Consider the following 144,179-nt stretch of genomic DNA (forward strand, 5'->3'; position numbering starts at 1 on the left):
AACCTCCCGCCCTTTGCTGAGGGATAATGTCTGCTGATCTACCTAGTGCAGATATGTGAAGGACAGGACGAGCCGCCAATTGATAAAGCTAAATATTTATCGTATATACAACCCTTTATGAGGTCTAAGAACACTGTACGCTGTTTACTTAAGAAGTATCGTAAGGGTACGCAAGTTGCGTAACGATCGCTCAGCCGTAGGCGAGACGCTCAAGCGTCACGTTCGCTCACGGCCCAGAGATCACAGACAAGCACGCTGTTGGCTATGACTAACGTAATGATTCGCTATGGCGTAGCGGACGCTCGAGACCACGAGGAGATCACCAGCGGCGCAGACGCTCACAACGCAAAACCTTTATATCTATACCCTTAACAATGAAATACACAGTAAACCTTAATGTAGAGACAAAGTGTAAGTGCAACCTTGTGTAACCTGATTAACTACAAAGCTGTTTGAGCGTCACCGACGCTCAGAGAATTCTTAACACTATGAGAAAATACACAGATACTTGTTTAGGGTCCAAAGCCTATTAAATGTATTATAACTAATATACTTGTAAAAAAGGAATCACAGTACAAATAATACACTACAATATAACAGAGACTTCCTAACCAAATAACTACACTATAAATACAATACAATACAATCTAATCAAGGGAAAATACGAGAGAAAGAGTAGAGAGAGAGAGAGAGATAGAGATGAGAGAAATGGCTCACAGTAAGACAATGATTACGGAGAAAAACTTACGCACAAGGGGAAACGATCGCATGCGCCTGGACATCCAGCACCCGATTTTCAGCAATGAGAACCGTTGAAGAGTGAGAGCTGGATGTGGTCGGCCTGCCTATTTATGCCCCACACACAATGCAATCTAATGGTCCCTACAATCTGATCGTCCATTGGACACAGGAATTCGGCTTCGCATCATAACAAAAGGTCATAGGTTAATTCATACAGGTGGGCTGTGACGATTTCCAACTGCTCAGGTGGGAGGGAAACTGGGTTTCCCGCCGCATGGGTAATAAAGTGCAAATAAAGTAAATGTTCATAAACTTCTTATGTCCATAACTATTCGCACGAGCGATTGATCTGCTTCAAACCAACACCGGAATATTTCTAATTAAATATTCTTCCGATGGATACTAAACACCACTGTATTACTCCTGTCTGACCCTTCGTATCAAACAAAGAGGGATTCCTCTGTTCATAAACATTCTATATTAACCAAACTTTCAGAATCTATCAAAGGGACCATGATCTACAAAATACATTATTACTGAAAATATGTAACGATTGAGTCGCACGCTACAACCACATAAACTCTACCGTAAATACGCATACCATGCGCCTGCGGGTGCCCGCGACTGTGAGTATGCGCACGTACGGGAGAGCGTACGCAAGCGCAGCACGGACCTGTGTGAGGTGCAAATATGGTAGTGTGCATAGAGATATTTTTCTGACTTTGACAAAGACTACGTCTTTAATATACTCTATGGTTAGCAATATAGTGTCCCTGTCAAGGGAATCAATGTTATCAGACAGGGAATCAGACCACGCTGCTGCAGCACTGCACATCCATGCTGAAGCAATAGCAGGTCTCAGTATAGTACCTGAGTGTGTATATACAGACTTCAGGATAGCCTCCTGCTTTCTATCCGCAGGCTCCTTTAAGGCGGCCGTATCCTGAGACGGTAGTACCACCTTTTTTGACAAGCGTGTGAGCGCTTTATCCACCCTCGGGGATGTCTCCCAACGTACCCTGTCCTCTGGCGGGAAAGGGTACGCCATTAGTAACTTTTTAGAAATCACTAATTTTTTTATCAGGGGAAGCCCACGCTTCTTCACACACTTCATTTAACTCATCTGAAGGGGGAAAAACCACTGGTTGCCTTTTCTCCCCAAACATAATACCCTTTTTAGTGGTACCTGGGTTAATGTCAGAAATGTGCAACACATTTTTCATTGCCGTAATCATGCAACGGATGGCCCTAGTGGAATGTACATTAGTCTCATCGTCGTCGACACTGGAGTCAGACTCCGTGTCGACATCTGTGTCTGCCATCTGAGGTAGCGGGCGTTTTTGAGCCCCTGATGGCCTTTGAGACGCCTGGGCAGGCACTGGCTGAGAAGCCGGCTGTCCCACAGCTGTTATGTCATCGAACCTTTTATGTAAGGAGTTGACACTGTCGGTTAATACCTTCCACATATCCATCCACTCTGGTGTCGACCCCGCAGGGGGTGACATCACATTTATCGGCACCTGCTCCGCCTCCACATAAGCCTCCTCATCAAACATGTCGACACAGCCGTACCGACACACCGCACACACACAGGGAATGCTCTGACTGAGGACAGGACCCCACAAAGTCCTTTGGGGAGACAGAGAGTATGCCAGCACACACCACAGCGCTATATAAACAGGGATTTACACTACACAAAGCGATTTTCCCTATAGCAGCTATAATACACAGTTTTGCGTCTAAATTTAGTGGCCCCCCCCTCTCTTTTTTACCCTATTGAGCCTGGAAACTGCAGGGGAGAGCCTGGGGAGCGTCCTTCCAGCGGAGCTGTGAAGAGGAAATGGCGCCAGTGTGCTGAGGGAGATAGCCCCGCCCCTTTTTCGGCGGGCTTCTCCCGCTCTTTTATTAATATTATGGCAGGGGATTTTTACACATATATAGTTTATTAGACTATATTATGTGTTTTTTTGCCATTTTAAGGTACTCTAATTGCAGCCCAGGGTGCCCCCCCCCAGCGCCCTGCACCCATCAGTGACCGAAGTATGTGGTGTGCATAGGGAGCAATGGCGCACAGCTGCAGTGCTGTGCGCTACCTTAATGAAGACCGGAGTCTTCAGCCGCCGATTTCCAGGACGTTCTTCTTGCTTCTGGCTCTGCAAGGGGGACGGCGGCGCGGCTCCGGGACCGGACGACCGAGGCTGGGCCTGTGTTCGATCCCTCTGGAGCTAATGGTGTCCAGTAGCCTAGAAGCCCAAGCTAGCTGCAAGCAGGTAGGTCCGCTTCTCTCCCCTAAGTCCCTCGTAGCAGTGAGTCTGTTGCCAGCAGATCTCACTGAAAATAAAAAACCTAATAAATACTTTCTTTACTAGAAGCTCAGGAGAGCCCCTAGTGTGCAACCAGCTCGAGCCGGGCACAGATTCTAACTGAGGTCTGGAGGAGGGGCATAGAGGGAGGAGCCAGTGCACACCAGTAGTCCTAATTCTTTCTTAGAGTGCCCAGTCTCCTGCGGAGCCCGTCTATTCCCCATGGTCCTTACGGAGTTCCCAGCATCCACTAGGACGTCAGAGAAAATGGGGGAATATGTGGTGAAGGGGCTTGTGTCTCACAATTGCCAACATTTTGGTGTGATCAGCTCCCTCCTCGGGAGAAAAAAACAGGGCCTTCACATTCTGCACCTGTAGTGGAGGTTTATAATTCCGGGTTTTCTGAATTGCACAGCTGCAACTGAAGAAACAAGTCTGGGTTTACCAGCTCTCCCAGAGACAGCAGGAAGTCAGGTGCAGGAGAAGGGTTTAAAAATCCCATTTACCCAGAGTTCTGTGTGCTGATGCCTATTAGGGGCCAGTGAGCAGGGATCTTTTTGCTGCGCCAGGGACTATGGACATAGGCTGTGTCGGAGAGCATGGCATGTGTGTGGCTGCAAGCCACTACAGAGGACTGACAATGGAGCACAAGAAGTGTTAGGACTTTTTCGGTCTGTGTTTTTATTTTTCTGTTTGTACCTGTGTGACCAGGCCCAAAATGAAAATACTTTGCAGTGACTGCTACCAGTAAACATGCTGTGTTGTAACCAGGATACCTGCCTGCGAGTCCTTATTCCAGTAACCATGTTACAAGATAGACAGATATAGACATCTATAGATATATACATACACATATCTATATACCTATCAACCCAAAATCTGGCAATCACACCTCCAAAATAAGGTTAGAAACTTGCTTGCGTGTCCTCCTGCAGGATAGAACCCCTGATATGCAATTACAACACTTTGAGTGCCACCTTACTACTTGGATGTATGTCATGCTCCTGTGAGTGGATGCTTCTCACTTGCTGGGCACATCCCCAAAGAGGTGCAGCCATACCCCCAACTTAATGTGGCCACACCCCCTCCAGGTGGGCCATGGGAAGTTGCTGTATTGTGATCCAGGATTTCTTTTGGCAGCCCTGGTACCACTATGTAAAAACTACTTTTAAGTGTCGTGATTAAATAGCACATGGTTTACTGTGGATAAAATATTTTTTTTTTAAATAGTTGAATTAAAGATAGATAATAGAAAGTACAAGGGTGTAAAAGTTTCACATGTGGGTTTGATATGGATTGGAAAATATCCAGATAATTCACTTCTCTTTTAATAATTTGTACAGTAACAGCCCTTCACTGTACTCCTTTGTTACACTAATATTTCTATCAAACTAAGGACTATCAATTAGTCAAACATAAAATTCTTATATATTGTGAAGATGACTACATGCAAAGCACTAGGTGTTCTATACAAGTGATGCTTTGCATCAACACCATTTGTAAGCCTTTTCTCAACCCAAGCGGGAACCTGCCTTACCTGTACCCCCCGATTCTGGTTACAGTCCGGGGTGCCCCTGTGTGTCTTTGCTAGTGGAAGGTGCCAGGGTCCCACCGAAATCACCTAACAGTCTGACGTGACAGAGGTAACTGGGTCTGCCCGATTACATGTGCCTGGTTTTGTCACACAGTGTTGTCAAATTGAACTCTGAACCAGTCATTTGGCACCAGAACCCCCTTTATAGAGACAACTTATTTATTACCAGTTATTTATATAGCGCTCATATTCTGCAGTGCTTACAGGTAACAAATACTGGGCGGTTTTAATTTTTACACTGCAATTTAGATTTTAGTTTGGTCACACCCCCTCCAAATCTGTATTTCTGCACATTTTAAACCCCACTCCCTGCAGTGCAACATTGTTTTGCAAAGGTACAAAGTTACTTGCTCTTTTTTGCTTTACTGCCAACGCAGAATCAGGCCCTCAATGAATTTACAAATTTCTTGTATTTCATTCTATGGGTTAAAGCTACTAAAACAAACCAGTGGTGGTGTTGTCCACAGGAACTAATTTGATTCGAAGATGCAATAGATAAATAATATCTAGAAAATGATTGATTCTGTTTGTTTGCTATGGGCAACACTACTTTTTGTTTTAGAAGCTTTAGTAAATCTACCCTTACATGCAGAGATTACATAGTCATTACTGAACAACATTGTTTGGATTTGGGTTGTACAGACAATTTTTTTTCAGAATTGTTAAATAAATGGTGCAATATTCAATATGGAATTATTTATGGAGAGCATTGGGGCTCAAACATTCATTGTTTTGAGACATTATTGTAACTGAGACTTGTTTAGTGGTTGCATGTGTATGTTATGGTTTGTTAGTTTTTCTTACCCCACCAATTTAGAATGCAGACTATGATTCAACAACCAAGACAGACAGACAGACATACATACATACCAGATGCTACTACAAAAACGTTTCTTTTCCACCCCTTTATTAAACACAATGAATTAACATTTGTTGTTTTTGCTGAATAAAAAATCCAAGAGGTTACGGAATAACATTTCTGTACAAAGATAAGACTGAAGTTGAATTAAAACATAAATTAAATGTGCTATGTTTAAAGAAAACAAAACCCTGTACAGCAATAAATAACGTTCCTCCCAACCATAAATAACGGCAGTGGGAGCACCATGATCTAGGTCCGCTTTACAGCACAAGGACCAGGATTGGGAACTCACAATCTGTTACCATAACTTCAAGTAGATATTGCAAATGTTGAGTAAACAGTAACTCCATAATTCGTTCTCACATTTAGTGGTGCACAAAAAGGTCATCAAATTTAGTGAATGGAGAATATTAAACGGTCACCATTCAATGGTGAAAACTGGATTCTTTAAACAGAAGTTGGGCATCTGCTATTATTCTTTATATAGAAGTTGGGCATCTGCTATTTGCTCATACAGACACAGGAAATACCAAACTTCAATGTTCATACTGTGGAGGGACCAAAGCAGGGATTTCCTACAGTATGGCATAGCAGAGAAGGATAGAACACATTTCAGTGTTAAATTCACTTTGTAGAATTGGTAGTAGGACCCAGATCAGGTTTAGGCTACGGAAGGGAAGGTTAGGTTTAGGCTGCGGAGGGGAACTTTAAGCAGCCCCAGGGAGGGTTAGGCTGCAAGAGGGTGGGATTCCGTTAGGATCACGCTTTGGGAAAGGTGGGTTAGGGGGCTTAGGAATTAGGGTTGACTTTATTAATTATTAAGTGTCTATATTTTCATCTCCAGGGTACAGCTGACTGTATTTTGATACCAACCCCTAAAGACAACATATCTTTTCTATATTCAAGGGAGTCAAAACCAGTTGCAAAGCTGGATGTGTAATTAGATTTTAGTGGTAAATGGTCACAAACTAAATAATATGTTGAGACTGGCATAGCAATGATATATGAACTGTACTGGAAAGCTAAAGTGTACAGGCAATTTGTATTCCTTGTTAAAACTCCCCCCCCCCCCAAGGCTGGTTTAATATGTTACAGTATCTTAAAACCGGGGTCTCATGAAAGAAAAAAAAAAATCAGGTAGCATTTACTTTGGCATTGGTTACAGCACCAAAATAGTTGGGAACCATTATTTTACTTTAGCAATGAAGCTCATCCATTGGAAAATTACTGTATATTGAGGCCAAAAAATAGGAACTATTGGACCCCCAGAACACATAAATATATTTACTTCTGACATACTGCAGAAAGAAACCAGAACGTAAATTCTCTAAAATAATGTACTTCATCTAAATTTACTAATAAAATGGTTTATATAGTCTTTATATACCTTTGCAGATATTTGAAAAAAAAAAATTTTTTCTTTTCCCAAAGCCAATAGTAAAAGGTGGAAGACATAATTTAGAAGGAAAGAAAATAAATGGCAAATAGAACAAATTATGCAGTAAAACACAACTATATATGCCCCCTTAAATAACCCTAAAAAAAAAAACACTTTTCTGCTTCAAGCTCAAGTTGTTTCCTTTTGTAAGTGAACAGCAAGACAGTTTTATAAAAACAAACCGAAAACCCACATTTTATGCAAAATGTAATTTTACATATTGAGCAAATTATTCCTTTCCTTGCTCAATATATACAGTTCTTCAGTCAAAGTTCCATTCTCCTAGTGATACTAGATATAAAAGTTTCTCTTTCAGGCTTTGTAGCTGTGTATTGGAGCAGAAAGCGTCAGATGGCCATTTGGAGCGATTTCACTTCCATTGTCTTCTAAGAGTCCAGAGACATCAGCATTGGGAATGCTATCATGGTAACTGCTGAAACTGATGTTGTCCTCTTTCAGTTCAATGGTCCAAAAGGGAGCATTTAGCTTCCTACTTTGATATCCTCTATACATGTACACAGCTCCCACAAATCCCATTAAGAGCACAACTACAATTATAATCACAGACAGGATGATGATATTGAATTGAGTCCAAGACATATCCGCTAAGGAAGATGTACTATTATCAGAGGAGCTGGTTACATAAAATGTCTGTAATGTTGTAGATATTATACTTTTACTTGAGAGAAGAATTTCCACTGTTGTAACTGTAGCCGTTGTACTTGTGACGTAGCCATCTAAAGTAGGAGTTGCAGAAGTTTCTGAAATTAAAAATAAATAAAAAAAATACACATTAAAATTGTGGTTGAAGGATATAAAAAAAAAAAAAAATCAGCTAGCCACGGAAGACGACACTGGGCTTCAAAAATTACGTATCAGGAAGCTGACTTTGCTCACAGCCTATGGAGGGGTGAGCAGAATCGGGTGTAGTATGGTATGCCGGCGGCCGGGCTCCCGGCGACAAGCATACCGGCGCCGGGAGCCCGACAGTGTGACGAGCGCAAATGAGCTCGCTATTTTATTCTCCCTCCAGGGGGGTCGTGGACCCCCACGAGGGAGAATATATGTCGGTATGCCGGGTGTCGGGATCCCGACATTCGGCATACTGAAGACCACCCAGCAGAATCAGCAGACTATATTTGGCTGAAATATCTGCAATACGAGCAGTTTGAATGTAACTGAATCGCCCCCATAATTTTATTTTTTACTCACCTTTCACACATTACAGATAGTAATAGTAATAATGTAATAGTACAATCCAGTGCAATATTAATGGAATAAAATGCACCAGATGATTTTCCTCAGTATTGAGCATTAAATTCCACCCTAACACAACAGTTTCAAAAGCATAATCTGTATAATCTGACAAGAGAAAAATAGGGGGGAAAAAATCAAATTCACATAATATGTGCTAATACAGAAGCGAACAACGCAATTTTTCAAGACTCAAAGGGCAATTTAATTGTTCATTGCCCTTCACTTTAGACAGGGCTATATGCAATTGTTCCTGCACTGGGCCGTCAAATAGACAGAATTAAGCCGTGTAAAACTGCTAAATCCATCTCAACAAAAGAGCCCGACAAAAGTAATGAGCATCTGCAGTTTCTTGTAGCATTACATGTTCACTATATCATCAGGTATAACGTCTCCTAATAAAAACAAGTGAGGACTGAATGACACTAAAGAGATGTGTGCTGAGCCATCTATCACAGACCGCTCAGCACACATCTCTCCCCCCCGCTCAGCACAGCTTGATGTGTGCTGAGCGAGGGTGGGGGGCCCTCACTTCACACAGCACTGAAGTAAGCGACCTGATAGATTGAGCCTGCATGCAGGCTCAATATAGCACCAGCGATAGCGATGCGCGGGGCTGCACATCGCTATCGCTGGGGGGAATACACACAACAGATCCGTGCTTAAATTCTAAGCAATCTAGTCAGATTGCTTAGATGTTAAGCACGTACCCCCCTTTGTTTTGGTTGTTTTGGCTGTTGTAGCAGACATTAAGTAATTACGTTTTTCAGATAAGACAAGATATAAAGGTTTCTACAACAGAATGCAAAAGAGGCAACCTCACTTGTGATACTACTATGCTGCCTTTATATATGGTATACTGTATGGACTGAATGCTATTAAGCAATCTAGTTAATTGAACTGCATTAAGTGTTTTCATATTAAAACTAGAAGACTGAAAATTATTTACCAGCAATGTTTACACATACAATAATGTAGTTAAATACAAAAAGCACTCAGCACTTAAGTTTACTTTGTCGCGGTCTTGCCTCGGCAGGTGCGAGAGGGCCCGGAATTACCAGTCCGGGTGCTCTGGCGGGGTCCTGGGCTGCTGGCGCTAGGCGACGTGCACAGGCAGGCATGCTGAGGCCACTGTGAGGAAGCAGGAGAGAGGCAGGCTGCGTGTAGTGTCATCCGTGTCTGCTCCTGGTGTCGCCATCTTGGATTCTGGCAAAGGTGTGTTTTGCCCTTCCTTCTCTCAGGAAGAGGTTCTGGCTGCAGCAACTAATGGGGTCCGTGCCACAGGTATAAGACTGGGAGACCAGGAAGCAGAATTTGCCAGTGCAACGTCCTCCACAGCCAACAGTTCTCTGTGCTCCGCAGCAGCATTTGTCTGAAATCAGCTCCCAGCTTTCGGCTACATCATATCCAGAGTCGGTCTTGCCAAATCCTATTCCAGCCTCGATACCCTACAATACTCTGCAACCTACCCTGCCTCGGTCCACAGTTATCTAAAACCCCGAAGTCCTCTGTCAGCCTTAGTTTTTCCCACCTCCAGCAGCCATATTGAACTTTCCATGTTGAATTGGGACAATACTCTAATCTGGAACTAATGTTCATTGCTACATTAAAAAAATAACATCCATGCAAAAGTCCTTCATTCGTCCCGCATGTCTTTTGTTCAAAGATCCTGGGACTCCAGAACCTCCTGAGCTAAATCCAGATCCACAAATTTCCCAGAACGTGATATACTTGACCTAATGCTATTTAAGATGTATACACACTATGCAATATCACATACATATATCTATAATTTTCACCCTTATGAGTGATAGTGTGTATGCTACGAACGATGAGCGGCCCCACTCATCATTATCATCCCCCGCTGTCTACTGTGCATGCACCTCAATTCTGACTTATCGTCCAAAACTGCATGCACGGGCAGGCCACGATATGACGTCACTGTACAATATCGCTTGCAAAATCGTACAGTGTGTATATACTATGTACGCGGCCCGGGAAACACTATGCAATATCGCTCCTAGAGCGTATCACACAGTGGGTATGCACAATTAGTCAATGAGAATAACACACTGTCAGTGGTTAGCAAATAACTCCAAATGAAATAAATTAGCATTCAGCGATCTTCCGTATAATGGATTAAGAAATAAATGGAATGCATATACTTCCTTTCCTATAGTGGACTCCCCATACCAGTTTGAAGAGATCCTCACATTACAACCTGTTACAGCATCTTGCATCTGCCACCATCTTAGACTGTGGTTTCCGGTTTAGTTTCTCTCATGACACAATGCTTCATACATCTCCCTCTATGGCTAGAACAGTCTTGACCTTTTTTTTATCAAAACTAGACACTTAGGAGTACATTACTTGTGATGGTGGCAAAGATATTTCTTTTTGCTTAAAGGAGTTGCTCGAGTACTAGGAAGGGGGATCAGTACTAATTGCCGCCGGTCGGATCCCCTAGAAGGCATTTGCTGGAGGACCAGGAGGTAACATGGCTATATGTTCATTAAGTCTTGTTACTTAACATCTTTGCAGGAGCAGATAAGATAGATCTTCTAGGTTCGTGGTGGATACACAAAAGTATCTATTGTGGAGATTGTGTTGCCTCTTTAGTCTTGCAGAGCTACAGTACAAAATTCAAAGTCCCCCAAGGCCCAAATGTATTAAACTTAAAAAGTGATAACGTGGAGACGGATAAAGAGTGATAAATGACCAGTCAACCAGCTCAAGTCATTTTTCAAACACAGCCTGTGACATGGCAGTTAGGACGAGGATTGGCTGGTCATTTATCACTCTTTATCTATCTCCACTTTATCACTTTTTAAAGCTTAGTACATTTGGGCCTAAGTTCCTTTAGGATACAGTCACTCTAATTATAAACTCTTCTTGGGGATGCAGAGGTAGCTCTTAATGAAAATTGTTACTGTTAAGAATCCTTTCAGTGAATTAAGGATTTCCATCTTTAAAAGAACTAGCAAAGGTAATAACATTAAGGAATGACATTCACTAGTTACCTCCACTCTTCAGCACTGTAACAAACAAAGGGGTTTATTCAATTAAATGTAAAGGAGCGAATTACTGCTGCAACAGTGTAGAAATGCCAGCAATAACATTCCATTTCGGCCTGATCTCTCCCCGGACTTGCGGATTTTAGCTATAGTAACTATGGTATATGGTCACACGGGGATGTAGTCAGGAAAACGCTGGTCCCAATACCGGCACCTACATCCCGCCCCCTCACAATCCCTACAGTCGTAGCCACAGTGAGAATAGAACCTGTGGCAAGAGCAGCAAGGGGCTTCATTGCGCTCGCCCCCCTCCTACCTGCCATCTCAATGCCAGGATCCCGCCGTCGGTATGGTGACCGGTGGTCACGCGATACCAACCCGTCACACGGTGTGAGCTGTCTCACACTTAATTGAATAAACCAAAAATGTCTTTTCAGTACTTGAAACTGGCAATCTACTTAACTTTATACTAGCTCACTACCCATGATAATCATTTACCAGAGGGTTTCAATTTAAACAGGTCATGTTTTGAGGATTTCTGACCCAGCAAAATAGATTAGCTCACCTGTGCATGATTTTAGAAATCCACAATACATGATCTATTAGTGGTACTTAAGGACTAGAGTTGAGAACACCTGCCTTACATGTTAAATAATTACATTGCTTTTCCTTACACAGGAATGTTTCATCTTCCGAGGAACATACAGTAAACAAGGGTTAAGAAATGTCTGCATAAAAATCAAGATGATTTATTCAATTTTAAAAACCAAATGAGACCTGATATTTAAAGGATATGAAACTTTAAAACAACACTTTTTAATAAGAATAATCTACTGTTCTCAGGAAACCAGAAAAAATAGGATTTTGGTTACCTACCGGTAAATCCTTTTCTCGTAGTCCATAGAGGATGCTGGGGTCCATATTAGTACCATGGGGTATAGATGGGTCCACCAGGAGCTATTGGCACTTTAAGAGTTTAATAGTGTGGGCTGGCTCCTCCCTCTATGCCCCTCCTACCAGACTCAGTCTAGAAACTGTGCCCGAGGAGACGACATACTTCGAGAGAAGGAATTAATCAGATAGTGGCGAGATTCATACCAACTCACACAACAGGCAATCCGGATAGCATGCCGGAACAACTCGGCAACAGCCGAAACAGTAAATAACGCAGAACTTACCTAGGAACCAGGAAGTACTGAACTATAAAACAAAAGCAGGAAAACGCAGAGCTGGGCGGGCGCCCAGCATCCTCTACGGACTACGAGAAAAGGATTTACCGGTAGGTAACCAAAATCCTATTTTCTCTTACATAATAGAGGATGCTGGGGTCCATATTAGTAACATGGAGATGTACCAAAGCTCCCAGTACGGGAGGGAGAGCGCGGATGCTCCTGCAATACTGCTTGTCCAAACTTGAGGTCATCAGCGGCCAAAGTATCGAACTTGTAAAACTTGGCAAACGTGTTCGACCCAGACCAAGTAGCTGCTCGGCAGAGTTGTACAGCCGAGACACCCCGGGCAGCCGCCGTGGAATAAGCATGCAATCCTGCCGTGGAATAAGCATGCTGGATAGTGAACCTGATCCAGCGGGAAAGCGACTGCTTAGAAGCAGGACACCCAATTTTCTTGGGATCATAGAGGACAAACAGAGAGTCACTTTTCCTATGACGAGCCGTCCTCTTCACAGAAATCTTCAAAGTCCTCACTACAACCAAGGCCTTTGAAGCAATTGAGGAGTCAGTAGCCACTGGCACCACAATAGGTTGGTTGATATGGAAAGCTGATACAACCTTAGGCAGGAACTGTGGACGAGTCCTAAGTTCAGCCCTGTCTTCATGGAAGATCAGATAGGGGCTTTTACAAGATAAAGCTCCCAATTCCGACACACGCCGTGCAGAAGCCAAGGCCAACAAAGTGACCGCCTTCCACGTGAGAAACTTGAGATCAGCCTCCTGTAGAGGCTCAAACCAAGCAGATTGCAAGAACTGCAACACCACATCAAGATCCCAGGGTGCCGTTGGCGCCACAAAGGGAGGCTGGATGTGCAGAACCCCTTTCAAAAAGGTCTGAACCTCAGGGAGGACAGCCAATTGTTTTTGAAAGAAGATGGACAAAGCAGAGATCTGGACCTTGATGGATCCCAACCTCAGTCCCATATTCACCCCTGCTTGCAGGAAAAGGAGAAAACGTCCAAGTTGAAACTCCACCGCAGGAAACTTCTTGGACTCACACCAAGAAACATATTTTTTCCAAATGCGATGGTAATGTTTAGACGTTACGCCCTACCTAGCCTGTATCAGGGTAGGAATGACCTCACTCGGGATACCCTTCCGAGCTAAGATCTGGCGTTCAACCGCCATGCCGTCAAACGTAGCCGTGGTAAGTCTTGATAAGCAAACGGCCCCTGCAGTAGCAGATCCTCCCGAAGAGGTAACGGCCTTGGATCTTCCAGCAGAAGATCCAGTAGATCCGCGTACCAAGCCCTCCTTGGCCAGTCCGGAGCAATGAGGATTGCCAGAACCTTTGTTGTTCTTTCCAGTTGAAGAACTTTTGGTATCAGAGGAAGTGGAGGGAACACATACACTGACATGAACACCCACGGTGTTACCAGTGCATCCACCGCCACTGCTTGTGGGTCTCTCGACCTGGAACAGTACCTCCACAGCTTCTTGTTGAGGCGGAAGGCCATCATGTCTATGTAAGGAACCCCCCACCAACCGGTTACCTCCTTGAACACCTCCGGATGGAGGCCCCACTCTCCTAGATGGAGATCGTGTCTGCTGAGGAAGTCTGCTTCCCAGTGGTCTACACCCGGAATGAAGATTGCTGACATCGCCACTGTGTGCCTTTCTGCCCAGAGGAGGGTTTTTGACACCTCTGATATGGCAGCCCTACTCTTCGTTCCGCCTTGTCGGTTTATGTAGGCCACTGTGGTCACGTTGTCCGACTGCACCTGAACAGCCCGATCCTGTAGAAGGTGTGCTTGCAGAAGGCCGTTGTACACGGCTCTTAGCTCCAGAATGTTTATCGGGTGAAGGGATTCTTGATCCGACCACCGACCTTGGAAGGTTTCCCCCTGAACGACTGGCTCCCCAACCTCTTAGACTTGCATATGTGGTTAGAAGGATCCAGTCCTGAACTCTGAACCTTCGGCCTTCCAGAAGGTGAGGCAGTTGTATCCACCAGACGAGCGAAATCCTCATAGGAGGCCACCATCTTCCCCAGAAGGCGGATGCACTGATGAACCGAGACCGGGTAGGCTTTAAGACATCCCGGACCATTGATTGAATCACCAATGCTTTCTCCACCGGCAGAAACACCCCCTGCACTTCCGTATCTAGGATCATTCCCAGGAAAGACAGCCTCCTTGTCGGCTCCAGATGAGACTTCGGAAGGTTCAGGATCCAACCGTGCTCCTTGAGCAGATGTGTCGTGAGAGCAATGGATCGCAACAACTTCTCCCTGGACAACGCCTTGATCAGGAGATCGCCCAGATACGGAATTATGTTCAGCCCTTGCTTGCGCAAGAGAACCATCATCTCTGCCATCACCTTGGTGAAGACCCTCGGTGCTGTGGAGAGGCCAAACTGCAGCGTCTGAAACTGATAGTGATCGTCCAACAGTGCAAACCGGAGATATGCCTGATGCGGAGACCAGATGGGAATGTGCAGGTACGCATCCTTGATGTCCAGGGACACCAGGAACTCCCCCTTCGTCAGACTGAGATGACAGCTCTCAGAGAACCCATTCTGAATTTGAACTCCCTGCGAGCCGAGACGGACATTGGAGGAGATCCCCACAGCCATGGAGCCAAGGTCCTTCATAGAATCTACCAGGAACACTGCAGAATCCTGAATATTATGTAAAAATAAATCAACGTCACCTCTATCCAGCGTGGTCGACTCTTCCTGCTGAGTAATTGACCACCTGGCAATAGCTTTTTTAAACCAAGCACAGGCTATAGCAGGCCGCAATATAGCCCCTAAAGCAGTGTAAATGGATTTCAGCGTAGCATCCACCTTTCAATCTGCTGGGTCTTTCAACACGGTGGATCCCGGGACTGGCAGCACAACCTGTTTGGATAGCCTAGAGACAGAGGCGTCGACTATCGGCAGGAACTCCCATTTTTTTCGATCTTCCTCTGGGAAGGGAAAAGCAACCAAGACCCTCTTAGGGATCTGGAATTTCTTTTCCGGATTTTCCCAGGCTTTTTCAAAGATAGCGTTTAATTCTTTGGATGCCGGGAAGGTGAGGGGGGGCTTTTTATGGTCTGTGAAAATAGTATTTTGGTACTTACCAGGTAAATCCTTTTCTTTGAATCCATAGGGGGCACTGGAGTACTCTTGGGATATGGTCCGGGCGTAGCCGGGAATGGCACATTTTAATTTTTAAATTAGTAACTGGTTACCCCCCTCCATACTCCCATAGAGACTTCAGTATTTTTACTGAGCCGAACAGGAACGATAAAGAGGATGAACCATAGAGAATTATATATAACCTTATAATATAACGGTCAACAGTAAAGTTGACACATAACGGAAATTACCACTGTCAACCCTAAAGTTGACATAACGTAACTGACAACTAAGCAGTTGACACCATAATCACCGTAACTTCGTATCCATTGGTGATAATGTGTTCCTATAAGATGCACTGAGCTTACCACAAGACAGGTAAAACGGCTCTGGGTGGGCGTCCAGTGCCCCCTATGGATTCAAAGAAAAGGATTTACCTGGTAAGTACCAAAATCCTATTTTCTTTTTCATCCACTAGGGGTCACTGGAGTACTCTTGGGACGTACCAAAGCTTCCTCCGTGGGCGGGAGAGCAGTCTGGCACCTGTAACACTAGGCGGCCAAAGCTAGATGCTGATGCCGTAACCGTAGCAAACTTGTAAAAGGCATAAACGTGTGCACTGATGGTCATGCACCGATGACCCTATAGCAGCTTGTCTAAGTCGTTTCTTAGAAGGTCGCCGACCTGCTGCCTATGACGTTCCCAAGAAACGTGTGGAATAGTCTGACACGGATGTAGGCGTTTGTAGCCTGCCCATGACGTTCTCCAGAACGTGTGGAATGGCCTGACACTGATGTCGGCGGATGTAGCATATGATGATGCTAATCCTGACGTGTGACATAAGGTCTGCTTGGAAGCTGGCCAAGCCATCTTAACTACATTATAGAGAACAAACAATGTGTCTTACAGTTAATGTTTGGGCTACATAAACGCGTAATGCGCGTACCACCTCTAAAGTAACTGTAGTTCCTGAACCTACTGATAACCCAGGAACTACGATTGATTAAGTGATGCGTAACATCTTTTGGTGAGATAAAAGGAATTTGTGCGAAGTTCCACCCTATGAGCAAAAGATACGGTGGCTTGCATGACAAGGCACCCAAGTCTGAAACACGCCTTGCTGAGGCTAAGAGAAACTGTTTTCCAAGTGAAAACTTAAGACTTAAAAAAAAAAACTAAACCCAGATTCAAGTCCCATGGCGCTGTAGGTGGTATAAATGGAGGTTGTACTCGGAGGACACCTTGCAGGAAGATGTGTACAATCGGCAAAAGAGCCAAATGCCTTTGAAGGCAAATTGACAAGGCAAAAACCTGCACTTTGAGTGTAGAAACATAGTCCTCCGCCTAACCCAGTCTGTAAAAATATTCTAAAAAAAACGGACTAGATGATGTCGGAAACGTCCGAGCTTCCCACCAACCTATATAGCTAAATCCTGTGATAATGAGCCGCCATAACTGGCTTTCTGGCACGTAACATGGCTAGTAGAACAGATTCTGGAACGCCCTCTCTTTTTAAGGGCAGTAATAACAGCCACCCCATCAAACGCAGCTGCGCTAAATCGGTGTAAAGAAACGGACCCTGTTGTAACAGGTCCGGACGCGGCGGAAGTGGTCAAGGATCGGCTGCGAGTAGTTTGCGGAAATCAGAGAACCATGCTCTCCTAGCTAATAAGGCACCACTAGTATGACTCCCATTTGGTCCGCTTTAGCAATCGAGAAAACAGATGCACAAAGCTGTACGGCCACGCGATCGTGAGAGCATCCACTGCCACTGCCCTTGGAGCTCTTACTCTGGACACATACAGGAAAGTTTGATGATTTTTTTTTTTTTTTATTTATTTCCAGAGATGCCATTAGATCTCTCTTATGGGTAATTCCACCCACTTCTGAATTCAATGCCCAGTTTCCTGGAGGAAAAACCTGACAGCTGGGATAATCTGCCTTCCAGTTGTCCATTCCAGAACAAACACTGCCGACAATATCACCTGGTGACGCTCGGCCCAATTGAGAATTCGAGCAACTTCCCGCATGCCATGTGACTTCGAATTCCTCCTTGTTCTGTATGCGACCGCTGTGGCGTTGTCTGAGTGCATCTGGATAGTCTGAGAACGGAGCATGTGCACTGCTTGTTGCAGCGAGTTGGAAATTTCCCTGAGTTCCAGGTCATTTAATTGACAGCCATCTTCCGTGAACCGTGATAATTATCCAATTCCAGACGCCGAACATTCTCCCCGCGGAGAGAATGTGTACTTTGAGCCACCAGAGTAGTGAAACTCTGGCCCTTGGAGACAACCGCACTATCTGATGAATTTGTAGATGCGTGCTCATAACATTCAGATGAAAAGTCATGAGTGAACTCCTTGCAAACTGGAGTACGTTGAAAGACGCCACCACCCTACTTCCTAGTAGTCGAATGCCCAAATGCACCGAGACAGTCCGTGGATTGCATACTAACTGTATGTGATGACGAACACTTCGGTGTTGTGTTCAGGCAGGGAAACCCTCCTTTGTGACGGAATGAGGGACGATTTCATGAGGATGACAATCCAACCGTGGTGAACGACGTTATTGTACGTTCGTAATGCACATTGCAGGAATAAGCGTTGAGACCTAGTGTTGATGAGTAGATCTCCAAATTACAGAACGGTTATCCTTCTTAGGAATTTGAGATGAGCTATCATGCCATCTTCTAGATGTGACTACGCCCCATAATTGCAACTGTCTCTCATTGGAAATTGTTCAGCCTTCGCTGAGAACCTGACGTACTGGCCTGGTGCTTGAAACAGTCAATTTGTCTCCTCAGGCAGTACATGCGCCCGCATTCCCCCCAAAGAGGACTGGTAAGGGTCTGCCTGTGCAGTCGTATTTGTCCGACACACTGTGTGACCGACTTTGCAGCGAAGCTGCTTGTTTGACTAGGCATTAGACTTAGTGATCATGTACACCGACCAGTAAGTACACCACGGAAGTAATGTGTGTATAAACCTGGATTTACAGTGCATGTGGTTACCAGCAATAGTGAATATTCCTGTAGAGTCATGCTGTACAAAAACAAATAAAAAATAAAATTCCTAACAACACCCCGCTCCTCCAGAGGCTGAGTGTTGTAGGGCAGCAACCTCCGGGGAAGAACCAGGAAGTAATGTTAAAAATGGTGTCCTGCAGGCGTGGCCTAGCTGGCAAAGAGAGAGGAAGCAATCTTGTGCTGCTCCTGAGGGAACTGAATAAAAAACTCCTTTTATATATCACTGCTCCCTCCCCGAGAACCCAGGAGAGCCACTGACACACTATTGCACCCTTCTGCAGCCACTGAGGGGGACCCGCGGAATCGGGGAGCGCTTCTTAGCCCTCCTGCGGGTTGCGGCCTTCCCCTTGGTGTGAAGCCGGGGCCTAGAGTTCAAGGTGTGGCTGAACGGGAGTTCCGGAGCCGCACAGCCAGCCCTGTGAGACCTCTCTGGAGCCCCAGAAGAAGCCGAGCGACCAGTAAGCCTGCTCCCACATCCCCCCACTAGCCGTACCTGATCCCCGGGGCGAAGGAGGAGTGACGGGAGACGGGATCGGCCGGGACGAGGACGGAGCGGCGGCCATTTTGATTCCAGCGGCGGAGCTCAGAGAGTGGCAAGGCGCCGCCTGAGTGAGCCGCTACCCCTCCTCCCCTCGACCGCTGCTTCCCTCCACCGCCGAGACGAGCGGATCTCCGTCCCCGCTGGGCGCCCTATCGAGGAGGATCTGAGTGCACCGCACGGACCCGCGGGCTCCCCCCGCCTCCTAGCCTGCGACCCTCTCCCCAGCCCGAAGCTCGGGCTCAGATAGAAAACTGATCCCACCCTGGCGCCCCGCATACGTGGATCCACCTCCCACGGTGAGGGAGAGCAGGGAGAGAAATAACTGGACCTTGTCTCGGTCCAGCAGCAACCCTTATCAGAACCCGGCGTCCAGAGCACCTTACAACCGAGGTCAGCCGCAGTGTGAGTGCGGCCGCCATATTACCGCGGCCTGATCAAAAGAGGTGGACGGGAGGCTTGGGTCCCCACCAGAGGTTCATCACACTCTACCCGGCACCCACTCAGCGACGACGGGGACTGCCGCGTGCCGGTGTCGCTGCCTGCGGATCACAGGTGAGCTGGGATAGGGGCTGTCTGCTCATACCAGGCTCAGAGGAACCCTTAATTGCTGACATCTATACTACAGCATTCAGCCATAAAGTGACTCACCCCTATTATATAACTCACCAGAGGCACCTGTCTCTCCCCCTCCTCCTAATTGCTGCAGTGGGGACACAGGAGTTGAAGAGTTCCTTCCCCGCAGCAGAGGGGTAACTTGGGTCAGACGTGGCTGGTCCCTGTAGTGGCCTGCTGGCTCATTATTTTACAACTGCAGCTGGCACAGACACCGGGGCACTGAAGAGCCTCACTCCTCCACACAGTGCAGCTCAAGTGACGACGGCCCGGGCTCTCTAAAGCGCCTCATGGCGCCCATGATATCGGCCCGACCCTAGCCTATCCTGCGGTCAGCAGGCGCATGAGGGTCAGCTAATGCCTTAGCCCAGGTCTTACATAATTGCCTTTTCCACCAATACTGGAGCTCCCATCCGCAAATTAGACATCTTGAATAACTAATCTTCCGCCCCACTATGTCGCAAAAAAATCGTAAATCAAATGCTGCTAATAAACCCAGCATCCTGCGAGCATGGGAGAAAGCGGGAGCCACCTCTCGTAATTCATCAACTGCGGAACACATATCCGACTCGGAGGATGCTCCGTCACCAAGAGCTTCCCTCACCACCCAAGATGTCGTCGCTATTGTGACTAAAACTATTCAAACCGAAATGAGATCGGCGATGACAGAATTCAGAAAAGATCTGACCGATCTGGGCACCCGTACGGATGTGTTGGAACGCAAGGTGGACGAAGTGTGCCAGTACCAGGCCGTGCTTGAACAGGAGATCCTTGACCTCCGCACTGATGTTGACGTGCATGAGGACCACCTAGAGGATTTAGACAACCGGAACAGGAGAAATAATATCAGAATTCGTAACATCCCTGAGAGCGTTGCATTGGACGCCCTCCCGGGTTTTCTGGAAGGCCTGTTTCTGAAGTTACTCCCTGATACTCCGAAAGAACTGTTCCTTCTGGATAGAGCGCATAGAGCACTACGCCCTCGGCCTCCACCCTCCCAACCGCCCCGAGACGTCATCCTCCGATTCCACTATTATAAATCTAAGGAAAAAGTAATGTCGGCCGCGCGAGAGCTCCAGTCGGTGGATTATTTAGGCACCCAACTTCAAATTTATCAAGACCTGGCACCTTCTACACTCAAGAAACGCCGAGACCTTGCGGAGATTACTAGAGCCCTTCGTTCCAACTCTATTAAATACAAATGGGGATTCCCTTTCCAACTTCACGTGACCAAGGATGGCTCCCATCACTCCATCAGAACCCCTGCTCAGGGCTACGACCTCCTCAAGACTCTTGGCATTTTTGATTCTTTACCTAGCGATCTCAGAAACCAACTAGCATCAACATCTTCACCTAGACCTATGGCACCGACTCCAGACTGGTCCACGAAATAACGTGACACTTTGAGGACTGCAGACACGTAACTATATCTCACTGATTGCGGGACACTTACACACACCCCCCCCCCCCCCCCCCATTGTTGGTTTTTTTTTTTTTTTCTTTTAATTTATGTTTATGTTTATGCTTATTTCCTCACCTTACTAATTTACTCATATTACTCTACGGGTTGTTGGAATCATCGGTTATATGGGTGTTGGTCGTGCTCAGGCTCAGGGGAAATAAAAATAAGCTTATCGTGCCTTGAAGTGGTAAGGCTAAGATGGATCTCAGTAACTTGGGCCTGGCACTGACTACATACCCGCACCTATTATCATCTCTAAGGTGATTCCCGTTATCATACACTACAGTTACTCGCCAAATGTTATCATGTGACCCTATTAGTTTCCTACTTTCTCCCTTCCTCCCCCCCTCTCCCCCCCCCCCCCCCCCCCGCTCTGCAGTTAGATGTTCTCGCTGTGGTCATTTAGCTAAGTGTTTGCCTAGATAAGCTGTGAAGTCAATTTGCTTTCTTATAGTTCAAGACATGTTTATTCTTACCCCCTCGCGCTTGACCGCGGGATGTTTTAGTTTGTATTGCTCACGTTCTAATTCTCTAATTATTCTTCTTTCTTATACTGTTATTACCCCCCACACTGAAGGGGCTGCCTCTGTGGCACTACCCCTTCCTTTTGCAGGCCCAACCCGCTCATAAGACATGGGCCTGCACTTAGAGTTTATTTCTGCTCTTCTTCTCATTCTTTCTTCACTGTCCCTTTCTCTGCTCTGTGGTTGGCCGCATCAGTGGTTGATCTTTAGGGTCCGCATGGGTGATTACTACCCACCATGACTCTGAAACTGCTCTCGATGAATGTCAATGGCCTCAATTCTCCAACAAAACGCTCCATGGCGTTTCACTTTTTTGCCAGGCACAAGCCAGATATAGTATTTCTCCAAGAGACCCACTTTAAGTCCCCCCATCCTTCCTTAAACAGTAAAAAATACCCCCACACCTTTCATTCTACTATGTCAGCCAAACGCAGGGGAACTGCTATTCTACTCCACAAAGACCTTCCTATAGTCATACATGACTCTTATCACGACGATAAGGGTAGATTTGTAATTCTCTCAGGCACCCTCAATCAGCAATCTATTACCCTAGCGTCCATTTATGCCCCAGGCATGCAGCATGGTTCCTTCTATGGGTCTTTCTCAGACCAGCTCGCTAAATTCCCGAACTCCAAAATTATAATTGCAGGGGATTGTAATGTAACTCTCGACCCTCGATTTGATAGGTCCCGCCCGGTGGTAGGGACATCATCACACATGAGATTGTCTAAGCCCCTGCGAAATTGCATCTCCTCTCATAACTTGTACGATAGTTGGAGGACTCTATATCCCTCTGCCAGAGGCTTTACACACTACTCACCCCCACATGATCTCTACACCCGCATAGATTATATCTTTGTAGACCGTGATTCCACTCAGAATCTCCAGGGGGCACAAGTAATCCCCACTACCTGGTCAGACCACTACGCCCTTCTTTTAGAAGTTGCCATCCCTTATACTATATCGTCCCCTCGGACATGGCGTTTACAAGAGTCCCTTCTCCTTAAACCCTCTAACATTATTGACATCACCGCCATGATTCAGACTTACTGTGCTGAAAATAGCTCTCCGGATATATCTCCTGCAGTGTTATGGGAGGCTCATAAGGCTACGCTTCGTGGCCAACTTATCAATCTTGCTTCAACACATAAGAAGTTAGAGACTAAACGTATTCACGACCTGGAAACGGAACTAACTTCTCTAACCCTTCTTCACCAGCGCTTTCCGAAAAAGCGCCTTTACACCAAAATTCTCTCACTTAAGGGACAGCTATCACAAATTCTCACGAAGAAAACGGTTAAATCTCTTTTATGGATCCGCCAGAAATTTTATGAAAAATCCGATAGAGCGGACACTCTACTGGCTCGCCGCCTCCGAGCTAAAAGAACGCAAAACCGCATACTTGCTTTGAAATGTTCAGACGGAACCGTGACCTGTGACCCCAAAATTATGGCCTCACAATTTCATGATTATTATGAATCACTCTATAATTTACCCTCACCCACTTCCAATGATTCATCTCACATTTCCAACATCCAACATTACCTCACTACATGTCGCTTACCAAAACTTACTCTCCAATGAGGAAATTCTGGTCACAATATCTCAATTACGCCGTTCCTCGGCCCCAGGTCCCGATGGCTATACAGCCATCTATTACAAAAAATTTGCGCACGCACTCCTCCCCATGCTTCATTTATTATTCAACTCTCTATTAGAACTAGGCTCCCTGGATGCAGCAACCACCAGGGCTAACATTATCGTTATACCCAAACCTGACCGCGACCCGCTTGAAATGACAAATTATAGACCCATCTCATTGTTAAATACAGACCTTAAACTATTCGCCAAAATTCTTGCGAACAGATTAGCCCCACTATTACCGACCCTGATACATCCAGACCAAGTCGGCTTTATACCTAACCGACAGGCGGCGGACAATACTCGCCGGCTTATCAACCTTATACACCTCTCTCAACGAGAGTCCATCCCGACCCTGGTGGTAGCTCTGGATGCAGAAAAAGCCTTTGATAGAGTGGCATGGCCCTTTATCCGCCAAACTTTAAAGAACATGGGCTTGCATGGAGCCTTTTATAATGCTGTTATCTCACTTTACCACAATCCCTCAGCCTCCATCCTCGTCAATGGCCTGGCTTCCCCATCACTCTCAATTAGAAATGGCACCCGGCAGGGCTGCCCTCTTTCTCCATTGCTATTTGCTTTGGTGATGGAACCGTTAGCAGCCAAAATCAGATTGAATACCAACATCTCAGGCATCAAGGTAGGAACTCATGACTTCAAGATAGCATTATACGCGGATGACGTTATTCTTACCTTAACTGACTCACACATATCCCTGCATCACCTGTTTGAGGAGATTCAATCTTATAGCTTGCTATCTAATTACAAACTTAACACCAGCAAAACAGAAATCTTAGATATACATGTGACCCCACGCGACCTACGCCTCCTTCAGTCCTCCTACCCATTTAAGTGGCAACACACCAAAATTAAGTACCTAGGAATATATCTAACAAAATCTCACACATCACTATACATGGCAAACTTTCCGCGTCTTTTCGCTTCCATACGTACTGACTTGGGGAGCTGGAATAAATTCTTTATCTCTTGGCTTGGGCGTATAGCTGCCATTAAAATGAATATACTCCCACGCTTGCTATATCTTTGGCAGACCCTCCCTATCCATATCCCGACTAAAATATTGAAGAATCTGCAAAGAGATCTCTCGAATTTCATTTGGGCTGGAAAGAAACCCAGAGTTAAGATACGAATAATTCAGCAGCATAGAGACTCAGGGGGCCTAGGTATGCCGGACCTGATCAATTACTATCGCGCCACACACTTGGCCTCCTGTGCATTATGGCACTCACCCCCTGAACAGAGATTATGGACTCTCTTGGAAGCTCAAGTGATAAATGTATACTCTCCTTCAACCCTGCTATGGTGCGAGCCCCGCTGCCGCCCAGCTCCGTCTCTCCTTTTGCCGACAATGCGCTTTGCGCTATCGATCTGGGATCAATGCACCCGCTACTACCGCCTCCGTTCTTATAACCCATTACTGACCCCCCTATGGAACAATCCCAAGTTCCCCCCTGGCTCCAACCACCTTGCTTTTAAACACTGGACTTCTCACAATGTCCTTTTCTTGATCGATCTGGCCCCCCTTTCATCATTCCCCATGTTCGTGGACCTGCAATCGCGATTCGCTCTTCCCCAATCATCCTTCTATCAATTCCTACAAATTCGTCACCTTTACTCTTCTTTAAGACACAATGCTCACCTTTCACCGAAAACGGCATTTGAATCTTTATGCTGTGGGCAACGCTCCACGAAAGGTTTGCTATCAGCTATTTATCAAATTTTGCTATCATACAATTCCCCTGCCAAAGAGCCTCATGAAATAGCATGGGAAAGGGATATGGGAGAGGCATTGACAGTGGAAGAATGGGCTGATATTAGACAAGAAATCGCTAAGAGCTCCTTGTCGGTTCGTATCAAAGAAAACTCTTATAAAATTTACTATCGATGGTACCTAGTGCCATCTAGACTCCAGGCTATATATCCGTCCTGCTCTGACAGATGTTGGAGACATTGTGGACAGAGGGGAACCATGCTGCATATCTGGTGGTCCTGTGGGATCGCCCGACGCTACTGGCGACAAATTCATAAATTAATATTAGAAGTAACTGAAGTGGTCGTTCCAGTCTCCCCTACTTACTCTCTACTTTCACGTCCAATCCCAGACACGCCTAGCCATTTACTAAAACTAATCAAACACATCCTAAATACGGCCAAATGCCAAATTGCAGCGAACTGGAAGTCCACCTCACCACCTACACTCCCCGCCACTGTTAATGCTATATGGACCACATATAAACTAGAACGCATTACAGCTGCCCTGCATGACACCTCCGTCACTTTCATACGCACCTGGACACCATGGACAACGCACTTTGAGGCTGAGCTGCCATTGACAACCATCTGAATCGCTCTAGATGCGGATGACGGGAACCGACCTATTGACCAGCCCCATGTGACCGACCTTCCCTACCAATCCCCCTACCCCTCTTTACCTCTTCTTACTCTTTTTCTTTCTTCTAACACTTTGTTACCTGTTTTATTATTCCATAAATATATTGAAGTTTCCAATTAGGCTCTTTTTGCTTGATAAAAAGGATCACCACGCCCAATGCTGTTAGGAAGTGTACATACCGTTATTTTATTTTCTATATTGCCTCAAAATGTTACACATTCAGTAATGATCCAAAAAATGTTGTATAACGTTTTATACTTTTGTGATTCTTTATGCACAAATCAATAAAAATTTATTTCAAAAAAAAAAAAATGGTGTCCTGCAATGTTTTTTAAAACACCGGTTAAACCCAGGATCTGAACCAGTGTCCATGCAATCACAATGTTCTCTGTGGGCGAGAATCCTAACCACTTGGCTGCAGAGCCACCTGCTTGTTTATTGCAAAATAGACTTTTAATGTTAGCATATATATATATATATATATATATATATATATATATATACACACACATACACACAGACATACACATATATATATATATATATATATATATATATATATATATATATATATATATATATATATATATATATAAAAGTTCCTTTATGACCGGCACTCCAAATAATATTTTTAAATACCTGGGTGCCCTCCCACGTTCCAAACAGAGCAGGTACACTAGAGCAAATTCAGGCGGCACTCCTCGGATTTTCAAAGTCAAATGAAACAGCTACACAAGCTTGGTTTTCAACGTTTCAGGTGCTGTTTAATCACACCTTTCGTCAGGTATCCTGACGAAAGGTGTGATTAAACAGCACCTGAAACGTTGAAAACCAAGCTTGTGTAGCTGTTTCATTTGACTTTGAAAATCCGAGGAGTGCCGCCTGAATTTGCTCTAGTATATATATATATATATATATATATATATATATATATATATATATATATATATATATAACGAAAGAAGAATGGAGGGCGCAGGTGTAAGTAAAAGGTTTACAATTCCATTTATTAAAAACAAATGCTCACATACATCTCAGTTTAAAATGGTGCGTTCCGTCCTTCATATAGCAATCGAGCCCCGGAGCTGCACTCTCCCATAACCGATCCTCCGTCGCTCTGTTAGGAATCACGGGCAGTTAATCCTTCAACACCCCCTGACGAAGTCCATTGACGAAACGCGTTGGGCGTGGCCTGTGGAGCTGGTGACAGACTGTCATAACCTGGTCTTGGTCCCGGTGAAAGAAGGATTAACTGCCCGTGATTCCTAACAGAGAGACGGAGGATCGGTTATGGGAGAGAGCGGCTCCGGGGCTCGATTGCTATATGAAGGACGGAACGCACCATTTTAAACTGAGATGTATGTGAGCATTTGTTTTTAATAAATGGAATTGTAAACCTTTTACTTACACCTGCGCCCTCCATTCTTCTTTCGTTACATGTGCATTGGAATTAGTGGCTCTAATTCCTAAACGGAGGAAGCGGCAGCATACATCATATATAAAAAACGGGACACAGGACTTTCAAAAAATCTACTGGATACGTGAAAAAGGAAAGTGTGTCTAATGCGCAGCTTTTTTATTGATATATATATACACACACACACACACACACACACACACACATACATAATATATATATATATATAACGTACATGCAGACATACTCAGACCTCTATAAATATATATATATATATATATTTCATATATGCATACATACATAGATAGATATATATATATATATATATATATATATCTATCTATCATATACCCATATCCAGATATCTTCAGAGGTATAATAACTCCTAGCAGTCTGAAACTAATTGTGAACTCTCACAGGCTTAAAAGCCTGAGATGTCTGCTGCTTAACCGCAGCTTAGTTAATGGGGCCTATCTGCGGGCCTTTCTCCCTCCCTCTCCTCTGCAGCGTCGGACAGCGGCAGCAATGAGAGCTGACTGCGGTTATCTAAGCGGCACTCACCCCCCCTTGAGCTCCATCGGAGCCGCACTGCCAGGAGCTGAGGCGCTGATCGGCGAGAGCAGGGACTGGGAAGCGGCAGGTGTCGGAACGGCTCGGCGCTGTTCATACAGAGGTCGGGCATCTCTCTCCTCCAGAGCCGCCTGTCAGTGAGCCGTGGGAGGGAGGAGGTGTGCGTGTGGGCGCCGGAGAGGCGGGGAGTGGTGATCGTCCCTGCGGCTTTAGTGCCGGAGACTGCTCGCTGGCTCCCCCTGCAAGCGTCCAGTGGCGCCGTGTTAAGAGGCCGGCGCCGGGAGCGGGCTCTAGGGAGCGAACAATGATTGTATCTTTTAACAGTTAAACTAGCATGCATTAGTCTGCAATTTAGTTGGATCACCAGTTTCCTCCCAGATGGCAGAACAATATGAGTGACATAACACGTCTTACTGTACAGTGAACAAAACCCAGTATTTGGCTGACCACAGCCATGATTCAGATTTGGTGCAGTCTTTAGGATAATATCATTATAAACAGTTATGATATAAATAATAGTAAAGTAAGAGAAGTGAGAGCTGCCTAACCGCTCAGTACCTGCACCACCCGTGGAGGCCATGACGGGGCTTCTCTGCTAAGCACCGTCCCGCTTCCATGTGCAGACGGAGGCTGCAGTCAGCTCTGCTGAAAAAATAAGATTTTACTCACCGGTAAATCTATTTCTCGTAGTCCGTAGTGGATGCTGGGAACTCCGTAAGGACCATGGGGAATAGACTGGCTCCGCAGGAGACTGGGCACTCTAAAAGAAAGATTAGGTACTATCTGGTGTGCACTGGCTCCTCCCACTATGACCCTCCTCCAGACCTCAGTTAGGATACTGTGCCCGGAAGAACTGACACAATAAGGAAGGATTTTGAATCCCGGGTAAGACTCATACCAGCCACACCAATCACACCGTATAACTCGTGATACTATACCCAGTTAACAGTATGAAATATAACTGAGCCTCTCAACAGATGGCTCAACAATAACCCTTAGTTAGGCAATAACTACCTACAAGTATTGCAGACAATCCGCACTTGGGATGGGCGCCCAGCATCCACTACGGACTACGAGAAATAGATTTACCGGTGAGTAAAATCTTATTTTCTCTGACGTCCTAGTGGATGCTGGGAACTCCGTAAGGACCATGGGGATTATACCAAAGCTCCCAAACGGGCGGGAGAGTGCGGATGACTCTGCAGCACCGAATGAGAGAACTCAAGGTCCTCCTCAGCCAGGGTATCAAATTTGTAGAATTTAGCAAACGTGTTTGCCCCTGACCAAGTTGCAGCTCGGCAAAGTTGTAAAGCCGAGACCCCTCGGGCAGCCGCCCAAGATGAGCCCACTTTCCTCGTGGAATGGGCTTTTACCGATTTAGGATGCGGCAATCCAGCCGCAGAATGCTCCAGCTGAATTGTGATACAAATTCAGCGAGCAATAGTCTGCTTAGAAGCAGGAGCACCTATTTTGTTGGGTGCCTACAGGATAAAAAGCGAGTCAGTTTTACTGACTCCAGCCGTCCTGGAAATATTAATTTTTAAGGCCCTGACTACGTCCAGTAACTCGGAATCTTCCAAGTCCCTAGTAGCCGCAGGCACTACAATAGGTTGGTTCAAGTGAAAAGCTGATACCACCTTAGGGAGAAACTGGGGACGAGTCCTCAATTCTGCCCTATCCATATGGAAAATCAGATAAGGGCTTTTACATGACAAAGCCGCCAATTCTGACACACGCCTGGCCGAAGCCAAGGCCAATAACATGACCACTTTCCACGTGAGATATTTCAAATCCACAGTTTTAAGTGGCTCAAACCAATGTGATTTTAGGAAACACAACACCACGTTGAGATCCCAAGGTGCCACAGGAGGCACAAAAGGGGGCTGAATATGTAGCACTCCCTTTACAAATGTCTGAACTCCAGGCAGTGAAGCCAGTTCTTTCTGGAAGAAAATCGACAGAGCCGAAATCTGGACCTTAATGGAACCCAAGTTTAGGCCCATAGTCACTCCTGACTGTAGTAAGTGCAGAAAACGACCCAGCTGAAATTCCTCTGTTGGGGCCTTCCTGGCCTCACACCACGCAACATATTTTCGCCAAATACGGTGATAATGGTTTGCGGTTACTTCTTTCCTGGCTTTTATCAGCGTAGGAATGACTTCCTCCGGAATACCCTTTTCCTTTAGGATCCGGAATTCAACCGCCATGCCGTCAAACGCAGCCGCGGTAAGTCTTGGAACAGACAGGGCCCCTGCTGTAGCAGATCCTGTCTGAGCGGTAGAGGCCATGGGTCCTCTGATATCATTTCTTGAAGTTCTGGGTACCAAGCTCTTCTTGGCCCATCCGGAACCACGAGTATCGTTCTTACTCCTCGTTTTCTTATTATTCTCAGTACCTTTGGTATGAGAGGCAGAGGAGGGAATACATAAACCGACTGGTACACCCACGGTGTCACTAGAGCGTCCACAGCTATTGCCTGAGGGTCCCTTGACCTGGCGCAATATCTAGTTTTTTGTTTAGGCGGGACGCCATCATGTCCACCTGTGGCCTTTCCCAACGGTTTACCAACAGTTGGAAGACTTCTGGATGAAGTCCCCACTCTCCCGGGTGTAGGTCGTGTCTGCTGAGGAAGTCTGCTTCCCAGTTGTCCACTCCCGGAATGAACACTGCTGACAGTGCTAAGACGTCATTTTCCGCCCATCGGAGAATCCTTGTGGCTTCTGCCATCGCCATCCTGCTTCTTGTGCCGCCCTGTCGGTTTACATGGGCGACTGCCGTGATGTTGTCTGATTGGATCAGTACCGGCTGGTTTTGAAGCAGAGGCCTTGCCAGACTTAGGGCATTGTAAATGGCCCTCAGTTCCAGAATATTTATGTGTAGGGACGACTCCTGACTTGACTAAAGTCCTTGGAAATTTCTTCCCTGTGTGACTGCCCCCCAGCCTCGAAGGCTGGCATCCGTGGTTACCAGGACCCAGTCTTGTATGCCGAATCTGCGGCCCTCTTGAAGATGAGCACTCTGCAGCCACCACAGTAGAGATACCCTGGTCCTTGGAGACAGGGTTATCAGCCGATGCATCTGAAGATGCGATCCCGACCACTTGTCCAAGAGGTCCCACTGAAAGGTTCTTGCATGGAACCTGCCAAATGGAATTTGCTTCGTAAGAAGCTACCATTTTTCCCAGGACTCGTGTGCAGTGATGCACCGATACCTGTTTTGGTTTCAGGAGGTCTCTGACTAGAGATGACAGCTCCTTGGCTTTCTCCTGCGGGAGAAACACTTTTTTCTGTTCTGTGTCCAGAACCATCCCCAGGAACAGTAGGCGTGTGGTAGTAACCAGCTGTGACTTTGGAATGTTTAGAATCCATCCGTGCTGTTGTAGCACTTCCCGAGATAGTGCTACTCCGACCAACAACTGCTCCTTGGACCTCGCCTTTATAAGGAGATCGTCCAAGTACGGGATAATTAAAACTCCCTTTTTTCGAAGGAGTATCATCATTTCTGCCATTACCTTGGTAAAGACCCTCGGTGCCGTGGACAGTCCAAACGGCAGTGTTTGGAATTGGTAATGGCAATCCAGTACCACAAATCTGAGGTACTCCTGGTGAGGATGGTAAATGGGGACATGTAGGTAAGCATCCTTGATGTCCAGGGATACCATGTAATCCCCCTCCTCCAGGCTTGCAATAACCGCCCTGAGCGATTCCATCTTGAACTTGAATTTTTTTATGTATGTGTTCAAGGATTTCAAATTTAAAATGGGTCTCACCGAACCGTCCGGTTTCGGTACCACAAACAGTGTGGAATAGTAACCCCGTCCTTGTTGAAGTAGGGGCACCTTGACTATCACCTGCTGGGAATACAGCTTGTGAATTTGCCTCTAGCACAGCCTCCCTGCCTGAGGGAGTTGTCGGCAAGGCAGATTTGAGGAAACGGCGGGGGGGAGACGCCTCGAATTCCAGCTTGTACCCCTGAGATACTACTTGAAGGATCCACCTGTGAGCGAGCCCACTGATCGCTGAAATTTTTGAGGCGGCCCCCCACCGTACCTGGCTACGCCTGTGGAGCCCCCGCGTCATGCGGTGGACTCAGAGGAAGCGGGGGAAGAATTTTGATTCTGGGAACTGGCTGACTGGTGCAGCTTTTTCCCTCTTCCCTCGTCTCTGTGCAGAAAGGAAGCGCCTTTGACCCGCTTGCTTTTCTGAAGCCGAAAGGACTGTACCTGATAATACAGTGCTTTCTTAGGCTGTGAGGAAACCTGAGGTAAAATTTTCTTCCCAGCTGTTGCTGTGGATACGAGGTCCCAGAGACCATCCCCAAACAATTCCTCACCCTTATAAGGCTCTATGTGCCTTTTAAAGTCAGCATCACCTGTCCAGTGTCGGGTCTCTAATACCCTCCTGACAGAATGGACATTGCATTAATTCTGGATGCCAGCCGGCAAAATATCCCTCTGTGCATCCCTCATATATAAGACGACGTCTTTAATATGCTCTTATGTTCGCAAAATAGTATCCCTGTTTGACAGGGTCACAGACCACGCTGCAGCAGCACTATCTGCAGGTCTCAGTCTAGTACCTGAGTGTGTAAATACAGACTTCAGGATAGCCTCCTGCTTTTTATCAGCAGGTACCTTCAAAGTGGCCGTATCCTAAGACGGCAGTGCCACCTTTTTTGACAAACGTGTGAGCGCCTTATCCACCCTAGGGGATATCTCCCAGCGTAACTTATCCTCTGGCGGGAAAGGGTACGCTATCAGTAACTTTTTAGAAATTACCAGTTTCTTATCGGGGGAACCCACGCTTTTTCACACTTCATTCACTCATTTGATGGGGGAACAAAACACTGCCTGCTTTTTCTCCCCAAACATAAAACCCTTTTTTAGTGGTACTTGGGTTAATGTCAGAAATGTGTAACACATTTTTTATTGCCGGGATCATGTAACGGATGTTCCTAGTGGATTGTGTATATGTCTCAACCTCGTCGACACTGGTGTCAGACTCCGTGTCGACATCTGTGTCTGCCATCTGAGGGAGCGGGCGTTTATGAGCCCCTGATGGCCTTTGAGACGCCTGGGCAGGCGCGGGCTGAGAAGCCGGCTGTCCCACAGCTGTTACGTCATCCAGCCTTTTATGTAAGGAGTTGACACTGTCGGTTTATACCTTCCACCTATCCATCCACTCTGGTGTCGGCCCCACAGGGGGCGACATCACATTTATCGGCATCTGCTCTGCCACCACATAAGCCTCCTCATCAAACGTGTCGACACAGCCGTACCGACAAACCGCACACACACAGGGAATGCTCTGACTGAGGACAGGACCCCACACAGCCCTTTGGGGAGACAGAGAGAGAGTATGCCAGCACACACCAGAGCGCTATATAATTTAGGGATTAACACTATATTGAGTGAATTTTTCCCAATAGCTGCTTGTATATACAATATTGCGCCTAAATTTAGTGCCCCCCCTCTCTTTTTAACCCTTTGAGCCTGCAAACTACAGGGGAGAGCCTGGGGAGCTGTCTTCCAGCTGCACTGTGAAGAGAAAATGGCGCCAGTGTGCTTAGGGAGATAGCTCCGCCCCTTTTTCGCGGACTTTTCTCCCGCTTTTTTATGGATTCTGGCAGGGGTATTTATCACATATATAGCCTCTGGGGCTATATATTGTGATTATTTTGCCAGCCAAGGTGTTTTTATTGCTGCTCAGGGCGCCCCCCCCCCCCAGCGCCCTGCACCCATCAGTGACCGGAGTGTGAGGTGTACATGAGGAGCAATGGCGCACAGCTGCAGTGCTGTGCGCTACCTTGGTGAAGACTGAAGTCTTCTGCCGCCGATTTTCCGGACCATCTTGTGCTTCTGGCTCTGTAAGGGGGACGGCGGCGCGGCTCCGGGAACGAACACCAAGGACGGGTCCTGCGGTCGATCCCTCTGGAGCTAATGGTGTCCAGTAGCCTAAGAAGCCCAAGCTAGCTGCAAGCAAGTAGGTTCGCTTCTTCTCCCCTTAGTCCCTCGATGCAGTGAGCCTGTTGCCAGCAGGTCTCACTGTAAAATAAAAAACCTAAAATAAACTTTCTTTCTAGGAGCTCAGGAGAGCCCCTAGTGTGCATCCAGCTCGGCCGGGCACAGAAATCTTACTGAGGTCTGGAGGAGGGTCATAGTGGGAGGAGCCAGTGCACACCAGATAGTACCTAATCTTTCTTTTAGAGTGCCCAGTCTCCTGCGGAGCCCGTCTATTCCCCATGGTCCTTACGGAGTTCCCAGCATCCACTAGGACGTCAGAGAAATAAGATTTTACTCACCGGTAAATCTATTTCTCGTAGTCCGTAGTGGATGCTGGGAACTCCGTAAGGACCATGGGGAATAGACGGGCTCCGCAGGAGACTGGGCACTCTAAAAGAAAGATTAGGTACTATCTGGTGTGCACTGGCTCCTCCCTCTATGCCCCTCCTCCAGACCTCAGTTAGGATACTGTGCCCGGAAGAGCTGACACAATAAGGAAGGATTTTGAATCCCGGGTAAGACTCATACCAGCCACACCAATCACACCGTATAACTCGTGATACTATACCCAGTTAACAGTATGAAATATAACTGAGCCTCTCAACAGATGGCTCAACAATAACCCTTTAGTTAGGCAATAACTATATACAAGTATTGCAGACAATCCGCACTTAGGATGGGCGCCCAGCATCCACTTCGGACTACGAGAAATAGATTTACCGGTGAGTAAAATCTTATTTTCTCTGACGTCCTAGTGGATGCTGGGAACTCCGTAAGGACCATGGGGATTATACCAAAGCTCCCAAACGGGCGGGAAAGTGCGGATGACTCTGCAGCACCGAATGAGAGAACTCAAAGTCCTCCTCAGCCAGGGTATCAAATTTGTAGAATTTAGCAAACGTGTTTGCCCCTGACCAAGTTGCAGCTCGGCAAAGTTGTAAAGCCGAGACCCCTCGGGCAGCCGCCCAAGATGAGCCCACTTTCCTCGTGGAATGGGCTGTTACTGATTTAGGATGCGGCAATTCAGCCGCAGAATGCTCCAGCTGAATTGTGCTACAAATTCAGCGAGCAATAGTCTGCTTAGAAGCAGGAGCACCTATTTTGTTGGGTGCCTACAGGATAAAAAACGAGTCAGTTTTCCTGACTCCAGCCGTCCTGGAAATATAAAGTTTTAAGGCCCTGACCATGTCCAGTAACTTGGAATCTTCCAAGTCCCTAGTAGCCGCAGGCACTACAATAGGTTGGTTCAAGTGAAAAGCTGATACCACCTTAGGGAGAAACTGGGGACGAGTCCTCAATTCTGCCCTATCCATATGGAAAATCAGATAAGGGCTTTTACATGACAAAGCCGCCAATTCTGACACACGCCTGGCCGAAGCCAAGGCCAATAACATGACCACTTTCCACGTGAGATATTTCAAATCCACAGTTTTAAGTGGCTCAAACCAATGTGATTTTAAGAAACTCAACACCACGTTGAGATCCCAAGGTGCCACAGAAGGCACAAAAAAGGGACTGAATATGTAGCACTCCCTTTACAAATGTCTTAACTCCAGGCAGTGAAGCCAGTTCTTTCTGGAAGAAAATCGACAGAGCCGAAATCTGGACCTTAATGGAACCCAAATTTAGGCCCATAGCCACTCCTGACTGTAGGAAGTGCAGAAAACGACCCAGCTGAAATTCCTCTGTTGGGGCCTTCCTGGCCTCACACCACGCAACATATTTTCGCCATATACGGTGATAATGGTTTGCGGTTACTTCTTTCCTGGCTTTTATCAGCGTAGGAATGACTTCCTCCGGAATGCCCTTTTGCTTTAGGATCCGGAATTCAACCGCCATGCCGTCCAACGCAGCCGCGGTGAGTCTTGGAACAGACAGGGCCCCTGCTGTAGCAGATCCTGTCTGAGCGGTAGAGGCCATGGGTCCTCTGATATTATTTCTTGAAGTTCTGGGTACCAAGCTCTTCTTGGCCCATCCGGAACCACGAGTATCGTTTTTACTCCTCGTTTTCTTATTATTCTCAGTACCTTTGGTATGAGAGGCAGAGGAGGGAATACATAAACCGTCTGGTACACCCACGGTGTCACTAGAGCGTCCACAGCTATTGCCTGAGGGTCCCTTGACCTGGCGCAATATCTAGTTTTTTGTTTAGGCGGGACACCATCATGTCCACCTGTGGCCTTTCCCAACGGTTTACCAACAGTTGGAAGACTTCTGGATGAAGTCCCCACTCTCCCGGGTGTCGGTCGTGTCTACTGAGGAAGTCTGCTTCCCAGTTGTCCACTCCCGGAATGATCACTGCTGACAGTGCTAAGACGTGATTTTCCGCCCATCGGAGAATCCTTGTGGCTTCTGCCATCGCCATCCTGCTTCTTGTGCCGCCCTGTCGGTTTACATGGGCGACTGCCGTGATGTTGTCTGATTGGATCAGTACCGGCTGGTTTTGAAGCAGAGGCCTTGCCAGACTTAGGGCATTGTAAATGGCACTCAGTTCCAGAATATTTATGTGTAGGGACGACTCCTGACTTGACCAAAGTCCTTGCAAATTTCTTCCCTGTGTGACTGCCCCCCAGCCTCGAAGGCTGGCATCCGTGGTTACCAGGACCCAGTCCTGTATGCCGAATCTGCGGCCCTCTTGAAGATGAGCACTCTGCAGCCACCACAGTAGAGATAACCCTGTCTCCAAGGACCAGGGTATCAGCCGATGCATCTGAAGATGCGATTCCGACCACTTGTCCAAGAGGTCCCACTGAAAGGTTCTTGTATGGAACCTGCCGAATGGAATTTTGCTTCGTAAGAAGCTACCATTGTTCCCAGGACTCGTGTGCAGTGATGCACCGATACCTGTTTTGGTTTCAGGAGGTCTCTGACTAGAGATGACAGCTCCTTGGCTTTCTCCTGCGGGAGAAACACTTTTTTCTGTTCTGTGTCCAGAACCATCCCCAGGAACAGCAGGCGTGTGGTAGGAACCAGCTGTGACTTTGGAATGTATAGAATCCATCCGTGCTGTTGTAGCACTTCCCGAGATAGTGCTACTCCGACCAACAACTGCTCCATGGACCTCGCCTTTATAAGGAGATAGTCCAAGTACGGGATAATTAAAAACTCCCTTTTTTCGAAGGAGTATCATCATTTCTGCCATTACCTTGGTAAAGACCCTCGGTGCCGTGGACAGTCCAAACGGCAGTGTTTGGAATTAGTAATGGCAATCCTGTACCACAAATCTGAGGTACTCCTGTTGAGGATGGTAAATGGGGACATGTAGGTAAGCATCCTTGATGTCCAGGGATACCATGTAATCCCCCTCCTCCAGGCTTGCAATAACCGCCCTGAGCGATTCCATCTTGAACTTGAATTTTTTTATGTATGTGTTCAAGGACTTCAAATTTAAAATGGGTCTCACCGAACCGTCCGGTTTCGGTACCACAAACAGTGTGGAATAGTAACCCCGTCCTTGTTGAAGTAGGGGCACCTTGACTATCACCTGCTGGGAATACAGCTTGTGAATTGCCTCTAGCACAGCCTCCCTTCTGAGGGAGTTGTCGGCAAGGCAGATTTGAGGAAGCGGCGGGGGGGGAGACGCCTCGAATTCCAGCCTGTACCCCTGAGATACTACTTGAAGGATCCAGGGATCCACCTGTGAGCGAGCCCACTGATCGCTGAAATTTTTGAGGCGGCCCCCCACCGTACCTGGCTACGCCTGTGGAGCCCCCGCGTCATGCGGTGGACTCAGAGGAAGCGGGGGAAGAATTTTGATTCTGGGAACTGGCTGACTGGTGCAGCTTTTTCCCTCTTCCCTCGTCTCTGTGCAGAAAGGAAGCGCCTTTGACCCGCTTGCTTTACTGAAGCCGAAAGGACTGTACCTGATAATACAGTGCTTTCTTAGGCTGTGAGGAAACCTGAGGTAAAAAAAAATTCTTCCCAGCTGTTGCTGTGGATACGAGGTCCCAGAGACCATCCCCAAACAATTCCTCACCCTTATAAGGCTCTATGTGCCTTTTAAAGTCAGCATCACCTGTCCAGTGTCGGGTCTCTAATACCCTCCTGACAGAATGGACATTGCATTAATTCTGGATGCCAGCCGGCAAAATATCCCTCTGTGCATCCCTCATATATAAGACGACGTCTTTAATATGCTCTTATGTTCGCAAAATAGTATCCCTGTTTGACAGGGTCACAGACCACGCTGCAGCAGCACTATCTGCAGGTCTCAGTCTAGTACCTGAGTGTGTAAATACAGACTTCAGGATAGCCTCCTGCTTTTTATCAGCAGGTACCTTCAAAGTGGCCGTATCCTAAGACGGCAGTGCCACCTTTTTTGACAAACGTGTGAGCGCCTTATCCACCCTAGGGGATATCTCCCAGCGTAACTTATCCTCTGGCGGGAAAGGGTACGCTATCAGTAACTTTTTAGAAATTACCAGTTTCTTATCGGGGGAACCCACGCTTTTTCACACTTCATTCACTCATTAGATGGGGGAACAAAACACTGCCTGCTTTTTCTCCCCAAACATAAAACCCTTTTTTAGTGGTACTTGGGTTAATGTCAGAAATGTGTAACACATTTTTTATTGCTGGGATCATGTAACAGATGTTCCTAGTGGATTGTGTATATGTCTCAACCTCGTCGACACTGAAGTCAGACTCCGTGTCGACATCTGTGTCTGCCATCTGAGGGAGCGGGCGTTTTTGAGCCCCTGATGGCCTTTGAGACGCCTGGGCAGGCGCGGGCTGAGAAGCCGGCTGTCCCATAGCTGTTACGTCATCCAGCCTTTTATGTAAGGAGTTGACACTGTCGGTTAATACCTTCCACCTATCCATCCACTCTGGTGTCGGCCCACAGGGGGCGACATCCCATTTATCGGCATCTGCTCCGCCTCCTCATCAAACATGTCGACACAGCCGTACCGACACACCGCACACACACAGGGAATGCTCTGACTGAGGACAGGACCCCACACAGCCCTTTGGGGAGACAGAGAGAGAGTATGCCAGCACACACCAGAGCGCTATATAATGTAGGGATAAACACTATCACTGAGTGAATTTTCCCCAATAGCTGCTTGTATAAACAATATTGCGCCTAAATTTAGTGCCCCCCCTCTCTTTTTAACCCTTTGAGCCTGAAAACTACAGGGGAGAGCCTGGGGAGCTGTCTTCCAGCTACACTGTGAAGAGAAAATGGCGCCAGTGTGCCGAGGGAGATAGCTCCGCCCCTTTTTCGCTGACTTTTCTCACGCTTTTTTATGGATTCTGGCAGGGGTAATTATCACATATATAGCCTCTGGGGCTATATATTGTGATTATTTTGCCAGCCAAGGTGTTTTTATTGCTGCTCAGGGCGCCCCCCCCCCAGCGCCCTGCACCCTCAGTGACCGGAGTGTGAAGTGTGTATGAGGAGCAATGGCGCACAGCTGCAGTGCTGTGCGCTACCTTGGTGAAGACTGAAGTCTTCTGCCGCCGATTTTCCGGACCATCTTCATGCTTCTAGCTCTGTAAGGGGGACGGCGGCGCGGCTCCGGGAACGAACACCAAGGACGGGTCCTGCGGTCGATCCCTCTGGAGCTAATGGTGTCCAGTAGCCTAAGAAGCCCAAGCTAGCTGCAAGCAGGTAGGTTCGCTTCTTCTCCCCTTAGTCCCTCGTTGCAGTGAGCCTGTTGCCAGCAGGTCTCACTGTAAAATAAAAAACCTAACATATACTTTCTTTCTAGGAGCTCAGGAGAGCCCCTAGTGTGCATCCAGCTCGGCCGGGCACAGAAATCTAACTGAGGTCTGGAGGAGGGCATAGAGGGAGGAGCCAGTGCACACCAGATAGTACCTAATCTTTCTTTTAGAGTGCCCAGTCTCCGGCGGAGCCCGTCTATTCCCCATGGTCCTTACGGAGTTCCCAGCATCCACTAGGACGTCAGAGAAAAATAAAAATATATTCTGCAGGTAGTCCGCACGTGGCTGAGAGGGTGCTCTTTTTAGAGAGGACCGACACGCCAGTAGCTGCGTGTAGCAGCTTCCACTATCCCGGACCCACGACTTTTGGAAGGGGGGAAGGGATGTGGATAAAGTATAAAAATAAGAATTTACTTACCGATAATTCTATTTCTCGTAGTCCGTAGTGGATGCTGGGGACTCCGTCAGGACCATGGGGATTAGCGGCTCCACAGGAGACAGGGCACAAAAGTAAAAGCTTTAGGATCAGGTGGTGTGCACTGGCTCCTCCCCCTATGACCCACCTCCAAGCCTCAGTTAGGATACTGTGCCCGGACGAGCGTACACAATAAGGAAGGATTCTGAATCCCGGGTAAGACTCACACCAGCCACACCAATCACACTGTACAACCTGTGATCTGAACCCAGTTAACAGCATGATAACAGCGGAGCCTCTGAAAAGATGGCTCACAACAATAATAACCCGATTTTTGTAACAATAACTATGTACAAGTATTGCAGACAATCCGCACTTGGGATGGGCGCCCAGCATCCACTACGGACTACGAGAAATAGAATTATCGGTAAGTAAATTCTTATTTTCTCTGACGTCCTAAGTGGATGCTGGGGACTCCGTCAGGACCATGGGGATTATACCAAAGCTCCCAAACGGGCGGGAGAGTGCGGATGACTCTGCAGCACCGAATGAGAGAACTCCCGGTCCTCCTCAGTCAGGGTGTGCCCCTGACCAAGTAGCTGCTCGGCAAAGTTGTAAAGCCGAGACCCCTCGGGCAGCCGCCCAAGATGAGCCCACCTTCCTTGTGGAATGGGCATTTACATATTTTGGCTGTGGCAGGCCTGCCACAGCATGTGCAAGCTGAATTGTACTACACATCCAACTAGCAATCGTCTGCTTAGAATCAAGAGCACCCAGTTTATTGGGTGCATACAGGATAACAGCAAGTCAGTTTTCCTGACTCCAGCCGTCCTGGAAACCTATATTTTCAGGGCCCTGACAACATCTAGCAACTTGGAGTCCTCCAAGTCCCTAGTAGCCGCAGGTACCACAATAAGCTGGTTCAGGTGAAACACTGACACCACCTTAGGGAGAAACTGGGGACGAGTCCGCAGCTCTGCCCTGTCCGAATGGACAATCAGATATGGGCTTTTGTGAGACAAAGCCGCCAATTCTGACACTCGCCTGGCCGAGGCCAGGGCCAACAGCATGGTCACTTTCCATGTGAGATATTTCAAATCCACAGATTTGAGCGGTTTAAACCAATGTGATTTGAGGAATCCCAGCACTACGTTGAGATCCCACAGTGCCACTGGAGGCACAAAAGGGGGTTGTATATGCAGTACTCCCTTGACAAACTTCTGGACTTCAGGAACTGAAGCCAATTCTTTCTGGAAGAAAATCGACAGGGCCGAAATTTGAACCTTAATGGACCCCAATTTGAGGCCCATAGACACTCCTGTTTGCAGGAAATGCAGGAATCCACCGAGTTGAAATTTCTTCGTGGGGCCTTCCTGGCCTCACACCACGCAACATATTTTCGCCACATGTGGTGATAATGTTGTGCGGTCACCTCCTTCCTGGCTTTGACCAGGGTAGGAATGACCTCTTCCGGAATGCCTTTTTCCCTTAGGATCCGGCGTTCAACCGCCATGCCGTCAAACGCAGCCGCGGTAAGTCTTGGAACAGACATGGTACTTGCTGAAGCAAGTCCCTTCTTAGCGGCAGAGGCCATGAGTCCTCTGTGAGCATCTCTTGAAGTTCCAGGTACCAAGTCCTTCTTGGCCAATCCGGAGCCACGAGTATAGTTCTTACTCCTCTACGTCTTATAATTCTCAGTACCTTGGGTATGAGAAGCAGAGGACGGAACACATACACTGACTGGTACACCCACGGTGTTACCAGAGCGTCCACAGCTATTGCCTGAGGGTCTCTTGACCTGGCGCAATACCTGTCCAGTTTTTTGTTCAGGCGGGACGCCATCATGTCCACCTTTGGTCTTTCCCAATGGTTCACAATCATGTGGAAGACTTCCCGATGAAATCCCCACTCTCCCGGGCGTCGGAATGAACACTGCTGACAGTGCTATCACCTGATTTTCCGCCCAGCGAAGAATCCTTGCAGTTTCTGCTATTGCCCTTCTGCTTCTTGTGCCGCCCTGTCTGTTTACGTGGGCGACTGCCGTGATGTTGTCCCACTGGATCAATACCGGCTGACCTTGAAGCAGAGGTCTTGCTAAGCTTAGAGCATTGTAACTTGCCCTTAGCTCCAGTATATTTATGTGGAGAGAATTCTCCAGACTTGATCACACTCCCTGGAAATTTTTTCCCTGTGTGACTGCTCCCCAGCCTCTCAGGCTGGCATCCCTGGTCACCAGGACCCTTCCTGAATGCCGAATCTGCGGCCCATTAGTAGATGAGTACTTTGCAGCCACCGCAGAAGAAACACCCTTGTCCTTGGAGACAGGGTTATCCGCTGATGCATCTGAAGATGCGATCCGGACCATTTTTCCAGCAGATCCCACTGAAAAGTTCTTGCGTGAAAACTGCCGAATGGAATCGCTTCGTAAGAAGCCACCATTTTTCCCAGGACCCTTGTGCAATGATGCACTGACACTTTTCCTGGTTTTAGGAGGTTCCTGACTAGCTCGGATAACTCCCTGGCTTTCTTCTCCGGGAGAAACACCCTTTTCTGGACTGTGTCCAGAATCATCCCTAGGAACAGCCGATGTGTCGTCGGAAACAACTGCGGTTTTGGAATATTTAGAATCCACCCGTGCTGTCGTAGAACTACTTGAGATAGTGCTACTCCGACCTCCAACTGTTCTCTGGACCTTGCTCTTATCAGGAGGTCGTCCATTTTCTTTGAAGAAGAATCATCATTTCGGCCATTACCTTGGTAAAGACCCGGGGTGCCGTGGACAATCCAAACGGCAGCGTCTGAAACTGATAGTGACAGTTCTGTACCACGAACCTGAGGTACCCTTGGTGAGAAGGGCAAATTGGGACATGGAGGTAAGTATCCCTGATGTCCCGGGACACCCTATAGTCCCCTTCTTCCTGGTTCGCTATCACTGCTCTGAGTGACTCCATCTTGATTTGAACCTTTGTAAGTGTTCAAATATTTCAGATTTAGAATAGGTCTCACCGAGCCTTCTGGCTTCAGTACCACAACATAGTGTGGAATAATACCCCTTTCCTTGTTGTAGGAGGGGTACTTTGATTATCACCTGCTGGGAATACAGCTTGTGAATAGTTTCCAATACTGCCTCCCTGTCGGAGGGAGACGTTGGTAAAGCAGACTTCAGGAACCTGCGAGGGGGAAACGTCTCGACTTTCCAATCTGTACCCCTGGGATCCTGCTTGTAGGATCCAGGGGTCCTGTACGGCCCCAGCGTCATGCTGAGAAACTTGGCAGAAGCGGTGGAGGCTTCTGTTCCTGGGAATGGGCTGCCTTCCCTCGGCAGATATGACTCTTATGGGGACGAAAGGACTGAGGCTGAAAAGACTGTGTCTTTTTCTGCAGAGATGTGACTTAGGGTAAAAACGGTGGATTTTCCAGCAGTTGCCGTGGCCACCAGGTCCGATGGACCGACCCCAAATAACTCCTCCCCTTTATACGGCAATACTTCTTTGTGCCGTTTGGAATCTGCATCACCTGACCACTGTCGTGTCCATAAACATCTTCTGGCAGATATGGACATCGCACTTACTCTTGATGCCAGAGTGCAAATATCCCTCTGTGCATCTCGTATATAAAGAAATGCATCCTTTAAATGCTCTATAGTCAATAAAATACTGTCCCTGTCAAGGGTATCAATATTTTTAGTCAGGGAATCCGACCAAGCCACCCCAGCTCTGCACATCCAGGCTGAGGCGATCGCTGGTCGCAGTATAACACCAGTATGTGTGTATATACTTCTTAGGATATTTTCCAGCCTCCTATCAGCTGGCTCCTTGAGGACGGCCCTATCCGGAGACGGTACCGCCACTTGTTTTGATAAGCGTGTGAGCGCCTTATCCACCCTAAGGGGTGTTTCCCAACGCGCCCTAACTTCTGGCGGGAAAGGGTATACCGCCAATAATTTTCTATCGGGGGAAACCCACGCATCATCACACACTTCATTTAATTTATCTGATTCAGGAAAAACTACAGGTAGTTTTTTCACACCCCACATAATACCCTTTTTTGTGGTACTTGTAGTATCAGAAATATGTAACACCTCCTTCATTGCCCTTAACAAGTAACGTGTGGCCCTAAAGGAAAATACGTTTGTTTCTTCACCGTCGACACTGAAATCAGTGTCCGTGTCTGTGTCGACCGACTGAGGTAAATGGGCGTTTTAAAGCCCCTGACGGTGTTTGAGACGCCTGGACAGGTACTATTTTTTTGCCGGCCGTCTCTGTTGACATTATCACGTAATTCCTTGAATAAGCCATCCATTCCGGTGTCGACTCCCTAGAGAGTGACATCACCATTACAGGCAATTGCTCCGCCTCCTCACCAACATCGTCCTCATACATGTCGACACACACGTACCGACACACAGCACACACACAGGGAATGCTCTGATAGAGGACAGGACCCCACTAGCCCTTTGGGGAGACAGAGGGAGAGTTTGCCAGCACACACCAAAAACGCTATAATTATACAGGGACAACCTTTATATAAGTGTTTTTCCCTTATAGCATTTTAATATATATAGTCATATCGCCAAATAAGTGCCCCCCCTCTCTGTTTTAACCCTGTTTCTGTAGTGCAGTGCAGGGGAGAGCCTGGGAGCCTTCCCACCAGCATTTCTGTGAGGGAAAATGGCGCTGTGTGCTGAGGAGAATAGGCCCGCCCCCTTTTCGGCGGGCTTCTTCTCCCGTTTTTCTGAGACCTGGCAGGGGTTAAATACATCCATATAGCCCCCAGGGGCTATATGTGATGTATTTTTAGCCAGAATAAGGTACTATCATTGCTGCCCAGGGCGCCCCCCCCCAGCGCCCTGCACCCTCAGTGACCGCTGCTATGAAGTGTGCTGACAACAATGGCGCACAGCTGCAGTGCTGTGCGCTACCTTATGAAGACTGAAAAGTCTTCTGCCGCCGGTTTCTGGACCTCTTCACTTTTCGGCATCTGCAAGGGGGTCGGTGGCGCGGCTCCGGGACGAACCCCAGGGTGAGACCTGTGTTCCGACTCCCTCTGGAGCTAATGGTGTCCAGTAGCCTAAGAAGCCAATCCATCCTGCACGCAGGTGAGTTCACTTCTCTCCCCTAAGTCCCTCGATGCAGTGAGCCTGTTGCCAGCAGGACTCACTGAAAATAAAAAACCTAACAAAACTTTTACTCTAAGCAGCTCTTTAGGAGAGCCACCTAGATTGCACCCTTCTCGGCCGGGCACAAAAATCTGAGGCTTGGAGGAGGGTCATAGGGGGAGGAGCCAGTGCACACCACCTGATCCTAAAGTTTTTACTTTTGTGCCCTGTCTCCTGCGGAGCCGCTAATCCCCATGGTCCTGACGGAGTCCCCAGCATCCACTTAGGACGTCAGAGAAAAAGAAAAATCTAAAATAAAATAAAACCTTGAAGTTTTCTGTGGAACTGACATCCACTAGTACCTTCCCGACTGGAGGCACAGAAAAATACTGAAGTCTCTATGGGAGTATGGAGGGGGTAACCAGTTACTAATTTAAATATTTAAATGTGCCATTCCCGGCTACGCCCGGACCATATCCCAAGAGTACTACAGTGACCCCTAGTGGATGAAAAAGAAAAAGGCCTCCTCTACCTGCTCAGGAGCTGTGTCAGTAATGTGTAACACATCCCTTACAGCTTCAATCATCAACTGCACCCCCTTAGCAAGTGATGCCGCCCCCCTTGACACTTCACCATCTGCAGTGTCAGAATTGGTGTCCGTGTCATCCTGCATAAGTTTGGCAAGTGCACGTTTGTGAGAATGTACCGCAGGGGACCCCGAGGAAGCAGTATAAGACCATACAACCATAGAGGATTGCAGAACTAGAGTGGCATGCTCAGTCCTAGCAATCCTATCAGAAATCTGAGAAATAGTCCGCCTCAGAGAGACTAACCATTCTGGCTCTCTAGCTGGGATCTGCGTTACAACAGTGCAATCCTGATTACATGGTATGGAGTCTTCCTGGGAAGATAAATCCTCTGCAGTATATGAAAGTGTCCCTAGACATGCTGTCACATACACACCAAACACCCCACAAACACACAGGATACTGGGTAGACAGAGTTTTCCCCCCAAGGACGGCAGAGAGACACAGAGATTGGATCCAACCCACACACAGCGCTATTATAGGTATAGGGAGACCCTAACCAGCGTTGACTGTGTCCCTTAATAGGTGACACAGCCTTTACACAACCTCCCCTCCCTTCTACAACCCCCTGGTACCATACAGATAGCTGGAGGTGCTCTGCAGGGACCTGTTCATCCACTGGCAGTGAGCTGCAGGCAGGAAAATGGCGCTGAACGCTGCTGGGTCTGCTCTGAGGAGAAGCTCCGCCCCTTCAATGGCATTGTCTTCCCACTCCTTTAAGATTATACTGGCCTGAGGATTTGCTTGCTGGCTGAGATCCGCGGACTCAGACAGGCTGGAAATGGTCAGTGTAGGGTTTTGTGCTGGCTCAGGGCGCCCCTCACAGCGCCGCTGAGCCGTCCAGTGCTCCTACCCATAAAGCCGCCCTCTTCACACTGACCCCCCGCTTGTAAGGGGGGACAGTGACTCCCACTTTCAGCTCTGCAAGGGGGTGGCGGCAGGTTGCCGGGGTGAGCGTTCCCCTGTGCCGGGGGGCGATCTGTCCCCTCTGGAGCTCAATGTCCAGTCAGCGGAGTCAGTGGCTCAGACCCCGCAGGGTGGACACTGCTCCCCCCCCTCAGTCCCTCAATGCAGACAGGCTGTAAAAAAATAACTTTTATCAGGAAAGCTCTGTAGCGCTCCCCTAGCTGTGACCGGCTCCTCCAGGCACATTTTCTAAACTGAGTCTGGTAGAAGGGGCACAGAGGGAGGAACCAGCCCACACTATTAAAATCTTAACGTGCCACTGGCTCCTGGTGGACCCGTCTATACCCCATGGTACTAATATGGACCCCAGCATCCTCTAGGGCAGGCATTCCCAACCGCGGTCCTCAAGGCACACCAACAGTGCAGGTTTTAGTGATATCCAGGCTTCAGCACAGATGGTTAAATCAAAATAACTAAGGTACTAATTACGTCACCTGTGTTCAAGCCTGGATATAACTAATACCAGGACTGTTAGTGTGCCTTGAGGACCGTGGTTGGGAAACACTGCTCTAGGATGTAAGAGAAAAGGGCATTGTGTAAACGAGACAACTATTAGCAGAGGGCACAAGCTTCACAATAAAATTCTTTATTATATATTTTATAATTCTATAAGGAAAAAAAACTCTAAACCATAAATTAAATATTTAAACTAGTTGAAGGACCAAACATGTAAAATTAACATCTAGGTAGATGTCAGCAGCACGCCCAATAGTTTAGACGGGTTCAGCTGCTTTACGTTATTCCATTTGCATAATACAGGTTGAGTATCCCTTATCCAAAATGCTTGGGACCAGAGGTATTTTGGATATGGGATTTTTCCGTATTTTGGAATAATTGCATACCATAATGAGATATCATGGTGATGGGACCCAAGTCTAAGCACAGAATGTATTTATGTTACATATACACCTTATACACACAGCCTGAAGGTCATTTTAGCCAATATTTTTTATAACTTTGTGCATTAAACAAAGTGTATCTACATTCACACAATTCATTTATGTTTCATATACACCTTATACACACAGCCTGAAGGTCATTTAATACAATATTTTTAATAACTTTGTGTATTAAACAAGGTTTGTGTACATTGAGCCACCAAAAAACAAAAGTTTCACCATCTCACTCTCCCTCAAAAAAGTCCGTATTTCGGAATATTCCGTATTTCGGATATTTTGGATATGGGATACTCAACCTGTAATTGAATTGCTCTGTCAGGCACCCATACTTATGGGTGCGCACAGAACATTTGAATCCCCCCCACCCCATAAAGCACAACAGATACAAACATACTTTTCTTCTTCGAATACCTAAATTGTAGAAAGTATTGCTCCATATGCACACAAGACTTTCCTCTGGGAATTTCTCAGCACATGTCTGGATATAAAGGGGATATTTCTGTGTGTATACAGTTGTTTATTTTTTAATCCATTTTTGTGTTTGTAAGATTGTTTGGACTGCACTGAGGTAGGTGGCAAGGATTTATGTAAGAAAAATGGTAACAGGATGGGCTGAAGTACAATAAGCATTCTTGTTACACTTAACTTGCTTTCTGCTGCGGGGTACACTGGGCTCCACAGGGAATGGCATTGGGGTGTAGAGTACGATCTTGATCCGAGGCACCAACAGGCTAAAAGCTTTGACTGTTCCCAGAACGCATAGCGCCGCCTCCGTGCACAGGAGCTCAGTTTTGTAGTTGGTGCCATGCAGTGCAGGCATACAACAGGGGGCTGCTCCAGCAGCCCTGAGAAGAGCTTTTCAAAGTGAAAAATGAAGACTTCAAGGGCTGCAGCAGAGACACTGTAAGTGTTAGATGTCAGTCACACATCTCCTGCTACAGCTCCATCACCTCCACAAGCGGAGCTGTACACTCCCGCACCCTGGTTGCTGGGTACCTACAGCGGAGGCTCCGGTTCCTCTTTGTCAGTCACATACACCACAGCTGCCCTCCTGGAACGCGTGGCCGCACACAGGGAGGAGGTAAGAGGGTCCCCCAGGCGGGACCCGCTGTAAATCGCGATCCGGCGCGGCCGGCGGGCCACGCGTGCTGGCGTGGACACTGTGGCAGTACAGGGACCCCACTAGACCACAAGGGCACCGGTCGGATTATCTCAAAAATCCGTTTACTAAGGCCCACAGTACCCAGTGGTGAAGTCCAGCAAGGGGATAAGGCTCTGACCTGTAGCCCCTCCCTCAGCCCCAGGGCGCCATTTAGAGTAAATGTTCCCGCCCTGGAGCTGCATATCTCTCTCTCCCTCACTCCCTGTCAGCGTTTGGGCGCTATTAGGACAAGCTGAGCTGATCCTGGGACTGTTTGGGCAAATCCTTCTCTGTAAACCGCCTGCATGTCAGCGCTGTGCATTTTACAGGACACTTAAGTATTCTACATGTCTGTTGACAGTGTTAGTTAAGAAAGAGTGCATTTAGTCAGGGTTATTTAGTACAAGTACCCTGTGATATACATCCAGTATATCACAGGGTACTTGCATTGTTATATCTATTGAGTGTATAGCTATACTTAGTATTACTCTATTGCTAGTCCAGTGCAGTTTTATTGCATGTCATAATTTCTGCACTGTTTATTGTGACTCTGTGTGTGTGCATATAGCTGCTGTGTGACCTCCATTTCGTGTATCTCACTCAGATTGCTATCCCTATATTCTTTAACCTGAGGAGGCTGAGTACGTCAGGGTTATTATCTAATATAGGTGTTTCACAAGATATACTTGTGTATTTTTCTCTGTGAATTTTAGTCACCATATACCTCTAGAATTCTCTGTTTGTGCACATACACTATACAGGGGATTCTTGTCAGGTATTGTGCTGCTGTTATTGTACTGGGTTGCCTCGCATTGAGCTTTCAGATATGTCAGCTACAAGGGGCGACGGAGCTGGGGCTGATCCCAGGTGTGGTGGTGACGCTGTAGACACATTTGAGGAGAATATAGCAGCTGAGGGTTCTGGGGGTTTCTTGCCCCCCATTGGGACCGTAGCAACGGGGGTTCAGAATGACCCGCCTTGGGCTACTTTTTCCACGTTATTGAGTACGCTAGTAACTTGACTTGTGCCCCCGATGGGACCTCCTGTGCCGGTACAACCGCTTATGGTCCCTGCAGTTAATCCGCCATGGGCAGATCAACTGTCCTCTCAGTTACAGCAATTGACCCAATCTCTGACTAAATAAAAATCTAACCCTCGCCCGCCCAAGACCACGGGGTCCTCTAAGCGGGATATTAACTTCCTCACAATCCACCAACGTCCCAGACACCTCGTCTGACGAGGATGGCGTATATACTGTCCCCACAGATTCTGATCCTGATGCTTCTGATGGGGAATGTGTTTCACAGGTGGATGTTCCTGACTTGTTGTAGGCTATCGGGCTAATTCTACAAATTACTGATCACCCAGAGCCGGATGCTGCCCCTAAGAAACCGGACAGGTTTAAACGTCAGAAAGTAGTTAAACAAGTTTTACCTCATTCTGACCATTTGGTTGACATACGTCAGGAATCCTGGGAAAATCCAGGAAAGAAATTCACGCCTCACAGGAAGATGCTGGCTCACTATCCCCTCGCGGCGGAGCTGAGTAAAAATTGGGAGTCACCCCCGCCAGTGGATTCGCAGGTGGCATCCTCTGCTCTGCCTGTAACTACCGTCACGTCTCTGAAAGAACCGATGGATAAGCGTGTAGAGGGTTGTTTAAAGACGATTTACACTAACGGGTGCTGTGCATCGGTCCACCATTGCAGCGACTTGGGCTGCAGAGGTTATTGAAGCGTGGGCTCAGGAGTTGGAAGCAGAGATGTCTTCCAATGCTTCTGATCATGCTAGACAACGTCTATCGTATATTGTCACAGCTTCTCATTAAGTTACGGAGGCGGCTTCTGATGCTGGTATTTTGGCGGCCAAGGCTTCTACTACGTCCATACTGGCTCGCCGTATTCTCTGGCTGCGGTCCTGGTCCGTGGATCTGGACTCTAAGAAAACCCTGGAGGTGCTCCCTTTTAAAGGGAGACATTCTTTTTTGGAGAAGACCTCAACAAGATAGTGGCTGACGTAGCTTCTGCTAAAACAGCATGTCTGCCTAGTACTGCTCCTTCGGTACCGAAGGCTAAGAGTACTTCCTTTCGCTACTTTCATCCTTCAAGGAAAGCAAAAGGTCAGGCGTACCCGAAGCAGGCTCGCACTTCCAAGCCTACTAAGCCCAAACCCAAAAGGCCCTTCAGCCTGCTTCCAAGACTGACAAGCCTCCCCGCATGACGGGGCGGGCCTCCCCTTGGGGGATCCCAGGGAGGGGCAGACTTCTAGAGTCTTCACCAAGGTCATGGCGGTGATGACGGCTGGACTCCACCGTCAAGGGGTCAGGATCCTACCGTACCTGGACGACTTGTTGATCCTGGCAAATTCCCCAGAAATTCTCCTACGCCATCTGGATTTGACTATCCAGTTTCTGCAAGCCCACGGGTGGCTCATCAACTGGAAGAAATCTTCCCTGGTCCCTGCTCAGAGCATTGTGCACCTGGGGGCGTTGTTGGACACTCACAACCAGCGGTTGTTCTTGTCTCAGGAGAAAGTCCTGAAGCTTCAGGACAGGATTCAATGCTTCCCATCTCGTCCGCGAGTGTCGATACATTCGGCGATGCAAGTGCTAGATCTCATGGTGTCAGCTTTCGATATGGTTGAGTACGCTCAATTTCATTCCCGCCCTCTACAGAAACTGATTCTGGCCAAGTGGGACGGCCTGCCTCACCAGATCAGGTCTCAAATGATCTCCTTGTCTCCGGAGGTCCGTCTGTCACTCAGCTGGTGGCTTCAGGACCAACGATTGAGCAGGGGTCGTCCCTTCTGGATCTCCAACTGGGTCCTTCTGACGACGGATGCCAGTCTGAGAGGTTGGGGCGCGGTGTTGGAGCAACACTCACTTCAGGGTCGGTGGACCAAGGAGGAATTCTCAAGGAGGAATCCTCCCGATAAACATTCTGGAGCTGCGTGCAGTGTTCAACTCATTGAACTTTGCCCAGCATTTAATACAACACAGACCTGTTCAAGTACAGTCGGACAACCCCACCACGGTGGCGTACATAAATCATCAAGGCGGCACTCGAAGCCGCATGGCAATGAGAGAAGTATCACAAATCCTTCAGTAGACGGAACGCCATCTGCCAGCCATATCGGCAGTATTCATTCCGGGGGTCCTAAACTGGGAAGCGGACTTCCTCAGTCATCAGGACGTACACGCCAGAGAGTGGAACATCCATCCAGAAGTGTTTCAACTCCTCATGGACAGGTGGGGCCTTCCAGATGTGGACCTGATGGCGTCTCGACAAAATCACAAGATTCCGGTCTTCGGAGCAAGGACAAGGGATCCTCAAGCAGCGTTCGTGGACGCACTGGCAATTCCCTGGAACTTTCAGCTGCCATACATGTTCCCTCCGGTGTCACTACTGCCTTAAGGAAGTTCAAGCAAGAAGGAGGAATCCTACTTCTGATCGCTCCCGCGTGGCCCAGACGGCATTGGTTCTCAGACCTTCAGGGTCTCTCGATAGAGCGTCCCCTTCTACTTCCACAGCGCCCAGATCTCCTCGTTCAGGGCCCTTGTGTATATCAGGATTTAGCCCGGCTGGCTTTGACGGAGTGGCTCTTGAAGCTTCCGTCTTGAGGGCCAAAATGATTTTCTGAGGAGGTCATTCAAACCATGCTGAAGGCCCGGAAACCGGCGTCTGCTCGGATTTACCATAGGGTCTGGAATTCTTACTTTGCTTGGTGATCATCTAACAATTATGACGCTTACAAGTTTAGTACGGCCAAACTTTTGGCCTTTCTACAACAGGTCCTGGAGTTGGGCCTTCGTCTGGCCTCCATCAAGGTTCATATTTCTGCCTTGTCGGTTTGGTTTCAGAGAAAAATTGCGACCTTACCTGATGTGCATACGTTCACTCAGGGTATGTTGCGGATTCAACCTCCTTATGTCGCGCCTGTGGCTCCTTGGAACTTGTCCGTAGTTCTGGAGGCGTTGCAAGGGTCTCTGTTTGAGCCTCTTGAATCTGCAGACCTTAAGTGGCTTTCTCTTAAGGTAGTGTTTCTGCTGGCTATTGCCTCTGCTAGATGGGTGTCGTATTTGAGTGCCTTGTCTTGTAGGTCACCATATCCGATTTATCACCGTGATCGGGCGGTTCTTAGAACATGTCCCGAGTATTTACCTAAGGTGGTGTCTTCTTTCCACCTTAATCAGGAGATTGTGGTTTCCGGCCTTTGCCTCTCCTGAATTGTCTTCCAAAGAACGGTCTTTGGATGTGGTACGGGCTCTCCGTATCTATGTGGAGAGGACTGCTTCCCTTTGGAAGTCGGATTCTCTCTTTGTACTGTTTGGTTTTCACAAACGTGGCTGGCTTGCTCACAAGCAGACCCTGGCCAGATGGATTAGAATGGTGATTGCACATGCTTATGTACAGGCTGGCCTTCTAGGTCCTGCTACCATTAAGGCCCATTCTACTCGGTCTGTTGGACCTTCTTGGGCGGCCCGCCGTGGTGCGACCCTTGAACAATTGTGCAAGGCGGCTACGTGGTCCTCAGTGAAAACGTTCATAAGGTTCTATGCCTTTGACACTTCCGCCTCCCAGGATGCTTCCTTTGGACGCTGGGTTCTTGTGCCCGCTACAGTGCATTCTGGGAACAGTCAAAGCTTTTAGCCTGTAGGTGGCTCGGATCAAGATCCTACTCTACACCCCAATGTCATTCCCTGTGGAGACCACTGTACCTCGCAGAAAGATTTAATAATGGTAAGTTCTTACCATAAATCTCGTTTTATTTATTCCAAGAATTCAATGGTGATGATACCGGCAGATCATTACTGACAAAGACAACTGCAATTACAACACAGGAACTGTGGGGGAGATGTAAGTAGTACTGTTAAGTTTCAAATGCGCTATAACCAGCGCTATTTGACATTTACATGGAACATGCGCAGGTATGAAAGCAGATAACTTAGCAAAAAAATCACTTTTCTCTATGGTATCCGCTGACAACTTACGATTTTTCCATCACCACACAATAGTCTGGAGACGGAAAATCATTTAGATTTATTATAATCAGTAAGCACATATTTGCTGCTTATTATTTTTTTTTACATATTGGCAGTATTACCTGTTGGTATAAGGCGGCTGTGCCGAGGTGTTACCACATATAATCGGTACTGCTTCCTGCTCCGCTTCCAAAAAGAGGCAAAGCAGGAAGAGCTATAGCGCCACAATCATTGCATCTCCTCTTCCTACATCCTAGATGGGAGAGTGGGGTTGTTTTATTTATTTATTTACAGTTTCTTATATAGTGCAGCATATTCTGTTGCACTTTACAATTGGATCAACAGTGATATAACAAAACTGGGTAAAAACAGACAGACAGAGGTAGGAAGGCCCTGCTTGTAATCTTACAATCTATAGGGAAATAGCATATATTCTTGTGTATCAATGCCTATCTATTGTTACTGCATAAATGTCATGTTTTCTTTATAGAGTGAAAAATGTACTCCCTGCCCATACAACAATTTTAATAAACACAATGAGAAAACCACGAAAAGGGTATTTGCAGTATGGGCATTATGTCCATTCATCATTTACACTGAATTGGTACAGAGGTGTTTCATATAAAGAACATTTCATCTAAAGGCAATTTACCTATTTAAATAATTTTTCTTAAATACGTTTTTTATTCTTTTACTACTAAAATGCAGTGTTTTTATACATTAATACCCAGCAGCATGATCAGTTTATTTATAATGGAACTAAATGTGTGATCAATTTTAACAATCTTTTTGGTGCTGTGTAAGTCAATGGCAACAGCACCCGAATACAGTAGCAATTGTTTCCTCGCTTTTAAACAACAGCTTTGCATAAACCTACATTTGTCAGATATTTTGCCAGCCCCACATTTCCTGCTGCTGCTCTAGAATGTACTGTACACTTAAGGCCCATACACACTGGGCGATTTTGAGCTGAAAGCAGGTCACTTTTGGTGTGTTGCGCTGCTTTCAGCTCAAAGCCGCCCAGTGTGTATGAACAAGCGATGAACACTGATGCGCGCTCCCGCTGAATTGCTGGTGGCCGTCATTCATCTACTGGTATTACCAGTAGATGAACGGCGGGGTGAGCGGCTTTCCATAGCATCCTGCTATGGAAAGGCGCTCACCCCCGCTGACATCGCTGGGCAGGGGGGAAAAGCGCTCAGTCTGTATGCACCTTTAAGGTCCATACACACTAGAAGATTTTGAGCTCAAAGCAGCTTACTTTTGGTGTTTTGAGCTGCTTTAACTCAAAATCTACTGGTGTGTATGGGCGGGCAATGAGCGCTGATGTGCACTCCCACATCATCGTCAGCGAGGTGGGCAATCATTTGTTTTGCACACAATGTTTTTGCCCACCTCACTCCTTGATTATCCATCATCGCTCAGTGTGTACGGCGCGGAGCAATGATGGATGAACTGTCCTCAGCACCCCGGCCCCGCTCCCTCCCCAAGCCTCACGGAGCAGCAGCAGCACGAGCAGCAGCAGTGACAGGTATCCACTGCCACCAATGTTTCTGCCTGTCCCCCAGTAATATATACATTGCTGGTAGAGGCGAGCAATGTATATATTACTGGCACCACTGCCCACCAATAGTCACAGTCAGTGAGGTTGAAAAGAGGCAAAATGCCCATCGGGTTCAACCTGTATTCTGTGTTAATCTGTTCATATTATAATGCGCCTGCTGAAGTAATGGTTTAGTACCAATTGACAACTGTTTCTTACCACTCCCAGATCATTTAATGCCAATATGTTAAATGCTATAGCCCTGGATACATTTTCCAGTTAGGAATTTGTCCAATCCGTTTTTAAATACATTTACAGAGTCTGCCATTATTACCTTCTCCGGCAGGGAGTTACAAATCTTTATTGCCCTTACCTTGAAGAACCCTTTCCTACGTTGTATTCGGGATTTTCTCTCCTCTAGCCTAAGCAAGTGCCCACGCGTCCTATACAGAGTTCTTTTAATAAACAAATTTGCTGCTAGCTCATTGTAATGACCCTTTACATATTTGAAGATATTAATGACTCCTCTTAGTCGCCTCTTTTCTAGTGTATACATATTTAACCTAGTAAGCCTTTCTTCGTACTCAAGTGTCTCTAACCCTTTAATCAATTTAGTAGCTCTTCTTTGAACGTTTTCTAGTTCCCCGATATACAATATTCCAAGTGTGGACGTACCAATAATTTATACAGTGGCAGGATTACATCCTCGTCCATTGTCTCAATGCCCCATTTAATGCATGCAAGCACTTTACTTGACTTCTTTGCTGCAATTTGACTGTGTACTGTTATTAAGCCTATTATGTATGAGCACCCCCAAATCTTTTTCCACCATAGCTACCCTATATTTTCCCCATCTAGAGTGTAGGATGCATATTTTTTTTTTGTCCCAAAATGTATAATTTTGCATTTTTCTATATTGAACCTCATTTTCCATTTAAACGCCCAGGTTTCCAGTTTAACTAAGTCCTTCTGTAGAGACTCCACATCGCCTTCTGAATTACCTTACACAGTTTAGTATCATCTGCAAAGATTGACACTGTGCTTTCCAGTCCTATTCCTAGATCATTGATAAATATAGTGAACAGCAGTGGGTCAAGAATGGACCCTTGTGGTATTCCGCTGACTACTGGTGCCCAGCTGGAGAACATCCCATTGACCACTACTCGTTGCACTCTGTTATCCATCCAATTACTTATCCATGTACAAACAGTATATCCTAGGCCTAGTTCCCTTAATTTGTTGATCAATCTCCTATGAGGCACTGTACTGAAGGCTTTTGCAAAATCTAAATACACCACGTCCACTGCTTTTCCCTGGTTAAGATTCTCGCTCACTTCCTCGTAGAAGCTAATTAAGTTGGTTTGGCATGATCTGTCCCTTACAAACCCATGCTGACTTCTGCTAATAAACTTAGTAGCCTGTAGGTGATTCCCCCCCTATACTATCCCTCAAAATGCCTTCCAATATTTTACCCATTATAGAGGTTAAACTAACTGGTCTATAGTTTCCAGGATTATTTTTATTTCCCTTTTTAAATAAAGGCACTACCTCAGCTATGCGCCAATCCCTTGGTACCATGCCTGATCTAATTGAACTATGGAAGATCAAGTATAGGGGTTTTGCTAGCTGTAACCTAAGCTCCATAATAACCCTCGGATGAAAACCGTCTGGATCTTGTGATTTATTAATCTTCACGTTACTTAGTCTCTCCAGGACTACTTCCTCACTTAAACAAGCATCAAGCCAAGAGTCATTACCTTCACTGTCATTATGCACTAATGTCACCAGCTCATCCGCCCTGGTGAATACTGAGGAATAAAAATGGTTCAATATGTCCACTTTTAATTTGTCACCATTTATCAAAGCTCCCAATTCATCTTTTAATGGGCCTACGTTCTCCTTCTTCAACCTTTTACTGTTTATATATTTAGAAAACTTTTTAGGATTGATTTTACTCTCTATAGCGATTTGCTTTTCATTTACAATTTTAGCTACCCTTATTACTTTTTTGCATCTTTTATTGCTTTCCTTGTAATTCCGGAATTATTCCTCCCTTCCATTAGATTTAAATGTTTTGAAAGCACGCCTCTTATTAGCCATTGCTTCCTTGACCTCCTTATTAAGCCACATTGGTTTGTGTTTAGTACTCCTGCGTTTACTGCTCATGGGAATGAATTTGTGAATATTGTTTTCAAGCAACCCTTTTAAAGCATCCAACATTTCCAATGTCTTCTTGCCTTGAAACAAAACTTCACAGTCAATGCCGTTTAGTGCCCGTCTCAGCATACTGAAGTTAGCTTTTCTAAAGTTAAATGTTTTGGTTGCTCCCTTATAGCTATGTTACTTGAAACTGATGTTGAATGTGATCATATAGTGATCACTGTTTCCAAGATCTCCCCAACTGTAGTGTTTGATATAATGTCCACATTACTGGTAATAACTAGGTCTAGAATAGTTTTACCTCTAGTTGGGTCCTCAACTAATTGAGGCAAGAATTGATCCTACAATGATTATGTATGCCAGTAATATATACAATGTTGGCAGAGGCCAGCAATGTATATATTACTGCCACCACTGCCCACCTATGTTTATGTATAATATATAAATTGCATTTATATACAAGTCCCTTTTTATACACATTATGGCAGCATAGTCCCCCTTTTTACACATTATGGCAACAGTCCCCTTTTTTACACATTACGGCAGCAGTGTCCCCCTTTTTACACGATTGCAGTAGTATCCCCCTTTTTACACAATACAGCAGCAGAGTCCCCCTTTTTAAAATGGCCCATGCTCCCACCCTTGGAATTCAAACCCAGCCCATTATGTAAATAGCCTTTCTAATGAAATTTTTTTAGTAAAGTCTTTCGCCTCCTGAAAATCTCTTGCTCTTTGGGAAAATAGCTCAGTGTGTATGCACTACTTTCGGTAAAACGTATTTTTCAGAGATGTTAAAGTCTTTTGAAATTAAAATCTCCTAGTGTGTATGGGCCTTTAGAAAAAATCTCTCTCTCCTCCCATATGCTACAGACAGTTTTGAAGTCAAAGCATAAAGAGTCACACAACCAATGCTGTCGGTATAGTATCGGGATCCCGGCGCTTGGGATGACGGCAGTCAGAATATCGCCAGCAGCATCCCGACACCTACTAGGTAAGTACCCTAACCCTAATCCCAGCAGCCTAACCCTTCATTCCTGTGGGGGTGCGAGCAGAAATACGACAAAAGTGCTGGCGCAATGCTGATTTCTTCCCTTAGCACGGCAAAAACAGCATCGCGCCGGGCACTGAAGTCGGAAAATGCCCGTTCTGCCGACAAAACACCCTGTGGAAATCACTGGGAGCCCAGGAGTGCACCAAATAGGTGAGTAATTTTTTCTCCCACACGCTACAGGATTTTCAGTGCTGAAAACCCCTCGACCACTTTTTTAAAATTGGATACTGTGGGTATGAGGAGTGCGCACACCCACGATAAACCAAAACTGGGTGAGAGGTACGCAAGGTTTTTTACCTCACTAAACCTCGCGCCCAACTGAATTCCCCCTTAATGTTAGAAAGAATTAAAACATGGTTAAGGTTTCTAATACATAATTCTGTTTGTTTTTTCATTAAAACATTAATGCCAACAAACAGCGTTAATTAATATGGTGTCAAATTTAAGGTGATGCGGTCAGGATCCTTGCAGCTGAAATCCCAACAGTCAGAATACCGATAGTGAGATCCTGAAGGAAAGTACAGGGGATAGGCACTAGGGGGTGTTAGGGTTAGGCAGCGGGGAGAGGGGTGGGTGCGAGGGGGTTAGTGTTAAAATACTTACTGGGATTTGCTGGGATGCCACCTTCGGTATCCTGCCTGTCGGGATTTCGTAGCAAACCCAATGTAAGAGATAAACATTTAATATATACCTAAAATGTAATCTTATATCAAGAGATAAAAATATAATAATTAAATTTAGAGAAAAACAGCTTACCTTGTAATGTATCTTTTATTCTAAATGTAAAAAATAAATAAAAAAAAATGCCACAGAGGGGATTGTGGGGTTACCCAGCCTTCAAAAATGTATTGACAATTCTCTTATTATCATCATTATCCTTTATTTATATGGCGCCACAAGGGTTCCGCAGCGCCCAATTACAGAATACATAAACAAATAATCAAACAGGAAAACAGCAACTTACAGTTGATGACAGTATAGGACAAGTACAGGGTAAATAAACATAGTTACATCAGCAGATGACACTGGAATAAGTATTAGGTGGCAGAAGACTGCTGGATGTGGTGCAGTTGAAGATTATTAAAGTAAGAAAGGATAAGCACGAGGGAAGAGGGCCCTGCTTGTGAGAGCTTACATTCTTATGCATTGTACAGGTCTGGTATGGAAGGTCGACCACACTTAGGTCGACAGTAACTAGGCCAACAGGGTTTCTAGGTCGACAGGTCAAAAGGTCGACATGAGTTTTTTTTTTTTTTTTTAAATTGGTGTAGTTTTCGCCATACAGTGACCAGGAACCCCAATTAGTGCACCGTGTCCCCTCGCATGGCTCACTATGCTTTTCCAGGTTACCGTTCCCAACCGTAGTCCACGTGGATCGTAAAGAATGAAAAAGTTCAAAAAAAGAAAGAAAATGTGATACTCATGATGACCTTTTGACCTGTCGACCTAGTTAGTGTCGACCAATAGTGGTCAACCTAGACACTGTCGACCTAGTTACCAGATACCGCATTGTACAAAGTCACAGTTACAGTGTGGAAAGAGTAAGCACAGAAAGCCCTTACCGAAAGAATGCACAACGTAAGTAGTGACAATGTGATTAATCATCCTTCCACTCCAAAAGGCAGAACAATAATAGGAAGAATATGTGGTTCAGCCCTTCTATCTTGTCTGGTCCTCTGACGAGGTAATTTTGTGACAGGGCAAGGAATGACTGTACAATTAACATTGAAACTGGGAGCTACAGGCAACATGCCCTGCAATGGAAGGTGGAGTGAGCACAGCAATGAGGTCACTTGTGTTCGCTGACGTACATGTAAAACGTATTGAAACAATGCTCGACTTTATGGACTTTGATCTGCAAGTTTTTTGTATGAGTCATGTAGTTTATATTTAGACTTAAATTTCATAAGTACACAATGAACTGTATTTCAAGCTATGTCACTCATACTGGGGGCAAGTCAAGTGTTTGGGTGTCTATCAGAGCAATTCAATTGTTGCTCTAATCGGGTGCTCATTACTTTTTAAGCGACAAAATTATCAGGGTTTAGCCGCAAATAGCGGCTAGTTCTGCCTAAAGTCCTGGTTAGTCTCTCCATTTGGGCGCCTCAATCATATAAATCTTCTCGACGCCTCAGGAGACACCGATAAGAAAGGTCTTCCACGGCTAATGGGCGCCCGTACGGAGCAGTAATTGAATAGCTCCAATTTGCGCCCTCTAATGGTATCTGTGGGGGAAAACAACTGAATCTCCCCCATGGAGCTGGACACAAGACCAAAATTAAAGCACAGAATGTGTTTTCTATACTGTGCATTCAATTAGCCGCAGTGCTTACCACAGGCTTGTAATAGTGCCCGGGGCAATTCAATTGAAACTTGCAGGCTGCACTTATCGTGAATTTCTGTTTGCACCCTGGGATATATAAGCTACGCGATAAGTAGGGCTTCTGCCCTTACCACAGTGAACACGTAAAGCCATAGCTCCGGGACCTTAACCAGGAATCTATGGCTTAACCCATGTTCTTTAGAGGGATTGGATTAAAAAAAAAAAAAAAAAAAAAAAAAAGCGGTCCTCACCCAGGACAAATCAGCTGATAACCACAAGTTTCAGCGTGCCCTTTTATTAAAAATAAAGCCATGAACCCAAAAAACACATTTATACCATTTTTTGAGGTAATGAAAATGCACAAGTAGCTTTCCGTGCAATACACATTTTACTAATATGCACAGTCATTGGCATTATGAGATACATATTGCTCTGCATAGTAAACAAATTGCATATTTTCAATGGAAGCAATTTATGCCTATATTTGCTGGTGTACATTGCGTCCACTGCTACATCACACCCTGCAAATCAGTGACTGAAAAAAGTAAAAGGCATTTATCAGATATTATTTTATTACATCATAGGTACAAAAATCTGAAATTATTACCTCTAACTACCATCCAAGATCAAACACAAGAAAAACAAACTCTAAAGCTGGATTACACAATCCGTGTACCCAGCAACATCGCGGGCGGCGGGACATGGCAGGGGGCGTATTGGCAAGTGTATACAAACTTTCCGATGCTGGGAGTGACGGCGGGTGCCTTGCTGCATTTGAGAGCGCGCAACGTCAGCAACATAGCGGATACACACTAGACAATATACTGGATATGTCTGTCCGATCCGTCAGATCGGACAACATATAGTCTAGTGTGTACCCAGCTTAAGGGCTACATTTACTAAGCAACAGTTCTGACCACAGGATTTAAAAGAGTAATAATTTAAATGCTAAAGTTTTGATTTAAATTGATTTAATATTATTGCCCTATTAAACACTGCAGACAGGACCACCAACAAGCAGAGGCTTTGAAAGGCCTCCACTTAGTAAATATACCCCTAAAGCTTTTTCTTAAATGATTAAAATGAAACACAGATGGTAACCGATTATACTGTAGAACTATTAGTCTCATCTAAAGTGACGGGAGATTGCGGGGCTATATTCAATTGATCCCCGTTATCACACCCATAGCAGTCAGGTTTAGCAGCGTAAATCGTCAAAACCCGACTAAACTAATGGGCGCGATTGTGAAAAATAAGAATTTACTTACCGATAATTCTATTTCTCATAGTCCGTAGTGGATGCTGGGGACTCAGTCAGGACCATGGGGATTAGCGGCTCCGCAGGAGACAGGGCACAAAAGCAAGCTTTTAGGATCACATGGTGTGTACTGGCTCCTCCCCCCATGACCCTCCTCCAAGCCTCAGTTAGGTACTGTGCCCGGACGAGCGTACACAATAAGGAAGGATCTTGAATCCCGGGTAAGACTCATACCAGCCACACCAATCACACCGTACAACTTGTGATCTGAACCCAGTTAACAGTATGATAACAATGAAGTAGCCTCTAAAAAAGATGGCTCACAACAATAATAACCCGATTTTTGTAACAATAACTATGTACAAGTATTGCAGACAATCCGCACTTGGGATGGGCGCCCAGCATCCACTACGGACTATGAGAAATAGAATTATCGGTAAGTAAATTCTTATTTTCTCTAACGTCCTAGTGGATGCTGGGGACTCCGTCAGGACCATGGGGATTATACCAAAGCTCCCAAACGGGCGGGAGAGTGCGGATGACTCTGCAGCACCGAATGAGAGAACTCCAGGTCCTCCTCAGCCAGGGTATCAAATTTGTAGAATTTTACAAACGTGTTTCCCCCTGACCACGTAGCTGCTCGGCAAAGTTGTAAAGCCGAGACCCCTCGGGCAGCCGCCCAAGATGAGCCCACCTTCCTTGTGGAATGGGCATTTACAGATTTTGGCTGTGGCAGGCCTGCCACAGAATGTGCAAGTTGAATTGTACTACAAATCCAACGAGCAATAGTCTGCTTAGAAGCAGGAGCACCCAGCTTTTTTGGGTGCATACAATATAAACAGCAAGTCAGACTTTCTGACTCCAGCCGTCCTGGAATTATATTATATTATATATATATATATATATATATATATATATATATATATATATATATATATATATATATTTCAGGGCCCTGACAACGTCTAGCAACTTGGAGTCCTCCAAGTCCCTAGTAGCCGCAGGCACCACAATAGGTTGTTTCAGGTGAAACGCTGACACCACCTTAGGAAGAAACTGGGGACGAGTCCGCAGTTCTGCCCTGTCCGAATGGAAAATCAAATATGGGCTTTTGTAAGACAAAGCCGCCAATTCTGACAATCGCCTGGCCGAGGCCAGGGCCAACAGCATGGTCACTTTCCATGTGAGATATTTCAAATACACAGATTTGAGCGGTTCAAACCAATATGATTTGAGGAATCCCAACACTACGTTGAGATCCCACGGTGCCACTGGAGGCACAAAAGGGGCTGTATATGCAATACTCCCTTGACAAATGTCTGGACTTCAGGAACTGAAGCCAATTCTTTCTGGAAGAAAATCTACAGGGCCGAAACTTGAACCTTAATGGACCCCAATTTGAGGCTCATAGACACTCCTGTTTTCAGGAAGTGCAGAAATCGACCTAGTTGAAATTTCTTCGTGGGGCCTTCCTGGCCTCACCCACGCAACATATTTTCACCACATGTGGTGATAACGTTGTGCGGTCACCTCCTTCCTGGCTTTGACCAGGGTAGGTATGACCTCTTCCGGAATGCCTTTTCCCTTAGGATCCGGCGTTCAACCGCCATGCCGTCAAACGCAGCCGCGGTAAGTCTTGGAACAGACATGGTACTTGCTGAAGCAAGTCCCTTCTTAGCTCCCGAGGCCATTAGTCCTCTGTGAGCATCTCTTGAAGTTCCGGGTACCAAGTCCCTCTTGGCCAATCCGGAGCCACGAGTATAGTTCTTACTCCTCTACGTCTTATAATTCTCAATACCTTTGTTATGAGAAGCAGAGGAGGGAACCCATACACCGACTGTTACACCTACGGTGTTACCAGGACATCCACAGCTATCGCCTGAAGGTCTCGTGACCTGGCGCAATACCTGTCCCGTTTTTTGTTCGGGCGGGACGCCATCATGTCCACCTTTGGTCTTTCCCAACGGTTCACAATCATGCGGAAAACTTCCCTATGAAGTTCCCACTCTCCCGGGTGGAGGTCGTGCCTGCTGAGGAAGTCTGCTTCCCAGTCGTCCACTCCCGGAATGAACACTGCTGACAGTGCTATCACATGATTTTCCGCCTAGCGAAAAATCCTTGCAGTTTTGCCACTGCCCTCCTGCTTCTTGTGCCGCCCTTTCTGTTTACGTGGGCGACTGCCGTGATGTTATCCCGCTGGATCAATACCGGCTGACCTTGAAGCAGAGGTCTTGCTAAGTTTAGAGCATTATAAATTTGCTCTTAGCTCCAGTATATTTATGTGGAGAGAATTCTCCAGACTTGATCACACTCCCTGGAAATTTTTTCCCTGTGTGACTGCTCCCCAGCCTCTCAGGCTGGCCTCCGTGGTCACCAGCATCCAATCCTGAATGCCGAATCTGCGGCCCTCTAGAAGATGAGCACTCTGTAATCACCACAGGAGAGACACCCTTGTCCTTGGATATAGGGTTATCCGCTGATGCATCTGAAGATGCGATCCGGACCATTTGTCCAGCAGATCCCACTGAAGAGTTCTTGCGTGAAATCTGCCGAATGGAATCGCTTCGTAATAAGCCACCATTTTTACCAGGACTCTCGTGCAATGATGCACTGACACTTTTCCTGGTTTTAGGAGGATCCCGATTAGCTCGGATAACTCCCTGGCTTTCACCTCTGGGAGAAACACCTTTTTCTGGACTGTGTCCAGAATCATCCCTAGGACCAGCAGACGTGTCGTCGGAACAACTGCGGTTTTGGAATATTTAGAATCCACCCGTGTTGTCGTAGAACTACTTGAGATAGTGCTACTCCGACCTCCAACTGTTCTCTGGACCTTGTTCTTATCAGGAGGTCGTCCATTTTCTTTGAAGACGACTCCTCATTTCGGTCATTACCTTGGTAAGGACCCGGGGTGCCTTGGACAATCCAACGGCATCGTCTGAAACTGATAGTGACAGTTCTGTACCACGAACCTGAGGTACCCTCGGTGAGAAAGGCAAATTTTTGGGACATGGAGGTAAGCATCCCTGATGTCCCCGGACTCCCGGTTCGCTATCACTGCTCTGAGTGACTCCATCTGGATTTGAACCTTTGTAAGTGTTCAAATATTTCAGATTTAGAATAGGTCTCACCTAGCCTTCTGGCTTCAGTACCACCATATAGTGTGGAATAATACCCCTTTCCTTGTTGTAGGAGGGGTAATTTTATTATCACCTGCTGGGAATACAGCTTGTGAATTGTTTTCAATACTGCCTCCCTGTCGGAGGGAGACATTGGTACAGCAGACTACAGGAACCTGCGAGGGGGAAACGTCTCGACATTCCAATCTGTACCCCTTGGATACTACTTGTAGGATCCAGGGGTCCTGTACGGTCCCAGCGTCATGCTGAGAACTTGGTAGAAGCGTTGGAGGGCTTCTGTTCCTGGGAATGGGCTGCCTGCTGCAGTCTTCTTCCCTTTCCTCTATCCCTGGGCAGATATGACTCTTATAGGGACGAAAGGACTGAGGCTGAAAAGACGGTGTCTTTTTCTGCAGAGATGTGACTTAGGGTAAAAAACGGTGGATTTTCCAGCAGTTGCCGTGGCCACCAGGTCCCATGGACCGACCCCAAATAACTCCTCCCCTTTATACGGCAATACATCTTTGTGCCGTTTGGAATCTGCATCACCTGACCACTGTCGTGTCCATAAACATCTTCTTGCAGATATGGACATCGCATTTACTCTTGATGCCAGAGTGCAAATATCCCTCTGCGCATCTCGCATATATAGAAATGCATCCTTTAAATGCTCTATAGTCAATAAAATACTGTCCCTGTCAAGGGTATCAATATTTTTAGTCAGGGAATCCGACCAAGCCACCTCAGCTCTGCACATCCAGGCTGAGGCGATCGCTGGTCGCAGTATAACACCAGCATGTGTGTGTATACTTTTTAGGATATTTTCCAGCCTCCTATCAGCTGGCTCCTTAAGTACGGCCCTATCTGTAGATGGTACCGCCACTTGTTCTGATAAGCATGTGAGCGCCTTATCCACCCTAAGGGGTGTTTCCCAACGCGCCCTAACTTCTGGCGGGAAAGGGTATACCGCCAATAATTTTCTATCGGGGGAAACCCACGCATCATCACACACTTCATTTAATTTATCTGATTCAGGAAAAACTACAGGTAGTTTTTTCACATCCCACATAATACCCTTTTTTGTGGTACACCTCCTTCATTGCCCTTAACGTGTGGCCCTAAAGGAAATTACGTTTGTTTCTTCACCGTCGACACTGAAATCAGTGTCCGTGTCTGGGTCTGTGTCGACCGACTGAGGTAAATGGGCGTTTTACAGCCCCTGACGGTGTTTGAGACGCCTGGACAGGTACTAATTTGATCGCCGGCCGTCTCATGTCGTCAACCGGCTTGCAGCGTGTTGACATTATCACGTAATTCCATAAATAAGCCATCCATTCCGGTGTCGACTCCCTAGAGAGTGACATCACCATTACAGGCAATTTGCTCCGCCTCCTCACCAACATTTTCCTCATACATGTCGACACACACGTACCGACATACAGCACACACATAGGGAATGCTCTGATAGAGGACAGGACCCACTAGCCCTTTGGGGAGACAGAGGGAGAGTTTGCCAGCACACACCAAAATGCTATAATTATACAGGGACAACCTTTATATAAGTGTTCCTCCCTTATAGCATTTAATATATATTCATATCGCCAAATCAGTGCCCCCCCTCTCTGTTTTAACCCTGTTTCTGTAGTGCAGTGCAGGGGAGAGCATGGGAGCCTTCCCACCAGCATTTCTGTGAGGGAAAATGGCGCTGTGTGCTGAGGAGAATAGGCCCCGCCCCCTTTTCGGCGGGCTTCTTCTCCGGAGTTTGTGATATCTGGCAGGGGTTAAATACATCCATATAGCCTCAAGGGCTAGATGTGATGTATTTTTCGCCATACAGGTATTATACATTGCTGCCCAGGGCGCCCCCCCCCCCGCGCCCTGCACCCTCCGTGACCGCTGTGTGAAGTGTGCTGACAACAATGGCGCACAGCTGCAGTGCTGTGCGCTACCTGATGAAGACTGAAAGTCTTCTGCCGCCTGGTTCCGGACCTCTTCAATCTTCAGCATCTGCAAGGGGGGTCGGCGGCGCGGCTCCGGGACGAACCCCAGGGCGAGACCTGTGTTCCGACTCCCTCTGGAGCTAATGGTGTCCAGTAGCCTAAGAAGCCAATCCATCCTGCACGCAGGTGAGTTCACTTCTCTCCCCTAAGTCCCTCGATGCAGTGAGCCTGTTGCCAGCAGGACTCACTGAAAATAAAGAACCTAAAAACTTTTTCTAAGCAACTCTTTAAGAGAGCCACCTAGATTGCACCCTGCTCGGACGGGCACAAAAACCTAACTGAGGCTTGGAGGAGGGTCATGGGGGGAGGAGCCAGTACACACCATGTGATCCTAAAAGCTTGCTTTTGTGCCCAGTCTCCTGCGGAGCCGCTAATCCCCATGGTCCTGACGGAGTCCCCAGCATCCACTAGGACGTTAGAGAAAGTACCATTTGGTCGGCCAAACGGGTCGCAAAAACAGTTGAATAGCTGCTGAAGGGTGCGGAAGGAGTGAAAACAATTGAATTCCCATTGTGTGTACCCAGCGACATCGATATTGCGGGTGACGTGACCCGGTAGGGGACCCTGCACTGGCAAGTGCAGCGACAGCGGGGGCTATGCTGCATTCGTCAGCATGGCCCTTGCTAGCGTTGACTGCATGCAAGGCCGATGCAGGATGTTGCATGCAACGCATAGGAGCACACACAGTTGGCAACATAGTGGGGTACACACTAGACAATATACCCGATATCGTCTAGTGTGTACCCAGTTTAACAAGTCTCCATTTCTAGACAATGCAAACTTCACCCAATTTTCTTTGTGCATATTACTGGAATTCTGGAATGTTGGATGCATAGTGTTCGTGAACAGAAATTTCTAATCCATTCCATAGATTCTAGATAGGACTACGGTCTGGACTCTGGGTGGATATAGATTTTTAGGGGTAATAGTCGCCAGAGGTGCGGGGCTTCAGGCGAGAATTACCATATTTTTAAAGTGTCAACCATTTACAAGGCAAAACCAACCTGGTTTTGCCTTGTAAATGTTTGCAGCTTTAAGAACACCGGAATTCTTACCCGAAGTCCCGCACCTCTGGCAACTCGAACCTTCTTACATTTACCCAACAGTGTTTAAGCCACTCCTTACCCTGTATGGGTCATTGTACTGCTGGGATAACTCATATTTGCAAAGTCCTAGGTTTCTTGAATACTGTAGCATTCATTCATAATTTATTTCTCGCTTTATCCAATATTTTAACGTTTTTCAATCACTAAAAACAGAGTATTATGTCACTGCCACTAAGATACTAGGGACAATATAATTAGGATAATATGCAGTGTTAGGCTTGTGCCTAACATTAAAGGCAAAAAGTTCAATTTACTCTCATCAGACTAAAGAATTTTCTTCCACTTCCCCCGCTAGCATCCCGCAAAACTGTAGGCGAGATTTCATGCGAGTGCTCTTTAACAATTAGAGCATACTACAGAGTATACAGCCCCTCCTCAACTTGCACTGCCCCTCCCTGGTACATTTAGATGTAGATATTGATAAAAAGAAATAAAGATTATATGGGAGTGATTCAACTGCCTCTGCGTATTGTAGTTCCTGTCTAAAGAGTCCAAGAGTTTGCTCACTGTAAACACAAACGAAAAAACCCATCTCCGACCCTGCTTCCGTCACTGAGCTTAGTCTCGGGAATTTCCCATGTCTCAGTGGAAAAAGGGTATTAATCTAACCCTAAATTCCTGTGCCAGGCCCTTCCTTGCACTTTAATGTACAGGATTAGCCACATTAATGTCAAAGTCAAAAAATATTGTAATGCATACACCATGTACTAACCCCATGCACATGCCCGCCGTGCGTGCACATATCTGCAATTTGCGTATGATCGCTCCCGCGTTCCAGCGCGTGGTATGGGTATTTACGGCGGGGTTTGTGAGCGCATAGAGGGTTATCAGAACATTACATATTTAACCCAAATAGTGCACATTTTACACATAGCCACCCCGCACCACATCAGCAAGTATCAACAGTTTAAATGATTCCAGTGCTAAGGGATTCGCCTTTGCATGATAGGAAGGGACAGACTAAGGTTAGAAGGTGATGTCTAGTATCCAGCTGTAGGGTATTATAAGGGTAACATTCCGGTGTTGGTTAGAGAAAGATCGCATGTTCCAGCGTATAGTTATGTGGAGAAGTAGAATATAGATATAAACTGTGTTTACTGTATATTATGTATGCGGCGGAAATCCAGAGGATACCACCCCCAAGAGCAGTTGAGAAAGACATCGCCCACCTTTTCAAATCAACCTATGACCTCTCCTGTAATGTAAGGATGCATCTCTGTGTCCAATGGACAATGAGATTACAGTGACCGTTATATTGTGTATAGAAGTTGTGTATAAAAAGCCTGTTGCTGCCTGGCTGGTCAGAAGACTCTGAACGCTTTCTACCTGATAAGCGGAGGACTGGTCCAGGTTGCGCAAGCGAACATTCTCACTTATGTACATTGACTGTAGTCATTATTCTGTTGTAGATTTATCTTGTTAGCCTGTAGTGTATAATTTGTACTGTTATCCCTTTTGAAATAATCCACTGTGGCCTTAGAACCCTGTGGTTACCTACACATCGGTGTTGTGTCCTCACTTTCCTGCTAGGGTTTAAAGCGTATTTTACTGTATAATGTTTAAGAGTATATTGATAAGGTGTACGCACTGCGGGTACTTTATACCGTCAGCGCTATTTAAGGTTTAAAGTATAACATCATTACAGTGCTTTGCGGCACATGGTTTAGAGTGTAAGAATAACATTGCATTGCAGTACGAATAAGGTTTAAAGTTTATGAAGTGTGTGCGCGCGCTGTGCGTACTCTGTACACTCAGCGCGGCGTGTGTACGCCAAGTACGTACAACGTACCGGACTCTGTACGCAAATAGCGTGCAAAGTGCGTAGCGTGTATATTCAGTCTAGCGGCCATAGCGGCTCCAAGGTAATAGTGTATCTAGAGGTATAGCTTTATGGTTTAAGATAATATCGACATTATCATTAAGCAGCTACTCCTGTGCCAAGTTCCGAGTGTGCTGCAGATACAGCGCACCAGACACTCGCAACCAGCCCTACTTTACACAGATTTCTGCTCACACCACAGGAGTGTGCAAGCAGAAATCTGTGATGATTATTATTATCCTTTATTTATATGGCGCCACAAGGGATCCGCAGCGGCCATTACACAGTACATAATTAAATGAGCAAACAAGAAAACAGCACTTACAGTACAGGACAATATAGGACAGGTATTGAAAACCAGGGGATAGGTGCCATCAAAGGGAGTATGAAGTATGAAGTGTAAGTAAGAAAAGGACAGGCACATGAGGAAAGAAGACCCTGCTCTTGCGAGCTTACAATCTAAAAGGTGAAGGGCTGACGACCGGGGTGACACAGAAGGGATAGGACAGTGAGCATAGACAAGAGAGTTAGGATTAGTGCATCTTCCGTGCTGGTTATGCAAACAAGTGCATAGACGGGAGCTACAATACACACAGCAATTGAATCACCCCCTACGATATATTAAAAATGTAAAAAAAAAAATGTAAATAGGTAATATTAAATGTCATCAGTTTAAAAATAAGAATTTACTTACCGATGATTCTATTTCTCATAGTCCGTAGTGGATGCTGTGGACTCCGAAAGGACCATGGGGAATAGCGGCTCCGCAGGAGACTGGGCACAAAGTAAAAGCTTTAGGACTAGCTGGTGTGCACTGGCTCCTCCCCCTATGACCCTCCTCCAAGCCTCAGTTAGGATACTGTGCCCGGACGAGCGTACACAATAAGGAAGGATTTTGAATCCCGGGTAAGACTCATACCAGCCACACCAATCACACCGTACAACTTGTGATCTGAACCCAGTTAACAGCATGATAACAGAAGGAGCCTCTGAAAAGATGGCTCACAACAACAATAACCCGATTTTTGTAACAATAACTATGTACAAGTAATGCAGACAATCCGCACTTGGGATGGGCGCCCAGCATCCACTATGGACTATGAGAAATAGAATTATCGGTAAGTAAATTCTTATTTTCTCTAACGTCCTAGTGGATGCTGGGGACTCCGAAAGGACCATGGGGATTATACCAAAGCTCCCAAACGGGCGGGAGAGTGCGGATGACTCTGCAGCACCGAATGAGAGAACTCCAGGTCCTCCTCAGCCAGGGTATCAAATTTGTAGAATTTAGCAAACGTGTTTGCCCCTGACCAAGTAGCTGCTCGGCAAAGTTGTAAAGCCGAGACCCCTCGGGCAGCCGCCCAAGATGAGCCCACTTTCCGTGTGGAATGGGCTTTTACAGATTTTGGCTGTGGCAGGCCTGCCACAGAATGTGCAAGCTGAATTGTACTACAAATCCAACGAGCAATCGTCTGCTTAGAAGCAGGAGCACCCAGCTTGCTGGGTGCATACAGGATAAACAGCGAATCAGATTTTCTGACTCCGGCCGTCCTGGAAACATATATTTTCAGGGCCCTGACTACGTCCAGCAACTTGGAATCCTCCAAGTCCCTAGTAGCCGCAGGCACCACAATAGGCTGGTTTAAGTGAAATGCTGAAACCACCTTAGGAAGAAATTGAGGACGAGTCCTCAATTCTGCCCTGTCCGTATGAAAAATTAGGTAAGGGCTTTTATAGGATAAAGCCGCCAATTCTGAGACACGCCTGGCTGAAGCCAGGGCTAACAGCATTACCACTTTCCATGTGAGATATTTTAAGTCCACAGTGGTGAGTGGTTCAAACCAATGTGATTTTAGGAATACCAAAACTACATTGAGATCCCAAGGTGCCACTGGAGGCACAAAAGGAGGCTGTATATGCAGTACTCCCTTGACAAACGTCTGAACTTCAGGAACAGAAGCCAGTTCTTTTTGGAAGAATATTGACAGGGCCGAAATTTGAACCTTAATGGACCCTAATTTGAGGCCCATAGACAGTCCTGTTTGCAGGAAATGCAGGAAACGACCCAGTTGAAATTCCTCTGTAGGGGCCTTCCTGGCCTCGCACCACGCAACATATTTACGCCAAATACGGTGATAAAGTTGTATGGTTACATCCTTCCTGGCTTTGATCAGGGTAGGGATGACTTCATCCGGAATGCCTTTTTCCTTCAGGATCCGGCGTTCAACCGCCATGCCGTCAAACGCAGCAAGTCTTGGAACAGACATGGTCCCTGCTGGAGCAGGTCCTTTCTTAGAGGTAGAGGCCACGGGTCTTCCGTGAGCATCTCTTGAATTTCCGGGTACCAAGTCCTTCTTGGCCAATCCGGAGCCACGAGTATAGTCTTTACTCCTGTCCTTCTTATGATTCTCAGTACTTTTGGTATGAGAGGAAGAGGAGGGAACACATACACTGACTGGTACACCCACGGTGTTACCAGAGCGTCCACAGCTATTGCCTGAGGGTCCCTTGACCTGGCGCAATATCTGTCCAGTTTTTTGTTGAGGCGGGACGCCATCATGTCCACCTTTGGTTTTTCCCAACGGTTCACAATCATGTGGAAGACTTCTGGGTGAAGTCCCCACTCCCCCGGGTGAAGATCGTGTCTGCTGAGGAAGTCTGCTTCCCAGTTGTCCACTCCCGGAATGAACACTGCTGACAGTGCTATCACATGATTCTCCGCCCAGCGAAGAATCCTTGCCACTTCCATCATTGCCCTCCTGCTTCTTGTGCCGCCCTGTCTGTTTACGTGGGCGACTGCCGTGATGTTGTCCGACTGGATCAACACCGGCTGACCCTGAAGCAGAGGTCTTGCCTGACTTAGGGCATTGTAAATGGCCCTTAGTTCCAGGATATTTATGTGAAGTGACGTTTCCATGCTTGACCACAAGCCCTGGAAATTTCTTCCCTGTGTGACTGCTCCCCAGCCTCTCAGGCTGGCATCCGTGGTCACCAGGACCCAATCCTGAATGCCGAATCTGCGGCCCTCTAGGAGATGAGCACTCTGTAACCACCACAGGAGAGACACCCTTGTCCTTGGAGACAGGGTTATCCGCTGATGCATTTGAAGATGCGATCCGGACCATTTGTCCAGCAGATCCCACTGAAAAGTTCTTGCGTGGAATCTGCCGAATGGAATCGCTTCGTAAGAAGCCACCATCTTTCCCAGGACCCTTGTGCATTGATGTACTGACACTTGGCCTGGTCTTAGGAGGTTCCTGACTAGGTCGGATAACTCCTTGGCTTTCTCCTCCGGGAGAAACACCTTTTTCTGTACTGTGTCCAGAATCATCCCTAGGAACAGCATACGTGTCGTCGGAATCAGCTGTGATTTTGGAATATTTAGAATCCATCCGTGCTGTCGTAGTACTACTTGAGATAGTGCTACTCCGACCTCTAACTGTTCTCTGGACCTTGCCCTTATCAGGAGATCGTCCAAGTAAGGGATAATTAAGACGCCTTTTCTTCGAAGAAGAATCATCATTTCAGCCATTACCTTGGTAAAGACCCGGGGTGCCGTGGACAATCCAAACGGCAGCGTCTGAAACGGATAGTGACAGTTCTGTACCACAAACCTGAGGTACCCTTGGTGAGAAGGGCAAATTGGGACATGGAGGTAAGCATCCTTGATGTCCAGAGACACCATATAGTCCCCTTCTTCCAGGTTCGCTATCACTGCTCTGAGTGACTCCATCTTGAACTTGAACCTTTTTATGTAAGTGTTCAAGGAATTCAGATTTAAAATGGGTCTCACCGAGCCGTCCGGCTTCGGTACCACAAACAGCGTGGAATAATACCCCTTTCCCTGTTGTAGGAGGGGTACCTTGATTATCACCTGCTGGGAATACAGCTTGTGAATGGCTTCCAATACCGCCTCCCTGTCGGGGGGAGACGTTGGTAAAGCAGACTTCAGGAACCGGCGAGGGGGAGACGTCTCGAATTCCAATTTGTACCCCTGAGATACTACCTGCAGGATCCAGGGGTCCACTTGCGAGTGTGCCCACTGCGCGCTGAAATTCTTGAGACGGGCCCCCACCGTGCCGGAGTCCGCTTGTAAGGCCCCAGCGTCATGCTGAGGACTTGGCAGAAGCGGGGGAGGGCTTCTGTTCGTGGGAAGAGGCTGTTTGCTGCAGTCTTTTTCCCCTTCCTCTGCCCCGGGGCAGATATGAGTGGCCTTTTGCCCGCTTGCCCTTATGGGGACGAAAGGACTGAGCCTGAAAAGACGGTATCTTTTTCTGCTGCGAGGTGACTTGGGGTAAAAAGGTGGATTTTCCAGCCGTTGCCGTGGCCACCAGGTCCGATAGACCGACCCCAAATAACTCCTCCCCTTTATACGGCAATACTTCCATATGCCGTTTGGAATCCGCATCCCCTGACCACTGTCGCGTCCATAATCCTCTTCTGGCAGAAATGGACATCGCACTTACTCTTGATGCCAGAGTGCAAATATCCCTCTGTGCATCTCGCATATATAGAAATGCATCCTTTAAATGCTCTATAGTCAATAATATATTGTCCCTGTCCAGGGTATCAATATTTTCAGTCAGGGAATCCGACCAAGCCACCCCAGCACTGCACATCCAGGCTGAGGCGATTGCTGGTCGCAGTATAATACCAGTATGTGTGTATATACTTTTAAGGATATTTTCCAGCTTCCTATCAGCTGGTTCCTTGAGGGCGGCCGTATCAGGGGACGGTAACGCCACTTGTTTTGATAAGCGTGTGAGCGCCTTATCTACGCTAGGGGGTGTTTCCCAACGCGCCCTAACCTCTGGTGGGAAAGGGTATAATGCCAATAATTTTTTAGAAATTAGCAGTTTTTTATCGGGGGAAACCCACGCTTCATCACACACCTCATTTTATTCATCTGATTCAGGAAAAACTACGGGTAGTTTTTTCACACCCCACATAATACCCTTTTTTGTGGTACTTGTAGTATCAGAAATGTTCAAAACCTCCTTCATTGCCGTGATCATGTAACGTGTGGCCCTACTGGAAAATACGTTTGTTTCCTCACCGTCGACACTGGAGTCAGTGTCCGTGTCAGTGTCTGTATCGACCTGAGGTAACGGGCGTTTTATAGCCCCTGACGGTGTTTGAGACGCCTGTACAGGTATTAACTGATTTGCCGGCTGTCTCATGTCGTCAACAGTCTTTTGTAAAGTGCCGACACTATCACGTAATTCTTTCCATAAGACCATCCAGTCAGGTGTCGACTCCCTAGGGGGTGACATCACTAACACAGGCAATTGCTCCGCCTCCACACCATTTTCCTCCTCATACATGTCGACACAGCGTACCGACACACAGCACACACACAGGGAATGCTCTGATAGAGGACAGGACCCCACTAGCCCTTTGGGGAGACAGAGGGAGAGTTTGCCAGCACACACCAGAGCGCTATATATATATACAGGGATAACCTTATATAAGTGTTTTTCCCTAATATAGCTGCTGTATATATTAATATGCCAATTTAGTGCCCCCCCTCTCTTGTTTTACCCTGTTTCTGTTGTGCAGGACTGCAGGGGAGAGTCAGGGAGCCTTCCTCCAACGGAGCTGTGAGGAAAAAATGGCGCTTGTGTGCTGAGGAGATAGGCTCCGCCCCTTTTTCGGCAGCCTTTCTCCCGCTTTTTTGTGGAAAACTGGCAGGGGTTAAATACATCCATATAGCCCAGGAGCTATATGTGATGTATTTTTAGCCATTTAAGGTATTTTCATTGCGTCCCAGGGCGCCCCCCTCAGCGCCCTGCACCCTCAGTGACCGGAGTGTGAAGTGTGCTGAGAGCAATGGCGCACAGCTGCGGTGCTGTGCGCTACCTTATTGAAGACAGGACGTCTTCTGCCGCCGATTTTCCGGACCTCTTCACTCTTCTGGCTCTGTAAGGGGGCCGGCGGCGCGGCTCCGGGACCCATCCATGGCTGGGCCTGTGATCGTCCCTCTGGAGCTAATGTCCAGTAGCCTAAGAAGCCCAATCCACTCTGCACGCAGGTGAGTTCGCTTCTTCTCCCCTTAGTCCCTCGATGCAGTGAGCCTGTTGCCAGCAGGTCTCACTGAAAATAAAAAAACCTATTTAAACTTTTACTCTAAGCAGCTCAGGAGAGCCACCTAGATTGCACCCTTCTCGTTCGGGCACAAATCTTAACTGAGGCTTGGAGGAGGGTCATAGGGGGGAGGAGCCAGTGCACACCAGCTAGTCCTAAAGCTTTTACTTTGTGCCCAGTCTCCTGCGGAGCCGCTATTCCCCATGGTCCTTTCGGAGTCCCCAGCATCCACTAGGACGTTAGAGAAAAATAAATTGTTGGCTGGGGAATTCCAATACAAACACTATTTAAGCTGCAACAGCAACAGAAACTAGCATGCACAGGATGATCACACATGAGTTAAGGGCCCCATACACTACAACGATATGTCTGATGGCTGAAGTCAGAGATTTCCCTTGAACTCTCCCAGGAGCTTCCGGGGAGTGGTTCTATACGATTTGGTACATGTGTGATTTATTTGCATGCAATATATTGTAATGCATTAACATGTACCATAAGATATACAGTATCTGACGGGCTGGATTAGGGTGCTAGGGTGGCTGGCCCAAATAGGCATATAAATAGCAGCAGCCCTTTTAGACATGTGCACACTGCTGCTCTGTGAATAGTGAGGCTGGTTTATACCTTCTGAGCGTTCCACATGGCTACCGTGCTTTGCTTTGCTTTTCTGAACAAAGTGCTCTTTATCCTGTTCTGTGATGTATTCCTACAGGTATCAACTTCTGTTAGCCTTTGGCTATATGAAGCTGAAACGTGACAGGGATCTGAAACGGAAGAGGGTGAGGTCTGTTTGGAGCAAGGAGTGGCTGATGAAGAGGGGGACTCTCTCTCACATGTCACTCCTGACCAAGATTAGGGATAATATCCCTGAAGATTATCGCAACTACCTGCGAATGGATGACGATACCATCCAGGAGTTGCTGGGCCTTGTGACTCCCTACATCGAGAGGCAGGAGACCAAGATGCGGAGGACCATCCCTGCTGAGGAGAGGCTGACTGCTACTCTGAGGTTCCTAGCTACAGGGCGGTCGTTGGAGGACCTGAAGTTCGGGACCCTCATCTCCCCCCAGGCTTTGGGTCGGATAATCCCTGAGACCTGCAAGGCCACCGTGAAGGTGCTGCAGGACGAGTATTTAAAGGTAAATAAAATACACACCACACCTGTTTAGTTACTTTTAAACTGTTTGCAGAAAACAAGTTTTTCTTGTGGTTTTTTTTTTCTTTTAAGCAACTGTGCAAAAACTATGCAATGATTTGCCAATATGGCACATATAAATATAAAACATGGCATCACAATTTGGAGACAATATTATATATATATATATATATATATATAATAATAAAATAGAATAATTAAAAAAAATTAAAACTGTTTATTTTAATACCCAAAAAATATGGTGCGGTACTTTCACTCCTAAGATGGAGGGCTATATGGTGTTTTGGGCACAGATTTGATTGGAAGCATACACACATGCTGTAAAGTGCTGAATGAATGGGCCTGGCCCCATTATTATGCACCTACAGCATGCGTGTATCCTCCACCAAAAATCGGGCCCCAAAACATAATATAGCCTATACCGCACCATATTTATTGGGAATTATAACATGCCTACAAAATTGGTGCGGTATTCTCTCCTTCCGCCAGGCGCTGTGTTGTAGCACTCGGCGGTGTCCAGAGCCTCGCTGGCAGCCTCACTCTCTCCGCTCTCCTGTTGCCGGGCGCCGATGGCGTGTAGCCTTCTTTTCCAATGCATTTCACGCCACAGCAGGAGCTTTTTCAAGGATGAAGGTGCCTTTGAACCAGAGTTTCTTTTATAATGGATAATATTCTATCCTGGATTCAAATCCGGAACCATAATTGGATCTTAATAGGCGGGGAACACATGTTCTTTAATATCGGTTAAAATTGGGACAAATTCGTTTAATAATTAAAATAATAAGAATTTACTCACCGGTAATTCTATTTCTCGTAGTCCGTAGTGGATGCTGGGAACTCCGTAAGGACCATGGGGAATAGACGGGCTCCGCAGGAGACTGGGCACTCTAAAAGAAAGATTAGGTACTATCTGGTGTGCACTGGCTCCTCCCGCTATGCCCCTCCTCCAGACCTCAGCTAGGGAAACTGTGCCCGGAAGAGCGGACACAACAAGGAAAGGATTTGGAATCCACGGTAAGACTCATACCAGCCACACCAATCACACCGTACAACTTGTGATAACCATACCCAGTTAACAGTATGAACAACAACTGAGCCTCATTCAATGGATGGCTCATAACAATAACCCTTTAGTTAAGCAATAACTATACACATGTATTGCAGAGAGTCTGCACTTGGGACGGGCGCCCAGCATCCACTACGGACTACGAGAAATAGAATTACTGGTGAGTAAATTCTTATTTTCTCTGACGTCCTAGTGGATGCTGGGAACTCCGTAAGGACCATGGGGATTATACCAAAGCTCCCAAACGGGCGGGAGAGTGCGGATGACTCTGCAGCACCGAATGAGCAAACTCAAGGTCCTCCTCAGCCAGGGTATCAAACTTGTAGAACTTAGCAAATGTGTTTGAACCCGACCAAGTAGCAGCTCGGCAAAGCTGTAAAGCCGAGACCCCTCGGGCAGCCGCCCAAGAAGAGCCCACCTTCCTTGTGGAATGGGCTTTCACTGATTTTGGATGCGGCAGTCCAGCCGCAGAATGCGCCAGCTGAATCGTGCTACAGATCCAGCGAGCAATAGTTTGCTTTGAAGCAGGAGCACCCAGCTTGTTGGGTGCATGCAGGACAAATAGCGAGTCAGTTTTCCTGACTCCAGCCGTCCTGGCTACATAGATCTTCAAAGCCCTGACTACATCAAGGAACCTGGAGTCCTCCAAGTCCCGAATAGCCGCAGGCACCACAATAGGTTGGTTCAAATGAAACGCTGATACCACCTTTGGGAGAAATTGGGGACGAGTCCTCAATTCTGCCCTGTCCATATGGAAGATCAGATATGGGCTTTTACATGACAAAGCCGTCACTTCTGACACACGCCTTGCTGAAGCTAAAGCCAACAGCATGACCCCCTTCCACGTGAGATACTTTAGGTCCACGGTCTTAAGTGGCTCAAACCAGTGGGATTTCAGGAAATCCAACACAACGTTAAGATCCCAAGGTGCCACTGGAGGCACAAAAGGGGGCTGAATATGCAGCACTCCCTTAACAAACGTCTGAACCTCAGGCAGTGAAGCCAGTTCTTTTTGAAAGAAAATAGATAAGGCCGAAATCTGAACCTTTATGGACCCCAATTTTAGGCCCATAGTCACCCCTGACTGTAGGAAGTGCAGAAATCGACCCAGCTGGAATTCCTCTGTTGGGGCCTTCCTGGCCTCACACCACGCAACATATTTTCGCCATATACGGTGATAATGCTTTGCTGTCACATCCTTACTAGCTTTTATCAGCGTAGGAATCACTTCATCTGGAATGCCCTTTTCCGTTAGGATCCGGCGTTCAACCGCCATGCCGTCAAACGCAGCCGCGGTAAGTCTTGGAACAGACAGGGCCCCTGCTGCAACAGGTCCTGTCTGAGAGGCAGAGGCCATGGGTCCTCTGCTTGAGGCGGGACGCCATCATGTCCACCTGTGGCATTTCCCAACGATTTGTAATCTGTTTGAAGACTTCTTGATGGAAGTCCCCACTCTCCCGGGTGGAGGTCGTGTCTGCTGAGGAAGTCTGCTTCCCAGTTGTCCACTCCCGGAATGAACACTGCTGACAGTGCTAGCACGTGATTCTCCGCCCATCGAAGAATCCTTGTGGCTTCTGCCATTGCCATCCTGCTTCTTGTGCCGCCCTGGTGGTTTACATGGGCGACCGCCGTGATGTTCTCTGACTGAATCAGCACTGGTTGGTTTTGAAGCAGGGGCTCTGCTTGACTCAGAGCGTTGTAAATGGCCCTTCGTTCCAGTTTCTTCCCTGAGTGACTGCCCCCCATCCTCGGAGGCTTGCATCCGTGGTCACCAGGACCCAGTCCTGTATGTCGAACCTGCGGCCCTCGAGAAGATGAGCACTCTGCAGCCACCACAGCAGAGACACCCTGGCCCTCGGGGACAGGGCGATCAGCCGATGCATCTGAAGATGCGATCCGGACCACTTGTTCAACAGATTCCACTGAAAGATCCTTGCATGGAACCTGCCGAAGGGAATTACTTCGTATGAAGCCACCATCTTTCCCAGGACTCGCGTGCAGTGATGCACCGACACCTGTTTTGGTTTCAGGAGGTCCCTGACCAGAGAAGACAATTCCTGGGCCTTCTCCACCGGGAGAAACACCTTCTTCTGTTCTGTGTCCAGAATCATGCCCAGGAAAAGCAGACGCGTCGTAGGAATCAGCTGCGACTTTGGGATATTCAGAATCCAGCCGTGCTGTTGCAACACTTCCTGAGAGAGTGCTACGCTGACCAACAACTGCTCTCTGGACCTCGCCTTTATGAGGAGATCGTCCAAGTACGGGATAATTATAACTCCCTTCTTCCAAAGGAGTATCATCATTTCGGCCATTAGCTTGGTAAATATTCTCGGTGCCATGGAGAGTCCAAACGGCAACGTCTGGAATTGGTAATGACAGTCCTATACCACAAACCTGAGGTATTCCTGGTGAGGTGGGTAAATGGGGACATGCAAGTAAGCATCCTTGATGTCCAGCGACACCATAAAATCCCCCTCTTCCAGGCTTGCAATAACCGCTCTGAGCGATTCCATTTTGAACTTGAATTTCTTTATATAAAAGTGTTTCAAGGATTTTAAATTCAGAATGGGTCTCACCGAACCGTCCGGTTTCGGTACCACAAACATTGTGGAATAGTAACCCCTTCCCTGTTGAAGGAGGGGGACCTTGATTATCACCTGCTGGAGGTACAGCTTGCGACTTGCCGCCAGTACTACCTCCCTTTCCCTGGGGGAAGCTGGCAAGGCTGATTTGAGGTAACGGCTGGGGGGAGTTGCCTCGAACTCCAGCTTGTATTCCCGAGATACAATTTGTACAGCCCAGAGATCCACCTGTGAGCGAACCCACTGGTTGCTGAAGTTTCGGAGACGCGCCCCCACCGCACCTGGCTCCGCCTGTGGAGCCCCAACGTCATGCGGTGGAATTAGTGGAAGCAGGGGAGGATTTTTGTTCCTGGGAACTGGCTGCCTGGTGCAGCTTCTTTCCTCTACCCCTGCCTCTGGCCAGAAAGGATGCGCCTCTGACCCGCTTGCCTTTCTGAGGCCGAAAGGACTGCATTTGATAATACGGTGCTCTCTTAGGTTGTGAGGAAACCTGAGGTAAAAAAAGTCGACTTTCCAGCTGTTGCTGTGGATACTAGGTCCGAGAGACCGCCCCCAAATAATTCCTCACCCTTATAAGGCAAAACCTCCATGTGTTTTTAAAATCAGCATCACCTGTCCACTGCCGAGTCCATAATACTCTCCTGGCAGAAGTGGACATTGCATTAATTCTAGATGCCAGCAGGCAAATGTCCCTCTGGGCATCCCGCATATATAAGACGACGTCTTTTATATGTCCTAGGGTTAGCAAAATATTATCCCTGTCGAGGGAATCAATGTTGTCTGACAGAGTATCAGTCCATGCTGCTGCAGCACTACACATCCAGGCTGAAGCAATAGCAGGTCTCAGAGTACCAGAGTGTGTATACACACAGACTTCAGGATAGCTTCCTGCTTTCTATCCGCAGGCTCCTTTAGGGCGGCCGTATCCGGAGACGGCAGGGCCACCCTTTTAGATAAGCGTGTGAGCGCCTTGTCCACCCTAGGGGATGTTTCCCAAAGTAACCTGTCCGTTGGCAGGAAAGGGTACGCCATCAGTAACCTCTTAGAAATCACTAGTTTCTTATCAGGGGAACTCCACGCTTCTTCACACAATTCATTTAATTCATCAGATGGGGGAAAAGTCACTGGCTGCTTTTTCTCCCCAAACATATAAACCCTCTTGGTAGTAACCGGGTTAACATCAGAAATGTGTAGTACATCTTTCATTGCAGTAATCATGCATCGGATGGACTTTTTAGACTGTACATTTGTCTCATCATCGTCTACACTGGAGTCAGACTCCGTGTCGATATCTGTGTCCACCATCTGAGCCAGTGGGCGTTTATGAGCCCCTGACGGCTTCTGAGTCGCCTGGGCAGGAGCGGGCTGAGACCCCGGCTGTCCCAAGGCTGCTGCGTCATCGAAACTTTTATGTAAGGAGTTGACACTGTCGGTTAAGACCTTCCACATATCCATCCAATCAGGTGTCGGCCCCGACGGGGGCGACACCACACTTATCTGCCCTTGCTCCGCCTCCACGTAACCCTCCTCATCAAACATGTCGACACAGCCGTACCGACACACAGACACACACAGGGAATGCTCAGACTGAAGACAGGACCCCACAAAGTCCTTTGGGGAGACAGAGAGAGAGTATGCCAGCACACACCACAGCGCTATATAACACAAGGATGTACACTTATAATAAGTGATTTACCCAATAGCTGCTTATTTATCTTATTTGCGCCTAAATTTATGTGCCCCCCCTCTCTTTTTTACCCTTCTTGTACCTGGATACTTCAAGGGAGAGCCTGGGGAGCCGCTTCCAGCGGAGCTGTGAAGGGGAAATGGCGCTGGTGTGCTGAGGAAGAAGGCCCCGCCCCCTCAGTGGCGGGCTTCTGTCCCGCGTTTTGTGTAACTTAATGGCGGGGGTTTTTACACATATACAGTGCCAGACTGTATATGTGTATTTTTAGTGCCAAAACGTATTATAATTGCTGCCCAGGGCGCCCCTTCCCCCAGCAGTGACCGGAGTGTGTAAGTGTGCTGGGAGCAATGGCGCACAGCTGCGGTGCTGTGCGCTACCTTAATGAAGACAGGAGTCTTCTGCCGTCGATTTCGTCGTTCATCTTCTGTCTTCTGGCTCTGCAAGGGGGACGGCGGCGCGGCTCCGGGAACGGACGATCGAGGTCAGGCCCTGTGTTCGAACCCTCTGGAGCTAATGGTGTCCAGTAGCCTAAGAAGCACAAGCTAGCTGCAAGCAGGTAGGTTTGCTTCTCTCCCCTCAGTCCCACGTAGCAATGAGTCTGTTGCCAGCAGAAGCTCACTGAAAATAAAAAACCTAACAAATACTTTCTTTTCTAGCAAGCTCAGGAGAGCCCACTAGGAGCACCCAGCTCTGGCCGGGCACAGATTCTAACTGAGGTCTGGAGGAGGGGCATAGAGGGAGGAGCCAGTGCACACCAGATAGTACCTAATCTTTCTTTTAGAGTGCCCAGTCTCCTGCAGAGCCCGTCTATTCCCCATGGTCCTTACGGAGTTCCCAGCATCCACTAGGACGTCAGAGAAAAAATAAATTTAATATAAAATTCGTCTTTTTAGTTGATTTACTAAGTTATCTAAGTCTGAAGTGTGTGTTAAAATAGGATTTTAATTACCTACCGGTAAATCCTTTTCTCGTAGTCCGTAGAGGATGCTGGGGTTCCATTTAGTACCATGGGGTATAGATGGGTCCTTTGGGAGCCATGGGCACTTTAAGAGTTAATAGTGTGGGCTGGCTCCTCCCTCTATGCTCCTCCTGCCCGAGGAGAAGAACATACTTCGAGAGAAGGAAATACACCGATAGTGGTGAGAATCACACCAGCTCACACCGAATTGAAAAACCATGCTGACCAGCATGTAACATGGAGAAACCATGCAACATGAAGAAATCATGCTAACCTGCATGAAACATGAAGAAACCATGCCAACCAGCATGCACCATGAAGAAACCATGCCAACCAGCATGCACCATGAAGAAACCATACCAACCAGCATGCACCATGAAGAAACCATACCAACCAGCATGCAACATGAAGAAACCATGCCAACCAGCATGCAACATGAAGAAACCATGCCAACCAGCATGCAACATGAAGAAACCATGCCAACCAGAATGAAACATGAAGAAACAATGTTAACCATGCAACTAACCAGCAGGAACTAAAAGAAACCCTGCTAACCAGCATGAAATAGGAACAGCAACAGCTGAACCAATACTTAACAAAACAACAATGCAGGAAAATGAAGCACTGGGCGGGCGCCCAGCATCCTCTATGGCAGGGGAGGGCAACATGCGGCCCGCAAACCGATCCTGCCTGGCCCGCTGGCCCCCACCAGTGCTCAATGACAAGCGGCCCGATTGGCTGAGCCGCTTGTCATTGCACTACAGCAGCTTCAAGAGTCGCCGCTGAGGAAATCTCGGTCACATCACAGGGGCTGCTGACCGGGATTTCCTTTCTGATGTATGACGCTGGGCGGTGCAAGGGGCAGAGCCAAAGCAGGGGCAGCAGCGGATGGGGCCAGCGGATCATCTGGGCAGCTGGACGCCGGCTGTCTCCTGCTCCTTTGCTAACCACCTCGGCCAGCTCCACCTCCTACTCCCAGCTGCAGCACCATGGAGGAACAGCGGCACCATCTCCCGCACCCTCCCTCCTTCAGGGAGGAGGAAGCAGACCTTGGCCTCCCGGTCACAGTTCCGGCCTCACACCCGAAATGACTGGCGGCGCAGCTCCATGGGCTGCACAACACTGACCAGTTGAGTGACCAGCCTGGATCCCCCTGGCCTGTATCTGGATCCCGCATATCACACCCTGCAGCACAGCAGATTGGTGCAGAGAGAGGTGAGCACCCTGGGAGCTCTGTACCCACCTACCCCCCCCCCCCCCCCCACCCTGTGTGAATCACTGTACCTCATACCTCTATGTGTGACCCCCACTACCCCCCTCACCCCTGGTGTGTGTCCCAGTTACCCTTCTACCCCTGGGTGTGTGTTACACACCTTGTACTCCCCCCCCCCCCCCCTTGCCCCCCGTGTTTGATACCCAGAACCCCCTAGCTCTGTGTATTTGGCACCCTGTACCCCTACCTCTGTGTATATGGAACCCTGTACATCTACCTTCCAGACGTTTTTGACAGTGTACACCCCCTGATGCTTTGTGTGACACCCTGTACCCAACTACACCTGTGTGTGTGTACCTGTGTGTGCTCAAGGAGAGAGGGGAGCTGGCAACTGTACCCACGGAGGGAGGGGATATTTTGTGTGCGGCCCTCGAATATTCGCTGGAATGTGTTATGTGGCCCCCCAGCTGAAATAATTGCTTACCCCTACTCTATGGACTACGAGAAAAGGATTTACCGATAGGTAATTAAAATCCTATTTTCTCTTACGTCCTAGAGGATGCTAGGGTTCCATTTAGTACCATGGGGATGTACCAAAGCTCCCAGTACGGGAGGAAGAGTGCGGAGGCTCCTGCAGAACAGATTGACCAAATGTTAGGTCATCAGAGGCCAAAGTATCGAACTTGTAGAACTTGGCAAACGTGTTCGACCCTGACCAAGTAGCTGCTCGGCAAAGCAGTAAAGCCGAGACACCCCGAGCAACCGCCCAGGAAGAACCCACTTTATGAGTAGAGTTGGCCTTAACAGATTTTGGACACGGCAAGACTGCCGTAGAATAAGCATGCTGGATAGTAAACCTGATCCAGTGAGAAATGGTCTGCTTAGAATCAGGACACCAAACTTTGTTGGGATCATAAAGAACAAATAGAGCGTCAGACTTTCCGTGACGAGAAGAAGTTCTCTTCACATATTTTTTCAAAGCCCTCACAACATCCAAGGACTTTGAGGTAATCGAGGTGTCAGTAGCCACTGGCACCACAATAGGTTGGTTGATATGAAAAACCGACACAACCTATAGAAGATATTGCTGACGCGTTCTGAGCTCAGCACTATCCTCAAGTAGGGGCTCTTGTGTGACAATGCCCCCAAACCTGACACACATCTCGCAGACGCCAATGCCAACAGTGTGACAGCCTTCCAAGTAAGAAACTTGACGTCCACCTCCTGCAAAGGTTCGAACCAATCCGATTGCAGGAACTGCAACACCACATTAAGATCCCAAGGTGCCGTAAGAGACACAAAAGGTGACTGGATATGCAGAACTCCTTTCAAGAATGTCTGAACCTCAGGGAGGGCAGCCAATTGTTTTTGGAAGAAAATGGACAAGGCCGAAATCTGGACTTTTATGGAGCCCAAGCGAAGGCCTACATCCACACCTGCTTGCAGAAAGAGGAGAAAACGTCCTAGATGAAACTCCACCGTAGGAAACTTCTTGGATTCACACCAAGACACATACTTTTTACCAAATCCGATGGTAATGGTTTGACGTTATTCCCTTCCCAGCCTGTAGGAATGACCTTTTTCGGAATGCCTTTCTGAGCTAAGATCTGGCGTTCAACCTCCATGGCGTCAAACGTAGACGCGGTAAGTCTTGATAAGCTAACAGCCCCTGTTGAAGAAGGTCCTCGCGAAGAGGAAGAGGCCCCGGATCCTCCAAGAGTAATCCCAGAAGATCCGCAACCAAGCCCTTCTTGGCAAGTCCGGAGCAAAGAGGAGTGCCTGAACTCTTGTTCCTTTTAAGAGTTTGAGAAACCATGGGATGAGTGGAAGTGGAGGGAACAAATACACTGACTGGGACACCCACGGAGTTACCAGGGCGTCCACCACCACTGCTTGTGGGTCTCTCGACCTGGAACACTACCTCCAAAGCTTCTTGTTGAGGCGAGAGGCCATCATGTCCATCTGAGGTACACCCCATCGGCTTGTTACCTCTGCGAATACCTCCGGATAGAGGACCCATTCTCCTGGATGGAAATTGCGTCTGCCGAGGAAGTCTGCTTCCTGGTTGTCCACTCCCGGAATGAAGATTGCTGACAGCGCTAGCGCGTGTCTTTCTGCCCAGAGGAGGATACTGGTTACCTCTGACATTGCAGCTCTGCTCTTCTTTACGACTGAACTTAAATGGCTTGATCTTTCAGAAGATGTGCTGCTTGTAGAAGTCTGTTGTATATAGTTTAGTTCAAGAATGATTACCGGAAGGAGAGCTTCTTGACTTGACCACTTTCCTTCGAAGTCTTCCCCTTGGGTGACTGCTCCCCAACCTCTGAGACTTGCATCCGTGGTTAGAAGGATCCAAATCTAAATCCCGAACCTGCGGCCCTCGAGTAGGTGAGAAGCTTGCAACTACCAGAGGAGTCAAATTCTGGCTTTCGGCGACAGGTGTATCCGCTGGTGCATGTGAAGTTGTGATCCCGAACAGTTGTCCAGGAGAGCCAGTTGGAAGAACCGTGCATGGAATCTTCCATACTGTAGAGCCTCGTAGGAGGATACCATCTTCCCCAGAAGGCGAATGCACTGACGAACAGATACCCGGGCTGGCTTCAGGACATCCCGGACCATTGATTGGATCATCAACACTTTCTGTCGGCTCCAAATGTGACTTTGGAAGGTTCAGGATCCACCCAAGATCCTGGAGTAGGCGAGTTGAGAGAGCAATACTCTGTAACAACCTCTCCCTGGAAGATGCATTAATCAGCAGATCATCCAGATATGTAAATATGTTCACTCCCTGTCTGCGGAGGAGTAGCATCATCTCTGCCATGACCTTGGGGAACACCCTCGGTGTTGTAGAGAGGCCAAATGGCAGTGCCTGGAACTGATCGTGATAGTCCAGCAGCTCAAATCTTAGAGAAGCCTGGTGAGGCGGCCAGATCGGAATGTGAAGATAAGCATCCTTAATATCCAGGGATACTAGTAATTCCCCATCCACCAGATCTGAGATCACCGCTCTCAGAGACTCCATCTTGAATTTGAATTCCCTCAAGTAGGGGTTCAATGATTTTAGGTTTATTATTGGCCTTACCGAACCGTCCAGTTTCGGTACCACAAACAGGTTTGAGTAATAACCCTTGTGTTGTAGGTGAGGTGGTACTGGAACAATTAAATTTGTTTGGCAAATGTTTGAATAGCTTCCAGCAGTAGTGTACTTTGTTTGCGAAGCTAGAAATAATATGTGATGCGGGAGTACTAGAAACTCCAGTCTGCACCCCTTGGCAACCTAACCGTTTCCAGGGGTCTAGGCAGGATATTGCCCAGATGTTAAACTGAAATCTCTTTAGTCTCGCTCCCACCTGCCTGATCCCCAGGCAGTGAGGTCCACCAACAAACCTAAAGGTTTGAGAAGGCAGTATCCGAAATCCGTCCCTGGGAACCTGGCATTGCAGGTTTACTGGATTTTCCCCAACGTCCTCTAAAGGAAGAGCGTCCCAACAGGGCCTCACCTGTGAAGGGCTTTCTTGGATTCTGTATCTGCAGTCCACTGATGTAGCCACCGTACCCTGCTTGTCGAAACTGACAGAGCAGTGGCCCCTGCTTTACGTAGGCCAATCTCCTTCATGGCCTCCAGTCGTAAAGCCTGTAGAATCCTGTAAGTGACATAGAAACAAGCAAATGTCACTCCTATACATAGAATCTAAATCATCAAGTAAGGAGCCTGATCGCTTAACTATAGCCCCAGAGATCAACGCAAGTAGCAGTGCACAGTATTAGAGAGTAGTCCAATCTGCGATCAGCCGCATCCTTTATGGAGGTTGTACCATGGACAGGTAACACAATGTTCTTTGACAATTTAGACACTCTATAGGGATGTGAATTATATCTCTGGGTGTACTCATGTTTTCCAAAATAAGGAGTTTAACGCCCTAAATAGTGGGAAAGCATTATATATATATATATATATATATATATTATATATAAATAAATATAAGTATTGCTCATCCCTCATAGCCTCAAGCTATATGTTGCACCCCTCTTATGTCAGTTTCATTATATGGCAAGTGTACGCTTTTTAGGGTACGTAGTTGGGGTGAGAGGCACAGCTGTGGGATTTGATTCCCCAGATTTCTCAAAACTGTGGCTTCTTCCCAGTATGGGACATATTTGACAAAATATATGCACCCTTATGGAGGCCACCCCAGGGGGATCTGCCACCGAAGCCTGAGAATTTGTCTAGTTTTGAGCATGGTATAGACTCCCAGGGAGAAGATATACATTCTGCAGTACAGGACAAAGTCCCTCAAATATGGTACAGTGGGTTACACACACACACAGGAAAATGTCAGTACAATTTCCCCCCCAGAATACCTTCAGAGAGTTACAGAGTACAAGGAGCCAGCCACACCGTGCCCATATAGGCTTTTATTATGATTAAAAAAAGTATCGAATTACACTCACCCCGTATATCCAACACAGTGTTACCTATGTGGAGGGCAGCGCTCCCTGCCAGCATCTCTGTCGATGAACTGCAGGGAGAAGATGGCGCTGGTGAATGCTGGATCCACTCTGAGGAGAAGCCCCGCCCTCTGTAATGGCGCGTCTTCCAGCACTAATTGTATTATACTGGCCTGTGGTATTTTGTCACTAACAGCGGGATTAGCCTCTGTAAGCAGTGCTGACCAGAGTAGGCTGATTGCGCTCGCCCAGGACGCCCCTCACAGCACCGTACACAGTGTGCCGCGGAGCCTTCCGGAGCGCAGCCTGTCAGAGATGCGCTCCCACCCTTGTGCCGCCATTCCCACCGGCAACCCGCTTCCCGGGCCACCGGCGCTGTACTCACCACTCTTCTCTCTTCTGGCTCTATTAGGGGGTGGCGGCGGTGCTGCGGGAGTGAGCGGTCGCCTTGTGGGCTTGCGATCAGCACCCTCGGGAGTTCAGTGTCCTATTAGAGATAGAGAACCATTAACTTCTACAGTTGGTTCCTACTCCCCCCCCACCCCAAGTCCCACGAAGCAGGTAGGCTGTTGCCAGCAGCCTGCCTGTACCTAACTAAACTCAAAAAATAATAAAACTAGAAAAACTCCTAGGAGCTCCCCTAGCTGCGACCGGTTCCTCCGGGCACATTTTCTAAACTAAGTCTGGTAGGAGGGGCATAGAGGGAGGAGCCAGCCCACACTATTAAACTCTTAAAGTGCCCATGACTCCCAAAGGACACGTCTATACCCCATGGTACTAAATGGAACCCAAGCATCCTCTAGGACGTAAGAGAAATATTGCTTATTGTGTTATGATGTATTTATTAAAGTGTTCAGAGAAATACTTTAAGATCGATGTCGATATTAAGTCATTTCGATTCAAGTGTGTCAATTATATATGATATCCATTTTGTTTCTTGCTTCCTCAAAGCTGTCACAATATCATTATTTCTCCAATTCGCATGGACTATTTTGGATATCCATGAATTTTAGCAGGGTTTTTATTATGATACTTTGAAAAATGTGCGGACACACTATGAGATTCTAAACCTCTTTTAATATTGTAGAGGTTTCCGGAAATTTGGATTTTTAGCTCTCTCTTACTCTGTCCAACATATTGTTTCCCACAAGGGCACCCTATCAAATATATCACTCCCACTGTATTGCATGTTATTGTTTCCTTTACCTTGTGTTCTTTTTTTTTTTTCTTTTTTTTAAATTTGCTCACAACACCGAGAGATGCTTCAACTGGTGCCTATGCAGAAATACACGTCAGGCCTACAGGTGCAGACTGACTAGAATAATATTTATACCAATTCAGTTGAGAAATAAGCTCATAAAAGGTTTTTACTGCAACAATAACACATGCTTTATTGCCATAATTTATTTATTTATTTTAAACTGTTGCTGGTGTAGTTGAGCGATGCTCAGCAGTCGTAGCAGAAGTGGCCAGGAGTGGTAAGGGTTAATTTACTACTTTGTTAGTCCAGTTTTCGCAGATGTGTGCAGGAATTGATAAATTAGACTTAATATACAATAGTTTAAACACCGTTCTATAAAGGGTTTTTTGTTTTTTTTATAATAAAGCATTTTTAATTAGTTTTTGCCACATTGAGGGGATACAAATACAATCTGCGCGTGCGCAGGCCGGGCAATGCGGCCGCATCGCTTTGATGCGAACACCTCTACCTGTCAACATTCGCGGGGCGGTCGGGGGTGGTGACGCAGCTTTGCAAGGGCATGACGCCGAAAATGGGGCAGCCGTGTGACATCACACGCGGCTGCTGTGACAGGTAAGATGGCAACGCTGTGTCTGCCTTCGCATCCACGCTGCGCAGTCAGGGGGCATCACTTATTTTGCGGGGACAGTGATGTGATCACAATTGAATTGTGATCACATTGCTGGTGGCCATTAACATGCTGGGTGGTCTTGCCACAGAATGCGATCGTCAGCAGTTGAAGCTGAATAGGGTCCAAAGTCTACAGTCTTGCCCTAAACACCAGTAACTTGAGATAAACATACAGAAATTGAGGGTTACTATTAGCAATATTACCAACAGCAGTTGCACCAAAAGCAATCATAGTAACATACCAAATACTAAAATAACATTCTAGCTGAAAAGTGTAAAACAAACCCCGAGTATGTCAGTGTTCCATCCAGGCTGTTTCAGCAGGGTGCTGCACCCTGCCCATTTTTGAAATGTGAAAAAGAACCCTGCCCTTTTTCAGTGCACCCTGTAGGACCATAAATCGCCCCCTTGTATACAGAATGTAATAGTCAAAATGCATGTTACAATGTTGTCTACTCCTTGCCCACCTCTGATATTGGAACACAATTTCTATCCTTAGCCAATTGGATGGCAGAGGAGGCACTGTAAATAAACAGCACTCTGATAAAGAGGGAAAGAACAGGGTAAGCAGTGAGCATGTACTGCTTACAGTATTTCCCTAGTAGAACAGACTTTTTTTTTACCTATATATTTTAACCCTCTGCTTAACTTTTCTGTTTTATAACACATATGGATTATAACTACTTCAGCACTGGAGGAGACATTTATATTTCTCTGCTTATGTACCGGTATATGCTACAGCCAATCTTTTAAGAAGACTGGACATATACAGTATGTTGCTCAGTACAGATGTTGGGTGTCCTATATGTATGTATGGGTATATGATTTACTAAGGGGAAAATGTATGTACAAAAACTATAAACATTTGCGCTATGCTTTGTGCGCAAAGCGTCACATCAAAAATGTGCCCTTCAAAATAAAAATGTGCCCTCTCCAATGCTCAGCACCCTGCCCTAAAAATCCTAGAGTGAACACTATATGTAAGTATTTTACAAAAAAAAAAAAAATGACAAGTCACGTAATATATATTCCATCCCAACTACTAAATTCTCATCTGTAGTACACTAAGGGGTACATTTACTAAGCAGTGATAAGAGCGGATAAGTGAGCCAGTGGAGAAGTTGCCCATGGCAACCAATCAGCACTGAAGTAACATCTATAATTTGCATACTATAAAATGATACAGAGATGCTGATTGGTTGATGGGGAAATTTCTCCACTGGCTCACTTCTCTGCTCTTATCACTGCTTAGTAAATATACCCCTAAAGGGCCGTATTCACGGCCCGATTTGGGGAGAGATGTGTGCTGAGCGAACCACTCAGCACAGCGCGATGTGTGCTGAGCGTGCGGGGGGAGAGCGCTTATTTCACCCAGCAGGTGAAATGAGCGACCTGCTAGATTGCGCCTGCATGCAGGCCAATCTAGCACTAGCGATGCGCGGGGCTGCGCATCGCTATTGCTGTGGGGGTACACACAGAGAGATCACTGCTTAAAATCTAAGCAATCTAGTCAGATTGCTTCGACTTTAAGCAGCGATCGCTCCGTGAGTACCCTCCTTAAAAGTGGGTACACACCTAGAGATGTGTGCTGAGCGATCCATCACAGACCGCTCAGCACACATCTCTCCCCCCGCTCAGTACACAGCGCGATGTGTGCTGAGCGAGGGGGGCGCTCACTTCACCCAGCGCTTAAGTGAGCGACCTGCTAGATTGAGGCTCAATCTAGCACCGGCGATAGCAATGCGCATCGATATCGCTGCAGGCATACACACGGAGAGATCTGTTCTTAACTTCTAAGCAATCTAGTCAGATTGCTTAGAAAATAAGAATTTACTCACCGGTAATTCTATTTCTCGTAGTCCGTAGTGGATGCTGGGACTCCGTAAGGACCATGGGGAATAGCGGCTCCGCAGGAGACTGGGCACAACTATAAAGAAAGCTTTAGACTACTGGTGTGCACTGGCTCCTCCCACTATGACCCTCCTCCAGACTTCAGTTAAGATACTGTGCCCGGAAGAGCTGACACAATAAGGAAGGATTTTGAATCCCGGGTAAGACTCATACCAGCCACACCAATCACACCGTATAACTCGTGATACAATACCCAGTTAACAGTATGATAACAACTGAGCCTCTCAACAGATGGCTCAACAATAACCCTTTAGTTAAACAATAACTATATACAAGTATTGCAGAAAATCCGCACTTGGGATGGGCGCCCAGCATCCACTACGGACTGCGAGAAATAGAATTACCGGTGAGTAAATTCTTATTTTCTCTGACGTCCTAAGTGGATGCTGGGACTCCGTAAGGACCATGGGGATTATACCAAAGCTCCCAAACGGGCGGGAGAGTGCGGATGACTCTGCAGCACCAAATGGGCAAACTCTAGGTCTTCCTCAGCCAGGGTGTCAAACTTGTAGAATTTAGCAAATGTGTTTGACCCCGACCAAGTAGCTGCTCGGCAAAGTTGTAGAGCCGAGACCCCTCGGGCAGCCGCCCAAGAAGAGCCCACCTTCCTCGTGGAATGGGCTTTCACTGATTTAGGATGCGGCAGTCCAGCCGCAGAATGTGCAAGCTGAATCGTACTACAGACCCAGCGAGCAATAGTCTTCTTTGAAGCAGGTGCACCCAACTTGTTGGGCGCATACAGGATAAATAGCGAGTCAGTCTTTCCGACTCCAGCTGTCCTGGAAACAGACTTTCAGGGCCCTGACTACGTCCAACAACTTGGAAGCCTCCAAGTCTTTAGTAGCCGCAGGCACCACAATAGGTTGGTTCAGATGAAAAGCGGATACCACTTTAGGGAGAAACTGGGGACGAGTCCTCAATTCTGCCCTATCCATATGGAAAATCAGATAAGGGCTTTTACATGACAAAGCCGCCAATTCTGATACACGTCTGGCCGAAGCCAAGGCCAACAACATGACCACTTTCCACGTGAGATATTTCAAATCCACGGTTTTTAGTGGCTCAAACCAATGTGACTTTAGGAAATCCAACACCACGTTGAGATCCCAAGGTGCCACTGGAGGCACAAAAGGGGGCTGAATATGCAGCACTCCCTTAACAAAAGTCTGAACTTCAGGTAGTGAAGCCAGTTCTCTCTGGAAGAAAATCGATAGAGCCAAAATCTGGACCTTAATGGAACCCAATTTTAGGCCCATAGTCACTCCTGACTGCAGGAAGTGCAGAAATCGACCTAGCTGAAATTCCTCCGTTGGGGCCTTCCTGGCCTCACACCACGCAACATATTTTCGCCAAATGCGGTGATAATGGTTTGCGGTAACTTCTTTCCTAGCTTTAATCAGCGTAGGAATGACTTCCTCCGGAATGCCCTTTTCCTTCAGGATCCGGTGTTCAACCGCCATGCCGTCAAACGCAGCCGCGGTAAGTCTTGGAACAGACAGGGCCCCTGCTGTAGCAGGTCCTGTCTGAGCGGCAGAGGCCATGGGTCCTCTGAGATCATTTCTTGAAGTTCCGGGTACCAAGCTCTTCTTGGCCAATCCGGAACTATGAGTATAGTTCTTACTCCTCTTCTCCTTATTATCCTCAGTACCTTTGGTATGAGAGGAAGAGGAGGGAACACATAAACCGACCGGTACACCCACGGTGTCACTAGAGCGTCCACAGCTATCGCCTGAGGGTCTCTCGACCTGGCGCAATATCTTTCTAGCTTTTTGTTTAGGCGGGACGCCATCATGTCCACCTGTGGCCTTTCCCAACGGTTTACAATCATTTGGAAGACTTCTGGATGAAGTCCCCACTCTCCCAGGTGGAGGTCGTGCCTGCTGAGGAAGTCTGCTTCCCAGTTGTCCACTCCCGGAATGAACACTGCTGACAGTGCTAACACGTGATTTTCCGCCCATCGGAGAATCCTTGTGGCTTCTGCCATCGCCGTCCTGTTTCTCGTGCCGCCCTGTCGGTTTACATGGGCGACCGCCGTGATGTTGTCTGACTGGATCAGTACCGGCTGGTTTTGAAGCAGGGGTTTTGCCTGACTTAGGGCATTGTAAATGGCCCTTAGTTCCAGAATATTTAAGTGCAGGGAAGTCTCCTGACTTGACCATAGTCCTTGGAAGTTTCTTCCCTGTGTGACTGCCCCCCAGCCGCGAAGGCTGGCATCCGTGGTCACCAGGACCCAGTCCTGTATGCCGAATCTGCGGCCCTCTTGAAGATGAGCACTCTGCAGCCACCACAGCAGAGACACCCTTGTCCTTGGAGACAGGGTTATCAGCCGATGCATCTGAAGATGCGATCTGGACCACTTGTCCAACAGGTCCCACTGAAAGGTTCTTGCATGGAACCTGCCGAATGGAATTGCTTCATAGGAAGCTACCATCTTTCCCAGGATCCGCGTGCAGTGATGCACCGACACCTGTTTTGGTTTTAGGAGGCCTCTGACTAGAAAAAAAGAAATACAAAAAGAATCTAGGCGCAGACTATCAATGGGGACCTCCTATGTAGCAATTTCTCCACTATTCTGACTACACTGCAGCCTCAAAAAGGAGATCACTGATTCTCCAAAAAAGTTTTTCCAAGCATACAAATAATTGAAGCGCTGCGTAGTCAGAATATCTATTTTTATGAATTTATTGTCACATACAAACAATTATACATACAACAAACAAAATGTACACACGGCCGGTGCTAAAATTAATAAAAAGAACCAAGTAGCCTCGGTCTCAATTCATAATACACAATCCTAAGCTTTTAGTATCCAATACCATACAATTATCTCAGTTCCAAACGATGTTCATAGAACAATCAATAGGTAATTAATAAAACACAGAAATATATATTAGAAATTGATTAGTATAAGTCCTTAATACTACTAATGAAATATTGATGAAATAGATCAGCCATTGATTAGTAAGAGTCTTTAGTGAATAGTTTAGTAATCAGCAACTATTTTCAATCAAAACTCAGTCCACAGCTGTTAGTAAGGTTTTAACATGCAAAACTGGTTGCTTTAATCACGGCTCCATCCACAGCTGTTAGTAGAATTTTACATGCATAGCTAGATGTTTAGTTGTTAAGATAGCCAGTGGTGTCCATACTAAAAATTGCAATATATATTGTGATCACAATCAATATTTCTCCTATGTCCTGAAGTTGTTATGCATAAAAAGCACCCATAACTGAGCATACCGCCATTTAGCATCAGGAGAAATTCACTCTATTCCGGGCATTACCGCCTCTGTCGGCTTACTGTTTAGTTGTCTCCCCCGTGCACCTGCAGCTGGTGCTGGTTAAGCTTCCTTCTCGGGGTTCCGCCGCACCAGAGGTCCGCTCGTTAAATGTCCCGTTTGAGTGTATAGGTACCGGATCCGTGTAGCAGATAACTCAACGCGTTTCCCCGCCTTTAGAATCGGCGGCTTCCTTAGGAGTAATTTATTACTAATTTATTAATTTTAGCACCGGCCGTGTGTACATTTGTTTGTTGTATGTATAATTGTTTGTATGTGACAATAAATTCATAAAAATAGATATTCTGACAACGCAGCGCTTCAATTATTTGTAGGCCTCTGACTAGAGATGACAGCTCCTTGGCCGCCTCCTCCGGGAGAAACACTTTTTTCTGTTCTGTGTCCAGAACCATCCCCAGGAACAGTAGACGTGTCGTAGGGACCAGCTGTGACTTTGGAATATTTAGAATCCAGCCGTGCTGTTGTAGCACCTCCCGAGATAGTGCTACCCCGACCAACAACTGCTCCCTGGACCTCGCCTTTATCAGGAGATCGTCCAAGTACGGGATAATTAAAACTCCCTTCTTTCGAAGGAGTATCATCATTTCGGCCATTACCTTGGTAAAGACCCTCGGAGCCGTGGATAGACCGAATGGCAACGTCTGTAATTGGTAATGACAATCCTGTACCACAAATCTGAGGTACTCCTGGTGAGGATGGTAAATGGGGACATGCAGGTAAGCATCCTTGATGTCCAGTGATACCATGTAATCCCCCTCGTCCAGGCTTGCAATAACCGCCCTGAGCGATTCCATCTTGAACTTTGTTCAAACATTGTGGAATAGTAACCCCTTCCTTGTTGAAGTAGGGGCACCTTTACTATCACCTGTTGTGAATACAGCTTGTGAATTGCCTGTAACACTGCCTCCCTGCCTGAGGGAGTGGTTGGTAAGGCAGATTTGAGGAAATGGCGGGGGGGGGGGGGGGGGGGAGACGTCTCGAATTCCAGCTTGTACCCCTGAGATACTATTTGAAAGATCCAGGGATCCACCCATGAGCGAGCCCACTGATTGCTGAAATATTTGAGATGGGCCCCCACCGTACCTGGCTCCGCCTGTGGAGCCCCAGCGTCATGCTGTGGACTTAGAGGAAGCGGGGGAGGACTTTTGCTCCTGGGAACTGGCTGTATGCTGCAGCTTTTCCCCCCTACCTCTGCCTCTGGGCAGAAAGGACACGCCCTTAACCCGCTTGCCCCTATTGGGCCGATAGGACTGTACCTGATAATACGGTGCTTTCTTTGGCTGTGAGGGAACATGGGGTAAAAATGTAGACTTCCCAGCTGTTGCTGTGGAAACGAGGTCCGAGAGACCATCCCCGAACAACTCCTCACCCTTATAAGGCAGAACTTCCATGTGCCTTTTGGAATCTGCATCTCCTGTCCACTGCCGAGTCCATAACCCTCTCCTGTCAGAAATGGACATTGCACTAATTTTGGATGCCAGCCGGCAAATATCCCTCTGTGCATCCCTCATGTATAAAAGTGCGTCTTTAATATGCTCTACGGTTAGCAATATAGTGTCCCTGTCTAGGGTATCAATATTTTCCGACAGGGAATCTGACCACGCAGCTGCAGCACTGCACATCCATGCTGACGCAATAGCTGGCCTCAGTATAACACCTGTGTGTGTATATATAGACTTCAGGATAGCCTCCTGCTTTCTATCAGCAGATTCCTTCAGGGCGGCCGTATCCGGAGACGGTAGTGCCTCCTTCTTTGACAAGCGTGTGAGCGCTTTATCCACCCTAGGGGATGTTTCCCAGCGTGACCTATCCTCTGGCGGGAAAGGGTACGCCATTAGTAACCTCTTAGAAATTACCAGTTTCTTATCAGGAGAAGCCCACGCTTCTTCACACACATCATTTAACTCCTCAGATGGAGGAAAAGCTACTGGTAGTTTTTTCTCTCCAAACATAATACCCTTTTTTGTGGTACCGGGGGTAACATCAGAAATGTGCAACACAATTTTCATTGCCTCAATCATGTAACGTGTGGCCCTATTGGAAGTTACATTAGTCTCATCGTCGTCGACACTGGAGTCAGTATCCGTGTCGACATCTGTGTCTGCCATCTGAGGTAGCAGGCGTTTTAGAGCTCCTGATGGCTTCTGAGACGCCTGGGCAGGCACAGGCTGAGAAGCCGGCTGTCCCATAGTAGGTATGTTGTCAAAACTTTTATGCAAGGAGTCGACACTGTCGCGTAATTCCTTCCACAGAACCATCCACTCAGGTGTCGACCTTGCAGGGGGTGACATCACATTTACAGGCATTTGCTCCGCCTCCACATAAGCCTCCTCATTAAACATGTCGACACAGCCGTACCGACACACCGCATACACACAGGGAATGCTCTGACAGAGGACAGGACCCCACAAAGCCCTTTGGGGAGACAGAGAGAGAGTATGCCAGCACACACCAGAGCGCTATATAATACAGGGACTAACTGAATTATATCCCCTTATAGCTGCTAGCTATAATATATATATATACTGCGCCTAAATTTAGTGCCCCCCCCTCTCTTTTTTACCCTTCTGTAGCTTGTAGACTGCAGGGGAGAGCCAGGGAGCTTCCTTCCAGCGGAGCTGTGAGGGAAAAATGGCGCCAGTGTGCTGAGGGAGTTAGCCCCGCCCCTTTTTCGGCGGACTTCTCCCGCGTTTTTGAAACTCTGGCAGGGGTATTAATTTACACCTATATAGCCTCTGGGACTATATATGGTGTATATTTGCCAGCCAAGGTGTGTAATATTGCCCTCAGGGCGCCCACCCCAGCGCCCTGCACCCATCAGTGACCGGAGTGTGAGGTGTACATGAGGAGCAATGGCGCACAGCTGCAGTGCTGTGCGCTACCTTGGTGAAGACCGAAGTCTTCTGCCGCCGATTTTCCGGAACACTTCTTGCTTCTGGCTCTGTAAGGGGGCCGGCGGCGCGGCTCCGGGATCGAACATCAAGGTCGGGTCCTGCGGTCGATCCCTCTGGAGCTAATGGTGTCCAGTAGCCTAAGAAGCCCAAACTACCACCTTTTAGGTAGGTTCGCTTCTTCTCCCCTTAGTCCCTCGCTGCAGTGAATCTGTTGCCAGCAGATCTCACTGTAAAATAAAAAACCTAAAATATACTTTCTTTCTAGGAGCTCAGGAGAGCCCCTAGTGTGCATCCAGCTCAGCCGGGCACAAGATTCTAACTGAAGTCTGGAGGAGGGTCATAGTGGGAGGAGCCAGTGCACACCAGTAGTCTAAAGCTTTCTTTATAGTTGTGACCAGTCTCCTGCGGAGCCGCTATTCCCCATGGTCCTTACGGAGTCCCAGCATCCACTTAGGACGTCAGAGAAATTAAGCACGGATCTCTCCATGTGTACCCCCCTTAAAGCTAGGTACATACTATACAATTATCAGGCAGATAATCTGCCAGATCTAGCTGGTTGGAATGGAAATCTGGCAATGGATGAGAGCAAATTACAATCTATCATTTGCTCTCAAACACTGGAAAACTAACAAAACCTGTTGTTCATACAAATTGGTTAAACACAAATTTAACCAACTTGGATGAACAACTGTTTTTTTCCGTTTTGCAGTGTTCGGAAGCAACTGGTCGATTGTCATTTGCTCTCATCCATTACCAGATTTTCATTCCAACCAGCTAGTTCTGGCAGATAATTGTATAGTGTGTACCTAGCTAACATTGTTCTCAGACACTCTTAAAATTCCTATAAATTAACCATACATCTAAATTTGTAAAATAGGATCCAGACTTCCCTGAAAAGAATAAAATTAATTGGTCTAACACTGCTAACAATTATAACCAATAAAGTTTCCAAATACTCATAACATGGGTGATTCCATGGTAACTCAGGTTACGAGTGACACTCTAAGTTGACATTTAAACCAATATTGTTACCACATAAACTATGCTTAGGAGTACTAAATAATTATTAGCCTTCTAATAATACATTCTTCTTTATTTCCAAATGTTCAAACAATGAAAAATAATTGCACATAAATTAATACAAATTGTTTTTGTGTGGTAACTCAGGTTACACTAAAAAGACACCGCTTTTTTTTTTTTTTTTTTTTAAGATCACATAATGTAATATTTCTGCTCTTATTGAGGTGTGAAGTTGCTACAATTTATTTATGAAAAAGCCACTAAATCATAGATGATGATATAACATTACACATGTTTATGATAAGAAAATTATTTATAAAAAAAATTCTTGGTAACTCAGGTTACAGGGTATGGTAACTCAGGTTACATGAGGCAAAAATGTGCATTCTCTGGGTCCTAGGTCTTTTGATACACCTCAATTTCAGCATCAGAATCATACACCATTCTATTTCCTTCCATTACTAGCCTTGGAGTTGGTAAAAGATACAGGATATGATCATATGACACATATGATACATCAGAATCATCCACTTTAAAACGCATGCCACTTTTGCCAACCAGATTCAGGCACATGATCTTAACCTCACCATCATCTTCCAATTCACTCTGGCAGACAGCAACATATCAATATGATGTTTTACGCTCTCCATCAAACTTAAGAACATACTGGAACGTATGTTCTTGTTAAGTTTGATGGAGAGCGTAAAACATCATTTTCAACCATGGGCCTATCTGGTTCATGAACTTGAGCTTCATCTTCTGATGGAGAAGGCCTGTAAACTTCCTTGTAAAAGTTATTCCTGGACCTCTTGTTCACAGACTTAGCATGTTTTGTTAACATGTAGCTTTTGGGTTCAAACTCTTCTAAACGCAGGCAATGGACTTTAGAAATTCCAGGAAAAGAAGGTGCATTATCAAATGTCTTCAAATGCATTTCCGCATTTCTTTCAGAAGGAGTTGCTCTGTTTTCAGTTTTTCGCTGCCTGTGTTTTGCCACCTTGACTCTGTTTTTTTTTCCCCCCTAATTTTTTTAAAAATAGCTTCTCTTTTCCTTGCTGGAAGCATTTTTAATGCATCTTTTCTTTTCTGACTGCTTTTTTTTCCGGCAAGCCTATGAGCTGCTTTGTACTCATCATATTTTCCTTCATCCTTCAATTTCTGTCTCCTCCTCCTCATTTTTCCCGCTGGTGTTAGTGCCATCTTACAGTAATACCCCTTTTCCACTAGCTCAAAAAACACGGGTAAATGCACGGGGGTGCACATTTACCCGTGTTTTTTGCTAGCGGAAAAGGGCCCCCCCGCAAAAACCCAGATCAAGTGACCCGTGAATCCTACCCGGGTACCTACCTGGGTAGGACAAGGGAATGATCCGGGTAGGGTTGTAGTGTAAACGGAAGCCGTGTCGATGCGACATGGCTCCCGTTTACACTGTATGGAAGGGCGGTGCTGGGAGATCATGTGATCTCCCAGCGCCGCCCCTGCCGCATCAGCAGCGTCACCAACCTGGCAATATGCCGGGTTGGTGAGCGCAGTGGGAAATGGGCCTGAGCATGGGCCGCAGCCGGGTAGCACCCGTGTCAAGCTCCCGGCTGCGACCCGTGTTCAGTAGTGGAAAAGGGGTATAATTCTTATACAAAACAGATAAAGATAGCTTAATTCTTTTTTTTTCAAGTTGATACTAATCCTGTAAATTTATATGTATGTTACACTAAAAAAATTCCAAATATATTGCATTAAAAAACTGGTAATAAAATGAATAGCTTGTCTTGTAACTCAGGTTACACAAGGTAACTCAGGTTACATGGTAACTCAGGTTACAGAATTTAATTGCATTTTTCATGACTTAAATGTGAATTACATTTTTTCTTTTTTATAGAGTCGAGTAACATGCATGACAAATGTATACAAAAACAAGTATAAACTAGCAGTATTATTATTTACCCTTATACAAAAAAACAATTCCATGTTTTGGTAACTCAGGTTACATGCTAACAGTAGGCTTAAGAAACCTAATATTATGCAAAATCAAAAAGGTATTGGGATGTAGTTTTCAATTATTCCTAAACATAAAATATAAATGAATACAACATAGCTTTTGCTTTACTGCTAACATGTTAAAATGTAAAAAAAATTGCTTCTAAATAAAAGTGAAAGAATCATATCCAACTAGCCTGAGAAACACATGGATATGTGGAAGCAGCTAATCTAGTGAAAAAGTGTTTTTGTTAAAAAAATTAGTTCTGCCACTCTTCTGCCTCAGAATAAACTGAAACAACAAATCATTTGTAATTTTTTATTTTTTAGTACTTTGTCCCTGTTTTCATGGAATCACCCCACGCGCAATTTATTGACTTTGGTCTCCAATGTCAGAGCTCAAGTTCCAATTATATGGGTGCAGGGTAATTATACAAGATATTAATAGCCATTAAGAAATAGCGGTAAACAATATTTTCCTCTAACGAGTAGCTGTGAACAATGTGAAATTACGTAATCACTTATGCAAGAGGATCAGTATGTTCTGACATGCCAAAAATGCAATGTTCAACAATAGTTTCTAAGTTTGGCACCTACCACACACAGGCAGACGTTTTTCCTTTCTAATAGGTTGTTTGTGGTGTCCTTGAAGTGGATGGAACAAAACAGTTCTTTTATGTGGTGGTCTGGATGGGTTGAGTATGGGATACTGGCAGTCAGAATACCGACACCGGCATCCCGACTGCTTGGAATCCCGATAGGGCTGCGGAAGGCAGGTACCATTATTTCTAACCGTCCGCCTATCCCTAACCTCCCCTACTCGCAGCCTAAACCTAACCCTCCCCTCCCCTCCTGCGCAGACTAAATATATACCCCCTCCCAGCAGCCTAAACCTAACCCTCCCCTCCTGCGCAGACTAATTATATCTCCCCAACCCCCCACGGGATACTTACATTCGGAATTCCGTCAGTCGGAATGCTGGCGTTGGCATTCTGAGAGGTGTCGGAATTCCGCCGCCGGCATTCTAACTGCTGGAATCCCAACTACATCCCGTCTTGATATATAATCGAACACCAACTAGTCTCTTTATTATACTGTGGATTTAGGGCCGAATTCAGCATTGATTGTACGATCCATTACACTGACATGTGGGGGGACTCCCAGCACAGGGCAAGTCAGTCCCACATGCCGGGGCAAGCCCCCCCCACCACAAACATGCGAAAGCATTGCACGGCGGCGATGCTTTTGCATGTTTAGGGTAGCAGTCTGCCTACGCAGCCAGCCTGCGAAACCAGACGGCTACCCGCCATGTTTCAGATTGCAGCAGCCATGTGTGAAGTCAAGCAGCTGCCGCGGCACGCAAACGGTCTGGACACGCCTGCGTTGTCCGACCAGTGCCCCCCCTAAAGTCAACACCCACATCCGCCCGTGAACTCCTCTGCTTGTCAATCAGGCAGAGGCGTTCGCACAAGTGAGATGATGTGCGCAGGCGAAGTGCCTGCTTTCCATGCTGAGGTAGATTCTATAGATTGTAAGCTTGCGAGCAGGGCTTTTCTACCTCTATGACTGTTTGATATTACCCAATTTTGTTATATCATGGTTATGTCAAATTGTAAAGTGCAACAGAATTTGATGCCCTATATAAGAAACTGTCAATAAATAAATAAATAATAATAAATTAGGCCATGAGTGCTTAGACAATTTGGATGCCGAAGAAAAGCTAGCTCTCTACCTCAAAATTGGAACATGGCAAACTTATGTCCGATTCCGCTTCCTGTTCATTGTCCATGTATACGTTTAGCTTTGATAAATTAATATAATCTTTATATATGTTGTATTGTTCTCTATACAAGTGTGTGAGATATACAAGGGCTGATTGAAAAGTAAAGAGACTGCCTTTGTTATTCTGTCCTCAGTGTTCGCAAATACGTGCTATAGCGTGTATTTTACCCGATTTTGAGGCCCAGTGACTCACTTTTTCAAAATGGGTGGGTCCTCGGGGACACGCTCCACCTGGATTTGCTACAGGTTTAATAATTGATGTTTCTCTTGCCCAGCTGCAGAGAGGACTTTAAAAGTGGAGGAGGAGCCAGCCGGGCAAGGGAGATATTCATTAAACCTGTAGCCAATCCCACTGGAGCACGTCCCAGGGACTCCTACCCTAAAATACATATGCCGCCAGCAGGGTGCCGCGCTCGGAAGTTAATGTTCCGCCTCCATCCGCCTACCCACTAGTCCCTCCCGCGGCGAGCAGCAGCAGCCTATGCCAGAGCTGCTGGTGGAATCCCGATACCCAGTGGTGTAACTACCATGGGCCGCATCCCCTGCACCAGCCACACAGCAAGTTCCGCAATAGAAACATCTCTTCTCTGGTGGATAGCGGGGCTGAACGAAGCCATGGACTCCGCTCGGTGGCTGGAGTGGCTGCTGCAGCAATACAGTGGCTTGGCCCGGAGAGACTGCGCAGAGGGACCCACCACTGAATGGAATCTGCTGTGCCCCAGCTGTGGAGGTTTCCTTTTGTGACCTGGTGACCGCCCAATGCGGGCATACATAGCATGAGTTAGAAGCCAGCAGACGCTGCCGGTGTCCCAGGGGGACATAGGCAGCGCTCCCCGCCAGACATACCTACTGCTCCTACAGCTGGTGGATTGGTGTGTGCCCGGAAGCCAGGGCTAGCAGTACCAGGACAACACTGAGCTGCTGAACACAGGTAACTCACAGCCCGGGGACCATACCCTGCATGTTACTGCACACGCAGACATTGTGTGACACACCGTACGTGTGTGTGTGTGTGTCACCTTGTACGCACCCAGTGTATAACACCCTGCACTATATGTGTGACACTCTGTAACACCCCCCCCCACACTCCCAAGTGTGACAGTGTACACCCCCTTACCCTGTGTGTGACACCCTGTAGCCCTGTGTGTGAGTGACATTTTGTACCCCCCCCCCCCCCAGTGTATGACACCCTGCACTGACATATGACAGTATGACAGTGTACACTGTGCATGTGTGGCACTCTGTACTCTCCTACACTCCCATATGTGACACAGTGTACACCCCCTTCCCCTGTGCCACCCTGCACCCATTACGTGTGTGTGTGTGTGTGTGTGTGTGTGTGTGTGTGTGTGTAACACACTGTACCCCTCTATCAATGTGTGTGTGTGTCTGTATGTATGACACTCTGTTCCCCCCCATCACTGTGTGTATGACACCCAGTACCCCCTACCTGTGTGTATGACACAGTGTACACCCCTACCCCTGTGTGACACCCCCTATCCTTACCATGTACGCCCACTCTACGTACGTGTGTCTGTCACCCTCTGTCTCCCCTCTCTGTAGAAAGGGGGCCCTTTCAAAATTTTGATATGGGGCCCCCAAAGTTCTAGTTATGCCCCTGCCGATACCCCGTGGCCTCAGCGCCACCCCACAGTTCTCCACAGATCGTGCTGCTGTGCCACCCAGCGGAGAGGAGCTGGGAGGAGAGAGACACCAGAGAGAGCACTGCCCCCTGGATCAGTGATCCTGACAGGCCTATGCCTCACCTCGTCGGGACCCCAACAGAGGCCAGGACCACCGGAGGCGGGCATCCACAAGGTGAGGGGCTGCTACAGGCAGGACATAGTTGCAGAAAGAATGGAGAAGGGGTAGCAGAGAAAGTACATAGAAGGCAGTGTGTGGCTGTAGTGACAGGGTAGTAGTGATTGCAGTGTGTGGCAGTAGTGAGGTTGCAGTGATTATAGTGTGTGTCTTTAGTAAGGGTGCAGTGATTGCGGTGTGTGGCTCTAGTGATAAAGCGGTGAGCTAAGATCACAGCATTTTTTTTTTAAGTGTTATTAAACTTAAAGCATTGAACACTACTTGCCCCTGCTGCTATCTACCCTTTCCTCCTCCATACCCCCAGTATAGTCTGCCCCTAACCCCGCCTTGCCGCCAAATACTACCCTTAGCCTCTCACTATCCCCAGCACGCCTGCCCCTAGCCCCTTCCTTGCCCCTCAGCACTATCCCAACTGCTGTCTGGACTTACCCCTCCCTGACCCCGGCACTGCCTGCCCTTACCCCCTCTACCCACAGCTCTACTCTAACTTCTCCCTGCCTCTCCCCCCATAATAGGTGATGGGACCCAGAAACAGTGGAGTAGGACCCCAATTTTTTAACGTAATGGGTCCCTGGGACCCACAATTTTTTTTCGCTCAGCGCGATCACTGGTCCTATAGGTAGACGTAGCAACGCTATGCTGGTAATTGTGAAGCTCATACATCGATGTGTCTGAACCTGTGGTTGGACTGCAGTAGTCTTCTTTGCTTGGTCAAAGTGAGTGGAAAATATTTGTACGTTTCATCATGGCGGATGAGGAAGACGTGTCTGTGAGATTACATCAGAGATGTGTAATTGAATTTTGTGTTAAACTTGGAAAAAGCAGAAGTGACACTCATGAAATGTTACTGCAAGCATAAGGTGGAGAAAATATTAGCCGTGCTGCAGTATTTAAGTGGTGGGAACACTTCAAAGAGAATATGTGAGTGACTGACAAAGTGCGTTCTGGGAGACCTTCCACTGCGGTTCCAGATAACATTGCCAAAGCTGCGGAGATGTTGCAAAATTACAAATTAACCTTTATGCGAACTTTCAGCTTCACTTGGCATCTCATTCCAAAGGGTTCAGCATATTGTGAAAAGAAACTGAAAATGCATCAAAATACTAAAGTACGGCTAATTCCACCGTATGCTTGCCGTAACAATTCATGAGTTTCATTTCCGCTTTTTCCAAGTTTAACATAAAATTTGTTCACACATCCCTGACGTAATCTCACAGACACGTCTTCCTGATCCGTCATTACAAAAGTACGAAGATCTTCCACTTACTGTGACCAAACAAAGACGACATTGGAAGTCCAACCGCAGGTTCAAACACATCGATGTATGAGCTTCACAATAACCAGCATAGCGCTGCCACGTCTACCTATGGGACAGAAAAACAGAGGCAGTCTCATTAGTTTCAATCAGCCCTTGCACCTTCTGCCACCAGCCCTTTGCTTCAATTAGGGATCTATTTACTAAGCCTTGGAGAGAGATACACTGGACAGAAATAAAGTACCAACCAACCAGCTCCTAACTGTCATTTTACAAACACAGCCTGTAAATTGCAGTTAGGAGCTGATTGGCTGGTACTTTATATCTGTCTACTTTATCTCTGTCCAAGGCTTAGTAAAGAGACCCCTTAGTGTGCAATGGTTTCTTCTTGTTGTACTACTGTCAGAAACTTACTATGCTAAGCGACATGAAGGAACTAGACAGACAAGGTAACACAATCAGAACAAAAGGAGGAGGCATTAGCTACTGTTCAGGAAGAGAGAAGCTTGCCAAGCATGTAGGGGACCAGCAGGTAAAAAAAAGGGGGTGGGATTACTCATTGTGATTAAGAATGTAATATTAGGTATGCAGTCAAATAGTAGACAATCACTATGTCGACATTCATATTGCTGACATTTATTATGTCGACGTAGTCAACATGAGATGTCAACATTAGGTTTAGGGTTACATTACAAATTAATTGTCGACATTACGAAGATCTGCAAGTTAACATTATAGAATGAAAATTATGACAGTCAGAATGTAATGAATTTAGGGGCAGAGTTATCAAAGCTTGGAGAGAGTTAAAGTGTCAACCAATCAGCTCCTATAATTTTTCAAACACAACCTGTAGAATGACAGGAGCTGATTGGTTATTACTAGTTATTTATACAGCGCACACATATTCTGCAGCGCTTTACAGTGAATATTTGCCCATTCACATCAGTCCCTGCCCCAGTGGAGATTACAATTTATTCCCTACCACATGTCCACGCACATTCATGCTAGGTTTAATTTTTGATAGGACTGTATAGATTGTAAGCTTGCGAACAGGGCCTTCCTACCTCTATGTCTGTCTGTTTTTACCCAGTTTTGTTCTATTACTGTTCTAATTGTAAAGCGCAACGGAATATGCTGCGCTATATAAGAAACGGTAAATAAATAATGATAAATAAATTAACCTACCAGTATATTTTGGGGATTGTGGGAGGAAACCAACACAGGTACAGGAAGAATACATAAACTCCACACAGTTGCAATCATGGTGGGATAGCTCTCTCAAAGCTTTGGCAGATAGATCCCTTTTTTAATATTTAACTTCAAGAGTTCCTCTGTCACTTGCATTGGGGCATAATAAACAGTGCTGTACATTTCTTTATACTCTATAAACCAGGCCTCCTTTACTACACCAATAATCCACCCAGATGCTTTGTGACGTCACCGGAACAAAGAAATTCTAATAATAAGAGCAAGTATCACAGCTAGAATAAAAGTCCATAAACCGCAGCCATTTTCCCGGAGCACAAATAAGATCTGTGAGAGCCTCCCCGGGCACCGGCTGGGACTATTCTTATTTAGAGAAAGGCAGACGCAGACCGGTGCGGAATGAAACAGGAAGCCGCCGGCCAGGAAACGTTCAGTCATAGTACAGCTAAATAATAATAATAATAATAATAATAATAATAGTGTGGATGGTGCTCAAGGTTACAGACCTATAAACCGCACTCACCTATAGGCTTGCTAATCGTAGGCTTGATGGTCGGTACATTGGTAATAAGGGCTGTGGGTATCGGTGTAACTGAAGCCGCCGTCTCCGTGGCGACAGTGCTTGGGGAAACGAATTCCCTTTGATTAGGTGCTGACCCCGGATTTTGCGTTAATCCCTGGAACGGGCCAGTCGCGTTTCCCAATGGTGTCTGCTCAGTTCCCGGTGTAGTCGCCGCTTCCGTCGTCTCTGTCTCTGAGATGTTGATCAACGTCGTAGCGATCGCAGTCGAATTAAGATATTCTGGGTAAATCGTCGTCTCATTAGATTCAGTGTTCCGACAGCTAGGTACTAGCACACAGGCGGCGGCCACAAATAACGCAATCCCTGCCCGTACAGCCATCTCCCATTTTCCTGCTCAGGGATTCGAGGCTCGCCTAAACCGCAGCGACTTCGCCCAGCACATAAACCAGACCGACAGCGGCTGGGCATCCGCGGCTCATCACAGTTCCCCACAATGCGGCTGCACGGGAACACCTGCGTATGACTGGCAGCAGCGGCATCCAATGACATCGTGCGAGTTGCCACTCGTACATTGAAGATTAGCCAATCGCTGACGGGCTCTAAAGCAGTGACGTAAATGCCAGGGACACAGACAGGCAGCAAAATCTGGTGTTACTTTACACTGACTCCCTCAGCAGCGCAGCAGTGTGTCACCGAGCAGGTCACCTGGATCCGGAGATCGCAGGAGGAGCTATAGGATATATAATATATAACCATAAAATCACGAGATCGATTCCAGAGCCAAGTGTCACAGAGCAGGAGGCCATTACCTTAATGTGCTTTCCACTTGTCATTCATATTGTAAAGCAGTCCCAGATTATTCTTTTTTTTTCTTTTGTGGTAGTTTATGATTGAACAAGTGCATACGAATAAGTAGCACTGCTCAGGATATATACTATGTAATTGTCCGTAATTTTTTCTTTGGTATTTGTAAATGAGCAATTTTTGAAGACGACCAATTAAAAAAAAAAAAGTGTGTATATCATAGATATATTACTACTAGGTGTGCGGTCACGCTCTGAAATACGTATGCCTTGGTATGCATTCAAGTTGAGTGTATATCAGAACATCACCGAACACCAAAGAGTGGTATATCTATCTTATAAAATGGCCCCTGTGACCAAATAGGATGAAGCAGAATAGGAGGATTTTTTTTTTTTAATCTAAAATATTTTTAATGAATAAACAATTAACTGGGTAACAGTGTGATACCCCTTTTACACTGCCTGAAAAAAACCCTCTTCTCTAACGTCCTAGTGGATACTGGGATGACATTAGTACCATGGGGTATAGATTTCCACTGCCACATCAACCCGGGTCGCGGCTCAGTGGAAACAGCTCCCAATAAGAAAAATAAAAACCTGGGTCAAGTGACCCAGCATTGTTTCTTGGGTAGTTATTTATTTATTATTACCAGTTATTTATATAGCGCACACATATTCCGCAGCGCTTTACAGAGAATATTTGGCCATTCACATCAGTCCCTGCCCCAGTGGAGCTTACAATCTAGATTCCCTAACACATGTACACACACACACACACACACACACACATACAGGTTAGGGTTAATTTTGTTGGGTTCCAATTAACCTACCTGTATATTTTTAGATTGTGGGAGGAAACCGGAGTACCCGGAGGAAACCCACGCAAGTACGGGGAGAATATACAAACTCCACACAGTTAGGGCCATGGTGGGAATTGAACCCATGACCTCAGTGTTGTGAGGCAGTAATGCTAACCATTACACCATCCGTACCATTACATACCATCCGTAGTTAGCAAGGTTGAACACAGGAACAACCAGGTAACAGGTTTGACCCGGGTAACTGCAAAAGCAGCTGATTGCAGCTTCCTGGTAATGTCATCTACCAGAGTCACGGAGCAAGATGCTGCAGCACTGGTCAGAGGAGGTGATCGTTGAGATAGGGGCCCTCATTCCGAGTTGTTCGCAGCGGATCATCGCATCGCAAATGGCAGGAAACTCACAAACTGCGCATGCGCAAAAGCGGAAATACGCATGCGCAAGCATAGCGATACGACACTTGTGCAGAATTACTACAAAGAAAACTGCTCGGAATACACAAACGAAAACGGGGAGTGACGGAGGCGTGGCAGAGGCACGGCTTCGCAATCCTACTACATGGGCGTGAAAGTGGGTGGCTAGTGTGGGAGTATGCATCCAGCAGTAGGCGTGTTTTTGTCAAAAATGCGTATCCTATGTTAAAAGTACTTAACAAATTTTCGCAATCTACACGCAGCAGAAGAGTGAGTCTGTAGCTACTCAGCACTTGCGAAGTACTGTTACAAGCGTGTGTCTGCTCTAATTAGCAATTAATTAGCAACTGAATTCACCTGTTGAGCATTTACTTGCAAAACACTGCTCTTACAAAATAATACAAGCAGCAATTATATGACCACTTCATATTTGTTTTGTTAGGCCAAACAAATCTGACACACTCACAAATAATGCACTGTATTTTTTGAACCAATAAAAATTAACTGATGTTAAATGCATGTTTAAATTATTTGTTTTATAATCTCAAATGTGACTAAACTAACTAATAAACTACATCAGCTAAATCTTCTCAACATAGACATATTCCTTTGTACATACCAAATAACCAAAGCACCATAATGCAGCCTACATTTAATGTGATTTAAAAAAAAAAAATATTTTAACAATATGTGTCCATATCTAATACTATGGCATGTTGCCCCTAGTAACCCAAGTTTTTTTGGGGTTTTTTTTTTTGTATATGTTAATTTAAGTGTTGTGCAAGGCATACAGATTTAAAATTACACTATGCAATGTTTGTCTTAATATTCTGATTGTTCCCTTGTTCCACAAATGTCAATATGCCATGTTCAAGTTTACAGGGCACAGTTTTCATGAGTGCATAACCTTTAATAAAACACACAAACAATTGTAAAGTAATTTTCTCTAACGTCCTAAGTGGATGCTGGGGACTCCGTCAGGACCATGGGGTTTAGCGGCTCCGCAGGAGACAGGGCACAATAATAAAAGCTTTAGGATCAGGTGGTGTGCACTGGCTCCTCCCCCTATGACCCTCCTCCAAGCCTCAGTTAGATTTTTGTGCCCGGCCGAGAAGGGTGCAATCTAGGTGGCTCTCCTGAGCTGCTTAGAATAAAAGTTTAAGTTAGGTTTTTTATTTTCAGTGAGTCCTGCTGGCAACAGGCTCATTGCTACGAGGGACTTAGGGGAGAGAAGTAAACTCACCTGCGTGCAGGATGGATTTGCTTCTTAGGCTACTGGACACCATTAGCTCCAGAGGGAGTCGGAACACAGGTCTCACCCTGGGGTTCGTCCCGGAGCCGTGCCGCCGACCCCCCTTGCAGATGCCGAAGTTGAAGAGGTCCAGAGGTCCAGAAACAGGCGGCAGAAGACTTTCAGTCTTCATAAGGTAGCGCACAGCACTGCAGCTGTGCGCCATTGTTGTCAGCACACTTCATACCAGCGGTCACTGAGGGTGCAGGGCGCTGGGGGGGGCGCCCTGGGCAGCAATGTATTATACCTTTTTTATGGCTAAAATACATCACATATAGCCCTTGAGGCTATATGGATGTATTTAACCCCTGCCAGATCTCACAAACTCCGGGAGAAGAGCCCGCCGTTTTAGGGGGCAGGGCCTATTCTCCTCAGCACACGGCGCCATTTTCCTGCTCAGCTCTGCTGTGAGGAAGGCTCCCAGGCTCTCCCCTGCACTGCACTACAGAAACAGGGTTAAAACAGAGAGGGGGGGGCACTTATTTGGCGATATGATTACATATGTGAAAATGCTATAAGGGAAAACACTTGTATAAGGGGTTGTCCCTGTATAATTATAGCGTTTTTGGTGTGTGCTGGCAAACTCTCCCTCTGTCTCCCCAAAGGGCTAGTGGGGTCCTGTCCTCTATCAGAGCATTCCCTGTGTGTGTGCTGTGTGTCGGTACGTGTGTGTCGACATGTAGAAGGACGATGTTGGTGAGGAGGCGGAGCAAATTGCCTGTATTGGTGATGTCACTCTCTAGGGAGTCGACACCGGAATGGATGGCTTATTTAGGAATTACGTGATAATGTCAATACGATGCAAGGTCGGTTGACGACAATAGACGGCCGGCAAACAAATTAGTACCTGTCCAGGCGTCTCAGACACCGTCAGGGGCCTGTAAAAACGCCCATTTACCTCAGTTGGTCGACACAGACACGGACACTGACTTCAGTGTCGACTGTGAATAAACAAACGTATTTTCCTTTAGGGCCACACGTTACATGTTAAGGGCAATGAAGGAGGTGTTACATATTTCTGATACTACAAGTACCACAAATAAGGGTATTATGTAGGGTGGGAATAATCTACTTGTAGTTTTTCCTGAATCAGATAAATTAAAGGGTGTGATGATACGTGGGTTTCCTCCAATAGAAAATTATTGGAGGTATACCTTATCCCGCCAGAAGTGAGGGCGAGTTGGGAAACACACCTTAGGGTGGATAAGGCGCTCACACGCTTATAAAAACAAGTGGCGTTACCGTCTCCAGATACGGCCGCCCTCAAGGAGCCAGCTGATAGGAAGCTGAAAAATATCCTAAAAAGTATATACACACATACTGGTGTTATACTACGACCAGCAATCGCCTCAGCCTGGATGTGCAGCGCTGGGGGGGCTTGGTCGGATTTCCTGACTGAAAATATTGATACCCTTGACAGGAACAATATTTTATTGACTATAGAGCATTTTAAGGATGCATTTCTATATATGCGAGATGCGCAGAGGGATATTTGCATTCTGACATCAAGAGTAGATGTGATGTCCATATCTGCCAGACGATGTTTATAGACACGACAGTGGTCAGGTGATGCAGATTCCAGACGGCACATGGAAGTATTGCCGTATAAAGGGGCGGTCCATCGGACCTGGTGGCCATGGCAACAGCTGGAAAATCCACTTTTGTTACCCCAAGTCACATCTCAGCAGAAAAGGACACAGTCTTTTCAGTCTCAGTCCTTTCGTACCCATAAAGGCAGGCGGGCAAAAGGCCAGTCATATCTGCCCAGGGTTAGAGGAAAGGGAAGAAGACTGCAGCAGGCAGCCCATTCCCAGGAACAGAAGTCCTCCACAGCTTCTGCCAAGTCCGCAGCATGACGCTGGGGACATACAAGCGGACTCAGGTGCGGTGGGGGGTCATCTCAAGAGTTTCAGCACGCAGTGGGCTCACTCGCAAGTGGACTCCTGGATCCTACACGTAGTATCCCAGGTGTACATTGGAAATTCGAGACGTCTTCCCCTCACAAGTTCCTGAAGTCTGCTTTCCCAACGTCTCCCTCCGACAGGGAGGCAGTATTGGAAAAAAAATTCACAGGCTGTATTCCCAGCAGGTGATAATCAAAGTACCCCTCCTACAACAAGGGAAGGGGTATTATTCCACACTATATTGTGGTACTGAAGCCAAACGGCTCGGTGAGATCTAAAGATTTGAACAATTACATACAAGGGTTCAAATCAAGATGGAGTCACTCAGAGCAGTGATAGCGAACCAGGACGATATGGTGTCACTGGATATCAGGGACGCTTACCTACATGTCCAAATTTTGCCCTTCTCACCAAGGGTATCTCAGGTTCGTGGTACAGAACTGTCACTATCAGTTCAGACGCTGCCGTTTGGATTGTCCACGGCACCCCGGGTCTTTACCATGGTAATGGCCGAAATGATGATTCTTCCTAAAAGAAATATGGACGCTTTCCTGATAAGGGCAAGGTCCAGAGAACAGTTGGCGGTCGGAGTAGCACTATCTCAAGTAGTTCTACGACAGCACGAGTGGATTCTAAATATTCCAAAAATCGCAGCTTTTTCCGACGACACGTCTAATGTTCCTAGGAATGATTCTGGACACAGTCCAGAAAAGGATGTTTTCTCCCGGAGAAGAAGGCCAGGGAGTTATCCGAGCTAGTCAGGAACCTCCTAAAACCAGGAAAAGTATCAGTGCATCATTGCACAAGGGTCCTGTGAAAAATGGTGGTTTCTTACAAAGCGATCCCATTCGGTAGATTTCACGCAAGAACCTTTCAGTGGAATCTGCTGGGAAAATGGTCCGGATCGCATCTTCAGATGCATCAGCGGATAACCCTGTCTCCAAGGACAAGGGTGTTTTCTTCTGCGGTGGCTGCAGAGTGCTCATCTATGAAAGGGCCGCAGATTCGACATTCAGGACTGGGTCCTGGTGACCACGGATGCCAGCCTGAGTGGCTGGGGAGCAGTCACACAAGGAAAAAATTTCCAGGGAGTGTGATCAAGTCTGGAGACTTCTCTCCACATAAATATACTGGAGCTAAGGGCAATTTACAAGGCTCTAAGCTTAGCAAGACCTCTGCTTCAAGGTCAGCCGGTATTGATCCAGTGGGACAACATCACGGCAGTCGCCCACGTAAACAGACAGGGCGGCACATGAAGCAGGAGGGAAATGGCAGAAACTGCAAGGATTCTTCGCTGGGCGAAAAATCATGTGATAACACTCTCAGCAGTGTTAATTCCGGGAGTGGAAAACTGGGAAGCAGACTTCCTCAGCAGGCATAACCTCCACCCGGGAGAGTGGGGACTTCAGCGGGAAGTCTTCCACATGATTGTAAACCGTTGAGAAAAACCAAAGGTGGACATGACGGCGTCCCGCCTGAACAAAAAACTAGACAGATATTGCGCCAGGTCAAGGGACCCTCAGGCAATAGCGGTGGACGCTCTGGTAACACTGTGGGTGTACCAGTCAGGGTATGTGTTCCCTCCTATGCATCTCATACCAAAAGTACTGAGAATCATAAGAAGGAGATGAGTAAGAACGATACTCGTGGTTCCGGATGGGTCAAGAAGGACTTGGTACCCGGAACTTCAAGAGATGCTCACGGAAGAACCGTGGCCTCTACCTTTAAGAGAGGACCTGCTCCAGCAGGGGCCTTGTCTTTTCCAAGACTTACCGAGGCTGCGTTTGACGGCATGGCAGTTGAACGCCGGATCCTGAAAGGGCATTCCAGATGAAGTCATCCCTACCCTGGTCGAAGCCAGGAAGGATGTAACCGCAAAACATTTTCACCGCATTTGGCGAAAATATGTTGCGTGGTGTGAGGCCAAGAAGGTCCCTACAGAGGAATTCCAACTGGGTCGTTTCCTACATTTCCTGAAAACAGGACTGTCTATGGGCCTAAAATTAGGGTCCATTAAGGTTCAAATTTCGACCCTGTCGAATTTCTTCCAGAAAGAACTGGCTTCAGTGCCTGAAGTTCAGACGTTTGTAAAAGGGGTACTGCATATACAGCCTCCTTTTGTGCCCCCAGTGGCACCTTGGGATCTCAATGTTGTTTTGAGTTTCCTAAAGTCACATTGGTTTGATCCACTCACCACTGTGGAATTAAAATATTTCACATGGAAGGTGAAGATTCTATTAGCCCTGGCTTCAGCCAGGCGTGTGTCAGAATGGGCGGCTTTATCATATAAAAGCCCTTACTTAATTTTTCATTCTGACAGGGCAGAATTGAGGACTCGTCCTCAATTTCTCCTTAAGGTGTTTTCTGTTTTTCACATGAACCAACCTATTGTGGTACCTGCGGCTACTAGGGACTTGGAGGACTCCAAGTTACTTGACGTTGTCAGGGCCCTGAAAATATATGTTTCCAGGACGACTGGAGTCAGAAAATCTGACTCGCTGTTTAGCCTGTATGCACCCAACAAGATGGGTGTTCCTGCTTCTAAGCAGACGATTGCTCGCTGGATTTGTAGTACAATTCAGCTTGCACATTCTGTGGCAGGCTTGCCACAGCCAAAATCAGTAAAAGCCCATTCCACAAGGAAGTGGGCTCATCTTGGGCGGCTGCCCGAGGGGTCTCGGCTTTACAACTTTGCCGAGCTGCTACTTGGTCAGGGGCACACCCTGACTGAGGAGGACCTGGAGTTCTCTCATTCGGTGCTGCAGAGTCATCCGCACTCTCCCGCCCGTTTGGGAGCTTTGGTATAATCCCCATGGTCCTGACGGAGTCCCCAGCATCCACTTAGGACGTTAGAGAAAATAAGAATTTACTTACCGATAATTCTATTTCTCGTAGTCCGTAGTGGATGCTGGGCGCCCATCCCAAGTGCGGATTGTCTGCAATACTTGTACATAGTTATTGTTACAAAAATCGGGTTATTCTTGTTGTGAGCCATCTTTTCAGAGGCTCCTTCGTTGTTATCATACTGTTAACTGGGTTCAGATCACAGGTTGTACGGTGTGATTGGTGTGGCTGGTATGAGTCTTACCCGGGATTCAATATCCTTCCTTATTATGCACGCTCGTCCGGGCACAGTATCCTAACTGAGGCTTGGAGGAGGGTCATAGGGGGAGGAGCCAGTGCACACCACCTGATCCTAAAGCTTTTATTATTGTGCCCTGTCTCCTGCGGAGCCGCTAAACCCCATGGTCCTGACGGAGTCCCCAGCATCCACTACGGACTACGAGAAATAGAATTATCGGTAAGTAAATTCTTATTTTTTTTAACTTCAAATAAAGGACACAATCAACACAACATGGCTACAAATGAGCATCACATACAGAGATGGACATAGCAGCAAGCAGATGGCATTGGGCAAATGCACATAGCAGAACCCAGTACTATGGTAACCCCTTATTCTGCCAGAATTTGTTTTTATCAATTAAGTAAGTGAACCCCCAGCAAGACTAAACTTTTAGGGGAACTGAGGTAGATTCCGGAACAAACACACAAACATACACAGCACGCTAGGAAGAGGAAGACGGCTCAGGTGTAGAGGCACAAATAACTCACAGGCTACAATTATAACAAAACATTTCACTTTGAGGGAGTTCTACATTCTGGCCACACAAGCCAAAATAAAAAAATACATCGAGGCAACATGTAAAACATGGGTGCTGCCCATCTGGAGAGACATCACTTTCTCTTTTTTTTCTCCGCCTGATGATGTTCTTCTTGGCTTGGTCTGCGGAGCGACCTTCGAGGGCCCTGCCCAGTGGGATGTTCTTCCTGGGCAGGGGGAGGGGAGGGAGCTGATGTGGCTGGCTCTCTGCCACTGTGGGCAAGGGAGACAGCGATGTCCTGGAGCCCTTGCCAAATGGAATTGGCAAGTTCATGGAAGGAGGAGGCGAGTTGATCTTGTCCCTGCCTGATCTCTGCCAGACCTTGGCAGATTTGAGCTACACCTTGCTCCACACTGGTTCTGTGCTCAGTGAGCCGGACAGGTATCTGGCTTACCTCCCGGAGCATCCTGTCCTGAAAAGCATTCAGGCTCTCACCATACCTGGCTATTTCAGTCAGGATTTCCTGGATAGCAGAGGGTTGGGTGGGGGGGCCAGTTGGAATCTGGATGGGTGGGATTTGTGGTCTCACACTGCCAGACACACTAGGTCCCTCCACCTCAGCCTCAGCCACATAACCCTCCTGTGACTCTAGCTGCTCACCCCCCTGTGCTGTGTTATGTGCAAAGCAAATAGAAGGATGAGTGGAAAAAGAGTAGATAAAAACAATATGAGACTTTTGTTTACATTAAAAAATATAAAAAAAAAGTGTGTAAACTTACCTGGCAAGTCATGTGCATGGAGTATTTCAGGCAGGTCCGTGTCCATATAAGACACCCCAACCCCCTCCTCGTAGCTCACACAGTCCATCGCTATCTCCTCCAGATCTGTTTATTCCACAGTGGCAGCTGGTCCTCCCCCTGTTGCCCTCGAGGCATTCCACTCCGCAGACCTCTTGCCCTTCAGGCGGGATTTGAAGTCGGCCCAACTACATATGTGGTGAAAAACAGGGGCAAGGTAGTGTTAAATTTTGGAAACCTGCTTTAATATATAGTACACATGCTATGCATTTGGTTGCTATAGGCAACATCACATCTAAGTTACTTTTTAATAATACTTGGCTCAGAAAATGGACTGGCAATATACACTTACCGTCTTCGAAATTCCTGCGAGGTGCGGACTATTGAGCCGACTTCATTAATAGAATTAGTGATGTCCCTCTAAATTCTGTCTTTGGTTGCAGCACCCATGTTTTTGGGTCCTCAATGTATTTTTTGCATGGCCTGTGTGACCAAAATTCGTAACTCCCTCTTAGTGAATGCGGGCTGTCTCTTTTTTTTTTTCTGGAAGTAGCCTGTGAGCTATCATCCTGACCTTCATCACCATCTTCCTCTTCACTAGCTGCTTGTGTAGTTTGTGTTTGAGCTGCTAGTCCAGAATCACCCTCAGTTTCCCCACTAGCTATGTCTGGCAGGGGATTCACTCCTAACTCCTGGGTAGCAGAAGGAGTTTGTATAGTACTGGTTCCTGGAATTTCTGAGTCTGCATTTGCAAAATCAAGCATCTGCCTCCGCAGTACTAATGCTCTCTGTGTTAGTGCTGCCATCTGCTTCTGCACCTCGTCCATCTCTGCTGCCGTCTGCTCACGAGTAGCCATGTTGCTGGTAGCATGTGTGTATGCACGAGTGTTCGGGTATTTATAGCTGCTTGCGTTTTCCGGTGCGGAATTCCGCGCAGGTGTATATTTTGCTAATTGGTCCAGTAATTGCTGCACTGGCTATGTGAACGCCCTGCATGCACCTGTGTGGGTGTATGCGTAAAATTAATGAAGCACGGTGGACATTTCTGAGCACATTTCTGAGTGATTTTAGAGAATATTTTATATTGTTTCAGTAGTTTTATTTATATAATATTCTCCTTTCCATATATGTTGTGGAAGATTGTTGTATCCAATGGTTTTTTGTACAAACAAAATGTTATTTTTTAAGATATATGTGAAGACTAACCTGTTTTTGATGAGAATCCATATCTGTGTGTGTGTGTGTGTGTGTGTGTATGTGTGTGTGTGTGTGTGTGTGTGTGAATCTCCGACCATGAGAACTGTACAAGCTGTCCTGCACATCAATGTACACATATCAATAAAGTTGATTACAGATGACACCATACATTTCCAACCAATCACATGCAACCAAAAACTATAAATATAAGCCCATATATGGAAAACGCCATTGCCATGATGCGCGCAGCAGCATTCACGCGCCGCGAGCGGCGCGTCCTAGTGGCAGTGATGGACCGCCGCGTAGGCCGCGCAGGGCCCTTTGTCCCAAACAGGGTGAAGAGCGAGGCCTACGCGGAGGTCCGCATCTTATTGCGGACCCGCGTCCGCAGCCGGAGGTCCGTGATACAGCTCGAGAGGCGCTGGAGCGATCTCCGCAGGCGTACGCCGGACCTGTTGGCGGAGCTGAGACAACAAATCCGGACCCTACGTGGGCGCAGTATGTAACATTTCAGTACATGACAGATTTTAAGCATAACCTTTGCATACTTTCACTAAGTGAGAGTGTGAAAATTAGCACACTTACAATAAACTTGTAGAATAAACATGAGTGTGTGTGGGTAGGGCAAGCAGTACTGACTGTGTAGCAAGGTGCTTCTGAAAAAGTGCATGTTGTTGTACAGAGTTGCTACACGGGCTGTCAACTGAACCCACTAACTTGCTCAGTGTGGTAATTTTAATAAGGTGTGTTTTTTTTAGAACTGGAGATGTTGCCTATAGCAACCAATCAGATTCAATCTATTATATTCTAGAAGCAGCTTAATAAATGTTACATATAATCTGTTTGCTTGCTATGGGCAACCTCACCAGTTTCAAAATTAGAAAAACCTATTAATGTTACCCCTGTGTCTTTAACATGGGACAGAACAGAGTAATAGAAAAATGCTGTTGTTATAAATTTTCATGCTACAAACGAAATATTACATATGTCATTCTAGGCCGAGCACAACGGCAAGCTGCTGCTGCTGGGAGCCCCGACCAGTCCCCTTCTGAGTCCACCTCCCCTTCTCACACCCATTCCCCCTCTCCTTCCCAGTCCCCTTCTCAGCCCCCCTCCCCTTCTCACACCCAATCCCCCTCTCCTTCCCAGTCCCCTTCTGAGCCCCCCTCCCCTTCTCACACCCAATCCCCCTCTCCTTCCCAGTCCCCTTCTCAGCCCCCCTCCCCCTCTCTGTCCCTCTCCACCTCTGTAGGACAAAGCACCACTCCGCCCACCTCACCCTCTCTTTCCCATTCCCCCTCTCTGGCCCCCTCCCCCTCTGTGACCCAATCCACCTCTCCGCCACCCTCCCCCTCTCAATCTGACCCACCCTCTGTACCAAGCTCCCCCTTCCAGCCTCCTTCCACCATCCAGCCTCCTACCCCCATCCAGCCTCCTTCCCCCATCCAGCCTCCTACCCCCATCCAGCCACCATCCCCCATCCCCACCTTCGGAATGGGCAGCAGAGGCCCCGGAGGCACTTCTGGGAGGTGAACAAGTGGCACAGGACAGTAAGTTGACACTCATTGACATTTATTTTTTACACAAATTTAACTACACATACTAATAAATGCAGTGTTGTACTGGGTAAAATCTTTTGCCAAGGTAAAATGTTTGTCTTCTTCATCATGGTATGGATGTTGCATTTACATTTGTGTGAGGAACATTAGATGTACAGTGTCTACGTCTGCAATGTTGAGGATGCCCACTCTAGGTCGACACTCATTATGTCGACAGGGTTGCCCAGGACAACAGGGTTTGTATGTGCAACATTATCTGCTAAACAGTTAGACGTGAGTGGAGTGTAGTATGTTGTTGGACTTTTACACTTGTGGTTGGGTATTCCAATATTTGCACATTGAATTCGCATGCTGCACTTTGTTAGGCTGGCTAAGGACACAGTGATTTTTGTTGTGAAATGTACACTCAAAAATAAATAACATTTAATTTAAAAACATGTTGGACCTTATGTAGTAAGTAAGGCAGGCTTTCAGGGAGTGTGGGTATGCTACAATATGTTGTCCTTCTGAAGATGTTGATATGCAGTGTGATGATGCAGGGCCAATCCCCAAAAAGATAAGTCGGCTTCACTCCAGATGTGAATGAATGCCAACATGGTGTTACATTTACTAAGATGGTAGTTCTCTTTAAGATGGGATGTTGCCCATAGCAAACAATAAGATTATACTTGTAATTTTTGTGGCCCCTTCTACAAGATAATATGTTGAATTTGATTGGTTGCTATGGTCAACGTCCCATCTTAAATAGAACTCCCATATTAGTAAATTTTACCCATGGTGTGGTACACTTTATTAAAAAATAATAGTTAAAAACAAACATTGCTGAGCAGGCTTCTGTGTTGTTCTGCTACTGATTTATCCTTAAAACAGACATGATGTAGTCACTTAGGCATTAATGCAGGCCTGGCCAAACTGCGGCCCTCCAGCTGCTGAGAAACTACACATCCCAGCATGCCCTGACACAGTTTTGCATTCTCTGACCCCAAAACTGTGTCTTGACATGCTGGTATATGTAGTTTCACAACAGCTGGAGGGCCTCAGTTTGGACATACCTGCATTAAAGTGTGCTTTGTGCCTTGCTTGTAAAATAAGTAATGTGAGTAAGTTAGTAATGTTTATGTTGCCTCTTAATTTCAGTTGTTGCAGTTGGAGATCCCACAACTTTTGCGGGCATTCTGACCACCATGCGGCAAAATCTTGAAGCCTTGCTGGCAAATGTGGACCAGCTGCAAAAATTTGCTTAATTTAAAAAAAAAACCATTTTATATTTTCAGTTTTAAAATAAAAAAAATAAGAAAAAAAATAAAAACTATATATTTCAAGATAAGCGGGTGTTGTGTTTATTAATGCAATAAAGGAACAGCAGATTGCCTAGCAGAAATTGATTACCTTAAACATTTCACACATCTAACGTAAGATTTATTTAAAAAGCAAAAATACAGTTAGGAGGTTATTGTCTAAATAAACATGTAAACACCTTCATTCACAAAATAAACCTCTACACAAAAAAAACAAAAAAAAGACCAGGCACATTTAAAACATCTATATTTAGAATTTAAACATTTAAATGTTGATGGCCAATTATGCCTACAAAGTGTTCTTCAGGTATTTTTTGAACACTTAATTGGTCATGAACATTATCATTCATTACACTAATTGGATTCGTAATTGAGGAGGGCTTGTGGACTTTAAACTGAAAGGTGTAATTTCACTTAATAGAAAAAAAACCCATTGTGCGTTTTTCCGCAAAAGTGTGCACTTTTAAGAAGAATGTGTAAATCTACTAAAACTTAGTATTTTTACGTTGACGTTTGTGTTAATGCGATGCCTTTGCATTGCTGCGATGTCATTTGGCGTACGCCCACATTGTGTAATATTGCGAACGAATTGGCAAAAATACGTTGGGGGCGGATATTCGCAATTTTGCAACATGTTCGCAATTTTGCTCATACCTTGTGCGAACGAAAAAAATAGCGAACAACTCGGAATGACCACCAGGGTGCCAAATAATGGAAGACCCTGGCATTCAAGGGACTCAAAAGGTATCAGCTGCAGGTAGTTAAACTAAAATCCTGGCGCAAGATTTTTACCAAAGTCCATGACCATAATAGCGTATTTGGGGACTCCGCATTAACAAATTCTGTAAGCCCATCATCATCCATCTCTGCCAGCATGCCGAAGTCTGCATGGGCAAACAGGCCAGTCAAAAAGCCTGCCCTGCATCACTGCTGCTGATTTCTGAGGAGCCTACGGACAACAGCGAGGACGATTCTTCAGCTAATGATGACTCGATATCCAATACCCAAGGCCAGCCCAACCATTATGCCAGGTATGTGGCTGAGTACAGCGCCATAGTGAGGAGGGCGGCGTTATAGAGATGGGTCATGGTGCCGGAATGAGCAGTGGCAGGGCTGAGGATTTGTCACCGGGTTCTGAGTCCACTTAGGGGCGCCAAAATCTATATTCTCTTACCAAATAAAGGTAAGAAAAAGGTAAGTGTAGCTAGTGTGCAGATGGGAGAAGGTCACAAAGACACGTACGCTACTGCTGCTATGTTCATTTAATATAGCTTAGTGTTCTTTTCATTTTAACTGAAAATATTTATTGCACGTAAACTGGTAGGTAAAAATGTAATTCATCCTGGGGAATCAAAATGTCTCAGCAGCAGGTAGTTAATAAATTAAAATCCTTGTGCAAGATGTTCGCTAAAATCTATGGGTTCAGTATGAAATCCTGACTGCCGGGATCCCGGTGGTCGAAATCCCAACAGTTGGAATCCCGACCTCCAGCGCAGCGTGTCCCCTTGTGAGTTTGCGCTCGCCATGCTTTGTGCCCGGACACTAATCTATTACCCCTTGGGTGGTGGCGTGGACCACCACCCAAGTGAGGATTCTGGATGGCGGTCGGGTGCTAGGGTCTTCGGTGCCCCACTGCAACTATAAATTTGTGCCCCCCCATGCTTTACAAAGGAACAGCGTGTGCCTGTAAAAAAGGGATGCGGTCTCCTAAGGAAGGGGTGTGTCCACACAATAGTACCCCCATTTCCCAGTCTTATTCACATCACACAGCATGCAGTAACCCTAATTCATACTACACCACATAGTAGTGCCCCTTATTCACGTTACTCCACAGTAGTACCCCTTATACATGTTATGCCACACAGTAGTACCCCTTATGCAGGTTACACCACAGCAGGTCCGGACTGCCCATCTGGAAATTCTGGCAAATCTCAGGCGGGCCAATTTGCTTTTGGGTCTGTCCAGACACAGAGTTGGTATGGGTGTGTGCAGCGCAGCCTTCTTGCTATCTTTTTGATTAACCACCACCTGATGTGTGAATCTCTTAATGAAAGTTGGGTGTGTGCCACCTGCCACACACCTCTGATGCGCACCCACAAGCAGTATCCATGCCCCTTGTAATATGTACACTAAAATGCCAGGGCCGAAAAGCAGCCCCATTCCATCACTGCACCACAGTTGTGCCCCTTAAATACAGTATGCCACACAGTAGCACCCCTTAGCTACAGTATGCTGCACAGTAGTATCACTTATACATGTTATGCCACACAGTAGTGCCCCTTATACACATTACACTACAGAGTAGTACCCCTTATACACAGTATGCTACACAGTAGTAGTGCTCCTTATACACTTTATGCCACTCAGTAGTGCCCCTCATTGACAATAGAAAAACACTATTCCTTCTGCTACATCATTCTTAGGCAGAGGGGGGACAGGGGGATGGGTGGGTAGGGGGCTATTAGAATTCAGCTATTAATTAAAAAAAATGAATTATTATTCTTTAATAGCTGAATTCTAGTATCTCCCCATCCCACACTGTCTGAGCCTGATCTAGCACTGCTGTGTTTGTCATTTGAACTGTCAGTACTCCTCCAAAGTGCCCCCCCCCTTTCCCCAAATAGAGTGACTCACTGTGTATATGTATATATAACCATCTGTATTATAGTCAGGTCAGTAATGAGGGCATGATGGAACTTGTAGTTATAAACTGGTTTCAGACAAGACAGGAGAGTTTAATTAATTTAGCAAATAGGAGCTCAGCAGGTATGCACTTACCTGGTGTGCATGTGTGCATATACAGTAAGTCTTCTGCATTTAGTGATGTCGGTGTGTGCCTTTCCCGACTGTCAGATGAGCAGGGCAGTGGACATGAGGCACCCATTACAGCTCATCTAATTCACTGTTTCTGGCACTGGTGGGAATCTAGCTCCTCCAAGTTCAACCAGCGCGTGGCTGACAGCATGGAGCATGTGTTCCAAGCTGTCCAGTGCCTCTGCTGGCTGGCTGTTCCACTTCAGATCAGTATAGTCAGAGTAATGGCCCAGCCGACCCTTCTGACATTGCCGCTGCTGCTCAGCACTATCCGAGCACTCCGCTGTGCTTCATGGTTCACGCTGCTAGCGCCGCTGCCTGTTATACAGTTTGACAGGCATAGCGGCAGCCAGCAGCAATAGTGAACAGTAGCAGAGTGGGGAGAGCCCCTGTCCAGCCTAGAGCCTCCCTGATTTACATGCTGTGCTGAGCTGGTTGCCCCAGCCCGGGCCATCATTCCATTTTCCTGGAGGCCTTCACACCACCTAGTGCTCAGAGTGACTGCCGCTGCCCGCTAGAGAGAAGGGTGCCCCTTCCTTTCTTAATACACCCCTGCATTGCTGTGACTGCTATATAATACAGTGAACATCACAGCGACTGCCATTTAATGCATAGAACTATGACAGCTATTTAATGCAGAGAACATCACAGTGATTGCCGATGCAACTGTAGCAAAAGACACAGCCATGACCACATCTGTGTCCATCTCTGAATCAGCCCCTAAGTCCTCTAAACCGCCACTACTTCTTCTTAGAAGTGTGTGTGTGTGTGTGTGTGTGTGTGTGTGTGTGTGTGTGTGTGTGTGTGTGTGTGTGTGTGTGTGTATTGTGCCATTGTTGAAGCATCTTTTATGGATTAAAACACATACAAGTTCCAACATATCCTTTGTGCTTCTGTATCCGGAATATCACTAAAGCCTATTACATGGCATTTTTAATATCTGGTATAAATAAATGTATGTCATATCCTTTAGTCCATACCTCAATTTCCAGCTGGTCCTTTTCTCCACTTCCAATACTCCAGTTCTTCCTTCAGCTGGTACTTATTAGTCTGTACAGAGCACTCTGGGTCTGATTCCGATTTGTATACTGAAGCTTACGCAGCTGAGATTTTTGAGGCTGTGTACTTGAGAAACAACGCAAGTGAAATAGCTGTCCAGCAATGAATAGAGCCATTGCAAAATCTTTGCAACTGCATATACATTTGCAACATTGGTGCAAATCCAGGGTCGGACTTGCCCATAGGGGTGCAGAGGAAACCCCCGGTAGGCCCCACTGCCTGAGGGCCCACCCACTCTTCTAGGGATCAGGTTTAAGACTGTGCACTTCAGTTACACATTGGGGGTCATTCCGAGTTGATCGCAGATTTTCGCAGCGCAGCGATCAGGTAAAAAAAGGCAAAACTGCGCACGCGGCGCAATGCGCACGCGTGTCATACGGGTACAAAGAGCGTCATTGCTGTACAATGGATCTAGCGAAGAATCCATTCGCACAGCCGAACGCAAGGAGATTGACATAAAGTTTATGGGTGTCAACTGACCGTTTTCTGGGAGTGGTATGGAAAACGCAGGCGTGTCCGGGCGTTTGCAGGGCGGGTGTCTGCCGTCAATTCCGGCACCAAAAAGACTGAAGTGATCGCAAGCACTGAGTAAGTCCAGAACTACTCAGAAACTGTACAAAATGTTTTTGCTGAGCTCAGCTGCACAGGCGTTCGCACTCTTGCAAAGCGAAAATACACTCCCCCGTGGGCGACGACTATGCGTTTGCACGGCTGCTAAAAGTAGCTAGCGAGCGATCAACTCGGAATGACCCCCATTATACATACAGTAAGTTACATTACACTGCACAGAACTATGGTGTATTCACTACAGTGCATTGCTGTTATTAATTTGCTACATAATCACGCATGTACTAGCATTGTTTACTATATTTTCTCTTACGTCCTAGAGGATGCTGGGGTCCACATTAGTACCATGGGATATAGACGGGTCCACCAGGAGCCACTGGCACTTTAAGAGTTTGAGAGGGTGGGCCGGCTCCTCCCTCTATGCCCCTCTTACCAGACTCAGTTTAGAAAATGTGCCCGGAGGAGCCGGTCACAGCTAGGGGAGCTCTACAGAGTTCCTCTAGTAAAAGTTTTTTTTTTTTAGAGTTTATTATTTTACAGGGAGGCTGCTGGCAACAGCCTCCCTGCTTCGTGGGACTTAGGGTGGGAGTAGTGTCCTACCCTACGGGATGAGAGCCACTGACAGGACACTGAGCTCCTGAGGGGATAGATCGTTAGCTGCCCCAGGCAGCCGCTCACCCCAGCAGCATGCCGCCACCCCCTAACAGAGCCAGAAGATGGTTGTGGCGAGTGAGTCACCGCCTCCCTAGCAAGCGGGGAGCCGGTGTGAAGATGGCGGCAACAGGGTAGAAAGCGTGGTACAAACCGTGCTTCGGGGCTCAGCGGTACATAGTGCAGCGTTGTAAGGGGCGCCCTGAGCCAGCACCTATACCCTAAACTGGTCAGCAAGTCTGTCAGGGTCCCCAGATCGCTGCCAGCAGAAATCCTCAGGCCAGTATAATTCAATGAAGAGCGGGAAGCAGCGCCATGTTCAGGGGCGGAGCTTCTCAGAGCGGACCCAGCAGCGTTCAGCGCCACTTTCCTGCCTGCAGTTCCTGTGTAACAGACACTGACAGGGAGAGCTGTCCCTCCAAGCTACTCCAGCTATCCTGTGCGGTACCAGGGGGATGTAGAAGGGGGGGGGGGGGGGAGTGGCTGTGTAAAGTGTGTGTAGTCTATTAAGGTACACAGACAGCTCTGGTAGTTTCATTAGTTCTACCTTAAAAAGCGCTGTGTGTGGGTTGGCTCCAATTTCTGTGTGTATCTGTGGCATACTTGGGGGGAAACTGTGTGTGTGTGTGTGTGTGTGTGTGTGTGTGTGTGTGTGTGTGTGTGTTACTATCTCACATAGCCATGTCTAGGGACTCTATGTCATATGCTGCAGAAGATGTTTCCTTTCAGGAGGGATCCATTCCATGTACACAGGATTGTAATGCTTTGTCTCAGATCCCTATTGTTGAACCTGAGTGGTTAACTTCTATCAAAGCAATGATCTCTCAGATCTCTACTAGGGTAGCTAATACTGAGACTGAAACTCAGATGTTAAAGAAGTCTATGGCAGTTTGGTAAGGCTCTGTCCCTATTCCTACAAAATCCCCTAACATGTTCCCACAGAAACGTGCACTTGCCCAAATTATGCAAGATGACACGGATACCGATTCTGATACTACAGTCCCCCAAAGAGGGTGCAGCTCATGATTGAGGCCATTAGAGATGTGTTAAACATTAATGACACTACACCTGAGCAGGTTGAGGAGGCTTACTTCACTGATAATAACAAAGCCCCGCTAACCTTTCCCGCGTCTAAAGAATTAAACGCTATATTTGAAAAATCCTGGGAAAACCCCGAGAAAAAATTCCAGATCCCAAAAAGAGTTCTGGTTGCTTTTCCTTTTCCTGAGGAAGATAGGAAAAAAATGGGAAAACCCACCAATTGTTGACGCATCTGTCTCCAGACTGTCTAAAAAGGTGGTTTTACCTGTCCCTGGTTCTACCCCGTTGAAGGAACCAGCTGATCGTAAGATTGACACTACGTTCAAATCCATATACACTGCTTCAGGAGTGGCGTTAAGGCCCACTATTGCCTGTGCATGGATTTCTAAAGCCATAGGCCCTCATTCCGAGTTGTTCGCTCGCAAGCTGCTTTTAACAGCATTGCACACGCTAAGGCGCCGCCTACTGGGAGTGAATCTTAGCTTATCAAAATTGCGAACGAAAGATTTGCAATATTGCGAAAAGACTTCTCTGTGCAGTTTCTGAGTAGCTCGAGACTTACTCTTCCAGTGCGATCAGTTCAGTGCTTGTCGTTCCTGGTTTGACATCACAAACACACCCAGCGTTCGCCCAGACACTCCTCCATTTCTCCAGCCACTCCCGTGTTTTTCCCAGAAACGGTAGCGTTTTTTCACACACTCCCATAAAACGGACAGTTTCCGCCCAGAAACACCCACTTCCTGTCAATCACATTACGATCACCAGAACGAAGAAAAAAACCTTGTAATGCCGTGAGTAAAATACCAATCTTCATAGCAAATTTGCTTGGCGCAGTCGCAGTGCGAACATTGCGCATGCGCAATTAGCGGAAAATCGCTGCGATGCAAAGAAAATTACCGAGCGAACTACTCGGAATGACCACCATAGTAAAGTGGTCAGGCACATTACTAGAGGATTTGGATACAATGGATAGGAGTGACATTGAATTGTTTTTACGTAACATACAGGATTCTGCGGGGTTCATGGTGGAATCCATGAAGGACCTGGGTACGCTGGCTGCACGGATATCCTCCATGTCGGTATCAGCTCGCAGGGGACTCTGGCTACACCAATGGTCTGCAGACGCGGAATCCAGGAGGTGTGGAGAACCTACCCTACACAGGTCAGGCTCTATTTGGGGAAGCGTTGGATGCGTTGATTTCCACAGCAACCACGGATAAGTCACCTTTCCTTCCCTCTCTATGAAGAAACCGTTTTCTTCAGCTGTGCAGCAGTCCTTTCGGGACCGCTAAGACAAAAAAGCCCAAGCCTTCTACCACTTTCTTTAGAGGTGGTCGGGCAAAATCCAAAAAGCCTGCACTCGCAGGCTCCCAGGACCAGAGACCTGCTTCTGGTTCCTCAAAATCCTCAGCATGACGGTGGAACTCAAAGCTTGGAGGATGGGCTGGTGGGTGCAAAACTCAGTCGTTTCAGCCACGTCTGGGTGTCGCCCGACCTGACAGATGGGGTTATCCTACAGGAAGCCATCCTAAAATTGGAAAAATCACAGGTCATTGTCCCAGTTCCACCTCATATGAAAAACAAGGGTTATTATTCAAACCTTTTTTCGTGGTACCGAAACCGGATGGTTCGGTCAGACAAATTTTGAACTTGAAATCATTGAACCCTTACCTGAGGGTGTTCAGTTTCAAAATGGAGTATCTCAGAGCAGTGATTTCATGTCTGGAGGAGGGAGAGTTTCTGGTATCCCTGGATATCAAGGATGCGTACCTCCACATTCCGATTTGGCCGCCTCACCAGGCTTATCTCAGATTTGCACTGTTGGACAGTCACTATCAATTCTAGGCCCTACCATTCGGCCTTGCTACAGCACCGAGGGAGTTCACCAAGGTGATGGCAGAGATGATGGTTCTCCTCTGCAAACAGGGTGTGAACATAATCCCATATCTAGACGATCTGCTGATAAAGGCATCGTCCAGAGAGAGGTTGTTGCAGTCCATTGTTCTCACGATTCATCTGCTCAGGGAACACGGTTGGATCCTGAATCTTCCAAAATCACATTTGGACCCGACAAGGAGATTGTCTTTTCTGGGAATGATCCTCGACACAGTAGTGCAGAGGGTGTTTCTTCCAGAGGAGAAAGCGTTGGTGATACAAACAATGGTCCAGGATGTCCTAAAGCCAGCCCGGGTTTCGGTTCATCAGTGCATTCGCCTACTGGGGAAGATGTAGAGCCTCGTAAAAGAGGCTACCAGTACGGAAGGTTTCATGCTCGGCCCTTCCAACTGGATCTCCTGGACAAGTTGTCGGGATCTCATTTACACATGCACCAGAGAACACATCTGTCGACAAAAGCCAGGATTTCACTTCTCTGGTGGCTACAACTGCCTTACCTTCTGGAGGGATTCGCAGGTTCGGGATTGAGGACTGGATCCTTCTAACCTCGGATGCAAGTCTCCGGGGTTGGGGCGCAGTCACTCAGGGGGAAACCTTCCAAGGAAGGTGTTAGGCGCCGGGGTCCGCTCGTCGGTGCGGCCCGGCGCCTAGCAACCAGGGACGCCGTGCGCGTACAGCCACCGGCTCCCTGGCAACGCTAGACGCCGGGCGCACGGAGCCGCACGGACCCTAGCAACGGGGACGCCACTGGCGGACCGCGTTCCCCGTTGCTGGGTCCATTTAAATTAGTAAGGGCACCTGTTTCCTGGCGGTGCAGCAAGGCAGCTGCACGGCATTCATGCAATCAGCAATGGCAGCAGTTGATTGGAGGGCTTCGGTTTATATGCTCTTGCAGTGCCTCACACAGACGCCGGTAATAGCTTCCTGCATGCTGTATCTGTTTGCTGAGAGTGTTTCCAGTCCTGCTGTATCCGGTCGTTCCTGTCCTCAGTTGTCCTGCACTCGGAAGTCGTCATCTGTTCCTAGAGTCCTGACTGAGCACCGTTAAACATCCAGTGGTGTTCGTGAGTCGCGGCGTAGCCGTGTGTTGCGGCTTGGCCGCTTTATTACTTATTATTTATTATTTGTGTTTCGGAGCTTTTGCGGAGGATTCCGCTCCCACAGATCCACTCTGGTATCCAGCGGTGCTGGGTAGGAGTAATGGACTAGTGGATTTTGGTTGTCCTTTTATCTGGCGGTTTTTCCGCGCATACTTCAAGTTTGGTTAGTTAGCTTGTTGCCCTTGGCCTGTTGTAGTCAGAGGTCCTCTTGTCATCATCCTGCCTCGGATTTCCCTTTGTCTCTCACTAAGACCGGGGGGCACCGGAGTTGGGCAGACATAATCCGCCTTTCAAACGTGGCTGCCAGGGGCTCAAGAAACCATAGTCTCGCAAGGGATTTCCGATAGCACGGGTGAGACAATAGAGTTAGGGCGCCAGGGGCAACTAGTCTTTCCTGCTCCCGTAACCAGCATTCCCTTCCAGTACTCTGGCCATTGTCATAAGATCTCCTCCGGTCAGGAGTACTGGAATCATAACATTATTACCGGCCAAACCAAAACTTAAAATTAAACAGGGTTTGATTTTTTCCTTATTCAGTTTTTTAAGAGTTATCGGCCTCATGAATCCCACAGGTTTAGGGCCAAATCCTGGTCAGCTCCTAGTCAGCCAGATTCAAGAACTTACTCAGATGGTTCAGGATCTTTCCCTGCGGGTGAAGTCGCAGGAAGATCTTTTACGAACTTCCCCGAGGGTAGTCCCTGAACCAAAAATGCACTTGCCTGACCGTTTTTCTGGTGATAGGAAGGAGATTTTAATTTTAAAGAATCCTGTAAACTTTATTTTCGTTTAAGACCGATCTCCTCAGGTACTGAATCTCAGCGGGTAGGAATCATTATTTCTTTGCTCCAGGGGGATCCTCAGACCTGGGCATTTGGTTTAAAAGCAGAGGATCCGGCATTGTTGTCAGTCGACGCTTTTTTGGGGTCTTTAGGGCTTTTGTATGATGACCCTGATAGAGAGGCATCCGCTGAGAGTCAGTTACGCGCTCTCAGACAGGGTAGAAATCCTGCAGAGGTTTATTGTACAGAGTTTCGCCGTTGGTCGAACGACTGTGGCTGGAATGACCCAGCCCTGCGCAGTCAGTTTCGCCTCGGCTTATCTGAGTCTATAAAGGACAGTCTCCTTCAGTATCCCGCTCCTGAGACACTCGATAAACTCATGGAGCTTTCTATTAAGATTGATCGACGTCTCAGAGAGCGGAGGGCTGAAAAAGGAGCACCAGTCAGGACTACTCCATGTGTATTTTCCATTCCTGAGGACGTAGAGGAGCCCATGCAGATGGGTTTCTCCCGACTGTCTCCAGAAGAAAGAGCCAGAAGGCAAAACTCTGGTCTTTGTTTGTACTGTGGGGGTAAGGGACATTTTGCCCGTAATTGTCCGAACAAGTCGGGAAACGCCTCGACCAAGTGAATTGTGAGGGGGTTCACTTTGGTCTGCAGCTTATCTCCTCGAATAACTCCCTTTTAGTCCCAGCTAAAGTTTCCTTTGGCAGCCTCAGTTCTTCGGTGTCGGCTTTTGTCGACAGTGGAGCTGCAGGGAACTTTATGGACTTAACTTGGGCCAAGGCCTTAGGTATTCCTCAGTTAGCCTTGGGTAGGTGTATCACCATGCATGGTTTAGATGGGAGTCCCTTGTCCAATGGGGTTATTTCCCTCTGTACACCTCCTGTACTACTTACGGTAGGAGCTCTTCATTCCGAAAAGATCGAGTTCTTCCTTACCCATTGCCCAGCAGTTCCAGTGGTTCTGGGTCACCCTTGGCTGGCCTTTCATAATCCCACCATTGATTGGCAGTCGGGGGAGATTTCACAATGGGGTACCATCTGTAATAAGGAATGTATTACGTTTCCCGTTAGAATAGCTGCTGCCATTCCCGAACTCATTCCCGTGGAATACCAGGACTTTGTTGATGTGTTTTCCCAAGGGCAATGCGGACATTCTGCCTCCCCATCGGCCTTATGATTGTGCTATTGAGCTAATTCCCGGTGCCACATTGCCAAAGGGAAGGTTATATGCTTTATCCGGGCCAGAAACTGCGGCTATGAATGAGTATGTTAAGGAGAGTCTAGGGAAAGGATTTATCAGGCCATCTAAATCCCCTTTAAGTGCAGGCTTCTTCTTTGTGGAGAAAAAAGATGGATCACTCAGACCTTGCATTGACTTTAGAGCCCTGAATAAGATCTCAGTTAAAAATACTTATCCTCTGCCGCTGATTTCTGTCCTCTTTGATCAGCTGCGTTCGGCTGTGATTTTTTCTAAAATTGACCTGAGGGGAGCATATAACCTCATCCGAATCAAGTCTGGAGATGAGTGGAAGACGGCTTTCAGTACTCAGTCGGGTCACTACGAGTATCTGGTGATGCCGTTCGGCTTGTCTAACGCTCCGGCAGTTTTCCAGGATCTCATTAACGATGTGCTCCGTGACTTTCTAGGAAGATTCGTGGTCGTTTACTTAGACGACATCCTGATCTATTCTGACTCAATTGAACAACATGTTACCCAGGTGCGTCAGGTTCTTCAAAAATTACGTGAAAATCATCTATATGCCAAGCTGGAGAAGTGTGAGTTTCATGTCACGGAGGTATCCTTTTTAGGGTACATTATTTCCCCTCGGGGATTCTACATGGAACCTAAGAAGCTCCAAGCCATCCTTAGTTGGGCGCAACCCACCAACTTAAAAGCAATTCAGCGCTTTTTAGGGTTTGCAAATTATTATAGAAGATTTATTCATTCTTTTTCCGACCTGGTTGCTCCCATGGTGGCACTGACTAAGAAGGGAGCGGATCCTACCAACTGGTCACGTGAAGCTGAGTTATCCTTTCAGGCCTTGAAACAAGCTTTTGTCTCAGCTCCAGTCCTCAGACATCCCAACCCAGAATTGCCCTTCATTGTTGAGGTTGATGCCTCGGAGGTTGGAGTGGGGGCTATCCTATCTCAAAATGATCCGGAGTCTCTGGAACTACATCCTTGTGCCTTCATGTCCAGGAAATTCTCATCCGCTGAATCCAACTACGATGTTGGTAACCGGGAGTTACTGGCTATTAAATGGGCTTTCGAGGAGTGGAGACATTGGCTTGAGGGAGCAACACATACCATTTCAGTATTGACTGACCACAAAAATCTTCAGTACATCGAATCAGCTAAGCGGCTGAATGCCCGGCAGGCTCGTTGGGCTTTATTTTTTACTCGTTTCAAGTTTATTATCACCTTTAGGCCAGGTTCCAAGAATACCAAGGCGGATGCCCTGTCACGCAGTTTTCTTCCAGTTCATAATAACAGTCCTGTTACTCCCATACTTCCGTCTTCAGTCATTTGGGCAGGCCTCACACAAGATTTATTTACCCAGTTAAAGCAGCTTCAACATCAAGCTCCTGGAAATACTCCTGCTGGTCGTCTTTACATCCCTGAGTTTTTGAGAGCTACTGTTTTGACTGAATTTCATGATAGCAAAGTTGCTGGGCATCCGGGGATTTCTAAGACTTTGGAATTAGTCTCCCGCTCAGTATGGTGGCCTGGTCTTTCTAAAGACATTAAGGAGTTTGTTTTTTCTTGTCAGGTCTGTGCACAGCATAAGGTTCCCCGTTCCTTGCCTATTGGGCAACTTATGCCCTTAAATGTTCCTCTCAGGCCATGGTCTCACATTTCCATGGATTTTGTGGTAGACCTCCCTCTGTCAGCCGGATTCCGAGTCATATGGGTGGTAGTGGACCGTTTTAGCAAGATGGCTCATTTCATTGCTCTTCCCCGACTGCCTTCTGCCCAGGGATTGGTTGTTTTGTTTCTCCGCCATGTTTTCAGACTTCATGGGTTGCCCACTGATATTGTTTCTGATCGGGGTCCACAATTCATTGCACAATTCTGGAAGTCCTTTTGTGCCTCATTAAAGATGAAATTGTCTTTAACATCCGGTTACCATCCCCAATCCAACGGGCAGACCGAGCGAGTTAATCAATCATTAAAACAGTATTTGCGTTTGTACTCAGCCAAACTCCAGAATGATTGGTCCGAGTTTCTTCCTTTGGCTGTTATGATTCCTGTACTCCAGACCGGAGGAGATCTTATGGCAGGGATCTGAGTACAGGAAAATAAGCTGGTTGTGGGAGCTGGATAGCCTAGTAACCCCTGGCGCCCTAACTCCGTTGTCTCGCCCGTGTTATCAGAAATCCCCTGCGAGACTATGGTTGCTTGAGCCCATGGCAGCCGCGTTCGAAGGGCGGATTATGTCTGCCCAACCCCGATGCCCCCGCAGGTCTTAATGGGAGACAAGGGGAAGTCCGAGACAGGGTGATAACAAGGGGCCCTCTGACTAAGCAACCAGGCCAGGGGTTACAAGCTAACTAACTAAATCAAAAGGTATGTGCGGACTAGCCGCCAGGAAAAAGGACAACCAAGGATCCACTGATCCGACACTCCTATCCGGCACCGCCGGACACCAGAGTGGATCTGTGGAAGCGGAATCCTCCGCAAAGCTCCAGAACACAATTAAACAAAATAATAAACAGAAGCGGACAAGCCGCAACACACGGCTGCGCCGCGACTCACGAACACCACCAGATGTTAAAGGTGCTCGGTCAGACTCCAGGAACAGATGGTAACTTCCGAGTACAGGATCTCTGAGGACAGGAACAACCGAAAAGACCGGGACTGGGAACTCTCTGCAGCAGACACAGGCAAACAGGAAGCTATCACCGGCGTCTGTAAGAAGTCCTGAGGGTGCCTTTATTCAGGCACCCTCCAATCAGGATCCAGACAGGACAATCAAATAGAAATGCCGTGCAGCTTGCATGCTGCACGGCCAGCACATAATCAGGGTAATGAGAATAGACCCAGCAACGGGGAACGCGGCTGAACGTGGCGTCCCCGTTGCTAAGGTCAGAGCGGCTCCGTGCGCCCGGCGTCTTAGCGTTGCCAGGGAGCCGGCGGCTGAACGCGCACGGCGTCCCTGGTTGCTAGGCGCCGGGCCGCACGGCCGAGCGGACCCCGGCGCCTAACATTGGCGGAGTTTGCTTACAATATTTCTTGTCATTCCTCCACTAATGTGTCTCCATTCTTTTCAGTTTTTGGTTTTCACCCCAGAGCTAATTCTTTTTTTCAACATTCTTCTGTTTCCTCGCTAACCTTAACCTCTCATCTCAGAGTCATTTGGAAAAAAGTGCATCTTGCCCTCAGAAAAGCGGCATTTCGAGAGAAAAATTTTTCGGACAGGCTCCGACATCCTTGCACTTTTAAGGTGGGAGACAGGGTATGGTTGTCGACTCGTAACATTAGACTTCGACAAACCTCAGCTAGATTGGGCCCCAAATTTATTGGACCATTTCATATTATTAAAAAAATCAACCCAGTTGCTTTCCGGTTACGTTTACCAAGAGCTCTCCGGATCGGAAATACGTTCCATTGCTCCCTGTTGAAACCATACGTTTCTTCCAGTAGATTTCCTCGGAAGATCTCTCAGGGGAAATCACCAGTAGATGTACAGGGACAACAGGAGTTCTTGGTGGAGAAGGTTCTCGATTCCAAATTGTCCCGGGGTCGGCTTTATTTTCTGGTGCACTGGAGAGGCTATGGTCCAGAGGAAAGGTCTTGGGTCCTGGATAAGGATCTCCATGCCCCAAGGCTCAAGAGGGCATTCTTTCGGGAATTTCCTCGGAAACCTGGCTTTAGGGGTTCCTTGACCCCTCCTCAAGGGGGGGGTACTGTTAGGCGCCGGGGTCCGCTCGTCGGTGCGGCCCGGCGCCTAGCAACCAGGGACGCCGTGCGCGTACAGCCGCCAGCTCCCTGGCAACGCTAGACGCCGAGCGCACGGAGCCGCACGGACCCTAGCAACGGGGACGCCACTGGCGGACCGCGTTCCCCGTTGCTGGGTCCATTTAAACTAGTAAGGGCACCTGTTTCCTGGCCGTGCAGCAAGGCAGCTGCACGGCATTCATGCAATCAGCAATGGCAGCAGTTGATTGGAGGGCTTCGGTTTATATGCTCTTGCAGTGCCTCACACAGACGCCGGTAATAGCTTCCTGCATGCTGTATCTGTTTGCTGAGAGTGTTTCCAGTCCTGCTGTATCCGGTCGTTCCTGTCCTCAGTTGTCCTGCACTCGGAAGTCGTCATCTGTTCCTAGAGTCCTGACTGAGCACCGTTAAACATCCAGTGGTGTTCGTGAGTCGCGGCGTAGCCGTGTGTTGCGGCTTGGCCGCTTTATTACTTATTATTTATTATTTGTGTTTCGGAGCTTTTGCGGAGGATTCCGCTCCCACAGATCCACTCTGGTATCCAGCGGTGCTGGGTAGGAGTAATGGACTAGTGGATTTTGGTTGTCCTTTTATCTGGCGGTTTTTCCGCGCATACTTCAAGTTTGGTTAGTTAGCTTGTTGCCCTTGGCCTGTTGTAGTCAGAGGTCCTCTTGTCATCATCCTGCCTCGGATTTCCCTTTGTCTCTCACTAAGACCGGGGGGCACCGGAGTTGGGCAGACATAATCCGCCTTTCAAACGTGGCTGCCAGGGGCTCAAGAAACCATAGTCTCGCAAGGGATTTCCGATAGCACGGGTGAGACAATAGAGTTAGGGCGCCAGGGGCAACTAGTCTTTCCTGCTCCCGTAACCAGCATTCCCTTCCAGTACTCTGGCCATTGTCATAAGATCTCCTCCGGTCAGGAGTACTGGAATCATAACAGAAGGTGGTCAAGCCTGGAATCCAGCCTACCAATCAACATTGTGGAACTAAGAGCCGTCTACAACAGGCTTCTCCAAGCGGCCCATCTTCTGCAAGATCGAGCCATTCAAGTGCAGCCGGACAATGTAACAACAGTGGCTTACATAAACCGACAGGGCGGAATGAAGAGCAGAGCTGCAATATCAGAGGTAAAAAGAATCATCCACTGGGCAGAAAAACACGCGTTGGCGCTGTCAGCAATCTTTATTCCGGGAGTGGACAACTGGGAAGTGGACTTCCTCAGCAGACACGATCTCCATCCAGGAGAGTGGGGACTCCATCCGGAGGTGTTTACGGAGGTAACAGATCTTTGGGGTGTACCTCAAATAGACATGATGGCCTCTCATCTCAACAAGAAGCTTCAGCGGCATTGTTCCAGGTCGAGGGACGCGCAAGCCATAGCGGTGGATGCCCTAGTGACTCCGTGGGTGTTCCAGTCGGTATACGTGTTTCCTCCACTTCCACTCATTCCAGGAGTTCTAAAACTCATTAGGAGAACAAGAGTTCAGGCGATCCTCATTGCTCTGGACTGGCCAAGAAGGGCTTGGTACGCGGATCTTCTGGATCTACTGCTAGAAGAGCTGAGGTCTCTTCCTCTTCGGGAGGACCTGCTGCAGCAGGGGCCGTTCGCTTATCAAGACTTAACGCAGCTACGTTTGACGGCATGGAGGTTGAATGCCAGATATTAGCTCGGTAGGGCATTCCGAACAAGGTTATTCCTAACCTGATACAGGCTAGGAAAGGAGTAACATCTAAACATTACCATCGTATTTGGAAAAAATATGTATCTTGGTATGAGTCCAAGAAGATTCCTACAGTGGAGTTTCAACTGGGATGGTTTCTCCTCTTCCTGCAAGCAGGTGTGGATATGGGCCTGAGGTTGGGATCCGTAAAGGTCCAGATTTCGTCCCTATCCATTTTCTTCCAGAAACAGTTGGCTTCTCTCCCGGAGATTGAGAAATTTTTGAAAGGGGTTCTGCACATCCAGCCTCCCTTTGTGCCACCTTCGGCACGATGGGATCTTAACGTGGTGCTGCAGTTTCTCCAATCAGATTTGTTCGAGCCTCTACAGGAGATTGAGGTCAAGTTTCTCACATGGAAGGCTGTCAATTTGTTGGCCTTAGCTTCTGCTAGACATGTGTCGGAGCTGGGGGCTTTGTCTTGTAAGAGCCCCTACTTGATGTTCCATGAAGATAGAGCTGAGCTTAGGACACGTCACCAGTTCCTTCCGAAGGGTGTGTCTGCATTTCATATCAACCAACCTATTGTGGAGCCAGTTGCTACTGACTCCTACATTTCGTCAAAGTCCTTGGATGTTGTAAGTGCTCTGTAAATCTACGTGAAGAGGACTACTCGTCACAGAAAATCGGACTCTGTCCTGTATGATCCCAAGAAACTTGGGTGTCCTGCTTCTAAGCAAACAATCTCTCGCTGGATCAGGTTCACTATCCAGCATGCGTATTCTACAGCAGGATTGTCGTGTCCTATGTCTGTTAAGACCCACTCTACTCGTAAGGTGGGTTCTTCCTGGGCGGCTGCCCGGGGTGTCTCGGCTTTACAGCTTTGCCGAGCGGCTACTTGGTCGGGGTCGAACATGTTTGCGTAGTTCTACAAGTTCGATACTTTGGCCTCTGAGGACCTGAAGTTTGGTCAATCAGTTCTGCAGTAGCCTCCGCGCTCTCCCTCCCGTTCTGGGAGCTTTGGTACTAATGTGGACCCCGGCATCCTCTAGGACGTAAGAGAAAATAGGATTTTAATAACCTACCTGTAAATCCTTTTCTTGTAGTCCATAGAGGATGCAGGGCGGCCGCCCAGCGCTTCGTGATCCTGCAGTGGTTACTTAGTTCAGTACTGCTTAGTTCTTGGTTGAGTACTGTTTTGTTACTTGGTTAAGTAATATTGTTCAGCCGTTGCTGATGTTTCAAGCTGGTTAGCTTGGTTTGCCTTGTGTGTGAGCTGGTGTGAATCTCGCCACTATCTGTGTAATATACTTCTCTCGAAGTTGTCAGTTTCCTCGGGCACAGTTTCGAGACTGAGTCTGGTAGGAGGGGCATAGAGGGAGGAGCCAGCCCACACTCTCAAACTCTTAAAGTGCCAGTGGCACCTAGTGGACCCGTCTATACCCCATGGTGCCAATGTGGACCCCAGCATCCTCTACGGACTACGAGAAAAGGATTTACCGGTAGGTAATTAAAATCCTATTTTTTGCCCCACTGTGTATATATATATATATATATATATATATATATATATATACTGTGTATATATGTATATATATATATATATATATATATACTGTGTGTGTGTGTATGTATATTATATATATATATATATATATATATATATATATATATATACATACATACATACCTCCCAACTTTTGGCTGTAAGAAAGCGGGACTCTTGCGCGGCAAACCCGCGCGCCGACCCGAAAAGGGGCGTGGCCTCACCTGAGTGGGCGTGGCCTCGTCAGACAGCCCGTTTTTCTGCCTTTTGGGGGCGTGCCCAGCGCTCCCCGAGCAGCAGGGCAGCCCCCGCTCCCCTCCTAGCTCTGAATACATGCCGTGCGCACAGCATGTATTCAGTGATCACCGGCTGCTTTGCAGAGCAGAGCAGTGGGTGATCAAAGCCTCCCCCCAACTGCCCCCCCCACCCGCGGGGCACTGCTGCCCGCGGGTGGGACAGCGGGACAGGGTCCGAATAGCGGGAGGGACAGTTGGGAGGTATGATATATATATATATATATATATATATATATATATACACACACACACACATTACTCCCTCCTATCATATAAGAGGGTTTATACATTACTTATTATGCAAAAAAAATTAAAAAAAATTGCACAATCACAAATGATGTCAAGACGAAAACTATAATGAGCTAATAGTAACTTTTCCCTTTTCTGGGATTGGAAACTGTAACTTTCTCTATGTAGGATCAGCATTTTTGCCTCTACTCTAGCTCCTCAACTAGTGTGACCCATAACTTTTAAACGCTGGGCGTGGCTTGGCTGGTGACCTGAGCGGACATGCTGTGCAGGGGCCCGATTATTTAGGTAGCTTATTCCCCCCTACTTCTGCCTGCCCGAGTACCTGATTCATATACCCCGGTCAACCAAAGCGCCTACAACAGGGTGGACTGGGTCACGAAGCCAGGGGTCGAGTCTCTTGTCCCTGTGGGTTGTGGCCTTCCCACCCCTAAAAGCCGGGGCCTCGATTTGCCGACCCCCTACCAGTGGCACCGGAGGTGCTGAAAACGGCGGCAGGACTCCTCTCACCTGGTGTCCGCACTCCTCGGATAATGGAGCCGCATCTATGCGCCTTCCCTGGGACCACGAAGAGCTGTACTGTGCGCCGGAGTGCGGGTGACGGACCTGCTGAAGCAGTGCCTTGCTGGTGCTGCAGGAGACGGCGGCCATCTTACGAAGGCAGGGAGGTGAGATTGCTCCAGCCCGGGAGGGCTGCTGGCTGACTGTGGGGATGTTCCTCATACAGTCAGTGTCCCCCCTACTACATACCCTCCAACTGTACCTTTTTAATAGGTACAGTACCTTTTTTTCATGGTCTGTACCGATTTTTGGCTCTCCAAACTTCCATTGAAAGTATAGGAAAAGGGGCGTGACCACGCCCCCTTTACCCGCGGCCACGCCCCTTTTTCGGATTTGTGCCGATTTTACTGTGTGAAATGTTGGAGGGTATGCTACTATCCTGGGCTCCAGCTCTACTCCACTGCTTTCATGATCATAGGGGGTGACTGTGAGGGGGGTGAGGCCATATCCTGGTTGCTTCCCCCTCCCCTGTATCTACTAGTGTGATACATTGGGAGCAGTGAGTATGCATAGACCTGCTCCCATATTTGCTCACTGACCAGTACTGGTCCACATGGGAGAAATATATGTTATAATTTAACACTAAGAGGTTTACCCTCACTGTTTACCCTAGACCACACATTATTGAGCCGGGTCAGCAGTGTAGTAATTACTGTATATTTACGACACTTGGCTCCTTGTATAAGTTGTATTGGAGCTCCCTCTAGTGGCCAGACTATACACAGCTACTTCATTTTGCAATTTTCAACTGTACACAACTCAGACACTGCTCCTTCCCTCTATAAAGCGTACTTGTAGTAGATGACCACCATGATACTAACCCTCTTGGTACCCACATTTTATTAAGATGGGTTTAGTGGATAGTCCCTCTGCACTGCACATGAAGCCAACAATTACCTAATGACTCGCTAATGCCAACCCACCGGGAGTCACTGTGCTAGGGGTATTTCTTGAAGCATTATGTAAACACCCAGCTGCTACACGTTCAGACCTATGAGGCCTTTTGCTGTTTTTTCTTAACTACATTATGGTCGGGCGCAAGAAATCTCCTCAAACAGGAAACGCACATCGTCTTAGCGAGACCATGTCACAGACAGATACGAGACAATTCCTTCCACCCACTCCATCCAGACTCACTGATGAACTTTCTGCCTCAATCCCCTCCTCTACCCCTCTGACTTCCCTGAAGTTATCTCCTACAGCAGATCTTTCTCACCCACAACCTAAAGGTGACACTGATTTTCAAGACATTCTTAAGTTCATGAAAACCTTCCAACTAAACAAGATCTCCAAGACACCATAAGAAGAGAATTAGCGACTGTCAGACATGACATTTCGCAGCTCTCCGACCGAATATCTACCTTGGAGGGTCGACCAAGACACACCTGACGTTTTCATGAGATCTCACGAACACTATTTCAGCCCAATCGGACGTGATTTGCTCGCTCCGATCAAGGATGTTAGACCTGGAAAACAGAGGAAGAAGAAATAGCATACGGATCAGGGGTTTACCAGATGATGTACCCCAAACAAGCCTGATAGATGCCCTCACAAAGATATTTAATGAGGTATTGGAAACCGACCCTACTAACACAATAACATTTTATAGAGCCCATCGTGCTCTGAAACTGAGAGGCCTTTCCGCAGACCGCTCACGCGGTCATCTGTCGTCTTCATTACTACTCCCAAAAGGACAACATCATTTGCAAAGTACAACTAGATGGTGTCAATTTCAACGGCACGACAATCCATATATATCAAGACCTATCCTGGCATACCCTTCAACAAAGGAGAACTCTTAAGTCTCTTACAGATGAACTCCGAAAACGCCAACTGAAATACCAATGAGGATTTCCCTTTAGCCTTCAAGTTTCCTCTTCTGGAAAGATCTACACCCTGACCTATTTCTGTTCTATTCTGTTCTGGACTTGGCCTACTGAAAATAAATATCCCCAACTGGGAATTTTCCATGCCTGACCTTCAGCCACCGCAGCCACTTGGGAACAGCGCCTCATGGCAAGAGGTGCATCACTCTCAGAAGAAGAGCCCTATTGCTTGTGCAGCGAGGCAAGATACAAATATCAACTGATTGACCTTTCCTTAGAAGTAATCGTGACTTTTCTTTTCCATTCTTTTGGAGCAACTGGATTCCTCTGTGCCGAATGATGGTGAGGTCTACTTTAACTCGACATAAGTTGGTATCTATATCTCTTGATTCCTGTTTACCTTTTCCAGTTTAGACTTAAATTTGCTCTGGTTGTTGTATTTTTTTTTTTTTTTACTGCTCTCTTCACCATGTAACTGTTATATTCATAGTGTGTTTACATTACCTTGAAATTTGATGCAATTTCTCTTACGTCGTAGAGGATGCTGGGGTCCACATTAGTACCATGGGGTATAGACGGGTCCACCAGGAGCCATTGGCACTTTAAGAGTTTGAGAGTGTGGGCTGGCTCCTCCCTCTATGCCCCTCCTACTAGACTCAGTTTAGAAAATGTGCCCGGAGGAGCCGGTCACAGCTAGGGGAGCTCTACAGAGCTTTTCTAGTAAAGTTTAACTTAGAGTTTTTTATTTTACCGGGAGGCTGCTGGCAACAGCCTCCCTGCAGCGAGGGACTAAGGGGGGAGCTGTGTTCACCCTGCGGGGTCTGAGCCACTGTCTCCGCTGACTAGACACTGAGCTCCAGAGGGGTCTGATCGTTCTCTGCCACAGGGGACCGCTCGCCCCAGCAGCATGCCGCCAACCCCT

At 47.0% G+C, this 144,179-nt stretch overlaps 1 protein-coding gene across 1 annotated transcript; it reads right to left on the reverse strand.

The window, feature by feature from the left end:
• Nucleotides 1–5,528: 5,528 nt before the first annotated feature.
• Nucleotides 5,529–109,227, reverse strand: LOC134948764 (multiple epidermal growth factor-like domains protein 9). The gene is made up of 2 exons (XM_063936975.1): nt 108,587–109,227; nt 5,529–7,699 (listed from the first exon to the last, which is right to left on the reverse strand). The coding sequence occupies exons 1-2, from the start codon at nt 108,963–108,965 to the stop codon at nt 7,251–7,253; spliced, it is 828 nt and encodes a 275-aa protein (XP_063793045.1). The 5' UTR covers nt 108,966–109,227; the 3' UTR covers nt 5,529–7,250.
• Nucleotides 109,228–144,179: the final 34,952 nt, after the last annotated feature.

This window comes from Pseudophryne corroboree, chromosome 8, assembly GCF_028390025.1.
Source record: "Pseudophryne corroboree isolate aPseCor3 chromosome 8, aPseCor3.hap2, whole genome shotgun sequence".
Lineage (NCBI taxonomy): Eukaryota > Metazoa > Chordata > Amphibia > Anura > Myobatrachidae > Pseudophryne > Pseudophryne corroboree.

Coding starts and splice junctions, on each gene's coding strand:
- LOC134948764 (XM_063936975.1), bottom strand. CDS start 108,965: ATGGCTGTACGGGCAGGGATTGCGTTATTTGTGGCCGCCGCCTGTGTG. Junction 7,700..108,586: donor TACGATTAGCAAGCCTATAG/GTGAGTGCGGTT, acceptor TTTTAATTTCAG/AAACTTCTGCAACTCCTACT.